The sequence below is a fragment of the Vulpes vulpes genome, chromosome 2 (genome assembly GCF_048418805.1).
Source record: "Vulpes vulpes isolate BD-2025 chromosome 2, VulVul3, whole genome shotgun sequence".
NCBI lineage: Eukaryota > Metazoa > Chordata > Mammalia > Carnivora > Canidae > Vulpes > Vulpes vulpes.
Genome location: NC_132781.1, coordinates 1397201 through 1526155, shown reverse-complemented (window position 1 = coordinate 1526155; position 128955 = coordinate 1397201). Strand labels below are relative to the sequence as shown.

Sequence of the window (128955 nt, the reverse complement as noted above, 5' to 3'; positions counted from 1 at the left end):
GTGGGAGCTGGGGAGCACGGGGGGAGCTGGGGGGCACGGGCGGGGGGAGCTGGGGAGCTGGGGGGCACGGGCGGGGGGAGCTGGGGGCACGGGCGGGGGGAGCTGGGGAGCACGGGGGGAGCTGGGGGGCACGGGGGGAGCTGGGGGGCACGGGGGGAGCTGGGGGGCACGGGCGGGGGGAGCTGGGGGCACAGGGGGAGCTGGGGGGCACGGGCGGTGGGAGCTGGGGAGCACGGGGGGAGCTGGGGGGCACGGGGGGAGCTGGGGGGCACGGGCGGTGGGAGCTGGGGAGCACGGGGGGAGCTGGGGGGCACGGGCGGGGGGAGCTGGGGAGCTGGGGGGCACGGGCGGGGGGAGCTGGGGGCACGGGCGGGGGGAGCTGGGGAGCTGGGGGGCACGGGCGGGGGGAGCTGGGGGCACGGGCGGGGGGAGCTGGGGAGCACGGGGGGAGCTGGGGGGCACGGGGGGAGCTGGGGGGCACGGGGGGAGCTGGGGGGCACGGGCGGGGGGAGCTGGGGGCACAGGGGGAGCTGGGGGGCACGGGCGGTGGGAGCTGGGGAGCACGGGGGGAGCTGGGGGGCACGGGCGGGGGGAGCTGGGGAGCTGGGGGGCACGGGCGGGGGGAGCTGGGGGCAGGGGCGGGGGGAGCTGGGGAGCTGGGGGGCACGGGCGGGGGGAGCTGGGGAGCACGGGGGGAGCTGGGGGGCACGGGGGGAGCTGGGGGGCACGGGGGGAGCTGGGGGGCACGGGCGGGGGGAGCTGGGGGCACAGGGGGAGCTGGGGGGCACGGGCGGTGGGAGCTGGGGAGCACGGGGGGAGCTGGGGGGCACGGGCGGGGGGAGCTGGGGAGCTGGGGGGCACGGGCGGGGGGAGCTGGGGGCAGGGGCGGGGGGAGCTGGGGAGCTGGGGGGCACGGGCGGGGGGAGCTGGGGGCACGGGCGGGGGGAGCTGGGGGCACAGGGGGAGCTGGGGGGCACGGGGGGGCTGGGGGAGCTGGGGGGCACGGAGCGGGGGGAGCGGGGGGGGGAGCTGGGGGGCACGGAGCGGGGGGGGGGGAGCTGGGGGGCACGGAGCGCGGGGGGGAGCTGGGGGGCACGGGGGGAGCTGGGCGGCACGGGCGCGGGGAGCTGGGGGGCACGAGGGGCTGGGGGAGCTGGGGGGCACGGAGACGCGCTGGGGGCTGGGGGGCGCCCCGGCGGCGGGGAGGCGCGGGCGGGGGGCACACCGGGCGCACGAGCACGCGGGGGATGCGAAGGCGCGCGCAGGGGGGCCACGCGCGGGCCGCACACGCAGGTTGGGAGGCGCCGGTCCGGCCCGCGCCCTTGGGGCGGCGCCCTTGGGGGTATTTTTGCAGGAGCCGCCTCGCCTGTGCCGCCGCGACCGGGAGAGGAGGCGGCCGCCCCCGCCCGCCCGGAGCGCACAGCCGCGCACCAGGGACGTCCCCTCCCCGCCCCCCCCATGTTGCCCGATGCGCGCCCGCCGCGGGGGGGCGGGGGGGGCTGAGCATCTGGGTTTTATGTAACTCGGGTCAGGCTCCTACCGCGCGGTCCATCCCCTGGGTGGTGAGCAAAGCCCCTGCGCAGGGCCCGCTGGAGGGCAGGGGGGGCGCAGGAGGGGGCACCTGCTCCCCCCCCAGGGACCTGCTCCCCCCCAGGCCCCGGGGGCTTTGGGGAGCCGGAGGGAGCCTGGTGAGAGGCTGCCTGAACCTGCCCTTCTCCTGAGGGGGCGCCGGGTAGAAAGTCCCTGCCCTGCCAAGGGCTGTGGGCAGTTTTCCGCCACCACAGGCCCGCGGAGGACAGGGCATCCAGAACCTTCCAACCGGCCCTGGCTGTGTGGCAGCTGCTCTAAGAGGCTTTGCCCCACAGGCCGCTGTGGCCGGTGAGGGAGCCACAGGTGGAGTGGCCGGCAGACGGCCTTCTCTGTGGCAGGTGCTCCCATCCCAGCCCCAGGAGCGGGGAGGCCCCCAAGGGCGAAGGGGGGCTGAGGGCTCTGCCCCAGGAGCGCACCCACCGGAAGGGGGCCGGGTCCACAGTCCGCGACCTCCCCTCCCCACCCAGGAGGCAAGCCCAACACCACCTGGCCCCCGTGTGGAGGGGCCTGCTTCTGCCCACCCAAGGGGTCGCCCCAGATACCCGCGAGGCTGGGGAGGCCCCTTGGGGACAGGCGGGGGAGGTGACCCGTGGCCCTGAGTTACCTTTGCCCCGAGCCTCTGCATCACTGTGGCCGGCCTCAGCGACCAGGGTCAGGAGACAGTTGTGCGCGCCACCGTGGGCCTGTGAACACGCGCGGGTGTGCACACACTCCCAACCCTCCAGCTGCCTGCAGCACAAGCCTAGGCAGAGGGCGGGCCACATCTTGGAGCCTTGGGGCCACGGACCATCCTCTGGGGTCCAGGCAGGGCAGGGGAAGACCCCGGGGGCTGCAGGGACAACACTCCCACCCCTTTTGGCCAGAGTGACACCCCTTCCCCCCCCCCGGGGCGACCAGGAGCTACTCCCCCGGCACGGTGACCATTGAGCTAGAGGTGTCCCAGGTCCCCCCGCCCATGAATCTGTCCCTTGGATCAGTGCTTCCCACGTGTGGCCCACCAGCGAGCGCTCACTGTCGGCCCGGCGTGGGGCAGGGAGGCTGGCGCTGGAATTCAGGGGACGTCTGTCTACCTGCTTCCCCCATAGACGGGCACTGCTGTCCGTCCAGGGGTTCCAGAACCCCGGGCCTGTGGGTCAGCGTGATGAGGCCGCCTTGGGGGACAGGGCCCTGCAGCCCCGCGGAGGGTGCAGCTGAGCTGCTCAGGGCCAGTCGGGCTGCCTGGGACTCTCTCCTTGGCCTCCCGGCCGGGGATCAAGTCCCCTGACCTCTGAGAAGAAACAGAGCAGGCCAATCTGGGGTGCCCCCAGTTTCCTGAGGACGCACGCCCTCCTCCCCTGAGCTGGGGCAGGCAGGATGCCCCAGAGCCCTCCACAGCACAGCGGGGGCTGGGCCTGATAAGGGCCGGGGCAGGGCCGCCACCTACCTGAGTGGCCACTGCCCAAGGCCCTGCTTCCACCCACAGAGGCCCGGCTGGCAGTCATGCCTCCTCCCTGGCTTCTCCACCACAGGACACACAGTGAGCCCTCGGCCCACGGAGACCGGGGTCATGCCCAAGAGCCTCTGCACCTATGGTCCCAGGGGTCCCATCGGGGGCAAGCCCACGTCCTGCCTGCCCCACCCAGGATCCGAGGGCGCAGGCCGGGCCGGGAAGGGTGTCCACAGAAGGGAGTCTGGGCCCAGAGGACATGCAGGAGAGGGGAGGCCCCTCCCTTGTGGGGCCAGGTGGGGTGACATGAGGGGGGCACCAAGGGGCCCCAGAAACTCGGGGGTTATGTCTGTCCACAGGTGAGCGGGCCCACGAAGTGCGGTGCATTGTCCTCAAACACCCGCTGGGACACAGGGACCTGGGAGATGTGCTCAGGGAGAGAAGCCAGGCAAGGAGGGACAGAGGCCATGGGGGCTGCCCCGTGTGAGGGACCACACTGCCCCCGACCACAGAGACATGGCGCAGGGAGGGGCGGGCCCATGAAGGGGCGCAGGGCCCGCTTCTGGGGTGATCACCGTGTTCTGGAACAGAGGAGGTGGTTGTGCAACCCCGTGACTATCCGCACAAAACCCTGAATTGTGCATTCTGAGCACTGACCTTTGTGGTGTGGGAGTTGTAGCTCAGCAAAGCCGTCAAACTCCGTAAGCAGGTGGCTGATATTTTAATGTAAAATACGCCAGAGAGTCAGAATCACCGAGGAAACCCACGCAGGAGCGGGAACAGCCAGCGCGGCCTGAGGCCTGGGGAGCCCGGACCGCTCGCCCGTCAGCCGGGCACCCCTCACATCCAGCCCCAGATGCACACCCTGGTCTGGCCATGCCAGGTGCCGCGGAGCCCGGGAGCCCGGCCAGCCTGGGGGGGGGGGCGGCCTCCTGTGTGTCCCCCCGCCCCCTGGGGCGTCCAGGCCCCTAATAAGGGAGGAGCCACACTGCCCGGGTCCTCACCTGAAGCTGGACGTCCTGGAGCCGCCCTCACAAATGACCACGAACCCGGGCCACAAAGCAGCAGAACTGGACCCACGACTCTGGGGCCTGGCACTGAGCTGTTGGCAGCCCCGGGCGCTGATGGGCTAGGGGAGCCCCGCCTGCCTCCTCCAGCTCCCAGGGGTGCCAGCGGTCTGTGCCTGCGGCCCTGCCACGCCATCCCCTAGGTCTCTCCTGTTCTGGTAAGGAGCCAGCCAGTGGACTGAGGGCCCAGCCCGATCTGGGAGGGCCCCATGCTGGCTGCAGGGCCCCGGGCTCACTGTAGGGCCTGGTGCCAACTATAGGGCCCCACACTAACTTGAGCACATTGACGAAGACCCTATTTCCAAAGGAGATCCTATTGACAGGACTGGGACACAGACGTACCTTCTGGGGGCACCGTCCATCCCACAACACAGGGGCAGGGCCAAGGGCACAGGGTGGGTGTGGGTGTCCGTAGAGTCCCGCCTACAATAAGAAGACATGTTAGTGTTTGAGCTTGCCCGGATCCTGCCCACAACTCCTCGTGCGGGCACCACAGTGGGCACTGCCCCGGGGACACCCTGCCTGCTGGGCCTTCAGCCCCAAGGGACCCGGCACCCCTGCACCCCCAGGCCCCCTGCACAGGGGACGTGGCCACAGGCTGGGGGTGGGGGAGGGGGTCAGGTGCTCCTTACTGTCCTCACAGCCTGCCCCCATCTGTGTGTGGGGGGGGTGCCGCTGCAAAGGGGAGGGGACTGTCCCTCGCCCCCTGAACTTGCTGGGGGATGGGCCCCAGACGCAGAAGTCTCCACAAGCCTGCTCACCCCAGCTGTGCTCGGTGGGGTGAGGACGAGAGGGGTCCTGGCTCTCCCCCAAGAGGCCTCAGAGGGCAGGGGGCCTCCGCGGAGGGTGCCAGTGGCCAGAGCCAGCCAGGTGCCCCCAGCACCCCTAGCACCCCTGGGGGGTTACACCGTGACCTGGGAGGAGGCCGAGGCTCATGTGCTCACTGCTCGCTGGAACAGAAGGGCTGACCGGCCTCTCGCTCCTGGGGCTCAGGACAGGGCTGGGGGGCCGCGGGGGGGCCCAGGGCCGGCCCCCCGCCCCACACTTGCTCCACGTGGGAGGGGCAGGGCTGTAGGGCCTGCGTATGTGGGGGGAGGACAGTGTCCCCAGAGCCGCCCCCAGGCCAGCTCAGCCCAGCGTGGGGGCCACAGAGCCGGGGCCGGAGCTGCGGGCGAGGAGGTGCGGCCTGACTCCGGACAGAAATGAAAGCAGAGGGGCTGCCCGCCCCCTGCACCCCTTCCCGGGAGCTCGCGGCAGGCTCCCCACCCCTCATGTGCGGCCCCCACAGAGGTGGACGCAGCCTGGGCCTTCCAGGGGCTGCCCGCAGTGTCCCCGTCCCTCGCGGGGTCAGGCGGGCCAGCTCAGCGCTCGGCCAGTCCCGCTGCTTATTTATGTTTCCTGTTTGATTTATGTTTCATTAAAAGCATTGTTTCCTGTTCTGCATATTTCTTTTTCTTTCTTTTTTTTTTTTTAAAGATTTTATGTATTTATTTGACAGAGAGTGAGAGAAGGAGCACCAGCAGGGGGAGTGGGAGAGGGAGAAGTAGACTGAGCAGGGGGCCAGATGTGGGTCTCGAATCCGGGACCCCGGGGGTCACGACCTGAGCCAAAGGCAGACGCTCAACTACGGAGCCGCCTGGGGGCCCCTATTCCTTTTTTTTTTAAATATTTTATTTATGTATTCATAGAGACACAGAGAGAGAGAGAAGCAGAGACACAGGCAGAGGGAGAAGCAGGCTCCATGGGGGCAGCCTGATGTGGGACTCGATCCCGGGACCCCAGGATCACGACCTGGGCTGAAGGCAGGTGCTAAATCCTTGAGCCACCAGGACTGCCCCCCGTTTTTTTAAATCCAGGAAATGCACATAATATAAAACAAATCATTTTAACGTGAACCATTCAGGGGCATTCAGCACGTTCACAGTGTGCAGCCACCACCTCTATTCAGTTCTAGAACATTCTCCCCTCTCCAGAAGCAAAGCCTGTACCCGTTCAGCACTGACTCCTCTCTCCCTTTCCCTCCAGCCCTCGGCAGCCACGACCTGCCCTCTGTCTCTGCGGGTCCCTGGATTTGCCAATTGGAGGTATTTTATACAAACCGCACCGCGCGCCGCGGGCTCCTCCGTGACTGGCTTCTTCCCGTCCGCGTGAGGGTCGGGGTCCATCGGCCCGGGGCGCGTGTGGCTCCTCCTGCCTGTGCGGAGCGGCCTCCCCCGTAGGGCCACGTGCGGCGCGGGGAAGTGCTGCCTGCTGGGGGCCTCGCGGGCGTGTGCAGGGGGGCACCCCGCGCTGGGAGCTCCTGGGCGGCCTCGGAGCCAGAGGCGCCCCCCACAGAGACACGCTGAACCGGCATCTCTACCAGCGAAACGCTGGGATCGGTTCAGGGTCCGGCAGCAGGCGGCCAGCGGAGGAACTTTCTGGAGCACGGCCGGCCTCGTGTGAAGCCGTTACACAAGGCAGCGCATAGAACGTGTGATTTTCCCAGGGACGCGCGAGCGACTCTCACGCAGAGAAAGCAGATCTCAGAGCCGCGTCCACGCCGTGCAAAATGCGGAGCAGGGAAGCCGCACGGAGGGCAGCCGGTGGCGGCCGGGGGCTGGGAAGAGGTTGCCCCGGGGGTCTGCGCAGCTCGTTAAGAACCAGAGGACCTGAGGGGTGTCAGGCAGGAGTCCTCGGGTGCGTCTGCGTTGGTCTCCTCGTGCTCAAGCCGGTGACCGTCCTTCAGGGCCCCCCCAGGGAGAGGCCAGTGCTGCCTGGGGTCCCATGGCCCTGCGCCCCAGGACCTTGGGGCTCACGGACCCTCCCCTGCCCTCCCCCGCTTGGCCCACCCCACCAAGGCTCCCTGGCCCCCCACGGTGACCCAGGGACAAAGGACAGCTGCCCGGCCTGGCTGCTCACCGGAGGAGGTCCCCGGTCCAGTGGCTTCTCGGACTTGCGGGTGAGCCTGCACGCCCCCGTGACCCTGGCGGCCCCGGCCAGCCCGTCCTGGACGCCCTCCCTCACACGGTACGGCCGGGGGCAGGGTGGACCTAACGCGGCGGACACCACACCTGCCTCCGAGCTGCCCCCTCCCCCGCCGCCCTGGGCTCGGGGAGGCCGGGCACTGCCCAGGGTCAGCCTGCCCCACGTGGAGGCGCCAAGTGCCAGTGAGCCCCTGGGGGAGGCAGCGCCAGGCGGGAGTGGCCGGGAGGGGCGGGCGCGGGGTGACAGGTGCAGCCCGGCTGTCAATAGCCCCAGTGCTCGCAGGTATAAAAGCTGGGGCCCCTGGGGCAGACTCTCAGCACCCCAGCCTGACCTGCCTCCCCAGAACCCTCGAGGGAAACCAGGCGGAGGTGAGCCCTGCCCGGGAGGGGCGGTGTGGGCTCCAGGCCCAGCCGGGCTGCCCAGCCGCGTTATCATCCGCAGGACAAGCGGAGGCCCGGGGGGCCGAGGAGGCCGCAGGGAGGCCCAGGGCACGCAGGGCAAGGAGGCGGAAGGGGAGGGGTGGTCCCCGGGGAGCCCCAGTCTGGAGGCAGCTGGGGGCCGCAGGGGTGGGCCCTGCGCATGCTTGGGCTTCCATGGCCTCGGACAGCGCCAGGAGCTGGGGAGCCGTGTGGGGAGGCCGAGACCTCGAGACCCCGGGTGCGGAGTGGGGGACCGGGAGCCCCAAGGCCAACAGACCCACTGACTCTGGCGGCACCCTCACGGCTTCACGGCCTCTGTCAGCCCCCAGCCCCGCGCTCCCTGGGACCCAGGCCCCCCCGCTGGGCCCCCGCCTGTTACCCCCGCCCCCAGCCCGTGCAGCGTTCTTCTCCCGTCAGCACCTGAGCTTGGTGGGTGACTCGCTGGCAGGTGCCAGCAGAACGCGGCCCCAGGACGGCGGGCGTCCGGGTGAGGAGGGAGGGAGGGAGGGGTCGTGCTCGGGAGGCGCCAAGTGGGAGCAGCCCAGGAGGCTGGGGGGGCCACGGGGCACCAGACGCTGGCTCTGTGTGGTGCCCGCAGTTCCCAGCCCCCAGCCCTGGCGGGACACGTCAGCCTCCCTCTGGGGTGAGTGCGGCTCCGGCCCAGGCCCTGGATCAGGGCTATAAATAAACCAACGGGGCGGCCGAGGCCCCGGGCTCGCCCCTGCTCCAGCTCCGAGCTCGGGCTCCCCTGCCTTCCTGCGGGGGCACCCCTGACAGCAGCGGCGTGGGACTGGGTGGCGAAGAGGCGGGCAGGGCACCTCCTTGCAGCACGGAGCTCTGAGACCCTGGCCCGGGAGAGCGGAAGCCGGGTCTAGCCTCTGAACCGGCCTCCGATGGCAGCTGCCCCCCGCCTCCCGGGCCAGCCCCCCAGGAGCCTCCTTCCGGACACAACGGCCGGGGACCCGCTCCAGGCCCATCTCAGGCCCAGAGCCCTTCCCCCAGCATCTACCTTCCTTCCTGGCTCCTCACTTGACCCTGAGAAGTGGCAGGATGGGCAGGGGTCTCCCCACTCCACAGATGAGGAGACTGAGGCCCAGGGCAGCCGTGGGGCGCTCCCGGGCCGGGGAGTCCGGGGCATAGGCAGCACGCCCTGCCCCCCACCAGGCTCCTGCCAGGGTTGAGCCGCAACCTTTGACCCGTGGCTCCTCTATCGGGAGGAGAGTAGAGACCCCTCCGGCCACTGCCCAGCCCCACACAGGATGCACGGGCCCCCGGGCTGCCCCCCTGGCCCTGGGAGTATGCTCCGGAAAGTTCTGCAACCTCGTGAACTTTTGAGAAGGCCAAGGAGCCTCTGAAATAGCTGTTTTGCCACAAGCCCCAGAACCCAACCCCCCCTGGGGACAGCAACCCGAGAGCCCGGCAGGTCACAAGGCACTGCCTTGAGGGCCACAGGACAGCCCGGTCCCCACCTGCTGGCCCCTCAGCCTGTGACCAGACCCCCACCGCCCGGCTGGAAGCCTGGCCTGCCTCAGTGGCTCCTGCTTGACAGCGACTCTCCGTGAACGGGGGGCAGCGGGCCTCCCCGCTTGGGGCGCCCGGGCGCCCATCTCCCGAAGCCAACCCGAGGCTGGCCTCTGTCAGCACACCCCGCTGCGGGGCCTGGGAGGGCGAGGCCAGGGCTGTGGGCCGCAGTCACGGTGGAAGGAGGTGGGGCCTGGGGTACCGGGGCGGCTTCCCGGAGGAGGCGGCTTTGAGCGGGCCTGGAAGGACAGACGGAAGTTCCCTGGCAGCGCTGAGGGGGCCGAGGGCAGCCACCACCTGTTCAGAGCCAAGGGAAGGGCCTTGTGCTCTTCACTGACCGTCTGGGGGCCTCGGCCTCTTCCGTGAGAGCAAGCGACACTCAGGGTGGCCCGCAGGCAAGAGGGGGGCCCCGGGCACAGGAGTGTCCTCTGCGGTCAAGGGCAGCCGCACGCCTGGTCTGGGCCCCTGGGGACCCTGCTCAGGAGGCAGGAGCTGGCGCCTGCGGGGACTGTGTCTGCTCCGGTCCGAGCAGAGCGCCCCGTCCCCTGCCGTGCGCGCCCCCGAGCTGCCTCCCGTTCCCCGCAGGGCCACGATGGACGAGGAATTCTCCTCTCAGATGAAGAAGATGGCCTTGGCTATGGGCACGTCCCTGTCGGACAAGGACATAGAGCTGCTGCCCACGGACATGAGGCATCACGGTAGAGCGCGCCCCGCGTCCCCGGCACTGTCCCCCGGCCCCGCGGACGCAGGAGCCCATCGGGGGGCTTCCCGTTCCCGGGGCTGAGCCGCCGGCCCCGCGGGGTGGGGGGAGGGGGCCATCCCCACCGCAGGGGGGAAGCGTCCCCCTGGGCCCCGGTGACCCGCGCCCGGCCGTCCCAGGCTCCTTCAACTACCTCAAGTTCCTGGAGCACATGCAGAAGTTCCAGGCCACGGGCCAGCTGGACAGCGCCATCCGCCAGGCCTTCCAGACCCTGGACAAGGACAAGAGCGGCTTCATTGAGTGGAACGAGATCAAGTAATGGCCCGCGGCCGGGGGTGGGGTACTGAGCCCCCCAGCACCCCAGGGGGCCGGGCCCGGCCAGAAAGTCTAGGCGCCCCACGCTGGGGCCGGGCCCGGACACCCCCTCCAGCAGGGCTCGTTCCCCACCTGTAGGACGGGGAGGGGGCCCCGTGCAAACCACTGAGTGCCGGCTGGACCCCCAGCTCTGACCCGAGCCCGCCCCCCGCCCCCCACCCAGGTACATCCTGTCCACCATTCCCAGCAGTGGGCCCACCGCCCCGCTGACGGACGAGGAGGCCGAGGCCATGATCCAGGTGGCCGACACGGACGGCGACGGGAGGATTGACTTCGAAGGTGGGTGGGTGCGGACTGGGGGGGGACCCCAGGAGCCTCCAGTTGGCCCCCAACCCCGGGCACGGGGCGCTCGGCCATGGTGGGTGGGTGCAGCCCCGCACAGCGGGAAACCAAGCGTCAGAGATGCTGAGTGTGCGGGGGCGGGGGGCCCACGGTCTCCAAGTGGGCAAGGGTCGGCTGGGCGGGGGCGGGGTGGTCTGAGGGGCAGGGGGAGGTTTGAAGGTGGGAACCAGAGCCTAAGGCCCCCGTGGCTACCCCGAGGACTGGTCCCCTCACAGCACCCCCCGGGCTGGCTCGGGGACCAGAAGGCAGAGGGCAGCACGGTGGCCCCTGAGAACAGCCGAGCGAGGCTCGGGGCCCGGGACGGACAGGCCTCCACACCGCCCCGCCCGCTGGGAGCCTGAGCTCAGCTCTCTGGGCCCGCAAAGCCTGCCTTGCCAGGTAGCCCCAGGATCGCAGAGGGCAGCCTGGCTGAGGGGATGGCTCAGGACTCAGCACCCCAGCCTCTCAACTGGGCCTCAGTTTCTCCACTGAGAAAGGCAGGATGACCCAGTCCATCATTAGTCCACCACGCAGGCCCTGGGTGGGGGCACAGGGCCCACAGCAACCACGGGGGGTGCAGACGGCACAGCTCTGGTCGGCCCTGCTCCCCAGGGCCCAGCAGGGCAGGCCACGGGGTCCCCTACAGGTGAGACCCCCCCTCATAAAATGGGGCGTGCCTCCCCATTGGGTCTGCAGGCCCTGAGGGGCACAAGGCCCGGGGATTATTTACTAGAAATCTGTCTCCTATCCTAGAATTTTCTGAACTGATCAAAAAGGAAAAAGTTCCAAAGAAGAAGTAGTACCACGCTCGGCCCTGGGCATCGTGGGACATTTGCATGCCTGACCGAGGGGGCCATGGGGGTGGACATAGTGCATGCCAGGAAAATGGAAGAACAGTGCCATTAAATGAATGATTTAGCCCGAGTGTTTCTTGGGGGGAGTGTGTGAGCTGGGGGGGTGGGCCAGTGTGGGAGTGAGGGGGGCACGCAGGCTGGCTGGGTGGGTGCAGCGGCCCCGGCCCCACAGCCTCCCCGTCCCCACACCACGGGGCTCTCGCCGCTCCTGGCACCGACACCCCTTCTCCAGACCCAGCTGGCCTCCGCTAGGCTGCCCTGGGTTCACACAGCTGCACAGGGACACAGCGTGGGGACACCTGCGACTCCAGGGTGCAGCCGAGGGGGACCTGGCATGTGCCCCAAGCCGCACACCGGCGGTCAGTCCTCTGCCTGCCTGCTTCCCTCTGCCCCCAGCTGGGCCTCCGGGCTCCGCTGCTTGCCCCTGGGGGGTTCCATCCTGTGGTTTAGGCCCCACCTGTGGGCCGGGGCTCCCTGCCCCCTGCGCCCTGCTCCCCACTCCTGAGCCCTCGAGGCTTCCTGACACCCCGGGTCATGTGAAGACGTCATCTCAGACTTAGAGCCCGAGGCCGAGCTCCACGGAGTCCCTAGTCCCACCAGTCGGCTGTGCATCCTTCCTGGGCCTGGGCTGATCAGGCCGGGAGCTCTGCGGCCCACACATGGGGAGCGCTGGCTGCACTCCCCCTCCATCCTGGACCTGGACCCTGGAGGGCACTGGGCCCCCCACCCGGCCCCCAGGTCCACCAGTGGGGGTGAGCATCGGGGCGGGTTTACAGGAGGGCTTCGTCCTCCCGCTGCTGCATGGGACTCTACACCCTCTAGGAAGGTGTGAGGTGGCCTGACCAGCCCCAAAGTGAAGGTGGCAGAGGGCCTGACCTTCCCCCTCCTCTCCTCACCTTCCAGAGAATCCCACTGGCTCCACCCTCAGGAAGCCACGTCCTCCTGTCCCTGCCACCATCCTGATCACCACCCCTCTTGCCTGGGTGGCTACCATAGCCCCCAGATTAGCTGCCCGGCCTCTACCCTCTGACAGGTGGTTCTCAACCCAGCAGCAGGGAGATCCTTTAAAAATAGAAGTCAGATCTGGGGCGCCCGGCTGGCTCAGTCGGTAGAGCACGCAACTCTTGATCTCAGTGTCATGAGTTCAAGCCCCATGGTGGGTATAGAGCTTACATAGAAAAAACAAGTCAGATCTATCGCTCCACTCAGAACCCTCTAGAGGCTCCCTTGTCAAGCCGAGTCCTTGGAATGCCCCTCATGTCCTGATTCTCCTCCAGGCCCCGATTCCAGCCATGCTGCTCCCTTTGCATGGCTGTTCCGGCCTGGCATGCTCTTCTCTAGATTCACATCTGCATGACTAACTCCCTTGTCTCCTTCTAAATTCCCTCAAATGTGACCTCCCAAAGAAGTCAATCCTAACCCACAGTTTGCACATCACGCTCGCCTTGCTACATGCTCTGCATCTCCTTGCCCTGGTATCTTTCCCCATAGTACTCACCTCCCACTAATATACCATAATATTCATGTATTTGTTATGTTTATTATGAGTAAGAAAAGTGTCAAGGACATGGGGATCTGAGACCCCGGGAAGAAAGGCTTTGAGAGGTAAGCCCGATGTTGGCACAGGTTGCTCATCAGTCGTTGGTAACAGTGGCCAAGAGACTGAGAAGCTAAGGAGGGCATCCAGCAGCCTCCTGGGTGTTTGGTATCTGCCAGGGAGGAGGAGGAGGGGCTTGGCTTGGGGCTCTAAGGGGCTAGAAGTGGGGAGTGTGGACAGGAGAACCAAGCCAGTCCTCATAGAGACTGGAGTCGGCTACAGCTAGGCCAATCCTTCTGCCTCACTACCCCTCAGAGCAGAAGAAATCCCTGTGGACCAGGGGCCAAAAATGGCCCAGTGCAGGCCAGACCTGGCCACACTCATTTATTTGCATATTATCTGTGGTTGTTTTCAAGTTATACTTAACTGGAGGACCACACAAAGCCTGAAAGTAAAAAGAATCACAGAGATACACCACACAAACACTACCGTGAGCAAGTGGGTACAGGCACCACTATCAGATGAAAGAGACCACAGGCAAGAGGCACTGCTAGACAAAGAGGACCATTTCATAAAGATGAAGGGTCAGTTCACTAGGAAAACACACAGCTCTAAACATGTACGCACCCACTAACACAGCCTCAGAATTCATAAAGCAAAAATGAACCAACTGGAATGAGAAAGAGGATGCACAATCATGGTGGCACATTTTAACATTTCTCTTGGGAACCAACAGAGCAAGGAGGGAAAATAAATCATTAAGGATACAGGAGAGGGCAGCCCCGGGGCACAGCGGTTTAGCACCGGCTGCAGCCCAGGGTGTGATCCTGGGGACTCGGGATTGAGTCCCACGTCGGGCTCCCTGCATGGAGCCTGCTTCTCCCTCTGCCTGTGTCTCTGCCTCTCTCTGTGTGTGTTGCTCATGAATAAATAAATAAAATCTTTAAAAAAAAAAAAAAAGGATACAGGAGACTAGAAATACCATGAATGAACTCAACCCGAATGATACAGATCAACTCTGCATCCAACAACTGCATTCTCCTTAAATCAACAAATATTTACCAAAACTGCCCAAATGGTGTCCATAAAGCAAGTCTCAATTGAATCAGAGCATTGAAGAAACATACAGAAGGCACTTTCTGACCGTAGGTAAATCAAGTTAGAAACCGTAAACTAAAAAGAAAAGCAATGCAGCACAAAACAACTCCCAGTTCACAGAAACCACTGTGGAAATTGGAAAATATCTTGAACCTAAGAATAACCAAACTACAATAAACCAAAACCTCACGTTGCTTGGAAGAAAACTCAGTGTTTGCTGTGTGGACTGGGAAGGGAAAGCCCGACCATCAGTGGTCTAAGAACTCTCCCCAAGAAGTCAGAGAAAGGAAAGAAAATTCCATTTAAAGGCGAGGGAAGGGAGTAGAGGAGTTCTGAAGGGTCAAGGCCAGTCAGCGCCCCCGCCCCCTGGCCTGCCCCCTGCAGGAGCGCACACCCCCCCCCCCCCCCGGCAGGCTGGGGGTCTGTTTGGCTCCGAGTTCCGCGCAGCACAGATCCAACTGCAAGTTCAACGACGTATCTGTGCTGTCACTTGTATCCAGAGAGGGTGGTGGGTCAGAGGCAGGTTGTCAGAGGGCCACGGGTGCAGGGGGCCTGGGAAGGGGGTCCAGGTGAGGTGGCGCCAGAGATCCCTCCAGCTGCCCCTATAACCCATGGTCATCCAGGGAAGGGACCCCACCAGAAACCCAGGGTGTCTCTCTCTTCTGTCCACAGGGGGCTTTGGGGTGCTCCTGCTGGTGGTGGCCAGTGCCACCTGGGCCGGGAGGTCAGGCCTGCCTCCGGTTGGAGCATCACCTCCGCCCATCTCTACGGGTTTCCTGGCTTTCCTGCTTGCCGCGCTCTCTGGACACCACCGTCTTCCCATCTGCTGACACCTTACTTGCAAAACTACGTAGTTGAGTAATTTACAGCCACTTCCCCATGGCAACTCCTAATAACAGCTTCAGACAAAAATACCTTTTTTTTTTGGTGGGTGGAGGGAGGTCAGAGCCTCGATAGGAAGACCTGTCTTCCCCCGTGCGGTCCCCGCCGTGCTCCTGGGAGCCTGGCCACAGTCAGTGACCAGCCAGCTCCTTCTGGCTGCAGCTGCAGCCCAGGGAGGGGTCTGAGCTGTGCCCGCCGCCCTCCCCTCGAGGAGCCCCACCCCGCGCCCTTCCCGGCTCCAGCAGAAGGCGTCGGAGGCCAGCCTGGATCCTGGAACAGCCGGTGGAGAGGGTGAGCCGCAGGGCAACCCTGGCCCCGAGGGACAGGGGAGCGGGGGCTGGAGCTCCGCAGAGACCAGGACAGCCCCCCTCACCTCACGCCCCGGAACTGGACGCCCCAGCCACACCCGGCTGCACGGCCACGAGCTCTCCTCCCCATCCAGGGACCTCACAGGACGCGACAGCCCGTGAGGAGGGGCTCGGGCTCGGGGTCGCTGTCCAGGGGCCAGCCCAGGCTCCCACCCCGGGAGGAGTCAGGCCAGAGGGAGCCGGCGTGTGTCCCCACGGCGCCCCGCCCCAGCACCAAAGAGAGAAAAGACTCGTGCAGGTGAGGAAACCGCAGCTGGACACACCCCAAGGCAGCGGGGAGGGCGGCGGCAGCAAGGGGGGGCCCGTGGTGAGCGAGGGCCGGCAGAGGGAGGGGAGGCGCGTCCACAAGGAGCACCTCGGCGCTCCCCTCTCAGGCCTCCCGACTCTCGGGTGGGCCTCCGCCCTCCTCACGGGCAGTTCTTGGCCAGTGCCCACTCCTCAGGGGGTCCCGGCTGTCACACTTCCGGGGGGGTGTCCTCAAGTGAGGGAAGGAAAACGAGGGTCTCCTGGGAGGGCCACGCTGTCACCAGCCATTGGGAGAGAACAGCAGCTGCTAGGGCTCCTGGAGAGGAAGGGGAGGAGCCTCCGAGGCCCTTCTGGGGCAGAGCAGACCAGCCACGGGACCTGAGAGCCACGGAGCCCAGGAGCCACGGAGGCCGAGAGCCTCATGGGGCCGAGAGCCACAGAGCCCAGGAGCCACGGGGGCCGGGAGCCACAGGGCCCAGGAGCCACGGGGACCAACAGCCACAGGGCCCATCGAGGCCCAGGCTGGAACGAGAGCCATTCTCTCTGCTGGGGGCCTGGGACCCAGCCCCAGGGGCTGCAGCAGGCACAGGCACCAGGAGGGGCTGGGACACCCCACGCCTGGCCTCCAGCCCCCGCCACCCCAGCCCGCAGCCCAGGAGAAAGAGACGAGGCAGGGGCTGCACAAAGTATGAAAAACACCTCTTTACTGTTAAAATGCAGGCATGGTGCTCTAACGTCAGGATGACCGGAGCCCAGGGCAGAGGAATAGCGGGGTCGGTGGGGCCGGGGCCGGGCTGGGGTCCGCCTCACACCAGGCACCCCCCGCCCTGCTGCTGTCGACCCCTCCGGGCTGCGGTGGTCACTTGGCGCTCGGTAACGGCCACTTGCGCTGCTCCAACAGCTCTTCCAGGTGGTCGGCCCGCTTCACCGCGGCCTGCAACACGCCGTCCGCCAGGGGTCAGGCCCGAGTCGCCCCCACCCCGCGCCCCCCGGGCAGGCCCGGCCTCGGGGACCCACCTCATGCTGTTTCCGGAGGCTGCGCACGGCCTCCTCCTTCTTCGCCAGGGCCAGCTTCACCCTGTGGGGAGCATGCGGTGGGCTTCGGGGCCGCACCCCTGGCCAGACCCCAGGGGCCATGTGCAGCTCAGAGGAGCGGCACAGTAGCTGGGAGGGGCCCCTTCCCAGAAGGGCCAGGGGGGTGGCTGTGCTCACCCCACCCCAGCCCTGGGACGGAGGGGAGGTCCCCCTGCTAACCCCTCGGGGCCTGGACTCCTCCCACACAGGAGCTGCTTCATCCAGGCCTGGGATGGGGGCGTGGGGGTGGGGGGTGTGGGGAGCTGCCTCTCTGCAGACCCACATAGGGCACTCCTGGGGAGCTGGTCCTGCTGGGGGGCCTGGTGCTTAGCCGGCCAGGCCCTCGGGCCACGCGTCACACGGAGCCCCCAGTGGCCTGGACACCCAGCTCTGCCCCAGCTGCCAGGAGAGGTGGACCCGCAGCCCGCGTCCGCTTCTCAGACCCAGCGCCCCCCCCACCCCCTGGTGCGCCCCCAGGGCCGTGCCCACCTCTGGTGCACCTCCTCCAGCTCCGCCTGCTTCTCCCGTGAGAGCTGCTCCAGCTCCAGCCGCTGGCGTGCCCGCAGCTCGGCCAGCTCGGCCCTGGCAAGCCGGGTGTCCTCCTCGGAGGCGGCCAGCCGGTCGGCGAACTCCCGGCGCAGCACCTCGGCCAGGCCGCTCCGCTCGCCCACCAGCTGCTCGTTGACCTGGGTGGGCGCGCAGGGAGTGAGCGGGTGGCCGGGGTGGGGGGCGTGGGGATGGGGCCGCCGTCCGCCCCGCTCACCGCCGTCACGCGGGCCAGCTCCTTCTCCTTGTGCCGCAGCAGGCCCTGCAGCCGCAGGCCCTCGCCCTCCGCCTCCCCGAGCCGCCCCTTGAGCTCCGTGCACCGTTCCTGCAGCTTCCGCTCCGACTGCTCCAGCTCCGAGAGCTCCGCGTCGTACTTGTCCCGGAGGCGCTGCACGCTGGCGGGTGGACAGGGCAGGGCCGGGGTCAGGGGGCCCGGGCGCTCAGGGCCGAGCCGGGCGCCGGGGACAGGGCCTCACCGGCTCTCCGCCGCCCTCTCGCTCTCCTCCCTGGCGCGCGTCATGTCGGCCTCCAGCCGGTGGATGACCAGCTCGATCTCCTTGTCCCGGCCCCTGCGGACTTCTTCCCTCAGCTCCCGCTCCCGGGTCAGCAGCCACGCCTCCTGGGGTGCAGGGGCTCGGTGGGGCTGGCGCAGGGGTGCCCACAGGACCTCGCTCTGCCCTGCGCCCGTCGGCCCCGTGGTCAGGACCCGGCCGGGGCCCGGGGTCCGAGGGGGGTCTGGACACCTCCAGCCTGGGGCGGGCAGGGCCCGGATGGGGCGGGCTCAGGGCAGGCAGTTGGGAGACTCGTGTCAGGCTTCACGCTCTGACCCAGCCGCCCCGCGTCCACAAACGTGCCTCACAAATGCAGTGACGCCTGCGCACGGTTACGGGGCAGACAGGAGGCTGCTCGGTCCCCAGGCCTACGGGCCACCGGCTCCTGCATGGCCCCGGGTGCCTGTCCACACGGCCTCTCTCCAGAAGACCCGGCAGTGCAGGCCGGCGCTTCCCGGGGGAGGCACCGCAAGTTGAGGAGGGAGCCTCCTCGGTGCTCCCCGAACACGGGCGAGTTGCAGGGGCAGCCACGTGGGTGAAGGGAGGGGGAGGAAGGTCCTGCTCTGCCATCAGAGGGACCCGCCCCGCCCCAGTCTCCCTGGAGGAGGCCTGAACCAGCGCACTCAGGTCCGGTGCGTCCACCAACCCCACCACCAACCCTGAACGGCCAGACCGGGGAACCCAGACCGGGCCCACGGGAGGCCACGGGACGGGAACTCGCACGTGGCTGTTCCGACACCCGGGGTGCCGGCCGGGGGCTGCTTCCCGCTCCCCACCTCCTTCTTGGCGCAGTTGGCCTCCCACATCTGTCTTTCCACCTCCAGCTGGTCCTTCAGGGCCTTCATCTCCATCTGGGGGGCGGCAGCACCGTGAGAGCAGGCCCCGAGCCCCTGGGGCGCGCGCCAGGCTGTGGGTGCGCAGGGCGCTGGCCGGGGAGCCCCGCCGCTCCAGCCCGGCTCAGCCCAGCTCCCCGGCCGGCGGGGCTGGGTGGTGACCCCTGCACCCCAGGCGGGCGCGCCCCACACCCCAGCCGGAGGGCAGGGAGGGAGGCGCGCAGACCTGGTGCCGGCGCTCCTGCTCCTCTCTGCCCTTCTCGAACTCGGCCCTGAGAGCCCGGCCCTCGGCCGCACTGCTCTCCTCCAGCTGCCGCCTCAGCTCCTCCAGCTCCGCCCGCTGCCTGTGGGCCGCGACAGGTCAGCAAGGTCAGCAGGGCGGCCAGGGGAGGGGGCGGCGGGCGGGCCCCCCGGCGGCACCTGGCTGCCTGCTGGCCCAGCCGCTCCTTCTCCTCGGCCACCTCGCCGTAGAGCCGCCGCCGCTGTTGCTGCAGAGCCCGCTGCTCCTGCTCCACGTGCTGCTCGAAGCTGCGGGACCGAGGGCCGAGGGCTCAGCAACCCCCCCCCCGGACGTCCCAGCTCTCCCGGGCCAGGCCGTGTCCGGGGCACCCACCGCTGCTGCGCGCGCTCCCGCTCCTGCTGGCCCAGCGCCTCCTTCTCGCGCTCCAGCTGCTCCCGAAGCTCCTCCACCTGGCGGGCGCAGCGCTGGGCCGCCCGCGCGTCCGCCTGCAGCAGCTCCGCCTCGTGCAGGCTCTTGAGCTTCTTCACCTCCTGCTTGTGCCTGGCGATCAGCTTCTGGATCTCGGGCTCCAGGCCTGGAGGGAGGGCACCACGCTGTGGGGCCTGCAGAGGACCCCTGGCCCGGGGCCCCGAGCCTCACCCCCGGGGCTGCAGGGACTCCCAATTCCCCCCACTGGGACACTGGGGCTGCCATCCAGCTAGGGGGTCCCCAGCCCTGGCCACCCTGGAGGCTCCAGCCCAAAGCACGGTGGAGCCCCCGTGGGCAGGCCCATCCCTCTGCCTGCGGCACTGCGACTCCCCGCCGACTCCCCGCCCTGGGGCTCAGGCCTGTGGGGTCTCTCCTTGGTCCAGGCGTTAGTGGGCACAGCGGAAGGAGGCCCGTCAGCCCCCAGACCCACTCTATATGCGGGAGGAGCAGCGATGGTGCCAGGTGGCAGGGAACCCCAGGGCACCCCCCATGCTCCCCTGGAAGGTGGAGGAGTTCAGGGGGCAGAGGGGACGCAGGGCCCCCCTCCTGGACCTGCGTGTGAGGCCTGTGGCCTGCCTCCCCACCCCACCGACCAGGCCTCCAAGCCAGCTGGATGGGGTCACCCGACCTGAGGTCTCGGGGCTCCCCGGGAAGGTGGTCACTCCCATGGCTGTAACGGAAACCACTGTCCTTGCCCAGGACCCCCCCGTGGCTGCCTCTGAGCCCTTGGCCTGTCAGCCTCTGACCCGCCCCAGGGGCTGGCCGGCCCCCACCTCGGACTGTAATCTCCTTGATTTTTCGGGTTTTCTCGTTGATCCACTTCTCCCTGCGGACTTTCTCGGTGGCACTCATCAGTTCCTTGAGTTTCTTGATCTCCTGCCAGCAAGGACATGGGGAAGTCCCCAGGGCAGCGGTGAGGAAGCTGGAGACGCAAAGGGACCCCTGCGCCTCACCCGCCCCTTCCCCCGCACATGCCCATGACCCCATTCAGCCCTCCCCAGAGGTGGAGGCAGGGTCCAGTCTGGAGGCCTGAGGCGGGTCCCCACAGGGCACCCCAAGTCCCTAGCACCAGCTGACCCTGCGCTGGCCGGGGGGGTGGACCTTAGGCATGCTGGTGCTGGGGCACCTGGTGGCTCAGTCGGTTAAGCGCCCGACTCTTGGTTTCGGGTCAGGTAGTGATCTCAGGGTCGTGGGGTCACGCCCTGGATTGGGCTCCACGCTCTGCAGGGAGCCTGCTTGAGATCCTCTCCCCCGTCTCTCCCTGCCCCCTTCCCTCTTGTGTGTCTGCTTGCAGGCACGCTCTCTCTCAAATAAATAAATTAAAAAAAAAAAAAAAAAACTGCTAGTGCCCGTCCTTGCAGAGTCAGCTCTGGGCGTGGGGACCGGCTGCCCCAAGTGTGCGCAGCGTGGCCAGGCGGGGGAGGGAGCCTGTGAATGGCGGCCGCCGGCACAGCACGATGAGCAGGGGTCCAGTCCTCGGCCGGCAAAACCAGGAAAAACAGGTGAGGTCCCCTGCCCCAGGGCCCAGAGCGGGGGCCGCTCGGGCTCACACGTGGCCAGCACTCCCTGCCACCTCCAACGTGACACAGCGGGGGAACTGCGAGTCCCTCGGCCCCCACCCTAGCGTCCAGCACCCAGGCGGCCAGAGGGAAGCTGCTCCAGGGCAGGGAGGGGACAGATGCTGGTGCTGGAGCGGCACGTCTGCTGCCTGGGCTGCTGGCTGGCACCCCGTGTGTGGGCCACAGGCCCGAGGCTCTCACGTGTGCACTCCTGGCTCCACATGGTGGGTGCACAAGCCCCCGTGACTCTCACACTCCGAGGCGGCCCGGTTCTGGGGTGGCCAGGCAGGGACCTGCCCCCACAGGGCCTGAGAGCACCGCGGGGCTGGAGGCAGGCCGCAGGACGGCCGGTGCAGAGACGGCCACTCCAGCCGCAGGCCACCGGGCCGAGAGGCTCACCAGCTCGTGTTGCTCCTGCACCTGGGCCTCCCTGTCCTTGCGCCTCTGGTCTCTCTGCTTCAGCTCGGCCACCACGGCCTCACACCTCTCCGCCAGGGCCTTCTTGTCCTCAATCAACTGCAATCAGGGGCCAGGGCTGAAGCCGCTGCCCCGAGAGGGTCCCTGTCCCCGTGATCACCGCCCGCCTTATGGGAGCCTGCGGGGGGCCCTGGGGCTGGGAGGGCAGGCGGCAAGCGGATGGAGAGCATGGGTGGGGGACACAGCCACGGGGCAGGGTCAGGTCATGGTTGTGGGGGGAACACCATGATGCCTTGGATGACCCGTCAAGCAGTTCCCACAGGGGAAGGTGCCACCTGTTTCCGCAGAGGGGAGGAGGCTCATGGATCTAGAAGTCTCCGAGAGGCCCGAGCCGGCCTGGACCCCGATGACCCCATGCGCCCAGCAGGTCCCGGTCCCCTTCCCGCCCCGCTGGCGCCCCTTTGCCCGGCGGAGGCACCTGGTCGATGAAGGACAGGTGCCGCTGGATGGTGGCCTCGTAGTGGTCCCTCTGCTGCCGCAGCTGCCGGCCCAGCTCCTTCTCGGTCTCCTTGACCCGCCGGACGGTGAGGTCCCGCTGCTGCACCTGCGAGGGGTGCCGGGGCGGCAACGGGGCAGAGAGAGCCAGGAGGGGGACACGGAAGGCGAGGCCTCTCAGGGAGCAGCACTGGCAGGGCGCCCGGCTGGGGAGCAGGTGCAGCGTGCGCGTGCGTGTGGGCGAGGCCGGGGGCGGGGGCGTTACCAGCGCTCTCTGCAGCAGCCCCACCGCCTGCTTCTTCTCCTCCACCTCCAGTTTCAGCCGCATCACAGATGTGCTCACCGTGGACCCGGGCTCCGGGCGCCCGTCCTCCAGCGCCAGCCCCTGGGGAGGCAGCGCACGTCAGGCAGGCCCTGTCCCCCCAGTGAGGACCTGCCGTCCCTCCCGGGGCCTCTCCACACCTGGGGGGCCGAGGCCGGCCGGTCCTGCCCCGACTGCTCCATCTCCATCTCGTGCAGAAAGCTCATGATACTCTGCAGCTTGGCCTCAGAGAGCAGGGTCCCGTCTTCGGAGGGACCGTCGCACGTGCTGAGCTTCCCAAATCTCTCCAGGTTGTCAGCTGTCAGGTTGCTGGCATCGTCCTCCTACAGGTACAGGGGAAGGGGCGCAGCATCAGAGGCTGTGGGGTGGCCGAGGGCTCTGCACTGGCCTCCAGGAGCAGCTCAGGACCCTGGGGCAGGAGCACGCACAGGCGCAGCTGGGGAAGGCGGCTGGACCTGGTCTGGAAGGAAGGGCCTCTCCGGCTGCCCAGGTGCTTGCAGGGCATCGCTGAGGGCCCCCAGCAAGGAGGCGGCCCTCTCTCCCCACCCCAGGATTACTGAGCATACTAAATCTCAGTGAGCCCTCAGAAGAGTGGGGGGGACTCAATGAAGCCCTATGTGGCCCTCAGGGGTCCTGACCAAAGCAGTCAGGTGCTCCCACGGTGCCCCCGTGACCTGTGCAGTCACAGCCCACAGTCACCTCATCCGTCCAGGAGTACTTGTCCTTGCGGTAGGCCCTGGGACGGGGCAGCGGCTCGGGCTCCTCTTCCAGCAGCTTCAGTGTGTCTAGCAGCTCGTCCAGCGTCGCCCTGGACTTGGCCCTGCTCCGGGCAGGGTCCCCCACCTCCAGATCCTCACCAGGCACGCCCTGGGCGCTGGCATCCTGCAGCGGACACGGAGGAGGGAGACCCACTGAAGCCACGTGGCCTGGACTCGCCCCGACCCACCTCCAGGGAAACAAGAAGGGTGGCCAGGCAGGGCGCCCCTGGGGCTGGCCTTCTCGCCCCTTGGCCCACACCTAACCTCGGAGCCTCCCGCTCCCTTCTGCAAGCGGGTGCAGGGGGCTCCACCCCAGGGTGTCTGTGAAAGTCTGGGGGGATGTCAGAGCAAGCCCCGACTCCCCAACTCCGCACTGGAGCAACAACCCAGCCCTTCCTGGCGTGAGTGGCCCCAGGCATGGACGCGCCCCGAAGCTGAAGCCAGGGAGGGAAGTCAGGAGGAGCCGTAGGGACACCTGAGGCTTGTCCTCTGCCAGCTGCCGGGGCTCCGGGGACGAGGGGGAGGCGGACTGGCAGGGCTCCTCTGGGCGCGCGGTCGGGAAGCCAGCGCCTGCGCGAGAGAGCACAGCGTTGGCCCACCTGGGCGTCCCCCCGCCGGGGCAGCAAATCCAGAGGAGCCCTTGAGAAGGGGCCACACTCGGGAAGGCACAGCAGAACAACATGGGCCATCGGGGAGTCTGGGCAACACGGGCTCCTCTGGGTGAAGGGTCAGGGGAACTAGTGCGACCCCAGGACTCCCGGCCTCCCTGCTCCGTGGGTCCCCTGACCAGCTGCAGAGTAAGAGGAGCAGGGCAGCAAAGCCTAAGCCGAGGCCCCTCCTCCATGGGGGGATGTAGCCAAATGGGCCATGGCACAAAGTGTGGTAGGGGACATTGGGAGGGGCCACAGCCCTCGCGGGGGGGGGGGGTCAGGGGAGGTAATGACCTTGAGGGGGTTTGGGTGATGACCTTGAGGGGGGTCAGGGTGAGATGATGATCTTGACGGGGGTCAGGGCGGGGTGATGAGCTTGGGGGGGGTTCGGGGTGAGATGATGACCTTGATGGGGTTCGGGGTGGGGTGGTGACCTTGGGGGGGTCGGTGTGAGATGATGACCTTTACAAAGGTCGGGGTGGGGTGATGACCTTGAGGGGGGTAGGGGTGGGGATGGGCTGATGACCCTGAGGGTGCACAGGCCGGAGGCAGAGGTGCGGCAGGGGACAGGGCAGCCCGCGGGCTCTACTGCGCTCACCGGCATTGTTGGCCTTGTGGGTCTGGGGGGCGTGGGTGGTGCCCCCCGGCCTCGGAGGCAGCTCCTGGGCAGGCCGGGGCTTCTCTGGCCCCCAGGCCTCCTTCAGCTCGGGGTCACCTGACTTCTGGGCTCGCTTCTGCTGCAGCTCCTGCCGTGAGGGGCAGCTCTGAGCAGCGTCGCTGGACACAGCCAGGCCCCTCGTCCCCCCACCCTGTGCCGAGCTGCCCGACGCCCAACAACCAGGGACGTGGGGAAGGAGGGCTTGGGGAAGGTGGTGGGCAGGGGTCCCCCGGGGGCACGGTCTTGCTCTCAGCCACAGAGGGCAGACCCAGCGAGCGTTTGCTGCCTTGGCACGGGGTCCCCACGCCTCGGGTCACCTGGCGCACCTGGATGGCCGCTCGCCTGGCCTGGCGTGCCTTCTCCTCCCGGGCCTTCCTCCTGGCCGCCTCCTTCTTCTGGTGCTGGTCCAGGAGGCTGTCCCCTCCCAGCTGCCGCCGCTGCTCCTGTGGAAGCCAAAGCCACAGCTGGTCTGACTGGGAAGATGGAGCCGCCCGGTGCAGACCTGGTTTCCACGGGACACCCCGGCCCCCAACCTGCCGTCTCTCTGCCCCAGAGGAGACAAGCGTCCGTCCAGGCAGCCAGTGGCTCCTCCGGGTGGGGAGACCGCTCTGCACCTCAGGGCGGGGGCCCTGCAGCCAGAAACCCACTCAGACTGTAGGTGGCAGGTGTGTCCCGATCCCCAGGCCCTGATCCGGGGCAGGGAGGGAGCAGGGCGCCCCCAGACTGGGTACAGGCCATAGGGCAATTCCAGGCTACAATCCCACGGGTCCCAGAAACCCCACTGTATGCGGCTGAGACCCCCGGGACCCTCACCCGCCTCCTCGGGGCACGGCTCACACACCCACGCTGACCTCTTGGTTGGATGCTGGCAGGCGCTCTAGGCGGGCAGCTCTGGCTTGGCGCCGCTGCACCTGGTGGCGGTACCATCGCTGGATGGTGACAGCTGCCCGGTTCACCTGGTGGATAAACCTGGGGGGGAGGGGGCAGCAGGGCTCGGGACAGAGGCTGGGCCCCGTGTCCCGTGGAACCAGGCAGCTGAGCGACGGCCTCTTGTCCCTGGATCCCCGAAGGCCCAGGTGGGCAGGGAAGCTAACGGCTGCACGTTCCCGCAGAAACGAAACCCCAGGAATAACCCAAAGGCCTGCCTGGCTGGGGGTGAACGCTGCATCCTGACACAGATGGCAACGCCCCACAGAGAGCGGCAAGCCAAGGACACGGCCAGGCGTGATAGGCCACGGACCAAGTGCTGCCCCCTCAGAACATTCTAGAAAACGCAAAGCCCTAAGGGGACAGATCGCTGTGGCCAGGGTTGGGCCTGGAGAAGCTGGATAAAAGGCATGTGGGGGCTTGTGGGGGTGACGGACCTTCTGTGTCTTGGTGGCTGTGGGTGTAGACGACACAGGTGCACACGTGTGCCCAAACTCACCAAGCCCACCCCTCATCCTGCGGGAGCATCGCATAAATCAGTTCACTTGGGTAAAGTGGAGTCAACCTTAAAAAGCCTTGATCTCGGCTCCTGGGACCATTTGCTGGTTCACTTGGCAAAGGCCCCCCTGGAGCACCCAGGACAGGGCAGTGGCCACCGCGGGACAGGCACACGGCCAGGCGGGTGACGGAGTGGCTGGTGCCCGACCTCACCGTCGTGTGACCTGAGCTCGGCAGCCTCCGTGTTCTAAAACTATTATCAACTGGAAATTTCTCTCACAGGAGCTTCAAGCCCCCACCCCCCCGGCCCCCAGCCCCCGGTCACCTCTCGGCCTCCTCCTCTGTCACCTCCTTCCGTCTGAGCGGGCCCGGGGCGCCCCCCGCGTTGTTCTGGGCCACATGCTTGCTGCCGGCCTGGTCCCCCTGCGGCTTCCCGAAGCTGCCGCTGCCCCCAGCCCCGGTGGCCGCCTTGAGGATGTTGCTACCGGGAAGCGCAGAAAAGGCTCGCGGTGGGCCCAGGCCCCGCACCCCCGGACCTCAGGAGCGAGCACAGCCTGCTCCCCGGTCCCGAGCGCCAGCAGATCCCCAGGACTGCCTGCCCGCCCCCCCGCCCCACCCCGGGGTCCATTCGGTGGCATCCACTTTGGTGGCCCCCGTGATTAACGAGCTCATTACATTCAAAAAAGCAAAGCGGTCTCAAGAGTCACAGGATCCCAGAGCCGGACAGTGACCCGAGCCACCCGTGGGCAGTCCCGGCCCCCGACTGGCCTGCGCAGGGCTGCTCTGGAGACTCCAGGGGTGGCCGTGGCTTCCCCAGCAGGACCCCACGCGGGGCTGAGCCCCAGGCTGGCCTGACTGCCCACCAGGTCTGGCCCGTACAGTGCCCCCCGCCCCCCGCCCCGGTGCCCGTCGCGGGCAAGGGCAGCAGCACCAGCGCCCCGACCTGCCCCAGACCAGAGCCAGGCCTTACTTGAGGGAAGGAGCTGTGTGGTTGGAGCTCTTGGGGGGCGGCGCCCTCTCCGGGGGGGTGTAGTGGTTGTGCACCATGGTGGTGACGCAGTTGCCCACGGTGCCCTTATTGCTCCTGCCAGAAGACACGGGAGGGGGTGGCGTCATCCAGGCATCCCTGGGGCTCCTCCACGGCCGCCACACCGACGACAGCGGGGGCCTTCTCGGGGCCCGGGACAGCACCCCCCCCCGCCCCCAGGCGTTCCACTGAGCAGAACCCGAGCTGTGCAGGGAGCACCCGGGCCCTGGCAGTGGACACGCCTGTGGTGGGGACATGGGTCAGAGACCACCCGTCGACGGGGGATGCGCCTTCCTGGGGCAGTGAAACAGGGCGGGAGACACACACCGTCCTCTCTGCCCCTCAAACGCCCGGGAAGGAACACACGTGGTATAAGCACACGAGGACGGAAGACGTGACCACAGACCTTAACAAGGTGAGGATCAGAAGGGGCAGTGGTGAGTGACACGTGGAGGGCTGGGGACAGGGGGCTGGGGACCAGGGGAGCCCCACAGAGCTGCGGGAAGTGGAGGCACCCGGCTCTGCTACGCTGCACGGCAGACCCCTTCCTCCCCCGGCACCCGGGCACCGAGCCCGTCCCTCCGCTCCGACAGGCTGGCTCTCCCGGTGACGCCGTGGCGGGCGGGAGACCGGAGAATCCCTCCCCAGGGGCACCGAGCCGCCCGGAGAAAAGCCCCAGACGCCGACGGCGCGGGCCCCCAGGCCGGCAGCCCGGCCCTCCTGGTCACCCCACGTGAGCCACCAGGCAACGTTGAGGGCACCCCGGGGAAAGGCCCCAGGGCCAGACTCCAGACGTGAGGGGACGGACGACCAGAGGGGGCGGGACGGGGCGTCTCGGAGAATCGGCAGGGGCCCCAGGGCGGTGTCCACACACCCTAGGGACAGCGTCTGCGGCACGGGCTGTTGGTGGCCTGCGCCGATTTCAACGCGGCCCGCACAGCGGACCCCAGACGGCGCAGCGCAGACGGGGCGGGAGCGCAGCCCCCCAGCTGGTGACCCCGCAGTGGCGCCCATGGCCCCACCTGCTGCCGTCGGAGCCCTGGGAAATGGAGGGAGAACCGCCACCCCGGCAACAGGAGGAGCTTGTGGGACGAGGCCCACGCGGGGCTGGGGCAGGGCAGGCTTGCAGCACGGGGCACGCAGGCCCCTCGGGGCGACGCTGAAGGCAGAGGAGACGACGATCGGGGAGGTGCTGGCTCTCTAGAACCTTCTAGCAGTCTCACTGGGCCACTGACACCGGGACCGAGCAGCCTGAGCATCAGCACGGGGTGGGGGCACCGAGGAGAGCGCGGAGGCCCCAGGGCGCAAAGGCACCCCGAGATTCCATGTGGGGGAGCAAGGGGACGACACAAAGCACGTCTGGAGACAACGCGGCACCCGGAGAGGACAGGGATCGGGAGGGCGACTCCGCAGCAGGGGCCCTGGAGCCACGGTGACCCTGACGGCTCCCTTCCCGGCCCGCCCTGGGCTCACCCGGCCCTCCTGTCGCCACCCGGTGCCCTCGCGGGGGGAGGGGGGTCTGCAGGAGGCTGTGCCCAGAAGACAGAGGAAGGAGGCCCCCCCAAGGCGGGGGCACGTGCAGGGGGAGGGGGGCAGGGGGTGGGGCAGGCGGAGGACCCAGGCCCCGAGGGCCTTCTCTGCGCAGAGGAGTTTCAGGGTTCAAGTCCGGGACAAGGGCCGGGACGCAGACAACACGCAGGAACAAAGATCATTTTAGGGTCCGGGAGCCGCGAGCCTGCCCCACGGGAGCGGCACCAGAGCGAGGCGCTCTCCCCGGCGAACCCTCCCGACTCCGCGGGGCAAACACGAGCAGGACCCGCAGGGCGAGGATCCGGGGCCCGGGTCCACAAGTTCCACGGCAGAAACAAAACACAAAAAAAACACACAAAATCCCAGAATCCGGATGAAGCAGAGCGGTGCCGGCCCTGCGTGGAAGCCCCGCCCCAGAGACGGGCGTGCACCTGCCCACGGAGCGGCCGAGGGGCGGTGCACTGGGGTGCACAGGGGTGCACAGGGGTGCGCAGGGCGGCCACAGGACAGCAAACCCCACCTTCCAGCCCGCCGTGGGGGCCGACGAGGGACCCCCAAGCCCGCGCACCGACCAGCCGCGGCCCCGGCTAACACGCTGTGCCCCTCCCCAGATGCGGGCCGGGCCTCGCAGAGGGGCCGGGGCCCCCCCAGGAGCCTCGCCAAGCCCGGCCTGTGCGGGAGAAGGCGGCGCAGGCCAGAGGAGCCCCCGCATGCAAGACGCCTCCCCCGAGGCCTCCTTCCCTGGGCCCCGGGTGACAAGGCCAGTCACTGGTTTCCCCACTCGTTCGTTCATCCTGAGCACGCAGGTCCTGGACAAGTAGGACAGATGCAGCGTGCCCCGCCCCCCAGGGCTTCAGGTGGCTGCGCCCCGACCGCGGCTCCCACCTGTTGTTGGCAGTGAAGCTCGGGGCCAGGGGTACGGTGCACTCTCTCCTCCGGGGGCCCACGGGCGCGCCGACGGTGCTAGGGCTCCGGGAGTCGGGCGGCGAGGCGAAGGCCCTGGGCTGGTCATCCTGTCGGCGACACGGATGCCACCTCCTCGGACCATGACCTGCTGCCCAGGCCCCTGGCTCGTCCCCCGCTGGCTCCCCCACAGGCTGCGGGTTTCTGTGCCCCTCCCCCATGTCTGATGCTGGGATCAAAGGTGCCCCCAGAACTCAGCGGGAACCACGCAGACCCTGGCGCCGGCCCTCACCAGGACGTTCCACGTGGCTGCCTTCTCGCTGGGAGTTTTGCTCAGACCAGCCGCCCTCTTCTTCCCACCGGGGCTGCCCTCGGAGAGCGTCAGGACGTGGGGGCTCTCGGCCGGCCTGTGTCGGGAGAGGGGGCGGCAAGCAGGGACAGTCAGCCCCGGGAAGCCAGCTCCAGGAGCACGGACGCCACGTCCTCCGGGGGGACGGGAGGGGCCAGGTCACCACCAGGAAACTCTGTCCCCGGGCGCTACCGCTGCACCCTGGCCACCCTGACACCTGCACAAAGGGCGCCGCAGGAACAGGGGGAGACGAGCAGGCCAAGGGCCACTGGCCTGGGGGTCCACATCTCTACTTGCAGGTAGGACGGGTCAAGGCGCATCCCGCCCGCCCCCCTGCCCCCCGTGGGGCTGGCCTGAGTGCAGGTCGCGTCAGGCCCGTGTCCAGCTGGGGCCCAGCCTGGTGAGGCTGCAAGAGGGGCTGACGGAGGCAGGAGGGGAGGGCGCCGGGGGCTACCTGGGGGGGCCGGTCCAGGCCTGGCTAGCCGGCGGCTGGTGGACCTGCGTGGTGCTGTTGGATCTGCGGAGGTTGTTGATGGTTCGGGAACCCCCGGGCCCCTCCTGCAGACAGGGAGAAACAAGCACCCCGTGGCGGGGGCTGCAGACACTCGCCGGAGCACTGCATGCCACCCTGGGCCTCCCTGGGGCTCCCCGGGCCTCGGAGAACGATTCAGAGAGAGGAGCGCGGTCTCCCGGTTCTGAGGACGGCGCCCCCGGGGTCCTGGGCGTGACCCGGGGCGCGGGCAGGTCCTCAGCCTCTAGAAGCCTCGTCTTCCCTGAGCAGAGTGGTTCCCTGCGATGCTGTATGGTGAGGGTCCAGGAGGAAGAGGGTGGGCCCGGCCGGGGCGTGGGCGACGGCTCCCCGAGGAGCGTGGCCGCTCGCTCCCGCCGCAGCACCTGCTGCCAGCCTGCCCCTCAGGTCCCTTCAGGGCGCCAGAGCTCACCCCCTCCTGCTCCTCGAGGGCCCCACTAATCCAAATGTTGGTGGAGCAGGAGGGACCGAGGGGTTGGTGCCAGCAGGATTTAGGCCCCGACCCTGGCCTGACCCCGTGGGAGTTAGGTCTCTGGTCTATACGAGCTGGAGTCTCCCGGATCTCGGGGTGGCCACAGGCAAGGACGAGGCAACAGCCTGAGGGGTGGGGCGGCTCTTCGGGGCGCCGCACACCCGGCTCTGGCACTCACCGGCGCCTTCCTCCTTGGCTCACTGCCGGCGACCACGGAGAAGGAGCGGGCGATGGGCTTGGCGGCGGAGGCGCTGTTGGGGCGCCAGGACACCGGCGGGGGCAGGCCCGTCAGGCTGAGGTCCACGCCTTCTGAGCTGCCCTCGGGGGTGCTGGCGGGCCGGCCGGCGGCGCGGGAGCCCTTCATGGGGGCGGAGCGGGCCCTGAGCAGGCAAGACAAGCAGCGGGCGCCCTCTGAGAGCCGGGCCGCCCCACCGCCACCTCCCGCCCGGCCTCGCAGGCACCTCCTCGCGGGGCCAGGAGAAGGCACGAAGCAGAGCAGGGTCGCCTCTCCGGAGGGACCCCCCGAGGGTGGCCGGGGGCAGCCTTTACCCCCCTCCCACCTGCCCGAGCCTCCCTTCCTTCATCGGGCGGGCAGGCGGGTGTCTACAGAGGGCCGCCCCCCGGGGTCGTCCTGAGGCCGGCGGGCAGCACGCGCCACGAGACGTTCTAACGGGGACCCGGTCTGATGCTTGCCCCCCGACCCGGGGTCTGCAACTCATCTGGCCACGGCACCCCTGAGTTTCCCCAGCGCCCCCAGGAGCACCCCCAGGCGTCCTGGCATCGGCCGCCCGCTCCCAGGTCCTGCACCCTCCCAGCACCCACCACCCTCCAGTCTCCAGGGCTGTCCCTTCCCTCCTGCTCCCCACCCCTCAGGTCAGGGGGTCCCGGGCTCAGGCTTGGTCTCCCTCCACCCACCCTCTCACCTGGGGGCCCACGTCTGGCTTCCGAGCTCCACGCAGACCCTGGCGGTTCCCGCCCCACCCTGTTCCCTCACCCCCGCCTCAGGACCTCCTGCGCATCTGGCGCCTTGGCCCCAAAGAGACCAAAACAGAGCGCTGACTTCCGCCTCCAGGGGCCACGATTTGTGGCCAGCCCAGGCCAGGACCTAGGCCCCAGGCTGACATGTCCCCCTTGGCCAGCACCCCTGCTCCCCCGGCGGCCAGCCAGTGGGCGCCCCTCCCCACGCAGCCCTTCCCTCCACGAGCTCCCTTGCACCTGGACCAGCACAGCAGCCCCTCGTGCCCCCTCCCCGTGGCCAGAGCTGACCTTTCTGCAGCGGGTCTCAGGTCACACTGTGTGACCCGCCAAAACCCGTCCGGGGGCGCCGCACCGGGGCACAGAGAATGAAGTCTACACACCGGTGCCCCTCGGATCTGACTCTGCTCTCTCTGTGACCTCCTCGCTGCCCCCACCCCCGGGGGGCCCTCGCTCTGCTGCAGCCAAACCAGCTGGCCCCGGCCCGCTGCTCCTCGACCTGGTTCCCATGGCAGCCTCTGCACCGGGGCCCTCCGCCGGGCACCCCTCCACTCAGAGAGCGCCCGGGCCCGGCCCGGTGCTCCCCGCTCCTGCCTTATTTCCCGCGGCCTGGCACACAGGTCGGCCTGCGTTGTGACCCCTCGTAAGAACGTCCAGGACAGGGCCACGCGGCCCAGCAGCAGGAGCGGGTGCGCGGGCAGGACACGACCAGGGAGGAAAGGCCACGGCCCTCGCTGCCCCGGAGCACGGGGTGGGCCGACGGGCTCCCTACCCCAGGGCAGCAGCGGCCTCCCCGCCGGGCCCAGGCGCCGAGTGGGGGGCCCCGGCCAGGGGAGCCCAGGGCTGTCCCTGCCACTCCCGGCCTCACTGGAGCATTTCCGGCTGCGGGGGTGACTTCAACGCCGCCGGTCCCCGAGCGCAGGCCCCACCCCGCGGGACCCAGGCCGGCCCTGGCTGCAGCTGCAGCAGCCACACAGCAAACAGCCTCTCCCTGGAGACGGCCGCGCCGACCCGGCCCTGCGCACAGCCCGGCCGCCGCGCGCCCCGAGCCGGGGTCCCAGCCCCCGCCCCGCCGACCCCTCGGCCCCGGCGTCTCCCCACCCGAGCGCTCGGCTCCAGGGCCCGACCCCCACCGCGGCCCGCGAGCGCCCCGCCCGCACCTGCACGGGGGAGGGGGCGGCGCCCTCACCTGCGCGGCGCCCTCACCTGCGCGAGCCCGGCCTGGGAGCCTGCGGGGCGGGGGCGGGGCCCGTGCGAGGCCCTCCCAGGCGCGACGCCCCGGCCCGGCCCGGCCCCGAGCCCAGGTGACAATGAGGCCGCCGGGCCGAGGGCGAGCGGCCGCCGCCAGCAACCAGCCTCCGGCCGGGCCCGGGCCCTCCCCCGCCCGCCGCGGGACCCGCCTTTCCTGCCGCGCCGCTCCCCGATTGGCCGCCGCAAGCCCGCCCCGGCCGCCCCGGAGCTCATTGGGCGCGGGGCTGTCGGTCGGGGCGCCCGGCGTGGGCGGGGCCGCGCGGCGAGGAGCCCCCCCCCCCCCCGCCAGGGGCAGCGGCCGGCGATTGGACGCGGGCGGCGGGGGCGGGGCCTCGGCCGTGGGCGGGGCCTCGGGGCGCGGGGGGCGCGGGGGGGCGCGGGGCGCGCGGGGGCCTGGGGGGCGCGCGGCTCTCCCGGCCTGGTTCTCTGGGACCCAGTCGGCCTGCGCGGGCCCCGGCGCCCACGGGTGACCACGCCGACCCCCAGCCCAACACCAGCTCCTGCCGCCCACACCCTCCCTGCGTCTGGACACGGGTCCGGCTGCGCCCCCTACCCACGAAGCCCCCTTTACCGCTTACCTGCGGGTTGGAAGCCCCGCTGGCGCCCCTTCCCAGGCAGCCCTAGCCCGGGTACCTGGTCACCGACCGGCACCCCAGGCCCACCGCCCCTCATCTCTCGAGCACGCGCCATCTGTTAGGTTATTCTCCCCATCCTATTACCCCAACGCTTCTGTGGAAAACCGACTGACCACATATGGGTGTTTCTGAACTGTCTACACTGGCTCACTGAGCCTGTGGGAACTTCTGCCAACACCGCACTGTCTCCATTAGTGCCGCCTGAGTAGTAAATCAAGTCAGGTAGTGGGATCCTCATTGTTCTTCTTTTTTTCCTTCTTTTCTTTCTTTTTTTCTTTTCTTAAGATTTATTTATTCATGATAGAGAGAGAGAGAGAGGCAGAGACACAGGCAGAGGGAGAAGCAGGCTCCATGCAGGGAGCCCGATGTGGGACTCGATCCTGGAACTCTGGGATCACGCCCTGGGCCAAAGGCAGGCACTAAACCGCTGGGCCACCCAGGGATCCTTGTTCTTCTTTTTCTTTTTCAAGATTTATTTTTATTTATTTGTGATAGACATAGAGAGAGAGAGGCAGAGAGAGAAGCAGGCTCCATGCACCAGGAGCCCGACGTGGGACTCGATCCCGGGTCTCCAGGATCGCGCCCTGGGCCAAAGGCAGGCGCCAAACCGCTGAGCCACCAAGGGATCCTTGTTCTTCTTTTTCAATATTACCTTGGCTATTCAATTTTTAACTTTTCCTGTAAGTTTCAGTATCAGCTTGTCAGCATCTACAAGAAAAAAACCCAGCTGTAACTCTAATGAGAATTATGTTAAATCTGTTGATGAATTTGGGGAAAGTTTTCCATTCCATGAGCATGGTATGCCTGTGTATTCAGGCCTTCATTGCCTCCTTGTCAGTCTCCTGTGCTTTTCTGCACACCGTGTTATTGCTAGTATGCAAAAATATTTGGCAGTATAGTTTACCCTGCAGCCTGCACCCTTCCTAACCTCACTCATCAGTTTTAGGAATTTTTGTAGATTCTATGGGGGTTTCTACATAGACAGTAATGTTTGTGAATAAGTTCCCCTTCTGACATACTTGTCCCCCTTTCCTCCTGCTTTACTGAACTGGCCAGTGCTTCCAGTACAATGCCAAACAGAAGTGGTTAGAATGGATAGGACTGCCTTGTTCCCAATCAGTCCTACACCATTATGATGTCAGCTCTGGGACCAGGTCAAACAAACGGTCATATTTCTCATATGTGAAGTTTTTTTTCATGAATGAAATGTTAAATTTCATGTCTCCCACATTTTCTGCATAAAATGTGATTTTTCAGGGATCCATGGGTGGCTCAGTGGTTTGGTGCCTGTCTTTGGCCCTGGGTGCAATCCTGGAGACCCGGGATTGAGTCCCGCATTGGGATCCCGGCATGGAGCCTGCTTCTCCCTCTGCCTCTCTATGTCTATCATGAATAAATAAATAAATCTTTTTTTAAAAATGTGATTTTTCTTTGTAAATGTGCTAATTTGGTGAATTATGCTGATTGATGTTCAGATGTTGAACCAGCCTTATATCCTGGGGATAAACTCCAATTCTTGTGACATATGAACCTTTAAAAAAAATTTTTTTTTTATTTATTCATGAGAGATACAGAGAGAGGCAGAGACACAGAGGGAGAAGCAGGCTGCCTTGATCCCCAGACCTGGGACCACGCTCCGAGCTGAAGGCAGACGCTCAACTGGAGCCACCCAGGTGTCCCACATGTTAACCTTTTAATATTGGATTGGATTCATTTTGGTAATTTGGTAATATTTTTTTGAGAATTAAAAAAAACAAAACTTATGTTCATCAAGGAGATTGGTCTAGTTGTCTAGACCACGTGCACATGGGACATTCCCCAAGATTCTGGGCCATAAAACAAACTTCAACAGAAGTTTCAAATCTTGGAGAATACAACTGAAGTTATAGAAAACATGCTCTTACTGTATCAGGATTAAAATAGTAATAACAGAAAAACACACCTTTAGCAATCCATCAGATAAAAGGACGTCCCAAGGGTAATTAGAAAATAAAACTATAAAAGGGGCACCAGGATGGCTCAGTAGGTTTATTGTCTGACTCTTGATTTTGGCTCAGGTCGTGATCTCAGGGTCGTGAGACTGAGCACAGAATCTTGTCCCTCTCCATCTGCTTCTCCTCACTCTGTCTAAAATAAATAAAATCTTAAAAAAAAAAAAAAAACTATCATAGTTCATGGGATGCAATCTGGAGAAAAACACAGCATTAAGATTTTGTTAGAAAAATAATAAAGGTCCCAAACCACTAATCTAAGCTTCTACTTTTAAGAAACTAGAAAAAAAAAAAAAAAAAGGAAAAATGAATTCAAAACAGTAGAAAAATAAAGAGCAGATAGCAATGAAATACAAAACATAAAAGCAGTAGAAAAATAAAACCAAAGGCTTAGATCTTTGAAAAAAAAAAATTAACAAACTTCTAAACAGACTAATCAAGAACAAGTGGAAAAAGTCATCAACCTAAGAAATGAAGGATGGAGCACCATTACAGACCCTACAGACACACAGCTTCTGTGGAATGGACCGGCTCCTTGGAAGACAGATTCCCGATGCTCACGTGGGATGAGATGACCTGAAGAGCCCTGCACCTGCTTGAGAAACTGTTTCATGGTTAAAACCTCACAGTTAACATTAAGGGACCAGCTGGCTCCAGCAGGGAGTTCTCCCCGACATTTACCATCAGGAGGCCTCAAGTGTGCCCCTTGTTAATGCTGTTTTCACTGAAACACACACACACACACACACACACACACAAAAAGGCACCAGTGCAGGTCTGTGTGAACACTAGTGTTTACTTAGAACGTGCAGGAGGCGTGAGCCCTGCAGCAGCAGCATCCTTCAGGAGGCCAGCCCGAAGTCTGCAGGAAGCAGCCACAGCGCGGACCACGGCCACAGTGACCTGCCCCTGTAGACAGCCCCATCCCGCCTCAGAGCAGCGATCTGAACTGAAAATAAAGACCCAAGTCGTGGTTCCCAATCCATGGAAAGCCTGGTTGCTGCGAGGCAGGCACAGGCCTCCAGGGCACCCTTGAGGTCTCCACTGCCAGGCCCTGCCATAAGCCTGCCTGCTGCTACAGGAATTCAAGTTCCAACAGCTAGCCTCTGATAAGAGACACAGAGAAACTGAGGCAGCCTCACGCCCTCCTCTCAGGGTGGTCACTGGAAACAGTAGCAGCTTGGCAAGGGCCACAGCCGGGGCTCCGTCTCCTCCTGACGTGTCCCTCCACGGAGGAGCTGGGTACCCACAAGGACCCTGAGCTCTGAGTGAAGAGCCAGACCTCCCGTCCTGCCCCACCCAGCATCACGCTGCACCCTCTACCCCGTTCTGACCCCTCTGGCTGCAGGGAAACGGGCCTGACAGTGTCTGCAGACAGGACGACTGGCCAGGGGCTGCACAGGAGGCCCAGCAGTCCAGGTCTCCCAGCGGCCGACCTGAACAAGCAGCTCAGCTCCTGGTTCTGCCTAGAAACCCGCAGGGTCTGCGTGGGACCTGCTCTCTCCCCACCGGCCTGCTCTCCTTGCAGTGCCCCTGTGCTACTCTGACCCCCACGCCAGAGGGCCCGCCCTGTGAGGGGGTTCATCTTCCCCAGCGGGGGAGTGGGAAACCTGTCTGGATTGGGAGCCGACCCGAGGACTCCCTCGCACCACGCCACCTGGCTCCATCCTATCTGCTGTGCTGAGTGGCCTGCGCCTCGTCCTCCGCAAGCAAGGGGAAGATGCCAGAGAGCAGGGCCGGCCACAGATCCAAGGGGAACCACTGCTTGGTGGGCCATGGGGGCCAGGTCAGATGGGACAACACAAAGTCAGGGGTCCTGGGAGCTCCAGGCCGGGGGCCACGAGGACTCCACGTGTGGCCCAGGGCGGCAAGGTCATGAGTTTAGAAATGGGAAAGCTGACGGCTCCGGGCCAGGAGGCTCTCTCGCTGCTGCCTTCTGTGACAACGTCCACGGGGCTTGGGGCGTCTTTTCTGTGGTAGTCCCGGCCCCTACCAGGCGGGGACAAGCCACCAGCTCCATTCCAGCGAACAGGGAGCTACAGCTGCCACTGGGCACTGGGCTCTGCAGGCAGCAGCTGGGCCCCGGGCTAGACTCCGGTGCTCCTTTTTGGGGGCCCGCGCCCAATGGGCTCCACTCAGATCCAGCCCCCCGCTCTCTAGAACCCGCCAGCCTGGTCTCAGCCTCCCTGGCATCCCCAGGGACTGACGGGGGGCAGCTGTCCGGGGGAGGGGGTAGCGCAGAGCCCTCGGGCGAGAAGAGAGTGGAACTCAGAGGCTGCAGGAAGGCTTGGTTCCCAGCAAAAGGCACGGTGTCGGTGAGCAGGTCTGACGGGCCCACGCGGGCAGCAGCGGGGCTGGGTGCAGCGGGCGGCCTGCGGGCAGGGGGCCGTTGTCGGCAGGAAGCTTCAAAGTGCCTCAGGATCTGGACGCAGAAGGAAAGGGGGGTGGCTGAGGGTTCGTGTGCCCCGGGGGCACAGAGACACCCCTCCCCAGCACGGCCGCCCACCCAGACCTCCTCCTCCTGTCCTCCCCCGACCTCCTTCAACACCGGCCAAACCCTCTGTGCATGCACGGCCGCACCTGTCAGCAAGCCTGGCTGCGTGACGAGCCAGCTCAGAGGGAGGGTGTCCCTTGTCGGGCACCATGCCAGCGCCAACCCAGACGCTGAAGGAAGGAACGTGCCCTAAACCCTCTGCTCCTTCCCCACTGCTGTGCACAGGGCTTCCTCCTGCTCTCTCATCCCCACAAACGCCACTATGACCAGGTCACTGATTCTTCGACGAAGGACAATTTAAAGACAAGCAGCTAAGGATCTGAGTTTTCTGTGGCCACAGGAGAACAGAGATGCCCAGGATGCCACTAGGCAGGAGGTGTGGGGGCCCAGCTGCAGGGGGGCTGCCCAGAGGCTCCCTGCCCGATGAGAGTCAGGAGGCCTGCACACAATTCAGGCACGTTAGAGGGACTCCAGGTGAATGAGACCATTTCCGCCCCCTAGGGGCCGGGGAGGGATCGAAGCGCCCGGCACATACGTGAACCGCGACCCAGAGTGGACGACAGGAGGGTAAATCCATCTGAGCAAGCACGGAGGGCTTCCCGCAGAAGGCTGCCCGTGAGCTGAGCCAAGGGGTGTGTGTGTGTGTGTGTGTGTGTGTGCAGTGGGGAGCTGCCTGCAGAGCAGAGCTGCCGAGCAGTAAGGCAGCTGAACTGGGAAGTTCAGGAACTGGAAAAGGTGCCACGAACCAAGGACCACAGCTGTCCTAAGGGCACGACCTGTCCCACACAGCCAGGAGCGGGCATGTACAGGTGCGTCTGGGGAAGGATGGCCCCAACAGGTGTGAAACTGCTGAGGCACCCCGTCACCCGCTCCTCTGGGCCCCACTGCTCACCTTGGTGGCCTTGTTGGTCACAGGTCCAGGGCTGCCTGCACTGAGCTCCTGCAGCCGCGGCCGGGTGAGGAGCAAGATGTGCTCCTGGGAGAGCAGGTCGGTGCGCCCCAGGGATGCGATGGCGCCCAGGGCTCTCTGCCAGGGAGACAGGAGGTCAGCAGGGCCCCCCCAGGATGGAGACCCATCTGACCAGCTCCCTTCCTCCTCTTGGCCCAACTACAGCCCCATGCTGGGGAAGCCCAGTGCAGGCCCCCTGGAATCCTGTGCTTACTCCCTCTGCTGCCCGTCTCCCAGGGCGGAGCCCCCTCTCCCCACATGAAGAGGTCCCCAGTTCCCCCTGCCCACTTCGCCATACCCGCGGCCACCCCCCACTCACAGGCAGGGCCTCACCATCTGCGCACACTCGCTGGGCCCGTCCAGGTGGCGTGTCAGCAGCTCCAGCACAGCCTCACAGTTGAGCAATCCACACCTGCAGGAAGGGGCAACCAGGAGATGGGGGGCAAGGGGCCGGGGCGGGGGGCAGGGAGGGCAGGGAGCGGGCAGGGGACCCACTCTTTGATGAAGCGCTGTGCCTCCTCTCGGCTCAGAAAGGCATGTGGCCCACACGTCACGGTCTGCACCAGGTTCTGCTCCTGCTGGCAGTCACTCAGGCTCACAGCTTCAACCCTGTGGGGGGCACAGTGGTCAGGGTTGGAGAAAGACCCCGCGGGTCATGCCTCCACCCAGGGAGGGCACCCAGGGGGCTAACTCACCGCTCCGCCAGGTCGCTGGGCGCCTGGCTGGCCGCAGAGGGGCTGTCACTGCCCGACCGACTGCCAGAGTCCAAGGCCTTGCTCCGGTCACCGCTCTCCTGGGAGGAATTCTGGGAGCTGGAGCTGCTGTCCGGCTCGTCCCAGCCCCCTCCAGCCTGCCCCGGCTGTGGTCTCAGGACTGTGAGGGATGGAACTGGGAGTCAGAGTGGAGCGGGGGGTGGGGGTGGGGGTTCTGACTTGCCTCATGCGCTCCTTCCTGTGGCACCTGGACCAGCTCAGGAAGGTCCTGAGCTCCAGAAAAATGCCTGGTATGAGGTGACATGGGACACGCCTGCCCCAGGGCCAGCTCATGAACACACAGCAGTGCCAGGCACCAAAGGCCAGGTGGGAGGCGGTCTGTGGCAGGAGGTTCAGGGCCACCCAGCCTGGGCAGCAGAGACAGTGCCCGACGGGGCAGGACTCAATCCTCAGTGAGTCCTCATGTTCTTCCCGCAAGTCAGCCAAGCTCCCAGAAGCTTCTGCCAAAGGCGGAGGTGCAGATCACCCCGACGCCTGTCCCGCCGTCCTGCCTCGCCCGCACCGTGCTCTGTGTTGCACCTGCGCTGCCTACTGCCCCTGCTAGGACGCGTGTGCTGTGGAGGCTGGCCCTGGCGTCACTGTGGCCCCAGCTGAACCAGCAGAAGCTGAGCTGGGGTCCTGGGTCCGTATCTGAACAGGGGGGACCCTCCGGAAGCCCTGCCTGCTTTGGGGCCGTAACACTCGACCTCCAACTCCAAGCAACTGGTGAGACGCTGGCAGGGTAGCATCTGTGCGCCACGCACAAGCTTTGTGCGAGAAGGAAACCAGCACGGACCACGGTGAACGTGCACCACGCTGGTGGAGGGCTCTGGCCACGGGAGCATCGCAGAGCATGCCGCCGCCTCTGGGGCCGGGCAGGACAGGACAGCAGGGCTCCCTGACCCCACCCAGGGTGCACCGCCTTCCCCGGTCTCTAGTCAGCTCCCTCCCCAAGCCACACCCTGTGGCCGCTGACACTAAGGGAGTCCTGTCCCTTGGTCCCCGCAGCCTCCTCTGCTCACCCAGACCCTGGCAGGGGGAAGCCAGACCCCCCAGAAGGCTCTCACCGCTTCCTCGGGCACCCAAGAAGCCCCTGGAGAGCGGCTTTCCAGCAGCTGAGCCACCGTGGCTGGCTGAAGGCGTCACGGCGGGCTGGTAGGCATCGCCTCGCGGGAGGGGCCTCTGGGTGCTGGGGCTCTCGGGCCCGGGGCGCACAGCGTTGGCCACCACCTCCGCAGCCTTCTGGATGGTGGAGAGGAAGGCTTCGCCCGCAGAGCCTGCACCACAGGGAGAGGGAGATGGCCCACTTTGGTCGCGTCCCCCGCGCTCTCTCGTGTCTCCCAGAAGGAGGCACTGCTTCTGCTCTGGCCTTGAAAGATCGAGATCTGAACTGTAGTTACAGAGCAGAGGCCACGTGGGGGACCGGAGTTCTTCCAGAAGCTTCCCCGGTGGATTCTGTTCCAGGATGCTCCCGGGGCTGATGGAGCCTGGGTGCCCCACAGCTTACGGCAGAGCCAGGCCCAGGGGTCCCCTCGGCCCCACGTGGCAGCAGGGAACCTCCTCAGGTGCTCGTCGCAGCACTCGCGATCCAGGTGTGGTTCGTGCCCTTCCCCACCCACGTGCCCTACGAGGACCGAGCACCATCACCCCACCTCAGGACAGGCCAAGCCTCCAAGCCAGACCCGCTTTAGGAATTAGTGCTCCCTGAGGGCCGGGGGGTCAGAGCCGTGACCAGAACAAGTAGCAGCAGGCCCCCGAGGCAGGCCGGGCACGCAGAGCCAGCTCAGCACCGCACCTGCCAAGTCACCTGTGGCAGCCAGGCCAGCGCCCTCCGCCCTCGGGCCCTGGAAGGAGCCGTGTGTGCAAATGAGGCCCAGCCTGGCTTCTCCCCTGCTGGCTAAGCAGACCCGCCCGGCCTCGTCCCACAGGCCCCGGCAGAGAAGGTCGAGTGGGCAGGGCACGCCAGCCCGGCCACACCACCCTCCAGGGCTTGGCAGGCCCGAGCTGCCAGGCCCTCACCCCCACGGCTCTGGGAGCCCACGCAGCACTCACCCGTGTGGCCCCGCTCCTTGCTGTAGCCGAAGCCCTGGAGGGTGCCCTGGGGTCTGGACTGCGAGCCCATGCCTGCAGGCAAGTGTGGCCGCTCATCCTCAGCCCTGCGCAGAGTGGGACGCCGGCCGAGGACAGCAGGTGGGGAGAAGGGACCCCAGGCCCTCCCGAGGGAACACCCAGCGGCAGGGATGGACACGGCGGCCTACCTGCTGGAAGCAGGCCCCTGGGAGCCTGGGAGGGAGGCGGAGGGGACAGGCTGTCAGAAAATAGTGCGCTCCCCAAGTCCTAGACGAGGAGGAGGGTGCTCAGCATGTGCAGCCGGGCTGCCACCCCCCCCCCATCTCCCCGTCCCCAGGGTTCTCAGAGGCCAGGCTGGGCGGGGGGAGGGGGGGGCTGGTCCCACAGCAGGAACAGAGGCAGGGTCCCAGGCGGTGGGAGAACAAAGGCCCAGTACTGCCCTAGAGCCGACCTGAGTCCCGACTCACCTGGGCGGCCGCCCGCACCTTCTGGTACAAGCTGTTCCCGTGGAGAGGATCCGGGGGCCCTGAGAACGCTGCGGGCAGAGCCAGAGAACCAGCGCTGAGCGGGCACTGCTGACCGCCGGGGTGACGCTCCAACACTCGCATTCCCTGGGGGGTGAGCTGCAGCCCATCCCGGCCGTGGCCAGGCCCCCCAGGGGCCCCTACAACTCTGATCACCCGACAGGTGGCCCTGGCAGCCCCAGGGTCAGGGTTAGCTCCATAAAGCACAGGTTGGACCTCAAATCCCCCACACGACGGCACTTCTGGGTCAAAGTCCTTACAGCAGCCATCAGCCCGCGGAAGCTGCCAGCCCCCAGAATGCTCTGCCCCGTGGACAAAGCCTGGGGAGCACCCAGAGCCCCTCATCCGGGACGCCCTGCCCCAGGCTGCTTCTAGAGCTGCACCCCCGTCCTGGCCCATGGAGGCCGCACCCCTGCAGGCCCCAGCTCCCACGCTCACGCCAGGCCTGCGTGTCGACCTGCAGAGCACGACGAGGGTGCCCCCCTCCCTGACCCCACCGTCTCTCTGAGTTCCTGCAGGGGCAGCCTTACTACCTCCGCACCCCCTTCCGCCCGGAGAACACACAGAGGATCTCGTCCAATCCAAAGCCCCACAGAGGTCCCTGGGGGGCCGGGCGACAAAAGCCTGCTCTTTATCATGACCCACAAGCTCCACCTCTCGAAGGTCTGCGCTCAGGGTCACAGCAAGTGAGATTCTCCAGAAAGAATGAGCCCACCCCAGGCTCTGTCTCATCTGTCACAGACGCACCTCTCTTCCCAGCCCCATGGCACTGTGCCGTCTCCACTGCCGCTGGTGGCCCAGGACCCGCAGCCGGGAGCCGAACCTCCAGTGAGTGGGGATGGCACCCCCTCATTCCCATGGGACTCCTGCCCTGGGGCTACCTCCCCACAGCCTGGCACTGTCCCCTGAGCTTGGAGCATGGCAGACGGAGGCTGTGGCCACGTGTTCCTGGGGCGCAGGACTGGGGGACGGCTTGTGTGCAAGTTGGCAGCACAGACACGCCCCGGCCGGCGAAAGTAAGCAAAGCAGGCCTGCTGTTTTTGCACAGGAGTTTTGGGGGGCTCTGGTGACGAGCACGAGCCCCGGTGGACACCGGGGGCAACGGCCAAGTCTGGGGGCAGGACGCTCTCCGGGGCGCCGAGTGCCCAGCCTTGCCCAGCCCGTCTGTGAAGGGCCGATGGTGGCTTTGGGGTGGGGAGGTGCTGCCTAACGATGGGGGTCCTCCGTGCGCACCAGGTGCCTCCCCGGGGCTCTCACGGGCCCAGCTGGGTGTGCACGGTTCCTGCCTGAACGTGGCCCCTTCCAAGACTCCCTGTGCGGCGGGGCCTGTAGATGCTGCAGCTGGGACTCCTGCCTCACCTGAGGGAAGGTCTCGGGGCACGTCCCCCAAGTTCTAGTTAAAGAGAAACAGGACAGCCCCCGGTGTGGGTGGGGTGAGACAGGCGACTCCCCTGCAGCCCCATCTGTGGCCTAGACGGTGACAGGCCAGGCCCCCCTCGTGCAAGCTCACGGCGCTCCCTGGCTGGGGCCCTGAGGACAGCCCTGAGGACACGGAGCATCTTTGGCAGGTCCCGCGCTAGAACAGGCAGGAGGGGCCTGGGCCGCCCAGGCCGGGCAGGACACACCGGCAGAAAGTGACGGGCCAGACGCAGCAGGGCTGGGGCGCAGGCGGGAGCTGCCGGGAGGGGTCCTGCGGTGGGGGTGCCCCTGGGGCTCGGGTACCTGCGGCCTCCTGGATGAAGGCGGGGTTGCGCTTGAGGATGAGCACGGAAGACGAGGAGCCGTGGCCACACAGGTGGAGCAGGATCTTCAGCACCTGCGGGGCGGGCAGGTGGGGCGGCCGGCTCGCACCCCGCCGCGCCCCGCCGCCCGCCCGTGGGAGCTGGGCCTGCCCTGCCGCGAGGAGGGGCCGCGGGGCCGCGCGGGGACTCACCTTGAGCTTCACGCGGCCGGAGCCGCTGTGCAGCCGGGTCAGAAGGTACTCGAGGAGGCACTGGCTGCTGCCCGGGGACTCGTGGGAGATGCCTGCGCGGCCGTGGTTAGGGAAGGGCTGAGCGCGGTCGGCCGCGCCCCCCGCCCCGCCGCCCCGGGCCCCGCCCCCCGCCCCGCCCCCCGGGCCCCGCCCCCCGCCCCGCCCCGCCCCGCCCGCGGGCCAGCGGCCGGCACGAAGGATACGGGCGATCTCCTCGAACAGGTAACCCGGACACGGGGCGTCGTCATCCGACGTTCCCTTCAGGAGGAGCGGGAGCTGGAGAGGAAACAGGGCCCGGCCCGCGAGGCGTGAGCGCCGCGGGGAGGGGGCCGAGGGCGACGGCAAGACGCCCGGCGCGGGCTGAGCGGCCGCCCGCACTCACCCGGTGCAGGAAGCTCAGCCGGTCCCGCAGCGCCGGCGTGGCCGCCATCATGCCGGGCACCTTCCGGCCCCGCCCGCCGCCGCGGCCCCCCTCCAATCCCCGCGCGCGCCGGGCCCAGCTGGCCAATCGCTCGTGCGGGGCGGGCACACCACGTGAGCCTGAACCAATCCGAAGTCCCGGGTCAAAGACAGACAAACGCGCCAGCCACTTGCAGTGCTCCCGGAGCCGGGTCGCCGTTCCGGAAGAGGGGCGGGGCTAGCGGTGGGGCGGGGCTGAGGCCCGGCCAATCAGGGGGCGCACGGAACGCTGGGCGCCGGAAGAGGGCGGGCGCAAGATGGCGGCGCCCACGGGTGCTGGGAGGAGCCGCTCATGTCCGGGAACGGAGCGGTGTGGGGGCGCGTGCGGGGCCGCCTCCGCGCCTTCCCCGGGCGCCTAGCGGCCTGCGGGGCCGAGGTGAGGAGCCGCCGGGCGGGGCTGGGCCCTCGGGACAGGCGGGGCCCGCACGGGCGGGGCGGTGGCCGGCGGGCGCGGAGGCCGTCGCGATCCCGGCGCGTCCCGCCCGCCCTCCAGGCCGCGGCCTACGGCAGGTGCGTGCAGGCGTCCACGGCCCCGGGCGGCCGCCTGGCGAAGGACCTCTGTGCGCCGGAGTTCGAGGCTCTGCGGCGCTGCTTCGCCGCCGCGGTAGGTGGGCGCCCCCGGGGGACACTGGGGCGGGGGGCGGGGCCCGGGCGCCGCCCGACCCCCGACGACCCCCCGGGCGAAGGGCAAGCAGGAGGCCGCTCCCGGGAAGGGCAGCCCCGAGCGGCGCTCGCCGGCCGTCTGGCCCCCGCGGAGCTGCTGCTCCGGGGCCGGGACTCAGCCGCGCCGCGTCACGGCCCTTCTGTGCCGACGCGCAGCCTGCGGAGGTCTGTGGCCGCCTGCCCTGCCCCAAAGCGGAGTCACGGGTCGCGGGGAGCCCCGGGGTTGGCCGCGCTCCAGGAACCCGGCGCCCGAGGAGGGGGCCCTGGGCTGGGCCGGGATGCCCGCGACCCCCTGTGCCCCGGAGCTGCTGGTGCAGAGAACCCGACGCGGACAGGTTGAGCTCGGCGGCCTCCGGGACCTCAGGCCGTCCGTCCCCCGACGTCCCGGGATCATCCCGCGCGGGCAGCTGTGCCTTGGCCGCTTGTCCGGGAGAGGACAGTGCGAGGCTCCCTCCCCGGGTCGCTCGGGCCTGGTCCTGCCGCCAGCCAGTCTCCCCCCCCTCCCTGTCGCCAGCCTCGCATAGGACGTGGGCCTGCAGCCGGGCACACCTGTCCCCTGCGCTTCCTCCCCGGTTCTGCAGTCTTCCCCGGGGGACTCTCCGCTCTGGGGCTGCGGCTTGGAAGAAGCTCCGTGGAAGGACCAAACACGTTCCCTGCACACAGGTCTCTCCGTGGTACCTTTTGTGGTGAGGGCCCACCTGTTCCAGGCACCTGTATGCTCCTTTGCCGTGGTCGCCTACAGACGCTCCCACGGGGCGCCCTAAGCTCGGGGGCTCTTTCCCATGCCTCCATCATGGAAGATGACCCCACTGCAAGCTGGGGGACCTGACGTTCAGGACGAGGGTGCTTGCGTGTCACCACGAGGAAATGCACCGATGAGCGCCTTTTTGCCCAGTCTGCTGCAGTCCCCAGCCCTGCACAGAGCTGCCCAAGGAGGCAGAGAGGGTGCTGGGTCCCGTCCAGCTCCGTGCCAGGGAGCCCTGTCTCTGGGCAAGTGTTTGGGGCTTCACCTCAGCGTTCTCTGTAAGGAGCTCCCGCCGCCTCGTGAGCACTGAGCACGCTGTGTTGGGGGGCCCTGCATGGGGCCTGATCCAGGGCGGCGTGGCTTGGGGGCCTTGGCCCGCGGCAGCTCCAAGCACCTGAGCCTCCAGCCACGCGGCCATGCCGGCGCCCGCAGCAGGGCTCTCTGGAAGATGTTTGCTGCCGGACGGCGTTTGGTGGGACAGTTTTCTTGTTTTATGGTCTTTTCTAACTTAACCTGTTCACACCAAATTCTTTATTTTCTAGGCCAAAAAGACCCTGAGGGGAGGCCTTTAGGATGGACGAGCGAGCACTGCACTTGTTTGCTGCCCCAGGGAGCAGAGCCGGGCGCCTGGTGCTGACGGCCGCCAAGGGCAAACCTCCAAAACGTCTGACACTTTTAGAGCTAGAAGGACTGCAGGCGCGTCGGGGAAGTGGTGGGCGAGCGGGCGTGGGTTTTTCTGCCTCGTGTGTGAGGCTTTGGGTTAGAGTAAGATGCTGAAGCGATAATAAAGACCATGTGAGAGCTGTCCTGTTGGACGGGGCTGTGGGAACACGCTGCCCAGGAGTCTCACTTTCTCAAGAATTCTTACCCAAAATACCTTATTTGAGCCTAACGGAGCCGCCAGATGTAGCTGCCAGTTTACAGGATGTGCCAAAGATAACAGCACAGCCACACCAGAGAAGGGAAGCCGCCTCCTGTGGGTTTCTGAGAGGTGCCCTCGAGGGAGGGTTGGGCTTAGGAACCCCGGGCAGTGCGGGGTGCCTGCCTTTCTGAGGCCCCCCAGGGTCAGAGCCCAAGCCCTCCTGGCTTTCCTTGCCCCGCCCCTGACCTGGGAATGAAAGTAGGGGTGGCCCCGCCCCTGAATGCCTGGCACAGGGCCGGAGCGCCACCTGCTGGATGCCTGGGGACTGTGCTCCAGGAGCCCCTCCTGAGGCATGGAGGTCACCCTGCCCTTGGGCACCACCCAGCCCCTGGCTTGCTGGAGCCAGGCATCCCTGACACCCTGACGCCGGGCTTCTCTGGCCCCTCACGCTCTCCACTCCGACCTCTGCAGCTTCTTGTGAGGAGCCTGCAAGACGCGTTCCACAGGCGTCGTCCTGTGTGTCCCTCCTCTTCGGGCTACACACCAAACTCCCAAGTTTCTTGGCCTTTGTCAGTTCTCTGGCATCCCCAAACTCACTCCATCCTCAAGACCATGTTTATTGGGGGAAATACAAGAGAACTGGTGTCTGGATGCAGCCGTTCCTGGAGCTGCATCGTCACATAGAACCCTTCGTCCTCAGGCAGCATCTGAACTCAGGGCTTGTGTGCACCAGGTTTCCATCCTTACTCCTACCCGGCCCTCTGGGCTTGGTGGCCCTGCCCTAGAAAGGGAATCCTCACGAGATCCTACCCCAGTCGCCTGGGGCAGCTCCTACGAGGACGGTCACTCACTGATGGCCCTGCTTGCTGCTGCTCTGGCTGGACCACTCACTGCACCTGCTGGTCTTGACACCAGTCTTCTGTGGTCACAAAGCAGACCACGGCCCCCAGCCCCTGCCAGCTCCCTGTGGTTCTGGCAAGGAGCCTCACCCACAGGTCCCGGTTCTTCCCTGAGGGACTTCGGGCTGGGGAGGCTGGGAGAGCATGAATGGTAGGGAGACCCCAAGGGTCGGGGGGGGGGGACAGGGACTGGGTCCCTGCTCTAAGGAAATGACCTCCTGTGGCAGGAGAAAGGCCTTACCTCCAGGAAGACATAAAACTTGGGTTGAGGGGATCCCTGGGTGGCGCAGCGGTTCAGCGCCTGCCTTTGGCCCAGGGCGCGATCCTGGAGACCCAGGATCGAATCCCACATCGGGCTCCCGGTGCATGGAGCCTGCTTCTCCCTCTGCCTGTGTCTCTGCCTCTCTCTCTCTCTCTCTGTGTGACTATCATAAATAAATAAAAAAAATTTAAAAAAAAAACTTGGGTTGAGGTAAGACGTCCAGGTAAATACACCCGGGAATAGAATCCCACCCTGAAAACATACGAACACAGAGTTCCGACCTCAGGGCAGCCTCCAGAAGGTGTTTTCCCACTGAGCGGGGTTTGTCTAGGATAGTTATTACTTAAGTGAAGGCCAGGAAGCAAGGAAGCACCCCAGGACTCACCCCCTTCCTCAGGGGCTCCCTGCCAGCGCTGGTGCCCGGCCTCAGGAGGAACTACTCGGGTCTAGTCCTCAGGCTGCCCGAGAACACGGGAACCACAACAAACAGGATTTCAAAGGCGCAGGGGCAGGACGACACCGGAAGCCAGGGCTGGGGCTGCCGAGCCGCGGTGGTCTTCCCGAGGGCCTGGGCACCTCCAGCCAGCGGGCCCTGGCGGCAGGGTCACACACGGCCCTCGGGGGGGGGCACAGCTGCTGGGCCCTCGGCACGCAGGTGGACAGCCTGCCACGGCCACCCCTGCCCACCGGCTCTCCCGTTCCTTGAAAATACGACACCACAAACGCCACCCGGCTGCCCGCAGGGTCTTTCCGGGGCTGTGCCGTGCCCAGTTGCACACACCACCAGTCTGGTCAGCAGACTCCCTGCACGTGGCCACACAGGCTCCTCTCAACACCGGCTTCACTGACCCAACATTGGGATGTTTCTTATTTGTAAAACAACTTTATAGTTTGGGAAAGCACAGGGAGCGCAGAGGGACCGTGACAAGGGCCGAGGCGGCCACGCACTCAGGCAGCTGGCTGACCGAGACGCTGCAGTCCCAGCCCCATGTCCTCCCACGTGGAGCCGTGGCCACCGAGCAGCTGAGCAGAGGCCGAGTTCGTGACAGTTCTCCACACACTCGGAGCATCACGTGAACCACGACTATGTAGAGCAAGAGGCAGTCCGGCGGGCGGTGGGCCTCACGGCAGCCCGTGTCACCTCGGGGCCACGCTCCCCGGCCGGCCGCTGCATCGTCTGAGTCCTGGTGAGCTCGGTCACCCTGGCAAGTTTAAGATGCGGCTGGCAAAGGCACAGGCCGTCCAGACCCCCGCCACCGCGGGACCTCTGACTCGGCACCCACGTGGTCCCCGCGTGGTTGGGGGAGGAGACCTGCCGACCAGGAGGACCGTGGCAGCTAGTGGCTACTCAGGACTCCTCCCGGGCCCCGGCCAGCTGCTTCACCTGGCGGCCGTGGACCACCCGCAACGCGCCCCCCGCGGCCTGGTGCAGCTGGGTCTCCAGGGCGCTGCGGAGGTCATTGACCTGCACATCTGGCAGAGGGTTAAAGCTGATGATGACCCTGTCCCTTGGGGCCGGGTCCCCCCCTGCCCCAGGAGCCACATCCCGCCGCCGCCTCCTCAGGTCAGAACCGGCCTGGACTTTCAGGTCTCGGTTGGATTTGGCATGGTCTGGCTTCTGAGCCCCAGGGACGGCTGGTTTGGGCCCAAGGTCAGGGTCCGGCCTCTGCTCAGGCTCTTGGACGGCAGGGTCTACCCCCAGAGCAGGCACACGGTCCCCGCCAACGGCCTCCTTTCTGGCCTTTCTGGCCTCCAGGTGACCGCCCTGCTGCCCAGCCTGGCCCCCGGCAGAAACAGCCCGGTGTGCCAGCTGACCGGTCTCGGCCTGGGCCCCAGGGGCTGCTCCTCCCGACCTGCTGGACAGGCCTGCAGGTCCCCGGTCTCGGCTCACTGGCTGGGGCTTCGCGGGAAGGTCCCCAGTCTCTCTTGCTCCCAAGACCTCTGCCTCCTGAACGTTGGCACCAGTGGCTCCCACCTCTTTTCTGGATCGTCTCCTTTCGTGGGAGCCTCTGCCAAGAGTGTCCTGACCCGGTTCCGGGACCTCGGCAGCAACAAGCTTCTCTGGGCTCCTGGGCACCTCGGCAGGGCCTGGCTCAGGCACCCGCTCCTGTACGCCAGCGTCGGCGGCTTCGGGCACAGCGCCCTGCCGGCCTTCCCTCGGCTCGGCCTGGGCTGCCCGGGGCTCCGTGCGGGCTGCGCCCGGAGCAGCAGCTGGAGCTCTGCCTGCAGCCCCCTCGGGCTCCTCCACTGAGCGCGAGCCGTGTCCCTGGGGCGGCGCGGGGGGATGCCCAGGAGCTCCACGTGCAGGTTCCAAAGGCTGTTGGGGGTGAGGCTCCACCGTCTCCCCATTGTGGGACTCCTGCTCCTTACCTCTGGGGACAGCCACCCCAGGCTCCGGCTGCGCTTCAGCTGCAAACGAAGTAAGTCTCAGTTTAGCCACAGAAATAAGCAGAAGCTACCACCACGGGGACCAGAGAGGGGAACTTGCAGCAATCACACACAGATCAAAGCTCTGCCCACAGGACTGCAGGTCCCGGGGCCACAGACCCAGCCACATGGAGCCACCGGGAGCCCCAGCTGGCGATCACACATCCAGTGACAGCCGCCTTCCCCGACCCGGCCCTGACTTGCCGTCCTCGCCGTCCTGCCTCTGCTGATGGATCTCCTTGTGCTGCTCCTCAATCACCGCCAGCAGCTTCTCCTGCTGGTCCAACAGCCGCTTCTGCTGGACCTGCTGCTCTTTGATCACCTGCAACAGGACGGCGTGGTCCAGCAGCTCCGCCCGGCCCGCTTCTGGCGAGGGGAAGGCGCACAGTCAGAGCCTGTCCCGGCCACACAAGCGCGGTGCCGGGCAGACGGTGGTGGGATGCTCGCCCTGGGACGCCCCACACCTGCACTGGCTCCCGTGGGCCCCACTGCTCAGGCTGCCGCCCGCTGGGAATAAATGTTGGGAGAAGCTAGAGCGGAGGTCTGCCACAGTGGGAACGACGGCAGGGTCCTGGGCTAGAGATACAAGCTACAAACTGCTCTAAATCAGAATAGCAGCCCTCGGAGAGTTTCCTCCAAGGGGAGAATCTAAGAAACAAACTGTCTTCCTTTCCAGCAGTGACCAGGACTGGGACCTCGATGAGGCAAAGGCCAGCTGCAGATAATACAGGGGTCCTGAGGCTGCTCCTGACCGCCACCCGGGGGGCTGGTGCAGGCTGGCACAGGGGGTGGGGGGCAGCGCAGCAGGTGTGCGTCAGAGGCCCCGCCACACTCTCCCCACACCCCTAACCCAGAACTTGGGCCCAGGAGGAGGCCCCGAGTCTGAGCACCCGGCGCCAGCAGTGTGTGCATGAGGGAGCCCGCCTTTCACTACCAACGCCTCAGCCCTGGCTCAGCTATGTTCGGGCAGCCATGGCTCGTGTAACTGCTATGACACGTGTGTCCTTAAGCAGGAGGCTGAGAAGGTGACATGAGCGGTTAGGGCAGGTGGGTGGGCAAGTTCACAAGGAGTGGTGAGAGCACACATCCCAGGGAGGCCCCATGTGCTGGGCACACACGTGCTGGCCTGTCCTCCCCAAGGTGACCTGTGACCTGCCACAATAGCACAGGGGTTGGCCTCCCCACCAGAGGCCCACAGCAAGAACGAGGCACGTGGAGGACAGACCCTGTGAGCATGAGGCCCCTCAGCCAGCCCCAGAGCAACAGTCCCCACTCCCAGCCCGCTGTCATCCAGACACCCTCGGGTCACAAAGGTGCCTGCCTCAGAAGGGCCACATCCTGTGGACGGGACCAGGGCTCCACACACAGCCTTTTATATGGGGGACGTTTGCAGCGTCGTCCCCCCAGGCTCTAGACCAGCCACTGGCCATGAGCCTCGCTGTCACCCTGGATACCTGTGGCTCATGGCCATATAATGGTCAACAGTACAGGGACAGCCTCACATGCTGCCACAACTGCCCATCCCCAGGGCAGGTGCTGGGGCGGGGGGGGGGGGGGAGTGGTGCCTGTCATGTCCAGCCAGAAGCAACGGGTGGGGCAGAGTAGTGACAAGCCATGTCCTCGGGCAGACCCCGGCCCACCAGGACCACAGATGGGATGGCAATGCACATGCAGGACACACTAGTACCCGGCCGTGCACAGGGCGGAAATTCCACGCAGGCCCCCGTCAGCACATACAGACGGCACCCATCGTCCTCCACGACCGGGGCACTTATGGAAAGGCGTGAGTTGGGACATTGGGGGGCCCCAACTGAGGGGCCGGGGCCAAGCCCGGCGGGGGGGGCAGGCTACGTGCTAACACAGGCCTGTGCCTTCTCCGTTCTGGCCTCTTAGATCCCCCCCAAGCAGGCCTTCGATTGGATCACACTCATCTGGGTCCGTACCTGCTACTATCTTTTTGATTTCAGCTGCTCATCCCATTGAGAGGCGTACGGAAGAAAGGCAGAGTAGGAAACCGTGAAAATTGTCTTTTCAGAAAGAAAAAAAATCAAAAGAATCAAACAGGTTTAGGTAACAGAGTATAAGGACAGGAATCAGCGAACACAGGGAGGCTACCAGACACGAAGCAACACGTGTGAAACCCCTAGAGCAGCCCCCTAACTCCAGACAACCTCCAGGGTCTCCTGGCTCAGGCCTCTGGCTGTCGTGGGTTCAGCGGGCAGCCCCGAGCCCAGTGCTCCGGCTGGGAGGCAGCCCAGGGGGGCAGCAGAGCACATATGTCTCGGGAACAGCCCCCAGTGCTGCTCCACCAAGACCCACGCGCCCACACCCCGGCGGCACAGCAAGAAACACCCTCGCACAGCTCACAGGGGTGGGGCCGCTCCGCAGACAGACTCGGTGATGCCGGGAGGCGGGTGGGGTGGTGGTGGGATGGAGTTCTAACTGGGGAGCAGCTGTGCACAGGCCCCTTGGTCACCAACCAAATGAGGACAGGAGATAGGAAGGCTGCCCCCACCCACACTACGGAGGCAGCGCCCACCAGGACCAGGGCGGGGCCGCGAGGAGGGGGCGGTCATCAAATCAACAGCTGAAGTCACCCCAGAACAGGCACCAAGGTCTGAAGGAGGATTAACTACCGGAGAGATAAGGTGTGACAAGCTTTTGTTTCACAGGACAGGTGCTAGGTCTTCACAGCAGATGGGCACAAACGTCCCCCTAAGCTGAGGGGGGCAGAATACACGGGGGCGGAGGTGAGGCGGGCAGGACCAACCACCTGCCCTCCCGACCGGGTCACCGGGAAGGCACATCCTGAAAACAAGCAGCATCCGGGGGCACGAACACCCCCACTCTGGCGGTGCTGAACACCACTCCTATTAGGAGCAGTGACACAGCTGCTTTAAAAGAGCTACAAATGGGAACAGAAAACCATGTGACATGACGACAGATGTTTTTTAAGAGGAAAAAGAGGAGAAAGACAAAACCTATGTGGCGGGGGGCGGTGGGGGGGGACAGGGGACAGAGAAAGCTCCCCCCAGGACAGGCACCTGCGGCTCCTTCCCGGTCATGGCTGCGGGGCTGGAAGGAAGGGGCAGATGGCTCCGGGCCCCAGGGAGGATGCGGCAAGAAAGCCAAGCCTTACCCTCCAGCTTGCTGCCAGCGTGGCCTCCGCCCTGGCCTCCTCCGCCCTGGCCCTCCGCGTTCCTCTGCTCCCGCAGCTCTGCCTGAGGCCCGGCCTCGGGGGCCAGCTTCCCCGGGAGGGGAGCCTTCCCGCCTGCACACATGGAGATTCGAGAGGTTGGCAAAGAACTCAGAGGAGTCAGGTGGGGAGGCAGAAGGGGGGTAGATGCTTCCTAAAAACACCCTCCTCCCCACCCCCACCCGTCAGTTTATATCCGACCCGATGATTACCGGGGAAGTAATAAAAACATATTTAACAATCCCATGGGCTCGTGGCGGCGAGCCAGCGTCAACTACCTTCACCAATTAACATGCGAGAACCGTCCTACGGCACTTAGACTGCACGTAACAACGTGCTACCTGTCAAGCGCTCCCGCGCGTCCCCATGAGCGCCCAGATGCATGGGAGCAGCGCGGCACCTGACACTTAGTGGTCCTGCAAACAGTGTGGCAGACACCACGGCAGCTGTCAGGCCACCACCCCCGGCTTCCCCAGCAGCTGCAGCAGGGCCACCGCACTCACACGCTGGCGAGCTGATCTTGGGAGCCGAGCGGGGGAGGGGAGGGGGGGGTCTGAGCGGAAGGAGGAACGATCGATTCCTGCTGCCCCACCTTCCTCCCCCCAGAGGGGCCTCAGGGGCCCAGATGACACCCACCGGGCTCGCTCTTCTCCGCCAGCCTGCCCACGGCCCCTGCGGCCCGGCCCGGCAGTGGGACTGCGGCGGCTCTCTCCCCTGCGCCGGCTGCCAGAGCATCCGGCCCATCGGGGGGCAAGGCCTGGGGCCCTGGCTGCAGACCCCTGTCGCCTGGCCCCTGGTCCTCCTTCATGGGCTTGATGGCTGGCTGACCATTTCCTTCTGGAATGTTCTGGGGATCTTCAGGGAGACCTCCTGCTACCTCCAAGACCTGGTCCTGTCTGGGTCGGTCTCTCTCTGACTCTGGCGGAGGAGGTACCATCTGCGCCTTGCCCCCCAAAGCCTTTTCATCCACGTGCTTGGACGGACGCTCACTCTCCTCCGGTTGGTCTTGGTCTTGACCTTCGTCCACCACCACCTTGTCGTGAGGGACAGGGGGCTCGTGGCGGTGGGCCTCGCCCACAGGTACCGCCACACCTGGAGGAGACACACATCAGGGAGCCGGCAGGGGAGGCTGGCCCAGCCCTCCTTCCCAGGAGTGTGAACGGAGTCCCGGTGACACGGGCTGGCAAGTGCTACCTCTCCCAGATGGGACTGTTTCCTGAGCACTGAGGCTACTTCTAGAGACTGAGAAAAGGCGCAGCTGCGAGCCAGCTGGAGGGGCCCGGGGAGGACATGCGTCTGAGCCACAGGAGGAGGCAGGAAGGACCAGAACTTAGGCGGGCCCCTCCCCGGCCCTCCCGCCACACATGCCACCTCACCTTGGCCCGGGCGGTCCAGCTGCGCCTGCTCCTGCTTCTCCTTGGTGCCTTCCCTCTGGGGCACGTTCACGGGGCCCTTAATCTGGGCCTGCTCCATCTCATCTTTGTCATTGGGCAGCTTCGGCTTGTCTCGGCCGTCCTCGGCCACGTCCACCACTGGATTCTGGCCTGCAAGCCCAGCACAGCTAATTGAGCAGTGTTTCCGCGTGGTTACACCGCCCGTCAGCATGGGACTGGGCGGTTTTCCCTAGATTGTAATCACATTTCCTAGTCGAATGGCAGAGCCTAAACAGTTATTTTTTTTTTTCCTGTTCAATCATTAGCAGCTAAGTACCACAAAAAACTGTCATTTTCATGTGTATTCATAACAAAAATATGTCAAGATGTAATTTACACCTAACTGGGTGCGGAAAAGGGACGCGCCATGGAGCACCGGCCGCCGCCACCAGATGGCAGCACGAGCCCGCATTTGCCACGCGATGGGGGCTGTGGCCTGGGGCCAGCATCTGCCCAGGGTCCCCCCTTGGGGACAACCACCCTGCCACACTGCCCCCCCCACTACAAGCCAGCACCGGGGGCGGTGGGGGTGCTGAGATGCTCAAGGAGAATGCTGCTGGGAAAACCCACGCATGACCCCGCCCACAGTAAGATCAGCTCCAAGGAAGAGAGACGGCCACAGGCAGAGGAGAAGCGGCGCCTCCCCCGCCCCTACGCCCTGCGTCTGCCCCACGCCCGTCCCCACGCGGCCGTCTGTGCCAGCTCGCCCGCACAGCAGGACCAGAACAGAGTCTGTTAGGACATGGTCTCTATTTAAAAAGTTGGCAAATGTGGCAGAAACTAAACATCCTGGGAAAAGATGCTTTAAAGAGCCATCATTTCATCCCAGAGACCAGAAGCAGCCTCTGTAACCCATCTCAGGACACCAGCCGCCCCAAGGCCAGAAGGGACGGGCCTCTGGCTGTCCCCAAGGAGGGGAAATGTCCCAGGCGGACCGTTCTGCTGGCCCGGGGCGGTGCCCTCACCTGCATGGGTGCCAGGTGGCAGCCGGGGACAGAACCCTCACTGGATCGCTGCGGGGCCGGGGCCCTGCCAGGTGGCGGGGCTGAGCCAGCAGGAAGCAGACTCTGGACTCTACAGTTTAACCAAGTGGCTGATAACAGTCAGCGTGTGAACGTCCCAGAGCAGGTGAATTGTCCCGGTCTCCGTCACACAATTAACCCCTTCCCAGAGGTTCCATGCTCACGCAGGAACCACCGTAAATCAAGGGGTCTGTCCAGCACATCACGAAGTTAAGAAAAAGGGCCAGAAGGGGAAGGAAAACCCGGAGAAAACAGGAAACTGCCGCACTATCATAGGACCAAGCGGCCCGCACATGGTCCCGTCTCAGCAGGACCCAGGGTGTCACCGTGAGAGCCGGGAGGCCTGGCTTGGGCTGGGCCGAGGTGGGCCCCCGTGCGGGTGGCGAGGCAGGGACCGATGGTGGTCGAGTCAGCCTGCGGGGCCCCTGGAAACCGCGGCAGGGGACACGACTCTACCACCTGTGAGGTGCACCTGGCTGGGTGGCCCCACGGTCCACAGCGACCAGAGGCGCTCCCCAAGCTGGAACCGGCTCCCTGGGGGCACAGCCTGCCAGCAGGGCCTCCCGCCAGCCAAACACAGCCTCGGGATGGGTGACCGAAGAGCAGCTGGGGCCACGCAGACGGGATACAGAGAGCCATCAGGGTTGTCACCCCCGGGGACCAGCAACCCAGTGACCCAGGGCAGACCCGCGCCGAGCCCATGTCCCTGCCACATTCCACCCGGCGCTCGGAGACCAGTGGTTTTCAGCGGAATTGCACTGCACGTGGCAAGGGATCCGCCTGACGGTGCTGCAGGCTGCACACCCCTGGGACAGGCCAACGGACGGTCACCCATCAGGCCTTCCTGTCCAGGGCCCACATGGGCATCAAGGCCGTAACTCTAGCTCAGCCGGAAGGACGCCCAAAGACCCCGACACTGTGCTCCGGGCTGTCTTTAGAATCAGGGAGGCAGTGTGGACGGCATGACCCCTAGAGTGGCCCTGCCCACGGCCGAGGAAGCCCGCAGCCAGGGCCCGGGTCGGGGGGCGTGCTGTGGGTGGCTGCTATCGACCAGCCTCTCCCCGGGGGCCCGGAGGTCAGTTAAGACAGAAGGCAATCATCTCAGACCATCGAGCTCCAATCGGGTGGGGTCCTTGGCCCCCTAGAGGACCCCGATTCAGGAGACACACGGGACCCCAGGGCCACACACTTGTAAACCCAGAGCAGCCGCCTGACAGCACCTGAGAGAGCCAGGCCCCGCGTTCAGGTGGCTTCCCGTGTGACCGGTTTCTGGCGCCCCCCAAAGCGCCCGCCCTGGAGGTGGCTGTGGGAGCGGGCTAGGGAGCGCGGGGTTCTCAGACCCCCCTTCGTGGTCTGGCTGGCAGGCGCAGCCTTGACTTCTGCATTCTCTCATCTTTCCAAGTGTACGGAGTTGCAACGGCTCCCCAGACCCCAGCCTCCTGCTCAAGGGGCCACGGTGGCCCCGGCCTCACTCCTCAAGGTCCCCTAGAGTGGCAAGGTCTACCCGTGGGCAGAGGTGGGCAAGTGGCTCCCCAGGGGCCTCTGAGGGCAGGTCCAGGTCACTGGGGCCTGCACACGCGAGGCAGTGCCCTCCCTGCTCCAGGGGACCCTGTGAATGTGGTCTGGAGGGGCTGGCAAGGTCGCCTGGGAGGGCAGGGATGAGACGAGCTCACTGCAGCGTCCTGACACACGTGGCCGAGGAAAGCCCCTCTCGGCAGGGACCAAGCCGCCGGGCGGAGAGGAGGCAGATGTGCATAGAGCTTTGTCTCCCTCACACACGCGTGGCACCTGCCGCAGAGTGGGGTCACCTTCCTGCCTTGTGCAGGGGCAAGCCCTTGGGAGATTATGGGGCGGGGGGCCCAGTGGCGAGCTCCCACTCGGGCCTGGGTCACCCTCTGCCACCTGCGTCCAGGGCCATGGCTGTGCTGCCGCCCACAGCCTTCAGCCGGCTCCCCGGCCTGACACCCAGAGGCCCCAACCTGGCCCTTCTTGTTTCTCCCCCCAGAGTAGAAGCAACCGCGCGCCCGGGGGGCGGGGAGAGCGTGCATCAGGGGTGCCCTGACACCATGACACAGGGTGGGGACACTGGGAGGGGAAGGGGGAGAGGGGACATGGCCGCATTCGGAGGACGGAGCCAAACGTGTTACAGAATCCGACCTGCGCTGCCGGACCCTCCGGGGTGCTACCAGATAGGAGATAAATGGCCTAATTAGGCTTTTTAACAGATAATTGCCTCGCAGGGCCCAGCAACCTCTTTCTTCCACACGTGCTGTTCACCACACCACCGCGCATCCCGGGCTCCACTCTCTAGGAGTGCCAGTCCCCGGGTCCCCCGCAGGGCGGGACCGCCATCATCTGTCCCAGGGCCAGTTCGGGGCTCTAAGGGAAGCTAGCACCGTTCTGGCCTCTGCAACATCAAAGGGACCAATAAACCCCACTGCAGGCTGCCGCGCAGAAGTCCGACAGGGCGCACACGGCGCAGGCCCCGCGGTCCCAGCCCTTCCACGAGGCGGCCCGTCAATTACGGGGGAGGCCGAGGGCGAAAGAAACAGAGAACGCGCTAAAAACACACGGCATGTGCTCCTGAGGGGGGCCCTGTGTTTTGTTACGGGCTCGTGGAAGAAATGGAAACCAGATGTGGCCTCGGCGGGCTCCAGGTGAGCCCGCGGCCGGCTGCCACGACAGGATGCAGCTGCCGGCACAGGCCGTGGACCACGGCGGCACAGCGCCATGGGGACAGGCAGCCCGGTGCCCCTGATGCCGGGGAATCCACGGCCGGCTGAGCCGGGGTCACGGGTGCCCGAGTCCAGCTCTGCCAGGGCCGTCAGCAGGGGCAGGTGCATGCCACACACTTCCCTCTTCAAGTGGACTTTCTCCAAGTTGCTGAATCCGTGCAGCTCGGTGCAAGACACTCAGGTGGCTGCTGACCATTCTGTTTCCCTGGTGAACCCCGTCATTCCCAGGGGTCCTCTCTGCAGACCCCAAAAGGGGAATCTTTTTGCCAGCCCTCATCATCCCAAGAAGGCAAAAAGAGAGCAGAGCCTGCTCCTTGGAGCCCCAGGAGAGACTGTTCTCCCACAGGGGAGGTTGTGGAGGTGCCGATGCCAGCCAGGGGCTCTCCAAGTCCAGCACAGACACTGCTGGCAGGCCCGGCCCAGCAGGGACCCAGGGCACATTCAACTCCTTGCCAGCCTTCTGGGACCTTTTCTTTGTTAATCATGGAGGTGGGGTGACCAGGACTCCTACCTGGGGCAGGCTCTCCTTTCCCAACACTGTCAAACCCACCAGCACAGGCACTGTCCCCCTGCAGGGGCCTCCCCGACAGGGGCATGCAGCCTGGCAAATCTCAATCCAAGTGGGGTTCTATCTGCAGAGGAGGGGAGTCGGACCCACATGGACACACGATTGGTGTGAATGCATAAAACCCAACCATCGTCAGAGCAGAAGCCCCCAGAATGAACGTCACCACAGAAGCACAATCCACCAGGGAGTGCCCCAGCTTGATGCCACTCAGCGCTGCTGGTGGTGACGGGCCAGCACGGAGGAGGCTCTCCCCACACCCTCCTATCGATGCCTGGGACAGCCAGGGGTTCACAGAACACTCTTCTCTCCCAACCAACTCTGGACACCATGGAGCCCCCTTTGTGCCCTGGAAAGCCACGCCCAGCAACCACCCGGCAGGGCGCCTGGCTGGCTCAGCAGGTTAAGTGTCTGCCTTCAGCTCAGGTCATGATCCTGGGGTCCTGGGATCAGGTCCCGCATTGCAGGGGTGGGGTGGTCCCTGCTCAGCAGGGAGTCTGCTTCTCCCTGTGCCTCTCCCATCTGCTCATGCTTTCTCTCTCTCTCAAATAAACAAAATTTAAAAAGAAAAAAGAAACCACCCTGCACCGTGACAGGTATGGCCACAGGCAGGGTGACAGCCACACGGTGCAGGCCTGTAGCTGTAGAAGGCCAAGTGGTCACCAGCATCGCAGAACAGCAAACGAAGCCAAGGGGTGTTGCTGACTTTGTCCAAAGCAAAACCTGGCTTGAACCCTTATCCCCAAAACAGAGCCAGCAAACGTGACAACAGCCGCCTGTGCTCACCTGCAGGCACAGCGAACGGCGGCCCTGAACCCATTCCCGCTGTCCACTGCCCAACGTGTGCCGCCTGTCCCCTGCGTGCAAGCCCCCCGCCCTCTTCTATCACCCAGATGGTACAGGGGCAGGTAAGACAGCCTGCAAGCACCACCTGCGGGCCACAACCTGAGATGATGCTGCTGGGGCCCCGAGAAGGCTGCGGGGCCGGGCGGCCGTGTGCATACCTGGGAGTCGCGTACCTGGGAGTCGCGCTGCCTCTGCCTTTATGACGCCCTCAGCCTCTTCAAGCCGGCCGGCCAGGGCTTCCTTGGCCAAGTCCACCGGGGCCTCTTCGCTCACGGACAGGGTGGTGTGTGTGCTGACCATCAGGATGCCCAGGCCAACCCAGAGCACCACCTGGACGAGACAAAGACCCAAGAGCAAAAGGGGTCAGGTAGCCTGTGCGCTCCTGCCCTGTGCAAGCGAGGAGGGGGCATGGGGACCATGGTGCGCACAGGTACCGCAGTCCTGCTGGCTTGCCCACCACTCACGCTGGCCGCTAGGAGACGATGGTCCCTAACTAGCGAGCGTGACCCAGTCATCAGCTGAACCTGCTGGAGCCAGGCTAGCAAAGGGGGAAGGGGTGGGCTGGGGCAGCACGAGGGCGGTCTGCAGAGGAGACCCCCAAGCCCACTGACCAGGCCTCCTGGAGAGCAGGGGCCAAACCCATCTGCACCCATGGCTGCAGAGGTCAGGCTCCCAAAGGCCTTGGTCAGACGAGCAAGAACCTCAGGGCAGCTGCCCAACCCTAAGGAGGCACTTTGCCACCCCCCCGCACCCCCGCCCTCCGACCCAGCAGGCGTGCAGGCAGCCCAGGCCCCTGGGTACCTGGCTCCTGGGCGCAATCGTTCTGCCCCCCACATCACCCACTGGGCCGGACACGCCCAGAGCCGCCGGCAGGTATGGAAGAAAGCCATGGAGAAGGCGGCTGCTAGCCCTGCTTGGGTGAGCCTCGTCCCCACCCTGACCCCGACCCCGGCCCTCCTGTGGGGGAGCCACAGCTGATGAGACGCAGCCCTCGGTATGCGGTGCCCCAAGCCCTGCATTATGCAACGCCGTCGCCTCCTGCAGCGCCTATTTTAGGACTCGCACACGCTGGACCAGCGCGCACAATTATTTGTGCTGCCACAGCAGTGGACACGGCCATTCGTGCCCTGCCTGCACCGGCCCACCGGGCTCTCTCCAGGGAGCACTGGTTCCTGGTCCTGCAGAGGCTGTGGGAGAGGCCCTGGAGGAGACCTGCCCCCAGAGCCAGGGGGACCACTCCTCACCTCTACACAGCCTCAGAGCCAGGACGCAAACCTTTTTCTAGAAGGCGTGTTGACTTTAAAATGCATCAGTTCAAAACAACCCGGGAGCCATTCCTAGGTCCAACCCAGGGGGAGAAGGGGTGCTCCTCGGAGGAAGGGCCTCTGCTCACCAAGGTGGGCGAGGCCAGCTATAGAAGCCTCCAGAACAAGTCCACTGAACGGCTTGGGTGCTCACAGGGGCCAAGGACAGGGCACGCTCCCAAGGTCGGCCCTCGGTCCTGGAGGCCTGTGGACACCAGAGGCCCCTGACAGTGAACCCCGACCTGCCACGGCCAGCTGTGAGGGGGCCACCAGAGGTACACGCAGGGGTTTGGGAAGCCAGAGCAGCACCTGCAGATTCCACAGTATGACTGGGACCACGACCTCCCACCAAGTTATTGTCCCGAGAGCCTGAGGACGCTCAGCTTTAGCACACCACGTCCTCTCCCCGGGAAGGTAAGATGAGTGGGGCAATGACGGTGTCCAGAAGTGACCAAGGTCATTTTTAAAGGTCAAAAGAAGGACACTTTAAATCCCTTGCACTTGGGATCCCTGGGTGGCGCAGCGGTTTGGCGCCTGCCTTTGGCCCAGGGCGCGATCCTGGAGACCCGGGATCGAATCCCACATCAGGCTCCCGGTGCATAGAGCCTGCTTCTCCCTCTGCCTGTGTTTCTGCCTCTCTCTCATCTTTCTCTGTGTGACTATCATAAATAAATAAATTAAAAAAAAAAATAAAATAAATCCCTTGCACTTTTTTAAAGATTTATTTATTCATTCATGATAGACATAGAGAGAGAGAGGCAGAGATACCGGCAGAGGGAGAAGCAGGCTCCATGCACCGAGAGCCCGATGCGGGACTCGATCCCGGGACTCCAGGATCATGCCCTGGGCCAAAGGCAGGCGCCAAACTGCTGAGCCACCCAGGGATCCCCAAATCCCTTGCATTTTATACTTCTCCAACCAACAGCAGAAATGGCCTTGCTGACAGGCAACAACAGAAGTTCATCTCCTAACCTGGACCCGAGTGGACAGGGCAAGGACAGGTGGGTGAGAGCCCCCAGGACTCGCACAGAGGGACGAGCCGCTCTGCCGGTGTCACCGGCTGTGCAGGGAGGACACTGCTCCGGAGCAGCCTGAGGCCGGCGTCCGCTGGGGCCATCCCTGATGTGACCCTCGCGGCACATCCCTTAGCATTCCCACAGGAGACTGGAACGGCAACATTTCACCTGTGACTTGCAATGACTCATTTTAACCCTCGGCTTTCTGGGCTTAAAAGAATACATCACACTCAAAATAAAAGACATGAACCCCATCAATGCTGGGGGACGGCAAGCTTCCTGGAGAGAAGACTGTTGACGTATGGTGGATTCACAAGGGTGGAGATGTTCACTTCCACTTCTCACACGTGAGCCTGTCTGAAGTACACGCTGGTCCCAACCCGCACCTCTTGCTCAAATAGCCCTGGGGGCGGGGGCCCGCCGCCCTGCAGCCACACGGCCCGATTCTGGTCCCCAGGCCGGTGTGCCCGGCGTTGGACAGCCACCCGGCCCCAGCCTGCTGATCCGGTGCCCTGGCCAGGTGGGACGAAGCCCGCGGGGGCTCCCTGTCTCCGAGCCCCGGTGTGCATGCTCACACTTACACCCTTCCAGGAGCACCGGCCTTCGGGTCCCTGCCTGGGCGCCGCTGCCCGCTGGGCTCCCGACCAACTCAGGCCCGGAGAAGGGCCGCAGGGTGAGCCCGCAGCTCGGCGCCTTCCTGGGCGGGGGGGGGGGGGGGGGGGGGGGGGGGGGGGGGGGGCAGCTCCTGCTCCCCCTGCTGGCTCCCAGGCCACGGCGCGACAATTCCCGGCACCTCCCCCACGTCCAATTTCTCCAATTCTCGGGATAAATGAACTCACGATGGCAGACAAAGTTACTTCTGGATTCACTAAGGGTTCACGGTGTGTCCATGGTCCTTGCTCCTCCCACGAGGATGCTTCTCAGGACGCTCCTCTGTTTGAGACCATCTGCAGCCCAGGCCCGGCGCACCCAGCGCCCACGTACCCTGTCCAGGGACAAGCGCCGCTGTGCCCAGGAGCGCTCCGGTGGGCCGGGAGAGCGGATCCAGGCCCGATGCCGGGACTGTGCCTTCCATTGGAGCGGCAGCTAGAGCTCCTGGGACAGGAGCCAGGAGCCCAGCAGGTGCACCCCCAGACCGAGGTCTGCACCTAACTCCAGCCACACTGCCAAGTTCGTACCTCGGAAGATTTCTTTTCCTCAAAACATTAAAGCTGCGTGTTTGGAAATAAAACACAGCAGCACGCGCGGACAGCATGCAGAGTCGGATGGCCCAGAACTGCCTTGTGACCTGACTCTCCAGAGGGAGAGACTCAACCGTCTCCACAGCTGGTTAATTCGGTTTGTGTGCTTTCTGGATTTTAAAAAACATAGTGAAGCAGGCGTAGACAGACGCTTCGGCAACATGATTTCACGTGTGTTTGCGGAGTGCGTGTGGAGCTGTGTGAATGTGCATGTTCATTCCCATGCGTGAAGCCACAGCCTCACCGGGCTCCACAGTGCCTGGGGCTGTCGCGGCTGAGTCAGGAGATGGCGAGCTGGCCCCTCACGCTGCCAGCAGCACAGCCGGGGGTGCAGGCCACACAGATGACAAAAGACAAGTTCTAGCAACTGGAAAGGAGGGGGTGAGATTACCCAGAGGTGCCCTAAGAGTGCAACAAGTGAGGAGGGTAAAGGGTTAATACGTGAAACAGGCAGGCTCCCTGCACGAGCAGGGGGAGAGTTAGTGGAAGAAGAGCTCTGGGGATGGCAGACACGGTCATGCGACCGTCCAGTGGTCTGGGACATGCGGGCTGGACACCACACCCCATGACTGCACAGGGAGGCTGCTAGGTACACACAGCAGATTCACCAGAGTGCAAAGACAATGACACTTTCTAAATTAATCTACAACTTCAATGAATTCCAATTAGACAAAAAAAAAAAACCAAAAAACTGGATTTAGTTTTGTTAAGAGTCAGATTGACTAATTCGAATATTTATATGGAAAACGAACAGGAGAGCATATCCAGAAATGTCATGAATAAAAGTGAGGAAGAGGACCAGAATTAAAATATCTTGGGACAGCTGGGTGGCTCAGTGGTTGAGCGTCTACCTTCGGCTCAGGGCATGATCCTGGTCCTGGGATCGAGTCCCCCATCAGGCTTCCGCTGAGAAGCCTGTTTCTCCCTCTGCCTGTGTCTCTGCCTCTCTCTGTGTCTCTCCTGAATAAATAAAATCTTTAAGAAAAAAAAAAAAAGAATTAAAATGTCTCCAGAGCCGAGCACCTTGCAGACTCCATCAGTAAGCGTGTGACTCTTGATCTCAGAGTCGTGAGTTCAAGCCCCACCCTGGGTGTAGGGATTACTAAGAATAAATAAATAAAGTTTTAAAAAGCTGGATCCAAATTTTAAAAAGAAGAAACAGTTTCCAGAGTGATGCGTCACCATGCAGGGGACACTACGACAGCCATGGCAGCAAGCAGCACGGAAGGCTGCATGACCAGGCGGGCCAGCGGCACATTCAAATGCCAAGTCTCAAAGGAGCCCCGAGTACGTACAAGATTTAGTCTGCAGGAGTGGCAACGCTGCACATCCGTGACAGCACCAGTGATTCGGTGTCTAGGGAGCCCCAAAATAAAACACAGATGATCAAAGATTTATTTTTTTTGATCAAAGATTTAAATGAAAAAAATGAAGTCATGAAAGTACTAGAAATGAGGAAAGAATTTTTAAAAACAATACTGAAGAAGAAGAGCCTTTCTAACAACGACCTTTTTTTCCCCTACAAGAGTCCAAGGGACTTGACCAACGGAAAAACATTTGCAATCTGGCAGCAGCGGCCTGGTGAATCCCCTCATGCCGTAAGTTCCCAAACTCACTAAAATTGCCTTATTAAGACACTGGCAGACAACCCCGGCCACTCAGACTGGGGTGACACCTCAGAGGATAGAGCTCAGCATGGAGGTCCTGTGAGTTCAGGCTCCCCCCAGATCTGCGGTGTTGAGCACCGGGCAAGAGAGCAGAAGCCTGGAGTTTGCGTGACGCTTGGGGCAGACTCCAGGGGTCAGGGCTGAGGGCTCTCCAGCAGCCAGAACTTGGGCAGCCACCATCCTCAGCGAAGGGCACCCACATTCGGTGTGCAATTCACCCCCCACCCCCCGAGGCACATGCCAGCTACCAGCTATGCAGACAGGCGCAAAGAGCAGCTGCCAAGACGATGGAAGCTAAGCAGAGAACTTAGTAACGTGAGGGCAGGGTGTTAGCTGAGACCCTGGAAGGGCTGTGCTCCAGGAGTGAGGCAAACCAGGAAAAGACTCCTCTCAACTGAACACAGGCCTTCTGCTGGAAGACACCATCACCCAGAACCTCTACCATTTCTCAAACACAGTGGCCGCAAACTACCAAGCACACCAGAAGGCAGGACCGAGTGACAGAAAACCAAGAGGCTCAAAGGAGCAATAAAAATAAATGCTGACAATTTAAAACAGTAGTAATAATGTCTTGGGATATTTAAAATTTGTGGAAAAGTAAAATACACAAGAACACCACCACCAAAGGCAAGAGGAGGGGAAGTGGAGGCAAAATATCATGGGATTCTTGCCTTGTGTGGAAAGTGGTAAAACAACTTAATAGTCAACTTCAATAAACTGCCTTGTATAACCATTAGAACAGAAATGTGCAACTCCAGCTAATAGAAAAATAAAAAATGAATACTTAAAATGCTTGATTTATCTAAAAGTCAGCAAGAAAGAAACAAACAAAAAAGGACAGATGGGACAAGTAAAAAACAAAGCAAGATGAAAGCTTTAATTCCCCCCCCCCATCAGTAATTACATTCATTATAAAGAGTCTTAAATACTCCTATTAACAAACTGGATAAATATGCTGTTATCTGAGACATGCTATAAATATAAAGGCACAGGGAGATCAAAAAAGAAAAGAGGAAAAACCTGTATTGTGTAAATATAAATCCAAAACAAAACCGGGTTGGTCACATACTACATCAGACAAGGCCAACTTTAAGGACAGAAGCATTTCCAAAGATAAAAAGAGACATTTCAGAAGAAAAAGGGTCAGTTTAACAAGATATAACCGTCCTAAAACTGTATGCTCCTGACAACATAGCTTCAAGATAAAAAGCAAAGCTGATACAACTAAAAGGAGAAATAAACAAATCTACAATTACGGTGAGCTTGCCATATCTTTCCCATAACTGATAAACAAGATTAAAAAACAGCAAGAACATGTAAAATCTGACAATCACAGTTAGTAACCCGATCCGGCCACACACAGCCTGCCGAGCATCCATCAGAGCAAACCATACACTGGGTCACAAAGCAAGTCTCACAAATGTCAAAGGACCAAAACTCAAATTTTTCAGTGTGTGTTCTCCAAGCACAGTGGGATTGCGCCAGAAGTTGGTACAAGAGATTACTAGGAAATCCCCACGGTCTGGAAATCCAAAGCAGCCTTGGGTAAAAGAAGACACGAGGAAAATTTGGAAGTGCCATGACTTGAAGGGTAGGGTCAGTCTTTCCGTCCACGGTTTGGTGGAACCCCATCGAAATCCAACACGGCTGTGTGGGAGGCAGCTGGCAAGCAGACGCTGCGACTTAGCTGCAAATGCAAAGGGCCGGTGATGCAAAGACCCTCTTGGAGAATAAAGGTAGAGGGCTCCTACCGCCCACCGAGAAGACTCACTGTCAAGCCGTAGCACTCGGAGCGTGGGGACATGCATGGACATGAGGGCTGCATGAGGACAAGACCAAGAGACCAGCAGCAGAAGTGTCCCCAGCAGTCCCTTGTGTGCACAGGTGACAGGTGACAGCAATGCCACCGCAGTGCCAGGGAAAGGGGTGCCATCAGCTAAGAGCCTTCACCCTACCTCCCCAACCATTCCAGACAGCACGCATCTGAGTGTGAACGAAAAAATAAAAAGCTACCAGGACATAACCTCCGAGGCGACCTGCAGGACCCTGCAGTGGGCAGCGTGTAAAAAGCACCCAGCCAAGACAAGAGGTGACAAACTGCACTACGCTTGAACAAAGAACACCTGAGGCGCCTGGGTGGCAGTGGCACAGCCTGGTGGGCATCGGACTCTTGGTTTCTGCACAGGTCGTGATCGCAGGGTCATGAGATTGAGTCCCAGGTGGGGCTCCACGCTGAGCACGGAATCTGCTAGTGATTCTCACTCCCTCTCTCTCTGCCCCTCCCCACTGTAGGTGCTCCCACACGCTCTCCCTCTCAGAAATAAATAAGCCTTCAAAAAAGTAAAACAAAAATAAATAAGATAAAATTAAGAACACCTATTGGTGAAAAAGTATCATAAAGAACATGAAAAGGTAGCCAAGAGTGAAAGAAAACATTTGCAATCTGTATTTCTGAAAAAAAGATTTAGATCTAGAATCATTTGAAAACTTCCAGAAATCATTAAGAAGAAGACAACCTAGGAGGTAATATGGGGCAAAACGTGAAAGATGTTCGCAAAGGAAGGTGCTCACGTGGCTGATTAGCACATGAAAAAGTGCTCAACGTCATTAGTCATCACAAATTAAAACCCAAAGGAAGGGGATCCCTGGGTGGCGCAACGGTTTGGCGCCTGCCTTTGGCCCAGGGCGCGATCCTGGAGACCCGGGATCGAATCCCATGTCGGGCTCCTGGTGCATGGAGCCTGCTTCTCCCTCTGCCTGTGTCTCTGCCTCTCTCTCTCTGTCTGTGACTATCATAAATATAAAAAAAAAAAACAAAAAAAAAAAAACCCAAAGGAAGTATCACCACAGGCCCCGGAAGGGAGGGGCTAGCGGCTGGGCTGGCGTTTGTGAAGGGCACGCAGATGCTAACGCAGCTAGAATTCCAACTCGGTGCCCGAGGACCAGAAGGCCGGTGAAATCTCAAGCTGCACAGTCACAACCCCGGGACCCGATAATAACCCTGCCCCCGTGGGTCACCGACACACTGGACACACATCGCGGACGAGTCGTGCGAGAGCCCCACCGTGTGCTCCGGGGACCCGGGTGGGATCGCGCAGCAGGGAGAACGGGCTGCTCCACCTCCAACCCGACTCGGCTCAGACGTGACGCTGGAGTGAGGAGGCCAGATACGCACACACAGCCACGCACTGAGACTCCGTTTACACCAACTCCAAGGACAGGCAAAATTATTCCCAAACGTGTGATCCCGGAATCCAGGATGGAGTCCCGCATCGGGCTCCCCGAAGGAGCCCACCTCTCCCTCGACCTGTCTCTGCCTCTCTCTCGCTGTGTCGTTCATAAATAAAAATCTTTTTTAAAAAAATTACTCCCAAATGTTAAGAGACAGATGAGCAGTAACCCTCGGAGGGGAAAGACAACGAGACACCGCAGGGAAGCTTTGGAATGTGCTGGAGTGTTCTAAACCTGCCCTAGACGGTGGCCCTGTGGTTGGTTCACTTGGCAAACGGTCATCAAGCCACATGGAGAATTAGGTGCTTTGCTGTATTGCTGGCTCTGCGGCGCTCCTGAAACCATTACCAAAACATCTTGAAAAGGAAAAGTTCAGTAAGTCCATAAAAGATGAGCAAGAAGCCTGGACGGTTCACAGATAAGGAAATGCAGTAGCTTATAAACACAGGAAAAGACGCTCGACGTCCCTGAAGGCTGAAGAGGGGAAAGAGGCCTGGGCTCGGCTGTGGAGTGACGGCGCGGACCTCTGCGTGGGCCTCGGCTGAAAGCCACCGCGGGTATACACACTCCCTCTCAGACACCGGGATTCCGTTTCCAGAAAGCTTCCTACAGACACGCTCTCAAATACATCCCAACACTCATGTCCACGGAGGATCGGCACAGCTTCCTCCCTGATGGCGGAGCACCGCAGAGGTGACCCCATCAGTCCCCTAGCGAGACAGTGAGGGTGGCCCCAGCAGGGGAATGGGAACAGGGTGGGGGCACACGGACCATCCAGTCTCTGTACACACACACCAGGCCCCGGGGACCTCCCCACATACACGTGGTAGCGGCCTGGCCTAACCCTGAGCCTCCCAGACCCTCAGAACCTTTTATACTAGAAGCTCATCTGGGAACACGACCCAGGCCAGTCCTGGGGGGCACTGAGCAGCACTCACCTGGGAGGAAAGGGAGTTCTTGTGGATTTTCTTATAGATCAGAGCTGGACAGATGAAGCAAATGAGGCTCCCCATCGTTGCGCCCGTGAGGCCCAGGATGGTCTCCACTGGGAACAAGAAACAACAGGAAGGGGTAAGTGCCAGGGGCTCCGGTGAGGAAGCAAACGAAGGCTTCCAGCAAGCACAGGTGGGGAAGCCAGCCCTGCCGCCAGGCCCACGTTCACCCGCCTCCAGAGTGCTGGCGGGAGTGAGACCCACGGCTCTGTGCCCCGAGCACCCTGAAGGGTATCCTGTCTGATTCCGCAGACAAAGGACAGTGTGGGGTCAGCAGCCCCATGAGAAGCAGAGGCCATGCCTTTCCAGCTAGGAGTCTCGGGCAAGCTCCACGCTCCCTGCACCTCAGGATCCTGGCCAGTGAAATGGAGGCAACATAGCTCCGTCCCTTGATCGTGAGAGCAGCAGAGAGGCAGGAGGAGCAGGTGTCCTCCCGCGGGGCCCAGCACAGAGCGAGGCCTGCAGCACAGAGTGAGGCCTGCAGCACACAGCACCTGGGGTCCAGTGGGGGCTTCTTGATGGCTCAACTTAGATCACCACCCTCTCGGCAAGTGACCGACAGGACGTGGGCAGAGCATCGGCACCCGGCTGGTTGCCTGGGGGAGCCCATGCAGGCTCCACCGGTGTCTGATAGGAGAAGCTGTGTTTGGGATAAGTGTGTGACAGCTTCGGCCTCGCTCAGGCCCTCCCCCTCCCTTGGTGACGTGCCATCGAAATCAGGAGTCAACGAACAACAAGGAAGGAGCCGCCACATCACCACGATCTCACCAATCAGGCTGAGACTGCCCCTGCGTCTCAGTCCCCACCCAGGGTCAACGGCTCAGGTTTGTACCCCTGCCCGTGGTCCCGGAGGCTGCCGCCCTGTCCTGTGCTTCTCAGGGAGCCAAAGGAAGGATTCACGAGGAGTCTCTAGATTTTTTTTTCTTTTTTTTTTTTTTGAGACCAGAGAGTGTAGTGTGAGACTCTGGGTGTCTTAAACACCGAGACTCCAGGAGCAACCGCCGTAGGGTCCCTCCACATCACAGCGAGGACGGGGACGGAGGACAGGGGAGAAGACAGAGCCCGCAGGAAACCCGTAGCCGGGGCAGCCCTCCCACTTACCGTTAGGGATCATGATTCCACCCACCATGGTTCCAAACACAACTGAGAGGGTGAGCGCTTTAAACCGGAGGGGGGGCATGTAGCCTCCGGCAGCAAAGGTCCCATCTTTTTGCTAGGTGAAAGAAAACAAAAACAAAAAGCTTTTGAAATGACCGATCTCCTCCCTGCTCCCTTAAAGGGCTGGTGCCCCAGGTGGGTGGGTGTGCGTGGCCGGCAGGTGACTCCAGAGCCTTATGACTTGGCTGAGCAGCGTTCCTGTGAACTGGTGACCCAGCCCAGGGCAGCACAACGCCAGGACGGCATCGGGCCTTCCGTGTCCCATCAGAGCAGAGCCTGAGAGATTCAAAACAGGACCAGGTGAGGAGCGTGGCCACCAGACCCAGGCCCAGCCCCAGTCCCACGGAGCCAGGCTGCTGGGTTCCGAGGGCGGCACAGGGTTCCCAGGGTGGCACACACTTCCACACACACCCACTGCCCTGCAGTCTGTCCTCATTTCCAGGTGCTTGACACACAGTCCCAGGAGAAGGAAAGTGGACACTGCGCCAACCCCAAAGTTACTCCTCCCCCAGGGCCCATTCAGCAGACGCATCTCCCCATCAGGTAGCAGGAGTGAAGCTTCTAGAGCAGTGCTGGGCACCAGGAAGGGCCAACCACGCACGGTTCCCATTCCTGGGCTGGGAAAATCCCACTCCAGGCGAGCCTCAGAACCTTTCTGTAAGTAGAATTTCAAAGCACCCCATTTCCACAATAGATCTTTACATAGGCGGCTGTCTCAGGATGGCCAGGGGCGACTGCAACCCAGATTTCTGACCGACCTGAGGACGACAACTTGAACCAATTGTGGCGAGGAGGGGTGTTAGGGCTTTGGACCTTTGGACCCAAGAACTCCTGCCTAGAAATCTACCTAGAGGCCCAAGAGGAGAGGGAGAAGGGGAAACTGTGTGTGAAGGTCAGGCGAGAGTCATCCCTGAGAGGTCAAGCGTGAAGGACTGCAACAACCAGAGCATCCCACAAAAGCTGGAAGAGCAAGAGCGCAGAGGTGCTACGGGTTTCCATGGAGACACCCAGGGAAGACAGGAGAGCTCAGTGAAAGGACTCTAAAGAGGCCTGCACAAATGCCACGTCATCTGTGGGAGGGCGGACGGAACTGCATTTTCTTTCCTGATTTCACACTGCCTCTCAGGCCACTCTGGATTTTATATTTTTTAATGATAAAAATGTATTATATATGGAAACACAAATGCTGTTCGTACACAAAGCACAGGTCTGCATCAAACCGGGAAAGAAGGAAGCCAGCGACTCACAGCGCAGAGGCGGGGCCTGGGAGCAGACCCCAGGGACTGTGCCAAATCATGCCACGCTTGGTGCCTAGGTGCCTGAACAGCTAACAGGGTGGGGGATGAAGAGTGGGGAGGATGGCCAATCCTTCGGGGCTCAGCCTCTGCCATGAGGTGCTGGCTCTGGTGGCAAAATTGGCAGGAAGCTGCCCTGAGCACATGCCAACCACGTGGACAGCGGGCCCAGTTCTACTGTTCTGAAGGCCCAGGTGGTCCACCTTCCCCAGTCTGGCTATTGGACCCCCTCTCTTGGAGGTCTGAGACCCCAAGCCCCCAGTTCAACTTGTGTGGCTGCCAGGAGTCCTGCTGACACCACAGACCACACTAAGGACCTCAGGCCAGAGACACGAGACACAACCACAGAGAAAAGCTGTGGGTGGGTCTGTGGGCTCCCAAGGTAGGCGCGGGGTCACCCCCACGTCATGGGGCACCAGCTATCACACGCAGACCTATTGCTGTTAACTTAGCAACAGTTAGAGAGCCGAGACACTTTTAGTTCCAATCTTATACCTTTGAAAAGTTCTCATAAGGGACACATGGGTGGCTCAGTGGTTGAGTGTCTGGCTTCAGCTCAGGGCGTGACCCTGGGGTCCCGGGATCGAGTCCCGAATTGAACTCCCTGCATGGAACCTGCTTTTCTCTCTGCCTGGGTCTCTGCCTCTCTCTGTGTCTCTCATTAATAAATAAATAAATAGAATCTTAAAAAAAAAAAAGTTCTCATAAAGGACTAAAGCATGGGCAGCCCGGATGGCTCAGCAGTGGGGGAGCCCGGGCCTGATCCTGGGGTCCCGGATCGAGTCCCACATCGTGCTCCCCACAGGGAGCCTGCTTCTCCCTCTGCCTCTCTCTCTCTGTCTCTCACAAATAAATAAAATCTTTAAAGTAAATGAATGAATGAATGAATGGATTAAAGCAGTGCCACCGCTGCACATGTGAAAGTGAATGAAACCCAGCCTCTTAGGCTGTTTCTTGTCAAACTGTTAAAATTTTCAGTTATATAAACATAAAAAGCAAAGTGTACTGACCCCAGTGCCCAGCTGCTGACCTGGCTGTGGTCAACGCCTGCCTGCAAAGCCAGCTCTTCCACGTTCCTGCTCCTCCCACCTCGGGGTTTCCTGTTCCACCTCTGCTTTGGGGGTGACAGCCCCCAAGGGGGGCCTTATCTGCTCGGACAGCGGGCACGGCTCCATGCCTCCCATGTGGGCAGACCCCTGTGTGCTCTGACACAGTCTCTCTCCTCCAGAGTTGATTCAAAAAAAAAAAAAAATCCCTACTAAGAGATTTCACTTTAAGCAAAGCTTTTCCTTTTTTTTTTTTAAGATTTTATTTATTTATTCATGATAGACATAGAAAGAGAGAGAGAGGCAGAGACACAGGCAGAGGGAGAAGCAGGCTCCAAGTAGGGAGCCCGACGTGGGACTCGATCCCGGGTCTCCAGGATCACGCCCTGGGCCAAAGGCCGGCGCCAAACTGCTGAGCCACCCAGGGATCCCAGCTTTTCCATTTTTTTATTTATTTTTTTTTTCCAGCTTTTCCATTTTTAACCAGGAAGAGCTCCCCCGGCCACAGCCCCGAAAACTAGAGAACCCGTGCAAGCCAACAGAAGAGAACATAATTAAGATGCGCAGAGTAACATTTTCCTGGCAAAGTGCCGCCTGAAGAGCCTCAAGAACCTTACCTGCTGCTCAAAAAGCAGCGTGTTCAAGGCCTGTCGACACGGCAGGATCATCATGGGGAAGCCCACGGCCACCGACATCATGAAGCCCACTCGCATCATCTCAGTCACCAGGTTGGAGGGAAAGTGCATCAGCACGTTGCCCGCAGTGGCCTCAGTGAAGCTCACGTAGCCGAAGAAGCCTACCTGTGGAAGGGCGACAGTGGGGGGCGCGTGGTGGGCCACATTCCCCCTGGACACAGCCCGGGGGCTGCAGCAAGACCACCCCGCTCGTGGGGTTCCTGCCCGGGGAACTGCACCCACAGCGGTGGGCGGCAGGCACAGGGAAGCTGCCCTCCATCTGGGGCGAAATCCAAACCTGGGAGCCAGGGGCCAGCCGTGCTCGCCATGGACGGACACACGGTGCGGACAACAGTGCGTGGGGCAGGTGTAGGAACTAACGGGAACGCAGACGCCACGCAGCTCAGGGAACAGAACAAACGGGAACACGGAGGCCGGATGAGAAGTCTACCAACGTGTTAACTGTAACCGCACCCACGGGCTGGAATCAAAGACAACTTTCCTCCACTACTTGGCACTTCTCAGTGTCAGTAAACAGAGCCCCTTCCACAGCGGGTCGGCAAAGGTCTTGGAGAGAAGGAAGGAGACCCCCAGCCAGGGTGCCGCCGAGCACCCACCCTAACCTGGGGGGAGAGGGGGACAGCGGGGCCGCCAGGGGAGGGTTGCTGCGAAGGAGCAAAGGGCAAGCCCGCGAGGGGTCGAGGGGTGGAGAGCGAGCCGGCTTCTGACCCGGGACAGGCGGGGGCGGCGCGCCGGGGCTCCTACCATGACATAGAAGGTGGTGACCACGTTGAGGGAGGAGGCAAATATGGAGCTCATGGTTTTCACCGACGGCTCATCCAGGCTGTCGTAGGTGGGCAGAACCTGGCTGTAGAGAAACGAGCAACTTCACCAAGGGGATCCCAGAGACAGACACGGCCCTGGCTGCCTGGTTCCCAGGTCCCCCGCCGAGTCTCCAGCACCTTCCTTCCAACCACACCCACGCCAAGGTTAACGCGGGGCCACGGCCGGGGTCTGGATGGCGGAGCGCCCCCCCCACGGGCTCTCTGTAAACATTTCAGAAGTGCCACAGGATGAAAGGCCGTCTGTCCCGCCGAAGCAGGGGCGTGACCACCGCGGAGTGCTGGGCTGCACCGAGGCAGCACATGCTTACAGGGGAAGCAGGAAGCGGTTCAGAGTGCTGCCGTCAAGAGGACAGAAAGTTAAACAAACAGAAGCAGGGCCGGGCCACCTGCCCTCGCCTCCGTGCTGGAAATTGGAGCCCGCAGGGACAGGAGAGCAGCTTCTGTCCCACGCACGGCCCAGGGCCAGCCACACGGTGCTGCCGGCGGTGGAAGAGACACGTCCAGCGGGCTCTCGGCAAACAGAGAGTCCCTGAGGGGAGCAGGTGGGAGGGGCGGGGGGCAGAGGCACAGGGGAGGGCCGTGTGCAGACCTGGGAAGGGAGGCCACACTCGGGGAGTCCAGACAAAGAGGCGGGGCTGAAGCTGTGCGCAGAGTGAGGGATGGAGAGGCGGCACTCTCCACCCTGGGTACCCCGGCGTCCCGGCGGGAGGAGAGGGAGCCACGGCCAGCGGTCACGCATGCAGGATGCCAGCTGGCAGGGGTGCGTCAGGACGCAGACAATCATTGCCAATACATGGACAAGCATAACAGTCAGTTGAGCCAAACCCCAAAACCACCTTTGAGAAAGTAAGAGGAAACGTCACTGAAAAGCACACAGGAGCTGGTGGGAGAACCGGCGGGCAGAAGCTGACCCCCGTGCTTCCCGGCTGAGGCACACCGTCCCACCGGGGCACCCAGTGGGCAGGGGGCGCCCGGGACAGGTGCCCTCCTCTCGGCCTGGCTGGAGGGCGCCAGGCAGAGGCTGCCGTGCACCCCAAGCAGACGGCAGAAGGTCCAGAGGGGAAACAGCCCAAACGTTCCTCGGGCTGGGATGGGCCTTCCCTCCCCCAGCCCCCAGCACGCACCAGGAGCTGCAGGTACTGTGGGGACAGGGCTGTGCCCTGTGCAGGGAACATGAACGAGTGTGGAAAGGCCAAGGTGGCGGGCCCGTCTCATCCTGCCCAGGCCCCAGGAACCCACTGGTGGGAGCCGCAGATGTCCGTGACCACCCAGCTCGGCCCTCCACCTGTGTAGCAGTCCCAAGACTCACTTTACCCCAGTCAGATGGATTTTGCACATGTAGCCCCTACACACAGCCCCAGGCCTCCATGTGGACCAGGCCCCTCTGGGCTCAGCACTGTGCTGGCCGCTTCTCTGGCCCACAGGGCCTAATTGGCTCTGCACCACAAAGTACTTGTTTACGATGAAGTAAGACCAGAAAGGGCCAGACAGGAAGAGCAAAGCAGAGGCCTGGCCCATCCCTGCAAAAAGTCCACCAGTCAGGCAGGCAGGGCCTGGTGGTCACCTGGGGGTCACCGGGCAAGTCCCTGTCTCTCATGCACTCTGGTGCAGAGACACAGCAGGAGCAGAGAGCTCTGTCTCGGCCCTTGGCAAAGACCAATGTTTTTAAGGACGGGGAGGTCAGCAAACTGGTCACTCCAAGCTCTGTGGACCCCCCTTGCCAGCCGCTCACTGCGGAGAACGTGGGCATAGCCATAGCGCCGACGCCCCCTTCGTGCAGAAGAACAGGATGTGGGCTCACAGCCCTTCCAGAAGCTGTAATTTGACCTAAGAACCAAACCTGACAGATGTGCGCCGGCTACAACGTGGCCACCAGCAAAAAGCCCAACCGCGGGTTTATTTTTTAAAAAGCAAACTCAGACAAAAAGGACAACTGGTAACAAGGTACACCGTAAGAGATTGTAACTTCTGTCACCAATTATAATGGGGACATTGAACAGCAAGAGAGGAGCATGTTCTGGTGGAAACCGAGCTGCCAAGAGAGACAGTAAGTGGGAAATGACGATTTGGATCTCGCATGTGGGTGTAAACACAGCAGCACGAGCAAATTCTATCTGCCACATTAGTTTACGATTGGCACAATACATGCCCACTGGAGCTCCGGGGGGGCTGGCTCTGCCAACCCCCCCGTGCACTGATGGTCTTTTCCCGTCCGTGCCGGATTTACGCCTCTCTTTTGAGCGGGTTACCGTTCCGACCGGGCATGAATCACTGGCTCTTGTCATTCGGTGGCGAAGGTAATGCTGCTGGAATTATGGAAATAGCCTGATCTGCATTCACAGAGCTCCGCGTGCCAGAGAGAAAGCACACTCGCGCACGCGCACACCCCTCTGAAGGCGCCCCGGTGGCAGTCGGAAGTCAATGTTTGTGCAATTTCCTTTTAAATATTCTCACACGAATAGCTCAATTCTGGCAAAATGCTTGGGACTGTGTGAATCAGATGGTTTTGGGCTGTTCTGTGTTCCCCACAGCCAACTCTTCTGGGGGGAGGGGGCGAACTGGGCACTGTCCCCAGTGCTGCCGACAGCACATCTCAGGAATAAAGTCGAGTTCTCTCTCGATAAAAATACACACAGCTCTCTCCCTCAGCTTGGGGGGGGACAAGTCACAGCGGAACGAGACATTACGAGTCAGTGGCCTGCATCGCCCATTACAGAGAGCAGACGACGCCCCTCCCCGGGCCTCGGACCCCCGCCCGAGGAGCACCCCCACGCCTCGGGCCCCTGGGGGCAGACGGTACTCACGACTGGCAGGTGAAGGACATGCCAAAGATGGGGATGCAGCGAAAGACACCATCCCAGCGCACATAGCGGATCCGCTGCAGCCACTGCCCCCCGAACAGGCCATGCTTGAGGGAAGAGAGCACGATCTGCACGAGGACGAGAATGGAGCGCTCAGGACCGACCCGCACACAGGGCAGGACTCGGGACCCCCATGCCGGGCTGGGCACCTAAAGACGCACAGCCCCCCAGTTCGCTGCCCCGTGCTGTGCCGCGAGCTGGACTTCCTGCCGCAGGGCCTCCTGGCACTCGGGGCAGCTGCCCGCGCTCCAAACGCGTAGCACAGAGGGGGCACAGTGAGGCCCACCTGCCTGCCCACCTCCGTTGCCTCAGGTGAAAGGACGGTCCCTGCAGACCGGGCAGGCCCTTCCCAGACCCATCTGGACAATTTTTTTTTTTTAAAGTAACCTGTGTGCCCGACGTGGGGCTCGAACTCACGACCCTGAGATCAAGAGTCACACACTCTATCAACTGTGCCAGCCAGGGGCCCCCCCGCGTCCCCACATTTTAAGACAAAGCCCCAGAGGACCGGGCTATCTGGAGAGTAGTGCTACCACCACTGGGCAGCCCTCACACCTGGGGGACCGGGAACGTCCACCCAGCACTCAGCTTTCTAAGGAAAGCGGCAAAGATTTTTACCCCGTTCACTCAGGAGTGAGACTTCTGACCCTCAGGCTCCAGGGGCTCCTACTGAGAGGCCTCTGGGCGCTCCACACCGGACCCCCCAGAACTGGCCGGCTATGAACATTCATCTAGGAAACAACCCGCCCCCTTGTGACGAAGCGCTGGCGCCCTGACTCCTGAGCACAAAGGATACGTAGAACACCCTTCGGTAAAATGAGGAGCATCTACACTCGGTTTCCTGGGGCATCGGCCGTGCCCCTGCCCCGGCGCCCTCGCGGTGCTGGCCCAAGTCCAGGCAGCCCGTGTGCCCTCCCAGGGTTCACCGGAATAACTCTAACACATCCCCAGCTTTCGACCACCTCCCCGTCACCCCCAGGAAGCAGCTGGTGGCCAGATCAGCCCCAGGCCCCCGGCACTCACCACAAACATGAACACGGTGTAGAACATGAGGGCCATGGCGCTGAAGGACTGGATGGAGGCCATCATGTTCCTCTGCAGGCTGAGCGGGAGCACGATGCACAGGGACACCACGATGACCAGGAACACACGGAAGGTGCCGGTCACCTGGGGGGAGCCGAGTGTGCTGGGCAGCCATCACCTCACTGAGCCCCCAGAGTTTCCCACCCGCAGGCCCGGAACTAACCCCGAGGCATCCAGAAGCTTCTCCTAACCGACCTCAGGCTGCTGGTCTCACCCTCACCTGCCCCCATGGGGCTGAGACGTGGCCCTGCAGGGGATCACATGGAGCTGCCACAGGAGCAGCCACAGCCTGCCAACGCGCCAGGCCCCTGAGCAGGTTCTCACCTGAAACCCAAAGAGCCGAGCAAAGAAGTTGGACCCCAGGTCACCAATCACAACGTAGAAGGCCATGCAGGTCCCCAGCATCAGCCCGATCATGCTGCGGAGAAGGAGGTGGCGTTGAAAGGGCCCCATCCTAGCAGGAGTCCTCCTCCCCTGGCCGAGCCCCGTCCCCGCCAATGCGACCGGCCCATGACCGCCCGGGGCTGGCCCAACACAAGATGGAGTTTCCAGCGTTCGCCGGCCTGCAGACGTGGGGTGCGCCGGGTGCAAAAGGCTCTTTTACTTGGAACAAACACTGAATAACTACACTTCTCTCTCCAAGGAGGCTGCTCACGTTCTCTCCAGGGCTACCAAGACCCACCGTGATGCTACACAAGTTAAAATAACAATCGACTGCTCTCAGAGGATTGTTCTTGTGCATTCACAATTCCCTAATTTATAAGCCTAGAAGTGTAATTTCCCAGCAATTCTTCTCATCTTGTAAAACTTCACTCCAAAGGGAGAAAAACATGGGACACCTGGTGGCTCGGTGGTTTGGCACCTGCCCTTGGCTCAGGGCATGATCCTGGAGTCCAGGGATCGAGTCCCACATCGGGCTCCCTGCATGGAGCCTGCTTTTCCCTCTGCCTGTGTCTCTGCCTCTCTCTCTCTCTGTCTCTCATGAATAAATAAATAGAATCTTTAAAAAAACAAAGGGAGAAAGACAGGACATTTCCCGTGTAATGCCACCTCGAGGCGACAGCGTGCGGGGCTGGGCGCAGGTGTTGGGGGCGATTCTGACAGGAGCTACAGCCAAGCCTCTGGTTCTGCTGAGTCCCCAGCTCCCCACTTTTACATCCTCTTCAGTAAGACTTAAATAAGACTTTTGCCTGACACTTATTTTAAGGATACGATAGGTTGAACTTTAAACTATTTAGGGACACTTGAGGAAAGTATGACTTCATACAGCAGTCCATGTCCGAGACGTGTGGGTGGGTGTAGAACGGCGCTCAGGTTCCTCCTCGGGGCAGGTGAGGAAGGGGGTGAGGCCGGCGAGCGGCACCACATACCTGGTCTCCACCAGCATCTTCCCCATCTTTCCGTATGCGTGCAGGGCTAGTGCAGAGAAAGAGAATCAGCGTTCAGTCCGACAGCATGAGAAGCACACCGGTCAGGACACCACCCAGGGAAGCCAGGAAGGCCAATCTGGCGTTTCAAGGGTATAAGGAGAGCATTTTAAGATTTTAGTCTTGTGGGCAGCCCCGGTGGCGCAGCGGTTTAGCGCCGCCTGCAGCCCAGGGTGTGATCCTGGAGACCCGGGATCGAGTCCCACATCAGGCTCCTTGCATGGAGCCTGTGTCTCTCTCTGTGTGTCTCTCATAAATAAATAAATAATCTTAAAAAAAAAAAAAAAAGATGTTAGTCTTGTGTTTTTTTCAGCTCTACCATCCAAATGGAAACCACAGAAGAAAAGAACAAAAAAGAGGGAAAGACACAGGCAGTTGAATTTTTTCATTAAAAAAAAAAAAAAAGCGGGATCCCTGGGTGGCGCAGCAGTTTGGCGCCTGCCTTTGGCCCAGGGCGCGATCCTGGAGACCCGGAATCGAATCCCACGTCAGGCTCCCGGTGCATGGAGCCTGCTTCTCCCTCTGCCTGTATCTCTGCCTCTCTCTCTCTCTATCATAAATAAATAAAAATTAAAAAAAAAAAGCTGTTGGGGTGAAGTGGCGGCCTCCGCACACAGTCTGGGGTGGGGGGCGCCCACAAACGAAGCTGCGCACACTGGGGCCGGAGGGGGGATGGCGTGACCAGTGCAGCTCTGCACGTCCTCCAGCGGAGAGGAGCTGCCCGTCCTCCCTCCCTGACAGAAGTCTGCGAGCAGACGAGACACCAAGAGCTGGCTCGGCAAGACCTGTCCCAGGACCCAAGCGTGGCCCGGGCACCCTGCATCCTCCCACCCTCTAGGAAGTTCCCATCTCCCGGGAGCGACCAGAAAGGGGTGCGTGTGACAGCACAGCCCAGCTTGCCGGTCCCAGGAGGCTCGGAGAGCAGGAAACATGCAGCCAGTTGCTGTGAATGAGTCCAAACAACACTCGTCACTTCTAAATTACTTAGGAAGAGGTACAGCGTTGCCAAAAGCAAGGGAGCTTGGCACGAGACACAGGCTACGCGCGGGCAGAGGGCCGGTGAGCAGCACAGGCCCCCGCCCTGACGGTCACGCCGGCCTCCCCGGCTCGTCTGATGCCGGAGACTCAAGGCCACGCCGAGACCTTCACAAACCAAGGACTCCAGACAGCAGCCAGCAGCCCAAGGCCCGCTGTCACCAAAGGGAGGCACTCGGAGGCTCCCAAGGACGGCCACGCCTCTAGGCCAGACTCGGAACTCCGTGCCCCACAGAGGTGGCCCCGCTCCGGCCATCCCTTCCCCTCGAGGAAGCTGAGTATCTACAGCACTTTCCAAATGCTCAGAGCAGCTGCCAGAGAAATTCCAGGACACATCGGCACCCTGGACAGCGAGGTACTCCAGCAAGGCAGGGGGCCGCCCAGGACGACCTCCTGGATGGGGCCGTCCCAGTTTCTGGCCTCTCCGCCCTCCCTTCACCCCTTTCTTGCCCCAGCCTCCCCCACCCCCACCTCATGTGCAGATCCATGTGCTGCAGATCCAGCAGCCCCCAGCCCTCAGCCTCCCACCCAGCACGCACTGGAAGGGCGGAGGGGGCCCACGACTGTCCCTCGGGGGGCTGGCAGGTGTCTGCAAAAGGATTTCTAAGCAAGCATGCCTCGGTGCAGTCCGGAGCTCCTGGGTCAGCCCTCCCTGTGACAGGCACTCTGCGGCTACAAGGCTGGGCCTCATCCCAGTCTAACCAGTGCCCTTGCGCAGAGCGACGATGGGCGTCCAGAGGGCTCTCCCGGTCTTCCCCTGGGAGGCCGGGCAGCAGCTTCTCCCCCTGGGGCCACTCCCTGGCCCGCGGCTCTAAGGCTGCTGTGGACACAGGGCTAACGCTCCGGCTACCCGGCTCAGTGCAGGACCCGCTCTCCCCCAGCAGTCCAAGGCCTCCTCCTGACCACTGCCCAGCACCAGCAGGCCGGAGAAGGTGGGACACACGCCAAACTGCGCTGTTCAAGATATGAGGGTAACCTCGACCCAGTCGTCCTCAGAGCCAGGCCTTGGGCTGCATCTGATTCCCCAGCACCACACGCTCAGGGAACAAGAAAGCCCTTGTTGGATACATGAGGACGTAGAGACCCCCGGGTGTCAGAAAGCTTGGCCTTACAGCCCTCAGCCCACCAGGTAGCCACACATGCAGGTCACGCAACTGAAGGCCGGCAGGGAGAAAACTGGCTGGACAGGCCCTCTGCAGGCCCCATCCGGGCCCAGGGGCAGGCAGCAGGTGGACCAGGACCCCGGGACCCCAGATGGCCAAACGATGGGCCCGCAGACACAGCCCCAAAAGCATGGGCGCTCACAACTGAGAGCTCAGAGCCCCAGTCAGCAGGGCGGGGGCTGGGGCCTGGGGTGGCCCCGCGGGGCTGACAACACCAGGGGAGGTGGACTGGCTGGCACTTCTACCTTCTGAAAAGGAGGTTTAGAGAAGTCTCCATGAACAAGACACAGAGGGCTAGGGAGCAGCAGGTAAGAAGGGGATGAAAGTCACCAACGGGCCCCAAGGGCAGCCACCAGAACACCGAAGTGACGTCAACAGACGCTGCCCCGGAGCCGTAACTGCGGACTGGTCCCAGCGGAGGGGCCTCACCAAACTGAGAAACGGGGCAAAGTCTCACTCATGTCTGGGCATGGCGGACACAACCATGGAACTTCCCCACACACACACCCCAGCCCTGTCGTGGAGACTGAGTGACGTCTGCCGCTCCAGGCCCTGCCCCCTCTGCAGGTCTAGCTGAAGGCCATCTGGTCACATCCCTGCCCCCGGGGGCTGCCCAACGCCCACGGATCCAGCCGATGATGCAGGGGGGCCTCCTCTCAGGAAACCCTCTCCAGCTGTGGTGCAAGCTCTCATGGGGTCTCCCACCCAGGAGAAGGCAGAGGGCGAGGAGAAAGACCCTTTCAGTAAGTCTGCCCAGGTGCTGGAGGGCTGCTGACCCACACAGTCCAAGGGACTCTCAGCTCTTCCCATCTAGGGCTCCTTTCCAAGCAGTGGGGTCTCTGTTTCTGAGAGACGGTCCTGGGCCCGAGCCTGGATCCAAGGCAGCTGATGCTGCAGACAGGGCCACAGGGTCCGTGGGAGCTCACACAATGGAGCCCCCTCCTCTGAGACCAAAGACACAACTGAAGACCCCGGGTGGTCTGGGATCTTTGTGCTTCTAGCAGTTGGGGCTACAGTCACGGCCAGCAGCTGAAGGCAGGAGCCCCAGGCGGCCAAGTGTGAGGGTGGCCACTGCCCACTTTCCTTTCAGCCTCTCCCACCTGCCCAAACCAGACTTTCTAAGAATAATCAGACAGCCCGCTGTCAAGAGCCACCAGCCTCCGCGGTCTAGGGCCACTTGTCCCATCAGGGCACAGGCAAGCACTTCGAGGGGCACGTGCCACAGGAACCCTGGCATATGTAGACCCTTGGAGGGGAGAAATAGGCTACCCTGAAGGCCACGGCCCTGCAGGCGGAGGAAGGGGTGCCCTGGAGCACGTGGCATCCTGAACTGCGTCAGGTCACATCAGCGTGGTCCCTTTACCTGTAACTGTCACTTTCTCAAGTGACTCCAGCAACAGTGAGAGAGCCTCACGGCACCATTCTCATGGGGAAGGAGAGAAGGAGGCACTCCTTCAGCTCTGAGGTCAGAACAGATGCTAGTATCTTGGTGCCAATGAAAAGCAGACGAACTGGAAGGAAACCAGAGGTGGTGCTGCCAAAAGCCCACGCGTGGACCTTGCAGATGTTTTTATTTTGTTTGGCCCCTTGGAATCTGCACACCACTTCCTCTCGCCGCCTCCTCTCCCTGTGAGAGCTTTGCATGGACCTGGCCACACACTGGCTGGAGGCAGGCGGTAGGGCGGGGGGGGGGGGGGGGGGGGGCTTTCATCCAGAGCCCGGGGAGTCTCCTCAGCTCCTGAGAACCCCCATGCAAATACCGCCAGCACGGGATGCAGAGCACAGCAGCCCGAGGGCGGTGGGAATGTAAGGGCCCTGCTCTCAGAGCCAAGTGGCCCAGGAAGCAGTCCAAACCCAAAGGAAGCAGAAAGCACAGCCTCCTCACCCTTGGCCAAAATCAAAGGAAGAAAGACCTAAAGGAAATGAAATTACAACCAACAACATCAGGAAACAGCAGTGCTAGAGACGGGGGACTGGATCCCAGCCACCAGCCCGGGCCTGACGGCCATCTCCTCCACACCCTCAAAGCAGGGAAGTGCCACAGACCCCCGGCGGGCAGCTCTGGAGGAAAGCTCTGGGTGCTCAGGACAGGCAGACGATGAGCAAGTGCACAGTGGGGCTGAAGGCCACTGGTCCTGCCTGAATTTGGAAAGGGAGACGCTCCACTGCAATTTGCATCAACGGGAGACAGGAGAGTAAGTGTCACCCCAGTGAAGCATGTGTCTCTCATAATGGTGTTTAAAAACGGCATTAAATTTTAAAATAAGGAAGAAAACCTGCTGTTCAAGGAACTCTTTAAGCATACGGTGGACGTAAAGTAAATAAAGGAGCAAGGCCCTACACCCAGATCTCGAACGCTGCGCTTCCCAAGGGCTTAGGGCTGCCCAGCCGAGCGCCGCCGTCCTCACCCAGGCCTGCGTAGGTCCTCCGTTTGCTCAGGCTGGCGGATTTCACCAGGAACATGCAGGACTGGTGTGTCATCCAAGAGCAGAAAACCAAGAGCAGGGCCCCCAGGACGATGCCACACTGGAGAGCGGGAAGGAAAAGAGACAAAATGACATGACCTGGTATTGCTGCCTCACACACATGGCTCTTGAGAGCCCTCTCTGCTGCCCCCCCACCGCCCCCACCGCCCCCAGCCCAGACTCTTGCAGATGCCAGGCCCCGGCTCTGCTTCACTTCCCTGCCTACGGGTGACAATTCCTAGCACTGAAAGGGACCAATTCTCTGCATGTGGTGGCCACATGCTTTGTGACCCTGAAAGAGTGCCAGGGAACCACTTCCTCCACGGCCCCGCCGAGTCTCAGCGAACAGTGAGGCACTGCCAACAACCAGCCGCCCCAGCTCCCTGCGCACACCCCGATATAGCACCTTCTAGCCACTTGGATCAACGGCGCGGAGTGGTGAACACATTCTGGCGGGGAGAGATTAAAAATGACATTTACACCTTTCTTATGAGTTAAATAGACGCCATCTGACCTAGCGATTGCACTCCTCGCTATTTATCCGGAAGAAACGAACACGTGTTCATGCAGAAACTTGTCTGCCCGTGTTTATATATAGCGGGTTCATCCGTGATTTAAAGCTGAAGAAACAGCTTCAGGGCAGGAACTAGGAAGCCTCGGGGAAAGTCTAAAGGGCTAGAGCATTTTTTAAAATAAGCACGGGGTCTTGGGACCAGGTTTTGAGATTGCGGTGAGAGCAAGGAAAAAACCGAAGGCAGGACCAGCAGAGAACGCCCTTGACTGTGTGTTTCTATCTGTCTTTCCTCTCTGGCTTCCAGGTCCCCTGCGCCAGGTGAGGTACCTGGGTCCCCATCACAGTCAGGAGCCTGTAGAGAGAGCCCTCCTTTTGGACAAGTACCTGAGTGCTGCAATAAGCAAACTTTTGTAAAACTTTATATTAGTGTCTAACATCAATGGTGACTCGGTTCCTGAGGGCTGCAGCCAGCCTGGGACTTTTGTAAGAATTTTTGGGTGTCTCCCTTAGATGTCTTTTCCTTCTTGCTCCCTCTTCTTTTTATTTTATTTTTATTCTTTAAAAGATTTTATTTATTTATTCATGACAGACAGAGAGAGAGGCAGAGACACAGGCAGAGGGAGAGAAGCAGGCCCCATGCGGGGAGCCCGACGTGGGACTCGATCCCAAGTCTCCAGGATCACACCCCGGGCCAAAGGCGGCACCAAACTGCTGGGCCACGGGGTCAGCTCCCTCGTGAGGCTGCTCCCTCTTCTGTGTAATCTACGGTATCAAACATATTCGCAGAGAAAAAATAAATAGAAACTGAAGAAACGAACGTCCTACAGTCTCACCCAGAGGTGAACACACACACATACCCTACGATCCAGCTACTCTGCTCCAAGACCAACACCCCAGAGAATTGCACACATGGCGTCAAAGCCTGTGCACAGGTGTTTGCAGAACTCCAGGTCGGAAATACCCTGAAGGCTGAGCAAAGGCCGAGACGGCAGCACGGCCACACAGGGCTACAGGGAGCCAGGAGGAGCCACAGAACAAAGTTACAACACAGGTACTACTGACCTAGGGTGCCACAGGTGGGCTGGTGGGCCTGGCAGTAGGGCCGAGCAGGGCTAGCCATGCTCTGTTCCTTAATCTGGCAGCTAGTTCAAGATTTTGTTCACTTTTGGAAAACTCACCAAGAATACACCCAAAAGGGCACCTCTCTACATGTGTGTTATACTTCAGTGAAATGCTAATTTTCATGTGTGTGTGAAATGCTAATTTTTATGAAAAGTACCCAAGTTACTAAGACCAAACAAAAAAACAAACAAAAAACCCCAAAACGAAAATTTTTTAAATACCATGGCTGAGGGTACCTGAGTGGTTCAGTGGGCGAAGCGTCTGTCTTTGGCTCAGCTCATGATCTCGGGGTCCTGGAATCGAGTCCCGCGTGGGGCTCCCTGTTGAGCAGGGGGTCTGCTTCTCCCTCCCCCTCTGCCCCTCCCTGCTGCTTGTGCTCACTCTCTTACTCTCAAATACATTTTAAAATAAGTAAATAAATAAATGACATGGCTGGCCAAGGCTAACACACGCATCCCCAAGCTGCCCACTGGCCTTCTGCTGTGCTCCAGCCAAGGGCTTCCCCGGGAGAAGATGCTGCGACCACCCAAGAGAGGGGTCCCTGCTCTGCTAGGCCCTCAGGACAGGGGGAAGCGCCTGCGGTTCTCTGCCTGAACATGGGCCTCCACCACTAAGTGTGCGCTCCTCCCAGGCGCGCTGGTCTGGCCCGCGTTTAAATGCCCTGACAGGGACCTTGTGCCCACCACACGGCAGACTCCAAGTGCCTGCAAAGCACAGTCAGATCCCAGTGGAGGATGGAGGCCTTGGGCCTGCAGATGCACAGCCACACCTGCCCCAGGAGGTAGCTCCATGCTAGCAAGTGGCAGTGCACCCTGGGACACGTGGTCCTTCCAGAAATGCCCGCAAGTGGCTGTGCACAATGGGATCCACGGTACTAGGTCACAGCGGCCGCCCCCCGGGCTCTAGAGCAGCCCTGTCCTCCTGCCCACGCCTTTGCCAGCGCAGTCATCAATAACTCACATGGGAACTCTGAGGCAATTCAGGTTGGTCGGCTCGAAGTGGGGGGATCGGTGGTCGCCAGATTTTAATTTAAAAAAAAAAAAAAAAAAAGTTTGTCCTATTTTTGTCCAAAAGATGCTACGTTCGAAAAGGCAAAATGTTTGTTAATCTAAAATTAAACTATGGGTGCCCACTTTCAGTTCCAAAGTATGCATTTTATTTCCATTTTTCTCCTTATCTGGTTTCATGCCTAAGGCTGGTCCTTGTGCCCTGCAGCCACCTGCCCTTCCCAGGTGCCGCACTCCTCCTCCCCCACATGCTGCCAGCCCCCTCCAGCGCCCAGGGGGACCAGCAACCGCACCCACCCCTGGTCCAGGTGAGACCGAGGACTTCAATTTTAGGAAAGAAGCTGCCCCGCTGGATGACGTCACCAGCCTCCCTTTTGTAAAGCCCCAAATGCCCATTTACTTGCGGATTAAACAGAAGCTACATGGGTCCACGATGCAAAAACCGTGGCTTTTTTCCATGCGGTAACGCTGGCACGACTCTTGTTTTCGAAATACATTTCAGATCTTTTTTTTTTTTTTTTCAGATCTTTTTTTTTTTTTCAGCCACAGCAACGTGTAAACGTTGGTGAAACCCACAATCCCATCACCCTCGAACCAACACCCCCCACCGAGTCCCGGGGGGCGTGCAGGGCTGGACCTGTGGGCTCCGGAGCAGGTGCAGGTCTGCTCAGAGGTTTTAAAAGCAGTAGCGGGGCCCCTGGGAGGCTCAGCAGTGGAGCACCTGCCTTGGGCCCAGGACGTGACCCCGAGGGTCACAGGATCGAGTCCCACAGCGGGGTCCCCGCTGCAGGGAGCCTGCTTCTCCCTCTGCCTGGGTCTCGGCCTCTCTCTCTGTGTCTCTCAGGAATAAATACATAAACTCTTAAAAATAATAAAAGGAGCAAAGAGGGGGCACCTGTCGGGCTCCGTCGGGGGCGCGGGCGACCCCAGAGTTCCAGCCCCACGTTGGGCCTAGAGATTACTTAAAATCGTTAAAAGGAAAAGAAAAAAAAAGGAACAGTAATAAAGGGAAACCCCACGGAGCCCTGCGGCCACCGTCCACCCGCGACCCCGGGCCGGCCCCACAGGTGCCGCCGCAGCCCCGCGCGCCGCACTCACCTGTTTGAAGCAGAAGGGCATGGTGAGCACGCTGACCCCCACGATGCTGTTCACTATGTTCGTGATGAGCCCCCAGTTGGAGGCGGCGGCCGCGGTCATCGCGCGGGGCCGAGGGCCCAGGAGCCCGGGCCGAGGAGCTGGGGCCACGGCTGGACGCGACACGCTGGGAGGGACGGGCGACTGCCTGGAGGCGGCGGCCCCCGGGGAAGGCGGCAGGGACGGTCAACCTCCAGCCCCCGCCAGGCCCTGCGGCTGCCTCATGGCGTCGTCCCCCACTCGCCGTCGCTGGGCGCCCCCGGGTCCCCGCGCCCAGGCGCGGAAGAGCAGCCTGGGACCAGGTAGGGACACCTCACCTGGTCTTCACGGCCGCCTCTCCGCGCACACTTCCGCCTTCCGCAGGCTCCTCCTCCCGGAAGTGCCGTCACGGGGCGGGGCTCCGCGGGCGCGCACCAATGAGAGGCGCGCCTGGGAGGGCAGGCGGGAGTCTTGCGGCCCTGGGGAGGGGAAGGATGCGGCGTGGCCCGAAGGGGCGGGGCTCGGAGGACGCGCAAGCCAATGGGAAGCGGGTGCGGACCCTCGGGGGCGTGGCCTGCGGCGGGGGCGGGGCTGTGGGCGGGGCCTGCCGGGCCTCGGGGACCCGGCGTCACCGTTGCAGGTGCACACCCAGCCCGGTCCGCGGAGGCGGCACCTACGTCTCGCGGGGGGACACGTGCAGGCACAGAGGGGCTGGCGGCTCCGCGGAGGGCACACAGCTCGTGGAGAGCGCGTGGGGGTCTGCTCCCTGGGCCGGCGCCCTTCAGGAGTGCACGCGGACCCGGGCGACGTGACAGGTGCGCAGGACTGGAGAAATGCAGGGGGGGCTTCAAGAAGGAGGCGGCTGCCAGGGAGCAGTGGGAACGGAGGGAGGCCCTGCCACCTGTGTGAATTCCTAGCACCTGGCAGATGATCAGCCCCCCGGTGTCCGCGGAACGGATGCAGGGATGGGAGCTGGAAGGAAGGGCCTCCTCCGGACAGGCAGGTGGGCCCTAGCAGGGTGCAGGAAGAACCTGAGGCTGCAGGACAGGGGATAGGGGCCGCCGCGTTTGTGGGGCGTGGGGGACCTTATGTCCTAGGACAAGCTGACTCCTCAGCTCCCCAGGGCAGCCCTAGGCAAGGCTCTGCTGCACCCGCGCTGGAGGGGAAGAAGAGGGGTCCCAGGGGAAGCGTCCTGCACCCGGGAGCGGGGAGGGGGGTGCTCTTGGCTAAGGGGCAGCTCTAGGTGCTCGGCTTGGATGGTGACCTCGGGGCCCCAGATCCATCCCCGCATCAGGCTCTGCACCCAGCAGGAGCCTTTTATTTTTTTAAGATTTTTATTTATTTATTCATGAAAGACACAGAGAGAGAGAGGCAGAGACACAGGCAGAGGGAGAAGTAGGCTCCACGCAGGGAGCCCGATGCAGGACTCGATCCTGGGTCTCCAGGCGCTAAACTGCTGAGCCACCCAGGGATCCCCCCAGCAGGGGTCTTTTTGAGACTCTCTCTCTCTCTCCTGCTGCCGCTCCCCACTGCTCTGTCTCTCAAATAAATAAAACCTTGAAAAAAAGAAAGTACTTAATTCAAAGCCAAAATAGTCCACGCCATCGCTCACCTTTGTGTAAACCAGACATTCAGTCTGCAACCTCTTAAATGTCTATGACAGGCTCTGGGGTGGGAAGGTATGTTTTTGTTTTCATTTTTTAAAAGATTTTATTTATTTATTCATGGAGACACAGAGAGAGAGGCAGACACAGGCAGAGGGAGAAGCAGGCTCCATGCAGGGAGACCCATGTGGGACTCGATCCCGGGTCCCCAGGATCACACCCTGGCCTGAAGGCGGCGCTAAACCACTGGGCCACCGGGGCTGCCCGGGAAGGTGTTTTAACAGCGAGTAATGACTCTCATGACTGCACCGCGCAGCTCTGAGGCAGGATGTTAAGAGAAACTTAGAGAACTCCCTTTGGTGCCCCCACGCGTCCACCCTCCTGTCCTCCTCACAGCTGTCCTGGGGTCATCACCGTCGGGGACCATCACTCCGCTATTCTTCTTTAAAGGGTTACGGCACATGGATGCGTCCCCCAGGCAATTACGGGGAACACTGCTGTTTGTCCCTTGGAATCCATTTACTCTGTCTCCCGAGGTTTGCCGGCACGTAGGGCTGCTGAGAATAAAGAACGCACTTCCCAGACTCCCTTGCAGCTAGAGGAGCTTCGTCCCACGGCAACATCGGGGTCACGGGGGAAGCTGTGTGGGGCCACCTGGACGCTGCTAGAAGGAACCTGGATCCCTGGGCCACGTCACGGAGCAGAGCCGCGTCCCAGCCCTCGCTGCCTCGCCGTGCTGCTCCGTGACGGGGACACGGACAGCCCCGCTTAGGCCTAGGCCACGGCTGCCGTGGACTCTGCTGCGTGAAAGCCACGTCCCGGCCCCCCTAACCCAGCAGTGTGCTGGGCAGAGCATCTTCACATGTTTTATTTTTACACCGATGGCTTCATACATCCGTATTGTTTTGCAACGTCCTTTTCCGCTCAACTGTTGGCAAGATTCACCATCGCACTGCTCGCCGGACTCCTCCGTTGCCCCTGCACTCGGGAGCTCTGCTCTTCACACCGCCCGCAACACCGAGTGTTCGCTCCTGCCCACGGCACCAGAGCGCTCCCCGCGACCTGGCCCCTGCGCGGCAACGCGGTGGCGCTGCGGCCTCAGATCAGTTTGCCGAGCGGAAACCTCCCCGGGAGCCGTGGGTTCGAGAGCAGCCGCAGCCTCGCTGCCGCCAGCTACTGCTCTCCGCAGGACTTACGAGGGTTGCTCGTTTACATCACAGGCTGGAAATTTTTTTTCTGTAAAGAATCAGAGAGCGGGGGACGCCTGGGCAGCTCAGTGGGTAAAGCACCTGCCTTCGGCTCAGGTCATGATCCTGGGGTCCTGGGGTCGAGTCCTGTGCCGGGCTCCCTGCTCATTGGGGCGTCTGCCTCTCCCTCTCTCCCTCTCCCTCTGCCGCTCCCCATGCCTGTGCTCTCTGTCTCAAATAAATAAATAAACTTTTTTTAAGAGTCAGATAGCAAGTATTTTCTGCTGTGCAGCCATATGGCCTCAGTCACAACTACTCGGTTCTGCTGTTGCAGCTCTTCGAAAGCAGCCCTAGACGGTACATAAACAGACGAGTGTCTGTGTTCCAATAAAACTTTATTTACAAAAGCACTGGCTAGCTCAGTTTGGCCTGAGCGCTCTATGCTGTGGTCTCCCGCTGGGTGGCTCAGTGGTTGGGCATTTGCCTTTGGCTCAGGGCATTGAGTCCCCGCATCGGGCTCCCTGCATGGAGCCTGCTTCTCCCTCTGCCTGTGTCTCTGCCTCTCTCTCTGTATCTCATGAATAAATAAATAAAATCTTTAAATAAAAATAAAATATTTTATCCCCTTCCTTTGGTACCATCAATGTGGCCAATCTGGCGAATAAAATGAAATCTCATTTTGCTTTTACTTTGTTCTCCTTAGTTACAAATGAGGCCAATCACCTACTCAAATTCTATCGTCCAGTCATACTTCTTTCGTGGAATGCCCATTCGTGTTTACCCATTTTTCTAAATAACTGTTTATCTCTGTCCTTATGAATTTTCAGGAATTCCTTCTATGTGTTTGATAACTAACCCCGTGTCCCTCAGTTTGGGTTTGTCCGCTGTCTCCTCGCTGTATTGGTTTCTCATGGCTGCTGTCACAAATCACTGAACTGTCGGCTTCCCCAACACAAGTCCCTTATCTTACTGTTCTGTAGGACCGAAGTCCAGTATGGATCTCCGCGACTGCAGTCAGGGTGTAGGCAGGCCGCCTCCTTTCTAGAAGCTCAAGGGGAGAATCCACTTCCTGCTCCTTCAGTAGCCAGAATGCGCTTCTTTGGGAAGACAGGACCAAGATCCCCGTTTTCTTGCCAACCGCAAACTGACAGCCACCCCCCAGTTCCTAGAGGCCACCTCATGGCCCCCTCCCTCCACTCTCAGAGCCAGGGAGGAAGGCGTCAGCTCCCTCTCTCAGTGCATGTCTCTGATCCAGCCAGGAAGTTTTCCAATTTTAAGGAAATATGATTAGATTGAGATCATCAGATGACCCAGGATAGTCTTTCCATATCAAGGTCTGTAACCTTAGTCACACCTACGAAATCCCTTTGGCCATATAAGGAAATATATTCACAGGTTCCAGGGATTAAGAGGTGCACATCTCTGGAGAGGGCATTATCCTACCTACCACCCCCATTTTGAGATTTTAAGTTGTGTTCCTTTGGCAGGAACCCGTAAAGGTGATGCCATGTTTTCTTTGAATCCTATCAGGTGCTGCGAGATTTTGCTTTGTCCAATTATGGGTAACGTGCCCGTGGACAGCTTGATTAGACAGGCTTCTCCATCGTGAAGTCATCCCTTTGTCCCTTATAAGTACAGAGTGGTTTGGAGGCTGGTGATGTGAAACCAAATATCCCGATCCCTATCAACTTCTGATTTATCAATTGGTGTCAGTGCAGATTCGCGGTTTCCTGCTGCATTCGGTGGGCTACGATCCATTACTATCACTATCTTGTGCTTTTCCTGCCGTCAGTTGTTCCTCCGAGGAACCCTGGTTCCTTCCGGTGGAGAATGGTGATAGAAGCCAAGGCCTGAGCCCCGGGTGTGCTCACGGCTGCGGGGCACCTCGGTGGGCCGCGCCAGGAGGTCGGGGTGTATGTACCGCACACTCCCATCCAGAGCACAGCCTAAGCCTGTCTGTATATGTGAAGGCCACAAGCGACAGCAGGACCTCTGAATATTTCTGGAGGTCCAGGGCCCAGAAGCCCCCCTTCTGCACCAGTAACACCCTGGTTGATGCCTTCCCACCTCATTTGGGCTCACGTCCCCACCCCTGGCCGCCTCTCCCCCTACCTGGACCCTGTCCCTATCCACATCAGCTCTGGGTGGCCTCCCCACCTCCCAATCCCTGCTGGCACAGACACTCACCTCATCCTACCCATCCCCACCCCTGAAGTTTTTAGGACTGGAGTGTAAGTCAGGGAAAGGAAGGGGCAGGGAGAGGAAGCACCGTGGCCATTTTTGACTCCGCACCCCTGTCCACACTTCCGACTGGCACGTGAGTTTGACCACCACAGCCGATGGGCCACATGGGAGAAAGCTGTAAGGCTGTGTGACCCCAGGCACGCTCGTGACCCTCTGTGAGGCTGCTCTGGGGCACCCCACCACTATCTGGGGAAGGAGGCTGGGTGTGGGTCCTGACTCTGGGTGCTGCCAGCCTCCGTGTTCAAAGAGGGGGACACTGGCACTTGTCTGCAGTGAGGCAAGGGTCCTGTTCCTCCCCAGCCGGAGGGGGTGGGGTGCTGCTTTGCCAGGGGCGTGTCTCCCCCTGCTGCCCCAACCTCCATCCTCACTGAAGAAATGCAGGGGTCCACCCTGGGTTCAGTCTGCGTGGAAGCTGTGGCCGCTTCAGCGAGGGCCCTAGGAGAGCCCGTGGCAAGAGAACGTGGGCCAGTGGGCAGGATGAGTCCCGCGTTAGTGAGTGGACGGTGGAGCCAATGACCCCACCTGGGCTTCCCTGTGATGGGGCACGCAACCGTCCCGACAAGGACCGGTCCCTTCTCTCCCACAGAGCGGCTTTATCTCTGTCCCCCAGCAGGCATGACGGGAGGCCAGGAAATGAGTGTCAGGGACCCGGGGAGGGGGGTGCGGGCTATGTGGGTGTTGGGGAACCTTGTGTGGGGCTGGGCAGGTGCAGGTTAACTGTTCACTGCAGCCCGTGGGTGCACCCTCTAGAAACTGTAGCCTGCATCCCTCTCGGGTTGGTTCTCCCCCTTGCAGAGCTTGAGGCTGCCCCAATTCCTGGGAGGTGTCTGATGGAGGGTGGGGGGAAGCCCAGGCCTGCGGCTCCGTCCCCACCTCCCGCTGTTTATACAACCCCGCGGCCATAAAACTGACAGCGGCCCCAGCAGAAGGAATAGGAATCCCTGAGCATCCCCTCCGCGGGTCACCTCTGGAACCCCCCGGCCCCTGCCAGGCACGACAAGGGCCATGCCCCAGCTGCTCAGGGCCTTGGCCTTGGCTTCCTGAGTGGGGGCAGGGCTGGGGCAGGCGGGCCCTTGAGGAGCTTTGAGAAGGATATAGGATCCTTGCAGATGTAATTGCTTAAGGTGAGGGCGGCCCGAATGCAGTAACTGGTGAGCGAAAAGGGCGGAGGGCGATGTGCACCCACGAGAGCACCCCCGGGAAGGCGGGCGGGGATTGGAGCCATTCGCCAGCGGGCCAGGGGTGCCAGCAACGTCAGCGCCGGGAGAGAGCTCGGCAGAACGGAACTGCCAACACCTTGAGCCCCGGCTCTGTGTCCGCACCTGGCAGACGGGAGAGTCCTGTGCCTGGACGCCCCGGCTCACGGAGCTCGGCTCTGGGCCCCAGGACGGGGGCATGCCACCTGCTCGGGACACCCCCGGGTTCCAGGCCCCCCGCCGTCTCTCCTGGCCACCCTGACCGCCCTGGCCGCCCAGCCCAGCTGCACACCCAGCACAGACCACCTGAGTGGAAGCAGTCACCCTGGAGCACCCGGGGGCCCTGCCGGGGCCTGCCGAAGGCACGTGCCGAGGGGAAACCTGCCCTGATTCCAGCAGGTGCCTGCGGGCGCAGAAGGTGGGAAGGTGGGAAGGTGAGGAGCCCGCCAGGGACCCGTGCTGCTCCCCGTCGGCTCTGACCTCTGTCGCTTCCGGCCTGCCCCGCCAGGTGGCCACTCTGGCCTGAAGCCCGGGCTCTGTGCCGCCCTCGGAGACCCCGTTGGCAGGAGCCCAGCTTTCTCAGCCTCTCGTGCCCTCTGCCCTTCTCTGTAGCATCGGCCGCCCAGTGGGCGCGGGTCCCGTGGAGTCCCTGCCGGGCTCCCCTCATGCAAACGCACCCCAGCTCAGAGGCCCAGAGCCTTGCAGGCTCTCTTCTCCTGGAGCAAATTCTGGAACGAGAGGGTGCTGGGGTGTCCACCTCAGCACTGGCAGCCTCCCGTGTTCTCAGAGCTTTCCGGCCTGCGCTGCTCACTTCCGGCACCTGCTCCAGCGGGAGGTCTGTGGGGTGAGGGGGGGACGCTGCAGGGACCGGAGCTCAGCCCTGGGACGGGCGTGAAGAGGCCGCCCCCTAGACGGCTTGGGGGTCTGAGGCCATCACTCCATGGTGTCCCCGTGGTCTTTGCGTGGGGAGACGAGGGAGCACAGAGCGACAGGCCGGGTCGGAACAGAGCAGGGGGGCTGGGTTGCCACCTGCCCCGCTCCCCGCCGTGCTTCTCTGCACAGGTGCGTGGGAGACGCAGGACCCTCCCCTCCCAGCCGCTGGACGGCGGAGATGGAAGTCCCCCCCCAAGAAAACAAATTCTCATTCCTTTTTGAGCCCCAAGAGTGGAAACGATGCTGCTCCTGGAGTTGGAACTCTGTCGGGCCCCAGCCTTCCGGGGTGGAGGACCGCAGGCCCTGCGGGGAGAGCCGGAGCTCGGCCGCGGGTGGGGGGACCCCGGGGGTGCGGTGCTCTGTTCCGAGTGACGTCACTGCTGGTCCTCTCCAGAGGGGAGGGGTGTCCGGCGGCCGGCTGCCTGGGCTCCGTGCTCCTGCTCCCCGTGCTCCCTGTGCTCCCCCGAGTGGCCCCCCGACCTGCATCCACACTCCCCTCTCCCCTGTTAGCTGCACTTCGCCATCAGTGCTGACAGCAGGCAGCCGGCTAAGACATGACTGTCCCCGGCCTCCGCAAGGCTTCTCAGTGTCCATATCACCTTCCCCTCCTTCCTCACTCCTGCTGCCTGGAATGCGGATGTGATGGCTGGAGCTCCAGCTGCCACGGGGCATCTTCAGCTTCTCCCTTTTAGTACAGCCCCCATCTGGTCTGTCGAGAAGTCTTGCTGAGCCCGTGTTCAGAGAGCCTCACTTCTGACCACCTCTCACACTCGGCTTGTCCCACCCGGATCCAGGCTACCACCATCTGCCTCCCGGATCACTACAGTCTTCTCCTCACTGAGGAGCCGCTCCCCTGGCCTCCTCGCAGGCTGCGGGCCGCTCAGCCCCTTCTCACTCAGGGGCCGGCACAGCCAGCGCCCCACCATCCCCTGCTGAGCCCTCCCGGGCCCCCCCCACCCTCGCTGGCCCCCTGCAGCCATTCTCACGCTGCTGGGCCCTCCCCAGGCTCCCCAGGCTTGCCACGTGGGTGAAACACCCCAAAGGCTCTGAGAGAGAGAGTGGGGAACAGCCATTTCCACTGCAGCAGCCCCCCCCGGGGCAGGTGTGGCCTGCAGGGGCGGGAGGTCCTGGGGGTCCCTGCCGGCCTTCCTCTCCAGCACCCCCAGGGGGAGATGCCCATTTCTACACTGGTCCACCTGGGCGGGCCCCAGACGCAGGGACGCCTCCCCAGAACTGATCCTCCCCACCCCTGAAAGGTGTGCCCCAGGGAGGGCTTGTCCACATCCCACAAGACCCCAGGGCCCTGCCCAGGCTCCAGGGGAGGCCACGACCTGCAGCAGATGGGGGGAGACCCCAGCCAAGCAGATGGTCCTGCCTCTCTGGGACATTGCCCTCCTGGGGAAGTCCTCCCCTGGCCCTCAGGACACCAGTGCTTCCCCAGGCGGCCCGTGGGCCCTGAGTGATGAATTACCCTCCTCTCCCTGCCAGGTTGGAGGAAGGGCTGCGGTGGGGAGGGGAGGGAGACACAGCTGGGAGCCCTGGGGCTCAGTTGGGCTGTATCCAGGCTCCCTCAACCCGCAGCTGCAGCCCCCCCAAGGCTGCCCTGCACTAGAGCAGGACACTGGGCCACAGGGAGGTATGCAGGAATGCGACATGCCCAGGCGAGGGACGAGCCTGAGAGCCTCCCCAGCTGTGCAGGGGCCCTGGGCTGATGGAGCCCCGGTAATTAGAGCCTGTGACACCCTGGGGGGGATGGAGACAGGAGCACAGGTGGGAGGGGTGGGACAAGCTGTCCCTGGGGGCCCCACGGAGGGCTGGGGCAGGGGTCTGACTGACCCCTGAGTTCCTGAGGACTGTGGGGATCCTCAGGCCCCTCCTGTGGTGGGGAGTGGTCTCTGCCTTGACCTGCTGCAGGACCCCCACCCCTCTCCTGCCTAGCGTCGGGGGAGGCGGCCTCAGCCCTCTTCTCCCCGCACACCACACGCAGGCTCCAGACGAGGCCCACATCCTCTCCCCACCCTGCTGCCCTCAGCCTGGACCAGGGTCTTCACCCCCGCCTCAGTTTCCTCTCCTGAAATGTACTGCTAACCCACCCCTCCCATGGCAGGGGCAGGAATGGGGTCTCACAGAAGCTGGAGCACCGCAGGACCCCACCCCCGGAGGCGTCCATCCCTCACTCCGGAAGTGGCCACGGTGGGGCCACGACTATCTCTGCACTGGAGAAACAGGCCTCCTCTCGCTGGGCTCTTGGTGGCTCACAGGCCCCTGTGCCCTGGGGATGGAGGGGGCAGTCGCAGCACCTGGGTCAGAGGTGAAACAGCAGGTGTGTTGGGGACGTGGATACCATCCTGCCAGCTGGTGTCACTGTCGTTGTCGTTTGGGTGCCCGGACAAACACAGACGACGTTTTCATGTAACACAGGTGGGTTTGAGACTTCAGGCTGGGGGCACTGAGCAAGCTTAGTCACCCAGGGCCCACTGGTCCCCCAGACCCGGGTTCCTGGCCATGCTCCTCCAGTCGTCCCCACCCCCTGGTGTGTCTGGAGAAGGGAGGATCCCTCCTCCTCCCCTGATGCGGGGCAGGCAGTGGGGTGCTCACCGGCCCGGACCAGCAGGCAGGGGTTCAGAGTGCACAGTGGCTAACCCACAGCCGTTTATCACGGCGGTGCCAGTCCTCTGCCCCCTCCTGTCCACGCAGACGACTGCCAGTCCACGCTCAGCGTTCTGGGGGCACAGAGAGGAGGCCCACGCAGGCGAGAAGCCCCGACTCTTCTGGGGAAAGCAGTCACCCTTCCCGGGGAGCCCCAGCCCTGGGCGGGGGTCTTGAAAGGGACGCTTTGTGTGGGGAGCTCCTCCCTGGAGGCTGAGCCACAAGGTCACCTCAGTTTCTTAGCGGACAAGGGACGGAGGTCACCCGAGCCGGTGGGAGGGAGTCACCCCCACAGGCGACTCCTGAGAGGTGCCAGCCCAGGCCTCTCTCACGCGGCCCCCCAGCCGTGGGTAAGAGCACGTCCCCCTGTCATCTGCAGGACCCACCGCCTGCCCTGCGGGGCCCAGCGCTGAAGGCGGGGACGACACCAGGGAAGGAAGGGGACGCAGCACAGAGCTTTCCCTCCTCCGCCGTCCTCCCCTCCTCGTGGGGCTTTTATTGGCTCCTTAAGGTCATTCTCAGTGAAGAAAACTGTAAACCGTCAGCACACGCCGGAGTGCACCCCAAGGCCAGGCAGACGCCCCCTGGGCCACCTGATCCCCCCGCGCGCCCACCCCCCCACCCCAGCTTCCTTAGCCGCGGAGGCTGCAGGGCCCCCCTGCTCCCCACACGGGACACCCTGTGCTCACCCAGGGCTCTCGCATCACGGCCCCCAGATCGGCTCCCGGGGCTTCTTGGACCCTGCCCATGAGGCGCACGGCACGGGCCACGCACCTGTCTCCTCTGCTCTCGCTGCGCTCCAGGGTCCCATGCACCAAACCCAGGCTAAAAGGGGAATTTATTCAGAATTAATTTTTTCTTTTCTTCCTTCCTTCCTTCCTTCCTTCCTTCCTTCCTTCCTTCCTTCCTTCCTTCCTTCCTTCCCTCCTTTCTTTCTTTCTTTCTTTCTTTCTTTCTTTCTTTCTTTCTTTCTTTCTTTCTTTCTTCTTTCTTTCTTATTCAGAATTTCAAGACAACAATAAAGCACAGGGCCCTTCTGGGTTTGGGGCCCCTGCTGCACCCCCGGACGCTCATCTGTGAAACCAATCGTGTTTGTCAGGAGACTTTTGCTGAAATGCCAGTCGTGGCTGGAGGGTTGGGAGGGTGGCCGGGAGAAGGAAAGCCCGGGGCCAGAGGAAAGGCTCCTGCTGGACCTCAGGAAGTCTCTTGGAGTTGGGTGTTGGGGTGTCCTAGCTGGTTGGTGTGCCCCGTCCCTTCAGAGCCCCACCCCTAGTGCAACAGCCACAGCCACCAAAACACAGGACTGCTCATGCGTCTCCCATGGGTAGAGTGAGCCCCATCACGTCAGGCCCGCAGCTCCGAGCCCTCCTCCTGGCCCCCGGCTCTGTTCTCTGGCCTCCTCGGGCCGTGCACCTTGAAGAAACCAAGACTTTCCTGGCTTCTGCCCCGCAGGCCTGCCTTCCCTACCCATCTGGAAGCTGCAGTCTCCCCCCGGAGGCCTCCCTGGCCCGCTCCTTCCCCCGGGAAGGGGTTCTATGGACCCAGAGCCCCCTGGACTTACGTGTTGTTGTCTCTTCCCCTAGATCAAGACTAATGGAAGGACTTGTGTACCATGGTGGTCTCGGTGCCTAGTACCAGGCCTGGAATATCGTTAGCGGCCTGTTCAGGAAGGTGAGTGGCAGAGGTAGGAATAGATAGGTAAGGATGGATGAGGGAATAAATGGACAGATGGATGCGCGGGTAGGTGGATGAATGGACAGATGGGTGGGTGGGTGGGTGGGTATAACCTGGACTACAGGTTCCTCCAAGTGGAATCTCAAGTCCCAACCCCGTCAGTTTTATCTTGGTGGGTCCTGTGTCGGCCAAATGTCTTCAGTCAGCTTTAGGTGACAGCAACCAGGGCTGTTCTCACCATCAGTCAGGTGGGAAGGATAGTGGGATCGCTCACAGCTGAAACAGGCGGCTAAAGCGTGGACTTGGGAGCAGAGACCCCGGGCGGATGAGAAGCAGGAAGAGCATTACCGACCTCTTAGGAGGCACAGCCTGGACAGGTCACCTGGTCAGCCACACCAGGGGACTCCATCTGGGCCTTCACTTGGTGACAGAGCCAGGGAGAGTCTGCCTGCCCGGGGCTGGGCAGCGGCCGCGTCACACTGAGCGGTCTTCCCTTGGAACGTCCACTGGAAGTTTCCTAAGTACGTTCTGGGCCACTTTATGGAAGATTGCAAGCTCATCAGTTGTACACAAAAGATTTCTCGTTATTTCCGGAGGCAGCTGCTGAAGGGACAGCTCTTTCCTCCAGGAGGGACCTGGTGGGAGGCGACCCTTGTGCCCAGGTGTGCCCTGGGAGCTCAGCTACGACATCAAAGAACAGTCTGAGAAACAAAAGTGGATTTACTGTGGAAAGAAAAAGCACAATGATCCCCGTCACTGTCCCTTCCAAACGGGGAGACGCCGTCAAGGGACAACCCTTCCCCACCCAGATGGGGCCCAGGACGCTACTCATGAGCGCAGGTGGCGAGAAGGATGTCCCCAGGCCAGCCCAGCGGACGGGGAATTCAAACCACCCCCTAGACAGCCCCTCACGGAAGGCAGTGGCGGCCCAATCCCCCGTCTCCCAGGTGAGCCCCGCAGTCACGCGGCCCCCGGAAGGGAGAGAGGGTGGGAACCCCTTCCGGGAGAGATCCTCCAGCCGGGCTGGACACCGGCGCAGCCCTGCAGAGGGCAGCTGGTGAACAAAGACCAGGTAAGGACATAAATCAGCCGCAGGATCACATTTCCTGCTCTGAAAGGTTCTGTAAAACATGGGAGAAAATTGACCTGTCAGGGGGGATAGATGGGCAGCGCTAGTGGCCGCCCGCGGGCCCGGGCTCTCCTCCCTCCTCGGGGTCCTGCCCGCGCTGGGCGCCCTCGTCCTGCCGCCCGGGCGGCCCCTGAGCAGAGGCCCGGCGGGGAGGGGTGGCACGTCCAGCAGGCCCCCCGGGGCTCCTCGGCTACCCCCCCGCCCCCGCGCCCTGACGGAGGGGGCCCGGCTGCCTGAGCCGTCAGGCTATAAAACGGATGGAGACCAGAGACGGTGTCAGCAGACGCGAGAGCACCTTTTACAAAATCTAATCTCTTTTTATTTCCCTCCCCCTCCTCGTCCCGACCTCCCAGCCACCCCTCCCCCTTCCTGCAGCGCAGGCTGGCGGTGACCTTGATGCCTGGACGTTGGTGTGGGACAGCCAGAGCCCTCAAGGTCGCCCTCATCAGCTTGGGGGGCTCTGCGGTGGGAAGAGCACGTGGGCCTGACGGGAGCCCGGGGCTGCCTGTGGCCCCCCAGCCGGGCTCCACTCCCACCGGGGCGACCCCCGCACCTGCACCCCCGCACACACAGCCCTGGGCGGAGACGAGACGGGACCAGCCCTGGGGGGCCCTGCGACCTCGCTGCCCCTCAGGTCCCCGGGGGCGGGAGGGGGTGCTGGCCTCCCGAGGGCTGGGCCTCCACGCCCACCGCAGCTGCTCCCCGAGCTCCTGTGCTCACCCCACCTCGCGCCCCCGCCCGCGTCCTCCGGCTGCGGGGCTTGCCCACAGAGCTCGGCCGAGGACCCCCAGCTCATGCTGTGGGGGGAAAAGCCGGGGAAGTTACGGGAGGGGCCTCCCCCTGAGCAGACCCGGGGAGAAGACCCGCGCAGGCACCCACCCCCCAGGGGCAGCGCCCAGCTGCGGGGGCCCTCGGCAGGTGACCCGGTGCCCGCTGCGGCGTGGTGCCCCTGGACACCCCTTGTCCTCTGATGGCCCAGCAGCCTGACTGCTGCGGGGGCCGGGCACTGGGGGCAGGACGGGGGGGGGGGTGCAGAGGTGGAGACATGCCCGGAGACAGAGACACGAGGAGGAGGACACGGGGACTGACTGACGCTGGGCGGCCGCGGGAAGGCCCTCCTGCAGCTCAGCTGGACCAGAGGCTCCGGGGCCCTGGACTCGCCACGCGGGAGGAGGACCACGCGCAGAGAAGGTGGCCGCGGAGTCCAGGCCTTGCTTGGGCACTGCCCCTGGGGCCCCCTGGCTGTCCCGGCACCGCTGGCCCTGGGGAGCCTCCTGAGACTGGCTCGGCCCCGTCCTTGGTCCTCGGTCCTTGGGTCTGACCTCGTGGCTGGCTGACAGCAGACGGGTCTCCACGCCCTTGCCGAGCCCCTCGGGACAATGGCCCTTTCAGGCCACTTGCTGGCAAGGGCACGTCTGGCTGGAGGCCTGTGGCCTGGCAGTCAGCAGACAGACGACTGATAAGGAAGACGGAGCAAGGAGACACCAGGGTCCAGGCCCAAGGGAGGCGGGGTCCCCCACAGCTGGGGATGCTGGGCCCCCGGGGGATGGAGGGCGGCTAGGGAAGGCATCCTCAGGGCTTGGGGGTTGAGAGGGGGTCTCTGAGGGGGGTGCTGGGCCGGATGAGGGAATAGAAGGGCACATGCTGGGGAGCGCTGGTCGGGGGCAGGGCTGCAGTGGGGGTGGGACGCTCCCCAGCCAGCTTTGTAAGGTCTCCCCAGTACCCCGCCAGCCTGTCACCCCCGCACCCCCTGGCTGATGCCTCTGGGCCCCGACCATGGCCAGCCTGCCAGCCCTGGTGCCCCAGCTGCCTCCACACCCCGGCACCACCACCCCCTGGCCCCACGCCCCCCCCCCACCTGGGGACTCCCACACCACACGGTGGCCCCAGCTTGGAGCACCGACTCTCCTGTGGATCCACTTCTGGATCCAGACACACACACTGCCCAGCCTCAGGCTCCCCAGGGCATGGACGCAGATGGCAGGAGCGGGTGTAGGTGCTGCTCTTCTGCACACACTCACTTGTGCGCACACACGTCCATGTGCGTGTCCCTTCCCCCAGCTATGGATCCCTGCCCTGCCCCGGGCTCTCGAGTGGGCCGCTGTGGGCAGCAGGGAGTGGGGGCCTGTCTTGCAGCTGCATCAGCTCAATGAGGTTGGGGTGCGTGTGGTCGGCAGGGGTTATGAGGGGCCACAGGTCACACAAGTGCCCCCACGCTGCCGTCACCCAGTAGCTGCCCCTGCGGCCACCTCCTCCAGGTCACAGAGGCCTCTGTCTTCACCTTGTCCCTTCTCCCTCCCTGCCGCCACCCCCACAGCCCCTGGCAGGTGCTGGCGACATCTGGAGACCTGTCCCCGGAGCCTGACCTGAGCGGGCCCCTTGCTGCCTGGGTCTCGTGCCCCAAATGGCAGGCGGGGGCTGATTCTTCGGTGATTGTCTGTGTTGTGACCTAAGCCTTGGCTGTGCCAGCCCTAGAGGGGCCCTGGCGCGTGCCTCGGCGTCGCCCACCCCCTGCTCAGCCTGCCTCTCCACTGGTTTCATATTCTCTGGCCCCAGGCCTGGCCCCGTGTCCCTGGACATCTTGCCTAGTGACACTGCGGCTGACGGCTCCTCCGCCCCACTGTGCCCCAGCGCTCCTCCTCCTCCTCCAGCCTCCTGGAATCCTTGATATTAAGCGCCATCCCGGTTGGCCCAGACACAGGCTTATGTAGGGCAGGCCTGGGATCCCTGGGGGCGGCTGGCAGAAAAGCAGGTTACAGCCGGCGCCTCGGGCCTCCGGGCGGCCGTGGAGGAAGGGGGCGGAGGTGGGCCGGCTCTGGGCAGCGTGGGGCAGGGAGGGTGGCAGGGGTGGGGGGGGAAGGGGGCTGTTAGGCCTCCCCCACCCCCGGACCCCTGGGCAAACAGAAGGGCCACCCACGCGGGGACAACCACCTGCCCAGTGTCCTTTAGGGTCCTCACTTTCAGGGAGACGGCAAAGGGAGTCGGATACATCCCTGTTCAGTCTCCAGTTTGGGTGGTGATTTTTAAAAATACTGAATTTTCCTATTTCTCGAAAAAACGAAGTTTTCCAACTGGAACAAGACAAAGAGAAGGCTCACAAAGCCAGGGCGGTTAGGTACCCACCATGGACTTGCAGGCTCAGGACCAGCCCCGGGGTGGGGGTAGGGGTGGGTTGCAGAGGGGGGTGGTCCGCGGATGCCAGCGCAGGGGCAGGGCGTGGGGGGCCTCGGGCCGGGACACCAGCAGGACCTGGTGTGGCCACGTGGTGGGGAGCCTGTGGCGTCCTCCTCACCGTGTCCCAGGGGCCGGTCGGGGGGCAGGGGGAAGGGGTTGCTGAGAGCTGGGTGCCCCCGCCCCTGGGTGCCTTCAGCCCCCCAGCGGAGCCGGACAGGCCCGCAGCTCCCCCTCCCCAGACACAACTCTCTCTCCCACAAAATAATTTAATGCAACTTAATGGCTTGAAGTTGATGTAAAAATTACAGGCGTGTGGGGGTGGGCTGGGGTGGGGGCCTCGCAAGAAATCTTTTTGAAAATATAATTGAGTTAATGGAGCCATAACTGAGTCTCGTTTTGGGGGTAATTGGCCTGCTTTTTGTCACTCTGTCCATTTACATACTCCTGTTTTCTCTATTGATTTTTTCTTTATAAAGTGGGCCACTTTACTGCAATCTTTAAAGCCCCAGTGATGAATAAAAAGCTCGTCTTCCCACTCATTAAGACACAGGAATTAGCCGGGCTCAGGGGCCCCCCCAGCCGATCTGCGATCTGCGTGACAATCCTGGGCTGCGTTGTTTTGGCTGAGGCTGGGGGGCGGCCGCTGGCGGCCCTGGGTTCAAAGGCAGCCGCAGCCGAGCCAATTTCCGGGGGGCGGATCCGGGTGGGGGCGCCTTCAGAGGGGTCCACACCAGCCAAAGGCAGCGGAGGGCTGGAGGCCGCCCAGAGGTCCACAGCCTCCCCTGCGGGGGGAACCCGGGGCCCCAGACTGTGACCTTGAGACAACCCTCCCCGTCCCAGACCCCGTCCTTCTCCTGCTGAAGGGGTCCTGGGCCCCTCCCCCGCCCCCACCTGCCTGGGGGGGCTGTAATTCAGAGGCCCCACCCACCGCGTTTGACTGCAGACCGAGGTCACATTTCCTAAAGAAAATATTTTTTTTAATTATAAAATCCGTATACGCACAAAATAAATGAAACCAGTGGCACGAGGAGGTGCAAAGGGGAAGTAGCGTCTCCCCAGCACCCCGGGTCTCCGGAGGAAACGTCTGTGAATGGCTCCATGCCACCTGCAACTTGGTCATTTTATTTAATCTTATCCGCTGGGGGTTTCCCAGGCTTGGGGACTTTCAGGGCTAATCCGGGACGGTCCCGGGAAACTGGGACAGATGTTCAGCTTCCGAGCGCCCCGCCCGCTCCTACACGGCTGGACGCTTCTAGTTTCTCCATGTACCAAATGTTGCGGCAGAGGACGCCTCTGTTCACATCTTTGCGCCCTTGTGCAAGTCTATCTGGAAGATACAATTCCTAGAAGAGAAAATTCTAGGTGAAAAGGCAAGCATGTCTCAAATCTCGATTGCTATTGCCAAACCGCCCAGCAAGAGCGTGCCAGCATCACCCCCGCAGGCCCGAGCTTCGCGCCCCGTGTCCTTGGCGCAGCTGGGTCTCACCAATCATTTTGACCTTTGTCGTCTGATAGGTGACAACTCGTGTCCTGGTGGATTTATTCTATTTTACTTTATTTTATGTATTTTAATCATTATTTGGGATCCCTGGGTGGCGCAGCGGTTTAGCACCTGCCTTTGGCCCAGGGCGCGATTCTGGAGACCCGGGATCAAATCCCACATCGGGCTCCCGGTGCATGGAGCCTGCTTCTCCTCTGCCTGTGTCTCTGCCTCTCTCTCTCTCTCTCTCTCTGTGTGTGACTATCATAAATTTAAAAAATAAAAAAAAAGATTTAATCATTATTAATATATACCTTAGAGACAATAAAATGCACCCATCTTAAGTGCTATATAGTTCGGTGAGTTTGGATAAATGTCTACAGCCACGTAATGGGCGCCACGATCAAGGTGGAACATTTCGGGCCCCCCAGGGCAGCTCTTTCGGGACATTTTACAATCAGCCCCACACCCGATGACAGTCCCATGGCCACCAATCCCCCTCCTGTCACTCCAGCATGGCTTTGCCTTTTGTAGAATTTCATATAAATGGAATCAGAGACGCGTCCAGGTGGCTCAGCAGGTTAAGTGCCTTGGGCTCAGCTCATGATCTCAGGGTCCTGGAATCGAGTCCCTTGTTGGGCTCCCTGCTCAGCCAGGAGTCTGCTTCTCCCTCTCCCTCTGTCCCTCCCCCACCCTGTTGTGCGCTCGCTCGCTGTCTCTCTCAAATAAATAAATACAAGATTTTTAAAAAAGATTTTATTTATTCATGAGAGACACACACAGAGAAAGAGAGAGAGAGAGAGAGAGAGAGGCAGAGACACAGGCAGAGGGAGGCTCCATGCAGGGAGCCCGACGTGGGACTCCAGGATCACGCCCGGGGCTGAAGGCAGCACTAAGCCACTGAGCCACCCGAGCTGCCCGATAAATACAATATTTTCAAGAGAAATGGAATCATGTAGAACAAGCAGCTCCTACATCCAGCACAACGATTTTGAGACATATCCGCTGTTTGTGGTGTGTATCCTCCTACAGCCGCCTAAGGACCGTGACCCGGGTGGACCACATTCGGGGTGTGTCCCTTTGGTTGGCCCATGGGGCTGTTCTGGGGGGGGTGTCTATTAAGGAACATCCCAGCAGGAGGCGGCTCGTTCAAGGGTGAGCCCGCAGGGGGGAGCGGCGGGGTGCCCGAGCTTTCCCAGAGCCCCAGGCTGCCTCCCCGCAGCTGGGCTGGGTCCCCAGCTCCCCAGGAGTGGCAGGGGGGGTCTCCCTGTGGTTCTGAGCTGCATTTGCCTGATTAGTCTGTTGCCTTTTGACATTTATTAATAATGATGCTTTTATCATGCAGACATTTCAAACATTTTGTGTAATAAATTTCTCTTTCTGTTGGTGGTTTCGGGTTTTATCGGTTTCCCTTTAGACCCGGGTTGTGAAGCGACGGCTTCAGTCCCCAGAAATTGGCCCCTCAGGCCGAGCCCCTTTCACTCGAAGGTGTTTGCAACATGCTGGGGCCCCCACCCTGGCTCCCAACCACCGCCCCCACCCCCTGACCATGGACACCGACACCCACGCCAAGGGTCCTGTCCTGCCATCTGCACAGCTCGCCCGTTCCCGACTGTCACCCCTCTGACCACAGGCTGTCCCTGGGTCCCCAGCTGGAGGAGGCCGGAAGTTACCACTGGAAGCCGCAGGCGCCCACACAGTGAGCCCGTCTGTGGGACCCTGGGGCCACAGGGAGGGAGCTGGATGCCCCCAGGGCCGAGGCGCTCAGCGGGCTCACGGAGTGGTCCAGACCAGTGGGCCTGACCTGTGAACCAAGGCCGCGTGCTCAGGGAGCCCCACACCTGTCCCCTCTCCTTCCTGGCACACAGGTGCAGCCACGGTCAGCACGGGCCATGCCCCCTCAGGGCCCCGGCCTCTGTTCCCCGGCCTGCTCCCCCTGCCCTGCCGGCCCCCACCCCTCCTAGCCAGCCCCCCAGGGCTCATTCCCTCATTCCCTCCTCTTGTCACATCTGCTTTGCTGAGTCTTCCCTCAGGCTCAGGCCAGCTGCCACCCACTGTCTCCCTGACCATGACGACAGGGTCTCCAGGGTCACTCGCCGCGGTGGGTTGAATGGTGTGTCCACCCGGAGTCTCAGGGTGTCGAGGAAGGGCCTTTGGAGATGTGACTCAGGTAAGGATCCCGAGAAGAGTCATGCTGGAATAGGGGAGCCCTAAACCCATGACAGGTGTCCTCGTAAGAGGAGGACAGGATACACGTCATGCACGGAGGGGGTGAAGGCCATGTGAAGACGCGGCGGGGATGGGGGGACTGGAGGGAAGCAGCCACAAGCCAAGGGGTGCCAGGAACGGCCCAGAGACCCAGGAACTGGGACACAGGCGAGGCAGGGCTCCCCGTCTGAGCGGCAGAGGGGACCAGCCCTGCGGGCACCCGGCTCTCGGGCTCCGGCCTCCAGAGCTGGGAGAGAATCAGTGTCCGTTGTTTAAAGCCACGGACCTGTGGTCCTCGCGCTGGCAGCCCCAGGAGACGAGCAGGCTTGCTGGGGTTTCCCTGCGCGCCCCGGGAGCAGGCCCTGTGGCCCTGGGAGCTACCCCAGGGCGTAGGGGTGAGAAGGGGACGGAGGAACGGCCGATGCAGGTGCGCTGACAGGGGTCGGCAGCGGGCCCCCGGGCTGCAGCCCGCCAAACACGTGTGTCAGAAGTGTCCCCTAAAGGCTCACGCTCGGGGGGCCCACGGCAGCCGTGCATAGAGGCCCCTGGCCCCCAGCCCAGAGCCGACGTGTGCTTGGGAAGGCCACCCAGGCCGTGGCGTGCCCCTGGGACCCGGTGGGCAGACGGGCACCCGCAGCTCCAGGAACCCAGGTCCTGCTCTGGGCCCCCCGTGTGCCCACCCCAGGGAGGGCCCCGCTGTCATGCTGGCGCCCACCGGGCAGACGAGGGAGGTGTGTGGAGGCGAAACCAGGGCAGCCAAGGAAGTAATCGGATAGTCGATGCTTCCAAAGGGCCCAGACCCGTTGTGACGGGGGGTGGCACTGACCTTCCCGGTCTCCCAGCCGCTGGAGCACCCAGTGCCCCTGCTGGGACCTCCCCTGAGGGCGCGTCCCGGGGTCCCACCCCCTGCTGGCCCCCCTGCCCTTTGTTCTCATGTGTCCCTCTCACTCAAGCTCCTGCGGGGGCTCCCCCAGGAGGTTCCCCCCCCAGGGCACTGCCTCCTCACCACATCCCAGTTCCATCCCAGCTCCCCTGAAGGCAGCCTGCAGTGTGGCCTCCGTACAGGTGGGGGCGAGGCCCCCCAAGCTGGGGGCTTCAGCCACGGGGACCAGGGTCTCTGATTTTACGCTTTAGCCGAAGAACCAGGTCCGCGGCTCCCCGGTGAGGCAGTGCTGGGGACAGAGTGGGCCCCCCCGGGGGCTGTGGGCGCAGGAGGGCGTTACCGTGTGGGGGTTGCATTGGGCATCAGGGCCACCTCGTGCCTCCCTGCTCCCTACGCCAGTCACAACCCCCCCGTGCCCCCCCAGCCCTCCCTCCCAAACAGCCCCAGGCCAGAGGGTGGAGGGGTGCTGGGGTGCTAGTGGGGGAGGGGTGCTAGGGGTGCTGGTACGGGGAGGGGTGCTGGGGGAGGGGTGCTGGCGGGGGCAGGTGCCGATGAGGGGGTGCTCCTGGGGGGAGACCTGTAGCTGCTGCCCCGAGGGCGGGTAGATGGCACCTTCTCAGCAGAGCAGAGCCTCCGGGAAGAAGCAGGGTGGGGGCAGGAGGAGGGATGTGGGTTAGACCCCGGGGGTGACGGGGAGGACGCCGGGGTGCCTTGGGCTCTGGGTTGATCTGTGGGGGAAAGCGGGTGACATCTGGAAGGGAGGGAGCGCAAAGGTCCTATGTGCGGCGGCCCTCCCCAGCCCCACAGGCCCGTGCAAGAGCCCTCCGAGTCCTGGATGTGCGTCGGGCCGCCATGGTGCCAGGCCTCCTGTATCCCCCCCACCCCCATGGGCACGGGCGAGCTTCACTGTGGTTTGGGGGGGGTTATCCCAGGTCCACCCACTGGGAGCCAGGCAGCCTCACACTGGGCTCCCAGCCACGCGGGGGTGACAGGGAGGACCCGGCTCGCCCTGCCCTACTGTTAGCCCAGCAAAGCAAGTCGGGGTGGGGGATCGGCCCCCCATTCTCAGCCCATCCTGTAACTTCGTGATCATACATCTGTTTCCCCAGGCTTGTGTTGTCTTTACAGAAACACAGATGCTTGGGGATCCCTGGGTGGCTCAGCAGTTTAGCGCCTGCCTGTGGCCCAGGGCGCGATCCTGGAGACCCGGGATCGAATCCCACGTCGGGCTCCCGGTGCATGGAGCCTGCTTCTCCCTCTGCCTGTGTCTCTGCCTCTCTCTCTCTCTCTCTGTGTGTGACTATCGTAAATAAATAAAAATTAAAAAAAAAAAAAAGAAATACAGATGCTTTCCAGGCTGGGTCTTTGAGCCCCAGGCCTCCCGCCCTCTTCCCTGCCAGCTCCTGGGGTCTGCCTGCCTCGCTGCAGGAGGTCCTTCCCCCCACCGCCCTGCAAGCCGCAGACCAGCGCCCCTCTAGTTAGACAGGTCTGCACCCCACATTCCTAATTGCAGGTGCCCGACTGGAGGTGGAGGTGCTAGGCCACCCTGAGCAGGTGCCTCCCCTGCTTGTGGCCACCTTCTACTAAGGTGGGGGAGGCCCAGGCCCCCCCCCAGGTGATCAACGTGTGGCCTGCTCTGATTGGCCAGCTTGGCCGTGCCCCTGCCCCAACTCCGTGGGGCCCTGGGGTTGACGGGCTGACCCGCTGATGGGAGGCGACCATGGGCCTCGCTTTATTTTTTTTAAGATTTTATTTATTCATTCATGAGAGATACAAAGAGAGAGAGGCAGAGACACAAGCAGGCTCCATGCAAGGAGCCGGACGTGGGACTCGATCCTGGGACCCCGGGGTCACGCCCTGGGCTGAAGGCGCCGCTAAACTGCTGAGCCACCGGGGCTGCCCAAGGGCCTTGGTTACAATCAGAAGGGAAGGTGTGTGGCTCCGCCCTTTGGACCCAGCCGGGCAAGGCCTGTACCCTCCCAGAGCTTCCCTTCCACTCTCATGCGTGGTCCTTGGTGGCGGCCTCAGGGCCGGTGAGGGGCTGGGTGCCCCACAGGGATGGCCACCAGGGTGTCGCCCTTGCCTGCATGAGCCTGAGCCTGAGGCCTGGGCCTGTCACAGGCGAGCTCTTGCCGGACTCATGCAGCACACGGCGTGGGATGGAGGGAGATGCCCCGTCCCCAGGCAAGGCCACTGGCTCCCAGGCCAGAGTCCCAGGGCGGGGAGGACTTGGTTCCCAGGGGACCCCCGCTTGCAGCTGAGGCTGGGTGCACCTGTGGGGGCCTCACCACCTCTCCCGCTTCCTGTCCCACACCTGTCAGTGTGAGGTCGCCCTGGAGGCACCCAAGGTGTGTACACGCCCACAGGCAATGTGACAAGCACACAGTGACTCCTACTCAGGCCAGGCCCTAGAGATGCCCTCGAATGACCTGCCTGGGGCTGTGGGTGGGAGGGAGCGCTTGTGTTGGGGCAGGCGCTCCCCACGGTTCCAGACACCCCCGGATCCTAAGGAGGCCGTGTGCCAGGGTGAGGGCGCCCGCCAGCGTCAGCCCAGAGCCGCGGGAGGGGGGTTGCTGCTGCCTGTGGCTGCCAAGGCCCAGGGACCCCCAGGCTGCAGGAGGACAGGGGCCCCCTGAGCTGGCTGTCAGGGCCTGAATCCAGTCCCCATGCCAGCACCCCATATCTGGGGACAAGGTGGGTCTGAGCTCCTGCTTCGGGGCTGGGAGCCTGGCCTGGTCCCCCTCAGCCCAGAAGGGTGCTCTGTGCGTACTTCCCACCCCGACTCTGAGGCCTCCTCAACGCCACAACAAGGAGCAGGCCTCTCTCTGCCCCTGGGGAAGGCGCCCTCCCTGCAGGGCCCCGGGGCTGCGGAGGGCCTTGAAGAGCTACTCCGGGGACACCCAGAAAGGAGGAGGCGTGGGCCAGCCTTCCAGAAGCTTTGAGAGGCCCCTGCCCACCCGGGACAGGGCCATTCCATGGCCCTCATACCGCCTGCCCCCTGTTCACTCCTGGGCCAGGACAGGGGTTCTGGTAGGACACAGACGTGAACACAGGGTGGTGACACAGGGCAGAGTCACTCAGAGAGAGAGACAGTCCCGAGGTGAAGGGCCCAGGGAGCAGAGGGGCCTCCACAGCGCCAAGCCTCAGGCCCCAGAGCGAGGCTAGGCCTCCCGGGATGGAGCCAGGCGTGTGGGGTTGGAGGGGAAAGCCGGCTGTCCCCTCTGTGTGCCGGGGACCTGCCAGGTGGCTTCCGGACGTCAGACATACCCGAGATTTCAGGCCCTGGGCCTGTTCCCGTCTGGTCCCTGGAACTGACCCGTGTCACAGGCCTGCGCAGGAGTGGAAGGGCAGACGGGAGAGCCCGGGGTCCCAGGCAAGGAACAGCAGGAGCTAAAGTGGGCAAGTGAGCAGAACTCCAGGGAACTCTCATTCGGAAAAATTACTCGTAGGTGCTCTGGAAGCGTTAGGAGCACAGGCTGCTAACGAGCCTCGTGGAGACCGCGTCCGGATAACCCCGGCACCTGGTCGCAACCCGCAGTCTCTCCTTCCCACGGTCCTACTGGTGTCTCTGCGGGGGTCCTGGGGGTTCTCCCGGGGGCAGGGGTGGGCCCCTGGGGTAGACTCCCACCCCGCACCCAGCACCCAGGAGCACCCCGGTGTGAGGGCTGAGTGGTGGGCCCCGTGCCCCTCACATGCTGCACCCCCCGCCGCAGGGTCCCAGCGTAGCCCCCACCCCAGGGGCTATCCCAGAATGCTTCGGGCAGGGGCTGTTGCCTGAAGTGTGCCCCCCCAGCTCCTCTAGAAGCGAAGGCAGGTCAGAGCCCCTGATGCTGCCCCAGGAGGCAGCACACCTCCACCCCCATCACCTCCCATCCTGCACTAGTCCAGGCTCAGAGTGGACCTGGTGTGTCTGGGTGTAATATCCCCGTCTGCAGGTGCCCCCCACTGCCGCCCCGGCCCTGCCCAGGGGTGACACCGGCTGTTCCGGGGTGGGGGCTGGCCTTGTCCCACTCCGCCCACTCTGTTGTGCTTGGACATTAGCACCTGCCCTCCTGAGTCTGAGCCGGGCCTTTGGGGCTCCCTTGCAGGATGGACCCTGGGCCCTCAGCCTCTTCGGAGGGCCTGCGTAGGGTGCACGGCCCCTACCGCCTGTGGTAGGAGGGATGACCCGGCGTCTAGGCCATTCTGCCCATGGCCTGGGACTGGGGTGGGGCGGGACCGAGGACCCCCACAGCAGCGGGCCGACCTGACCCCACCCCCTCCTCCTCTGGGGTCCCTGGGTTTGGGAGTTGTCTCCTAGGGCGTGTGGTCTCGGGGTGCAGTCGGCAGGGGTGGAGCAGGAGCGCTGAGGGGGCTGTTCTCGGAGGAGGGGCAGGGATGTGCAAGATAACATCGGGGGCGGGGGTGGCCTTCCAGCCCGGGAGCCCCCTCAGGGCCCCGCAGGCCCCCCACCTCCCCTGGACGGCTCCCAGCAGTTGTTTCCTGGGGCGCGGGGAGGCGGGGGTCAGCCGGAGGCCAGTGGCGAGAGCCGGCTGGGGGTGCGGGGGGAGGCCCCGGCCCCCTTGCCTCGCGGCCCCGGGGCCCCCAGAGGGCTGGGGGTGGCCCGGCCAGCCCGGGAGCCGCAAAGGGCACACAGAGTGCAGGGCTGCGGCGAGCTGCCAGCAGGCCCTCCAACAATGTGGTTTCAATCTAATTGTCCCAAAATATTGTTACAACACGAACCACGTGCCATCCACTCACCTGCAACTAATCAGCAGCAAAGCTACCGAATAAATCGGTTCCACACCCGTGGGGCTGGGCAGCCCGGCGCGCGAACCCCGGCACCCAGGCCAAGGCCACCGCCGCCGGGGCCTGTTTCCTGTGGGGGTGACAACGGCCAGGACAGGCGGGGGGCACCCGCCAGAGCTCCTCCTCTCGCTGGGACCGCCGTCCCCCGACTCTGGACGCCGAGCTGCAAGGGCCAGGCCCTCGTGTCCTAGCCTGCCCAGGCGTCAGAGGGCTGGCCGGGGAGCTGGGGTCACGCTGGGGCCGCAGCCAGGTCAGCCAAGGACTGCCTGGGCCCAGGGAGTCCCCAGCACGCTCTCTGCACCCTGAACCTTCCAGGCCGACACCGTGCACCCTGCGTGCGGGGCCTTTCCCCCTCCGGGGAGCATTTGCACGCTCGCGGCAGTAACAGCACAGCAGCCTTCCAAGCCACCGAGGCCTTTGGGTAAATATGACGCCGGTGATTCTCCAACACTTACGTGAGCTACGGGTGCCCCGGGTTCAGCCAATGAGGACACGGAAGCTCACAGAGGACCCTGGACGTGCCAGGGCCCATTGCAGGCCGACTGGTTCTTCTCGAGCCCTGCTGGCGCCTTGCACGCTGCCTGCCAGTCAGACCCAGCACCCGGGCCCCGAGCCCCAGGGGAGGGGACAAAGCAGAATTCCTGGAGCAGTGGGCCCGGGGCTCCTTCCCAGGAGGCCGGACGCCCCATGGTGGCCCTTGCACTCGGCCTGGGGGCTGAACAGGGCGACCTGGGCAGGAAACACAGTGTAATAATGGGCCCCGCACGATGGGCGTCAGTGGGTTGAGTGAGGGTGGCCTGGCAAAGACCCTTTTTCCAAATTACACTCACAGGTTCCAGGTAGATGTATGGCGGGGGGGGGGGGGGGGGGGGTAACCATTCAACCCAGTACATAGAGACCAGCCTCACCCAGAACCCACTTGTGAGGGGTCATATGCTGTCTAAGTGTCCTACCAATAAGTGCTTTTCTTACACTAATTTTCACACTTCTGGGACTTGGATGGCGTTACCCTACTTTATAAGTAAAGGAAAAAGGAGTCGGAGACGGTAAGCTTCTGCCCCGAGGCAGCACAGCTTGAAAGCAGTGGCGCTGCCTCCCACAAGGCCTGTGCTCTTCCCACGGGCTGGGGGGGGCTGCCAAGTGACACGGGAGGCTCTGGTAGAGCAGGGGCTCCGCCTCGCCATCTGAAGGCCCCGCGGGAGGAGCACCGTCCTGGAGCACCACCGGGGCCGGTGTCTCAGGCTCACACACGGAGGTCACTGCTGATGCTGTGGGGTGACTCTGCGCAGACTCAGAGGCCCAGGAAGGTCACGGTGCACCCGACGCCACGCGGCGGGCAGGGGCGGAAGGAGGCCCTAACTCAGGCTGGCATTCCTGCCGCTGGGGGGGCTCAGGCGCTGGCCGGCGACCGAGAAGGGGTGGGGCCGCACACGGGGGCGGGCGGGGGGCGACGACAGAGCCCCCGAGTCCAGGCCGGCAGCGGCCGACCCGCGAGGGGTGCAGGAGGCTGCAGGTGATGCCCTGCCCATATCTGTGCCCCTGGCGTCGTCCTTTTCCGTCCACCTTTGAAGAAAAGCAAAGTGGACAGGATTGCTTTCGTCTCCGGTTCCACGGGGCCTGTCTGGCAGCCGAGTCGCCGAGGAGGTGGGCTGGGGACTGGGGCCTCAGAGGGATGGGGCGGGGACGGGGGCCCAGGGAGCCCCTACGTGCCTCTCATGGGCCCTTTCCTTCTAAAATCATTGGTTTAATGTGGTAAAACCTATATAACATGTAATCAGCCCTTTTAACCTTTTTTTTTTTTAAAGATTTATTTATTTATTTGTGATAGACATAGAGAGAGAGAGAGGCAGAGACACAGGCAGAGGGAGAATCAGGCTCCATGCCGGGAGCCCGACGTGGGACTCGATCCCGGGACTCCAGGATTGTGCCCTGGGCCAAAGGCAGGCGCCAAACCGCTGAGTCACCCAGGGATCCCCTAACCTTTTTTCTTAAGTAGACTCCACCACGCCCAGCATGGAGCCCAACGCGAGGCTCAAACCCTCGATCCTGAGATCACGCCCGGAGCTGAGACCAAGAGTGGGACGCTCAGCCGTCTGAGCTGCCCAGGCGCCCGTAACCATTTTGACGTGTAGAACTTGGGGCCTTTGAGCATGTCCACGGCATCCTGGACCCTAGGTGCTGTCAATTTGCAGGATTCTCCTCACCCCAAATGGAAAGCCAGCCCCATCAAGCAGTAACTCCCCATTCCGCCTCCCTCCAGCCCCGGCAGCTTCCGGACTGCTTTCTGACTCCACGGATTTGCCCGCTCTAAGTGCTTCCGAGACGCGGGATCAGACCCTCTATGTCACCTTCCCATCTGGCTTCCTTCACCCGGCACGACATCCCCAGACCCATGTGCCCCAGGCCCGGTGCCTCTGCTCCACCCCTGGACGGAGCACTCCTGCTTATCCGCCCCGCCCCGATGGACGCTCTGGTTGTGTCACCTCTTGTCCTTTGTGGACGACGCTGCTGTGAACACGGGTGTCCACATGTGTCCACGTCCTTGTGCTCAGTTCTGCGGGATGTAGACCTAGAAGTGGTGCTGCTGGGTCACGCAGTAATTCCATGTTTAGCTTTTTTTAAAGAGTTCTTTATTTTTTTAAAAGATTTTATTTATTTATTCATGATGGACATAGAGAGAGAGAGAGGCAGAGACACAGGAGGAGGGAGAAGCAGGCTCCATGCACCGGGAGCCCGATGTGGGATTCGATCCCGGGTCTCCAGGATTGCGCCCTGGGCCGAAGGCAGGCGCTAAACCGCTGAGCCACCCCGGGATCCCCCAAGAGTTCTTTATTTTAAAGAGAGAGAGCACGCAAGCAGGAAGGGCAGAGGGAGAGAGAATCCCAAGCAGACCCCCCACCCCCAGCACAGAGCCCGACACGGGCTCCATCTCCTGACCCTGAGATCACATCTGAGCTGAAACCAAGAGTCTGACACCACCGACCGCACCACCCAGGCGCCCCTCTGTGCTTGGCTTTTTAAGGAGCTACCAAACCCCCTTCCTCTTTCAACCCATTTTTACTTTTGAAAAAAAAAATAAATATTTGTCTCCCCTGAGGCCAGAGGGGAATCCGGGAAGATGGGAGATGTCGGGGAACAGCTGCGGGTGGCTGAGGGTCCCGCAGGCAGCCGTGTGGGGCGCTCTGACCTGCCGGCTGCCTGGAGTCTGGGCCAGCGGGCATCTCCCCCCGGCGCTGCCCAACCCAGCCCAGGCGTGACTCCTTCACCCTGTGCCTCGGTTTCCCCATCTGTCAAAGGTGCCCAGAGCAGCATGTACCTGTCTGGAGGTTCTGAGTGTGGACACAGGCCTGCACGAGTCCCACACTGGCGGGTCACCAGTGCCTTATAACGTTGGCCTCGGGACACGCAGCTTCCCTCTGGGGAACATGGCCCCGGACCCCCAGTACCCAGCCCAGGTGTCTCAGGGGCCCTGTCTACACTGTGTCCGACTCTAAACTGTTCCCAGGCGCCGCCCCCCAGCAGGCCCAGGCTCAGAGCCCCAGGGGTGGACCTGGCAGCCTGGCGGAGGGGCCGGGGTGCAGGGAGGAGGGCAGAGGGGCGCAGGCTCCTCCCTTCCTCGCTGCCTGCCCCTGACGGGGAGAGGGGCGGCCAGCAGCGGAGGGCAGGAGGCCGAGCGCGGCCCAAGGTTCTGTCCGGCAGGGGGCGCCTCCGCGACCCGCCAACACCCTGGCTTTTCCCGGGGGGCTGCGGACTCCGCCCAGCATAGGCCACTGGCCCTGGGCCTGGGGCGCGCCCAGCTGTGCTCCGCCCGGACTTGCAGGCCCGGCTGGAAGGTCTGGCCATGCTGGTCTCTCCCAGACGTGGGTCCCAGGGGCTGAGGTCACCCGGCGCAGGCCGAGGAGACGAGGGGCGCAGCCCGAACACGTGTCGGCGGGGAGGTGCGGCTGTGGGGCCCACGGGAAGTCTGCTCGGGACCCAGGGTTTGCACGCACGCTGTCCCCAGGACTGCGGGCACCCCCGGCTGTGCCTAGAGAGGCTGCTTCTGGGGGTCCAGGCCTGTCAAAGGTGAGGCGGGGGGCTCCAGACTGGACTCAGGGTCACGGGCTCAGATCACCTGCGCCGCTGCCCGGACCCCCTGTGGGCCCCACGTTTGCAAAGCAGGGACTGGACTTGCCCCCGGTGGGGGTGCCTGACCGGATCCACAGACGGCCCCGGAAGTTGGTTTAAATGCATGATCTCTCGGAGCATGTGCTGGAAAAAACAAAACTGACACGTCACGCCCTCAACTGCACAGATATTGACTCCCGGGACAAGAGCAGGTGAAAAAGAAACCCGTGAAGTGACAGGAGGTGTGTGGGGCGAATAGCGGTTTGCGGCCTGGGGGCACCCAGGTTCGGGACGTGCGCCCCCTTCCCCCCACAGGGGCCCGGGTGAGCGGCCGGAGGGGCCGGGCCGGCAGGAGCTGCCCCCCAGGCCTGAGGGAGCCCCCCGCCCCTGCAGGCGCCCTGATGCTCCAGCCCGGCCCTGCCCGCCGTCCGCGGAGCCCTGGCAGGCAGGCCGCAGGCCGGGCGGCCACTCCTCGCTGGCCAGGGTCCACTCGCGCTGCGCCCTGCCCCGGGGTGAAGTGAGAAACCTGAGCCGGTTCCAGCACAGATGGGAAACCCCACCCCAGGGCCCGCGGCGGGACAGGTGTGGCTGGGCTGCGGGCTGCCTCCCACACCCACGCAGGCCTCAGGCCAGGGCGGCCAGCTCAGCCTGGCAGCTTCCCCGCACTGGCACTGCAGCTGCGCTCCCCCCGGGGCCCAGCACCCAGGATCCAGGCCCGAGTCCCGGGCACTCAGCTGGGGGAGGCTCCACCCGAGGCGGGGAGCACCTGCTTTGATGGCAGGGCTGGAAACTGAGGCTCCTGTGCTCTTCCAGCCCTGGTGAGCCGCTTGGCTCTCCGGGCCTCTGCACCTGGTCCTGGTTCTCTGCAGGCATCACAGGTGACCCCAAGGCTCCCGAGACCTAGAGCCTGACCCCTCCGTCTGTCCCCTGGCGCGGAGGGCTAGGCGTTCCGGGCCCTGGGAGCACACACCGGGATCAGAGCTTTCCCACACGCTCCCTGGTGGAGGGGGCTGGGACCACTCAGGACACGCTGGCGGCGGGGGGGGGGGGGGGTGAGGGGGGCCAGTCCAGGCGGCAGCAGGAGAGGCCTGTCTGCCAGGCCCAGTGGCACCAGGACACCAGCCTCTCCGGAGCTGGCTGAGTCCTGACAAAGGAGATGCCGCCGGGGAGCAGAGAACAAATTCCTGGCAGAGCAAAGAGCAGTGGCTCCTGGGCAGGGCCAGGCTGACTCGGTCCGGGGGACCAGGATCTAGGACTTGGGACATTGTGGAGAACAGGGGGTAGGAGATGGCCAGGGCCTCCTGGCGTCGGGGTGCACAAGGGCTGTGTCCCAAGCCGAGCCTCACACCTGCCTCCCTCTCTGGCCGGGGGACTCACTCCTGTCCTTTGGCGTCCCGGTAACGTGGGAGGGGAGCAGTCCTGAGGGGGAGGCAAGGCCCACACGATGGGCATGGGTTTGGGGTCCCCCACCCCCCCAGTCCAAGTGCTTCTATAACATGGGGGGTCAGAGCCAGACTCCTGCATTCCAGGCTCACCCGCCATCAGAGAAATACGGATTCTTGTCTTGAGCCTGCTGAGCACCTCCAAGGGATGGACACACGACGCAGGCGTGCCCGTTGTCCCGAGGGGACCAAGTGGAGCCCGGTGCTGTGGGGGAGGCGTGTCCAAGAGCGGACAGAGGCAGAGGGCACGTCCCGACCAGGGAGGCGTCTGAGCTGGGGAGGCCAGCACGGTCAGTCTCGGCTGGGCCTGGGGGGCCCCGGGCAGCCGGCAGCCTGGGGGGGGCCGGGCTGTGACGTGAGCTGAGGAGCAGGCTGGGAGTCCCTCCCCGGCCTGGAGCCCCCGGCCTCAGGGACAGCAGAGACTGGAGGCCTGCAAGCTGGCCCAGAGCCCCGGCCCTGCCCTCCGTGCCCCCTGCACCCCCACGAGGCCCACCGTCCCCCGGCGGGTGTGGGGTCTCACGCACAGGAAAGGCTAACCAGGGGAGGGGAAGAGGCAAACTCTGGTGAGCTGGGCCTGGGGGCAGCCGGGGGGAGGCTGAGGGGGCTCTGCAGGCTGCCCGGGGTCTCAAGGGGCAGGAGACGAGAGGCCGCGGCCTCCCCGACGCCTCTGGAGGGCCCAGCCGGCCGAGGAGGCTCCACCTCACGACAATGAGGCAGCCCAGGCCCGAGTCCTCAGTGCTCATTGTGCCGCCCTCCCTCCCGGGGACGGGACCCTCGTCCTCAGTGGCGCAGAGGGGCCCACCCAGGGCTGTGGAGCGTGGACGGGGACGAGCGCGGGTTCCAGGGGGGCCCCGTGCATGGTGAGGTCTGGGTCGGCTTGAGCCACGGTGTCACCAGCTTCTCCTGAGCTTTAGTCTTTCCTGGCCTTGGTTTCCTATTTTTTTTTTTTTTATTAAGATTTTATTTATTCATGAGACACAGGAGCAGAGGGAGAAGCGGGCTCCCTGTGGGGAGCCCGATGTGGGACTTGATCCCAGGACCCCGGGGTCACGCCCTGAGCCAGAGGCAGGCACCCAACTGCTGAGCCCCCCTAGGTGCCCCTCTGTTTCCTATCCAAAGATGAGTTAAGGGGCGCCTGGGTGGCTCAGCGGTTAAGCATCTGCCTTCGGCTCAGGGCGTGATCCTGGGGTCCTGGGATCGAGTCCCACCCACATCGGGCTCCCTGCGAGGAGCCTGCTCCTCCCTCTGCCTGTGTCTCTGCCTCTCTCTGTGTCTCTCAGGAATAAATAAATAAAATATTTCAAAAATATAATAAAATAGGGCAGCCCCAGTGGCACAGCGGTTTAGCGCCGCCTTGCAGCCCGGGATGTGATCCTGGAGTCCCGGAATCGAGTCCCGCATCGGGCTCCCTGCAAGGAGCCTGCTTCTCCCTCTGCCTGTGTCTCTGCCTCTCTCTCTCAATAAATAAAAACAATATTCCATTTTTAAAAAATAAAAAACAAAAATAAAAATATAATAAAATAAAAATGAGTTAACAGCAGACTCCTGGTGTCTGTATGTGAGACAGGACTGTGTGACTACTGAGGTTTCCCCTTCAAGTGCCTCTGGGGGGCCCTCAAGGCTGTTCTGTCCCTCAGGTGTGAGGACAGGTGTGTGGGGGGGCTGTGAGCTTCCTTTCAGGTGCTCTTGAGCGACACAACCTCCCCCACGAACACCCCAGACTGCCAAGGTGGGGGCCACTGGAGCCACAGAAACCAGAGCGGGCGCTGGGATCCGCACAGTCCGCGGGTGTTGGCAGGAGCGGGGGCTGCCCAAGGGCCCCAGGAGGCATCTTTCTGCGAGTACCTACGAGTAAAATATATGTGTGCACGTTCACTCTGTATCCAACAGCTTTTTTTTTTAAGATTTATTTATTTATTTATGATAGACAGAGAGAGAGAGAGAGGCAGAGACATAGGAGGAGGGAGAAGCAGGCTCCACGCCGGGAGCCTGACGTGGGACTCGATCCCGGGTCTCCAGAATCATGCCCTGGACCGAAGGCAGGCGCCAAACCGCTGAGCCACCCAGGGATCCCGCTTTTTGGTTTTTTAAATCTTTTTAAGTTTATGTATTTAAGTAACCTTCCCACCCACCGTGGGGCTCGAACCCACAACCCCAAGACTGAGAGTCACATGTTCCTCTGGCTGAGCCAGCCCGGCGCCCTCCCACTTCCCAGCAGCTCTTTTTAAAAAGATGCTGTGGCATCTGCTCTCTTTCCTCCCTTGAGAGAAAATCGCTGAACCACTAGGGAGTCGGTGGCGGACGCTGTGACACTTCACTCCGGAATGCTCGGCCATCTGACGGGCGGGCCCCAGCAGGTGGGCAGCTGGTGTCCCCGAAGGGCTCTCGGGCTCTTGAACACCCTTGGGGGTAGCCGGCACCGTCTCCCAGGTCCCCTTGCCGCTGCCCTCGGGGGCCGGACCCTGCCCGGGCCTCGCACTGTCCCGTCTCCTTAACCCCCTTTCCCGTAGAGCGGACACCCCACCTTTTCGCCGTTTTTGCCGCTGACCTTTGAAAACCTCCAGAGTGGCTGCTGGCGGAACGTCCTATGGTCGGGGTTTCCTTATTCTTCCCTGGGCTCGATTCAGGTCCAGTGTCGTGGACAGAGCATCACACCCGCGACCTGAGGCACCCGGGGGACCGGAGGCTCTGAGAGGCGGGCGAGTCGGTCACCACCGCAGGCCTGGCCTCCCCCTCCTGCTGCAGGGGCTCCACGGGGCCGTCCGCCACCCCCAGGCCTGACGGCAGGCTCCTCGCCGTGGCACCTGCCTGCGGGGCGTCCTCGGAGCTGACCCGGGGGCCAGCGGGGAGCACACGGGACCCCGGGGGGCTGGGGGGGTGGAGCGCCTGCAGCCCCAGGGGCGTGGGGTCAGGCCAGGGCTCCCTGGAGGGGGCCGGCCTCCCTGATTCCCCAAGCCCTCCTCCGACACAATCCCGAAGGTGCTGTGGCTGCAGCAGAGGGGAGCCCCGCCGGTTAGGTGTGGGGGCTGTGGGGGCCCGGGGAGGGCCTCTCCGTTGCCGTCTCCAGCGCTCCCAGCCCGCGCGCCTTGCCGCTGCCAAGTGGGCACTAGGCCATCGGAGCAGCGTGTGGTTTGGATCTGCCAGGGGGATCCCCCGACGGGCCCGCCCACAGGGAGCCGTGGGGGCACCTGCAGGGGGCCGGCAGGGCCGGGGGGCCGGGGCCTGGACAGAAGGCACTCAGGGAGCCCAGGGGGGGCGGGAGCCCTGAGAGCTGTGGCCCAGAGCGGGGACGGGGAGCACACCCGCCTCCTCACCAGCAGCACCCACCCACTCAGGGTCGGAGCAGCGGGGTGGGGGTGCCCCACCCCGCCTGCAAGCCACGCCCATCCGGCCACAGCAACCCAAATCGATAAACAACCAGAGAGCAAATTCCATTTCGATGAAAGCATCACCAAACAGCAGATTCCCAAGCCCCAGGATGGGGGGCCCAGAGCCCACGGCCCCAGCTGGGCCCCTGCACGCACCTGTCAGGGCCACCCCGGTGGGAAGGGGAGTGCATCCCGCTGCCCACCCTGGTTCCAGGGTCTCCCCAGGGCCAGCGCTTTCCCCTGAATGTCCCCGGTGCTGCGATGCCGTGAGGACGGCCATCCCGGGGCTGCGACGTGGTCAGGGAGGACGGAGGCCTGCTAGGCCTGGCACCGGGGACGGTGTGTGGACTGTGGACACTCCTGGCTATGCGTGGGTCCAGGTGGATGGCATCCACTGGGGAGAAAGGCTGGGTCAGGGAGGCCGGGAGCGGGGGCCATGACGCATAAGGGATCAGGCCCCCAAGGGGTCGTGGAGCTACAGACAAGAGGTCAGGGGCAGGATGGGCAGGACTTGGCGTGTCCAGAGGTTAGGGGTGGGGAGAAGGGGCTGCAACCCCAGAGAGAGCCGGCACCCCTCTGCTCCCCCGCTCCTGCCGTGCCCCCTCCCCGTGGGGAGGCCTCCCCCCGTGGTGCCTGGGGATGCCCTCGCCCTGGGGGGCCTTGACAGGGCGGCTGTATCTGCAAAGTTCCCCTAAGCCCGTGGGGACTTCCTGCAAGGACACCATCACCTGCAGTGACAGGGACAGGCCCCCTGGGTGCACGGAGGCCCTCGGCCATGGGATGTGTGTTGGGGGGGTACGGGGTCAGCGCCAGGGCAGTGTGTCCTGTGCTGATCTGACCCACACACCCGGCCACCCCACGGGACAGAGACAGGTGGGGGGGGGGAGTGAGACTGTTCCTGGAAGGGTCGCCCCTTTCCTAGCACTGTCCTCCAGAGCCTCCTGTCCCCTCGGCCCCCTGGCCCACCCCGGGGCCCCGGAGATGTGCGGGAAGCTTCCGAAGCAGGCCGCCCAGCCCACCTAGCCCAGGAAGCCGGGTCAGCTGGGTGGCTCAGAGTCATGGACACAGTCCCAGGTGGGAGGAGGGACCCCTCGGGTGCCCTGCTGGGATGACGATTTTAATTAATCTGCAGTATTGTCGGGTCTTGGACAAAGGCCGGCTTCCCAGTCGGCAGACCTGGTTCAAATCCTGCCGTGTGGCCCTGGGCAAGCTACCGAAGCTCTCTGCGCTCCTTGTCCCCAGGCAGGGGGATCCAGGGTGCTAACGCTGTAAATGCAGCAGGTACAGGTGCGGGTGGGAGCCAGGTCCCTTCCTCCCCGTCTCTCTCCTGCCCCCTGTCCCTGTGGTCTCCAGACCAAGCAGCCTGGCAGTCCTCTCAGGGTGCCTGGGGCTGGCAGGGCGGTGGCCCAGCAGAAGACCACCAAGCCCAAGGCGGGGTCAGCACGGCTCGGGGTAAACAGAGGACGGCTGAGGTGGCCACAGGTGGCCTCTGCACCTGCCAGGTGAGTGGAGAGGCCCGTCCAGTGGTGCCCGGCAGCTGGGAGCAATGCCGTGCGGCCCAGCAGGGCTGGCTCCATTCCTACTGCCTTCCCCTCGGTCATAGCCTGGCCCCTCCGGCTGCACTTTGGTCACATCTTGGCAGCACGGAGGTGCTGGGTGGGCTGGACGGCGGGGCCAGATGAATCCCAGGCCACTGCCCCAGTTCCCGGCCCAGCAGCGCCTCCCGGTGTCCTGGGTGCTCGGTAGCTGGACTCCCTGCGTCACCCCCACGCCTCCCAGACCTCTCTCCAGGGGAGGGCCTGGCGTCAGGGTTTTTGCCAGGGACCCTGAGAACCCCTGCACCATCACATCTTTTGGAAGGTGCTGAAGGCCAGGCCGAGGAACCTGCGGAGCAGCGGACGGAGGTCCTGCTGGGGACCCAACCGCCTCCCTCCTGGGACGGTGGATCCGAGAGGAGGCCTGCTCGGCCAGAGCGTTCGTGCCCCTCACAACCCCAACAGGACCGGGCCTGTCCAGCCCAGAGTCCTAAGATGAGAGGGAGGAGGCTGTGCCTCTTTCCAGGTTGGGGGAGTCCCGGGGCAAGGTCTTCGGCACCAGGCACCCTCTGCTGCGAGTGGACCAGTGAGACCACGGTCACTTATCTCCAAAAGGAGAGCTCCAAACAGGGGTAGGTGGCCCTGCTCCCTCACCCTGGACCCTGGGCACCCCCTCCGGCCTCCCCTCGTGGGCTCTCAGGGCCTCCCCACCCCCACAGTTGGAGGTCTCTGGGCACCCAGTCAGGCCCCCTACTTCCCGCACCTCTCTTGTGAGGGCTTCCAGTCCTCAATTGGAAGCACCCAGAAGACCCCGTTAGGCCCAGGTGACCCAGCGAAAGATCTGGAGTGGGAGGGAGGCGGGGTGGCATGAACCCTTCCAAAGCACCCTCACGCCTGCTGCAGCTCCACCTGGGCACTGGGGCTGTGCAGCCCCTAAATTGCATGGGGGGGATTCCTGACTAATGGCTTTTCAGGGGTCCTTGTGCACCCGGGCCCCCGACTCCCAGCTGGCATAATTAGCAGTGAGTTCAATGCCAGGAAAATTATTAATTTCCATCCCCAAGTTTACTTCTGGGGAAGTTTGCCAATTAACTCAGCAAACCGAGGCACCCAGAGTAGGTAGGGAGAGGCAGGCAGACACCCAGGACAGTCCTGGCGAGGGCCGTGGGGGGAAGCAGGTGTAGACTCCATGATCCTCAGGAGCTTGGAGGGCCACAGAGGAATTAGGAGGCCGCCCCCAGCCCCTACCCACCCATGGCCACTGGCAAATGGCAGGAGGGGCAAGGCTGCCTTGGTCCTGGTCTTCTGGGCCGCTGCTGCTAGAGTGTGAGTGTGTGAGTGTGTGTTGGGGGCCAGACGTGGTAGGTTGGGCTGGGAGCCCTGGCTCTCACAGTGCACACGTGTGAACAGCAAAGCTGACAGTTCAGCACCACATCTGAATGCAGGAGCTGGTGGCCTTGGATCCTGTGACAACCAGGGCCCGAGTGTGTTTCAGGTTTTCAGATGTCCTGCTGGACGGTCCCCAGTCCTTGTCTTTCACGTCCTTTCTCCCTTTTGTGCAAAGCCAGGCCCCTCCACTTCAACACTGGGGTCCACTCTGCTAGCCTTGGCTCCTCCACCTCTCAGGAACCACCCCCCCAATCCCATCCTGGCTCTTGCCTTGGCCCGTAGTCCGAGTACGGGATGGGCAGGGGGCAGAGGGGTGCAGAAGGAAACCAGGAGGTACACGTGCAGGGGCTCCCTGGGCCCCCAGGCCGTGGCCTGGCAGAGAGTCCACAGGAGTCAGCTGGACCCTCCAGAGCCTTCAGAAACGGGAGTGGGATCCACGCATAAGGCCAGGAGTTGGGGAGGGGTGCAGAGCCAAGGTAGGGCTCCTGACGGGGGTCGGGGGTGCTTCTAAAGCCTCGGGGCAGCCTCCTTGTGAACGTGAGGAACCAGCCCTGCTGCCCGCAGGATGAGCGGAGGACCACTGTGCGCGAGATCCCAGGGCCCTGGGGGACAGTCCTGCCAGCAAGCTTCCAGCTGTCTGGCTCAGGAATGCTTCCCCAGGCCCGCCCCGCAGGGTCCAGGAACAGAAGGGCAAGGCCTCAGAGTGACTTTTCACCGATTTTTCAAAGGCAGCCCAGAATATTCTACATCTGCCAGCCTATGGCCTCGGCCTGCAGCTGCAGCTTCCCCTCGTCCGTCTCCTGCTGCTCTAGGCCGACTTGGGCCAGGCCATTCCCGTCCCTCCGGTGGAGGGGCTGCAGCCCCTCCGCTGATGCCCTAGCGCCCCATCAAACCCCAGAAGTACTTAAAAACGTAAATTAAAATAAATCGCATTTTGAAATCATAAGTAGGGGCCATCTTATCGCCTTTATTGCATAACAACTACTAATGAAGTCTAGTCCCTGCGGCCTTAATCGCCTGAAGACTAAAGTTCAATTCCTGTTGTCCACGCAGGCTGGGGGATGCTGGGGTCACGTCCATGCACCTGCGTAACTCGAGCGTAAATAAATTTATGGGCAGAATCAGAGGCTTTGGGGCTGGTCCTGGAGGCTACAGGTGGAGTCCCTGCCTCCTGAGTGAGGGGTCAGGGGGTCCTGGGAAGAGAGAGCTCTGTGCCTGGGGCAGGAGGGGGTGGGGGCTGTGACACCCCCCCACTCTCTTTCCTGACCAAGGAGGGCGATGATGCAAACATGGTTGTGTAAGGGCCCCGGCAGCCCTTCCACACTCACTGCACACCCCCAGGGAGCGAGGAGCAGACGGGATTGACGTGGCCAGGCTCACGCGAGAGACCCAGATCGGCCACACTGCACAAGGACGGGCGCGAGCCTGGCTTTCCCCGAGCCCACCTTCCCCGGCTTCTTGCACCACGACAGGACAGGGCCAGGAGGCCCAGGGGGTCCCCTCCTCCTTCTACACTATCCACTAGGAGCCTGCAGGGCTGATCACGGCTGCGGGTGGCAACTGAACTCCCCATCTCGGTGCGGGCAGGACAGGTGAACACGTGGCTGTGACCCTCTTAAAACCTCGGCTCGACCTTGGGGTTTGAATGAGACTCTGTGCCCAACGGAGAGGGACACCGAGAGCCCTGAGAACACTTGTGCGGACTCTATCCCCGGCGCCCCCAGCCCAGCCCCCAGGGCCCCAGGCCCATTAATCTTTAACTGCCTCTGGGCTAGCGCTGACCCCGAAAGCAAACAGGAATAAGATTCCTGGGGAAGGGACGCTCCGCCTGGGGGCCACCTGGAGTGGGCCCCGGTAGGGGTGGGGGCAGGTGGGAAGGCTCTACCTCGGGGCCCAGCAGGCAGCCGGGCTGATGGTGGAGAAGGCCACTCGGTCCCCAGTTCCGGGCCTGCGGCCCCCAAGGCGGAGGTAGATTTCAGGGCCAGACGGAGCCCAAAGCCCAGCAGGGGGTGGGGGCAGGGGCTGCGGCAGGGGCGGAGGTCCCCACTCTCCGCTGAGGTCCCCGCCACAGCCAGAGGGCAAAGGCGTCCCGGCAGAAGGCAGGGGAGGGGGCGCTTCCTCCAGAAATCCGCTGGGCTATTGTTACACTTTCCGAGGCCAGGGAATATTTCCAGGAGGTTGTGACAACCAAAAAAAATAATAATAATAACGCCCCTCCCCCAGCAGCAGGAATTCTGGAAAAAACAGCTGCTGCTGTGATCGGGCCGAGAAAAAAACCAGGTCAGGCGCCGGGGAGATCTAATTTAAGGCGCGCACCGCCCTGGCCGCCCGGGTGCCCGGGTGCGGGGTTCGGGCCCGGAGGCTCCAGCCCAGCCTGGGGCGCATCCAGGCCGCCGGGTCCAGGCCGCCGGCGGGGCGAGGCCCTTCCCAGGGGAAGGGAAGGGGACTGTGCCCCCGGAGGCTGGGATGAGCAGGGCTCAAGGAAGCACCCAGTACGTGGGGGAGCGGGCAGGGCCGCCACCGGAGGGGCAGCGGGGCGCCCAGGGCGCGGGCTCCGGGCGGGCCGGCTGGGCCTGGAGGCTCCCCGGGCTGCCCCCCACCCTGGCCGCTCGGGCCCGCGGGGCAGGGCGCCGAGGGTCCCGCGAGCCCCGGTCTCCAGGGAGCGCAGGCGGGTGGCGCGCGGTGGCACGGCCGGGCCTGCTCGGTCCCCAGGGTCCCCGCGGGCCCTGCCGGGCGGGGGGGTGCGTCTGCCCGCGTGGACGGCCCGAGACTCCGCAGCCCGTGCTGCGCTCTCCACACGGCGAAGGACCCAGAGGAGCGGCCCGAGCCCGCTGCGGGGAAAGGGCGCCGAGTGCGCGGTACCGGGCGGCGCCGGGCGGGAGAGGCCGCGGGGGACACGCGGCGGCAGCTCCCCCCGCCCCCGCCCGGGGTGTGAGTTCCTGTCTCTGGGGCAGAAATCAACAAACAAACAATTCTCGGTATTTCCCAAACTGGGGAGCCGGGGAGTGGGAAGGAAGGATGGGGGTGGGGGGAGACAGGGTCGAGCCCGTTGTGTGTGTGTTTTTTTTTCTTTTTTACTTTAAAAAATTATATATTTTATGTCACAATCGCTTTTCGTTAAGACCACAAACATCCAATTTGGCTTGGCGTAATAAAATCAGCCGGAGCTCCCTTAAACGGAGCCATTCCGGTGAATTAAGTTGTGAAATCTAATCTATTATATCCATAAAGGAGAATGCTTTCATTGTAAATTCAGGCTATCAGGCAACCATACCTGGGGCCAGCCTCCCTTTCGGATTTGCTACTTGAAGGCTTATCAAATTACTTCAAAATGTGGGGCTACCCTCTCCATATCTCATGGCAACAAAAATTAAATGTGGCAACATTTCTTTTAATAGTAGGAAGAGGTCAGGTAGGACCGCCACAACAAGGGGGGATAATTAAAAAAAGGCTTTCCTCCCTTCACCCCTTCTCCGTGTTGGGAAGCGCGGTGACCGTTTTACCAATTAATTCGAGTTTTTAAAACAATCTGAACCGGCCGGGACGTCCTCGGCGTTCTCTTCTGCTCGGTGGCTGGACGCGTCCAGGACGGGACTCCCGGGTGGATCGCACATGGGCCCCGAAGAGCTCGGGCACCGGCCCTGTGGCCCCGGTGCGGGGACCGCGTGGCCCGGCCCCTACCGACGTCCCTGTGCCCGCGCGCAGCCTGCACACCTGGGCCGGAGAAGGGCCTGCGGCCTAGCGCGCTGGTGGCGGCTCCCCGCAGTGGCCGGGCCAGACAAAGGAGTCGCCCACAAGGGGTTA

The 128955-nt window shown here is 63.1% G+C and overlaps 5 protein-coding genes and 1 long non-coding RNA gene across 13 annotated transcripts; 3 read left to right on the top strand and 3 right to left on the bottom strand.

The window, feature by feature from the left end:
* Positions 1 to 8205: 8205 nt before the first annotated feature.
* On the top strand, positions 8206 to 11304 carry PVALEF (parvalbumin like EF-hand containing). The gene is made up of 4 exons (XM_072742485.1): positions 8206 to 9685; positions 9867 to 10002; positions 10226 to 10341; positions 11137 to 11304. Exons 1-4 carry the CDS (start codon positions 9580 to 9582, stop codon positions 11181 to 11183), a joined length of 405 nt encoding a protein of 134 aa, XP_072598586.1. The 5' UTR covers positions 8206 to 9579; the 3' UTR covers positions 11184 to 11304.
* Positions 11305 to 16055: 4751 nt separating this feature from the next.
* CEP131 (centrosomal protein 131) lies at positions 16056 to 32522 on the bottom strand. Of its 3 annotated transcripts, none has more exons than XM_072746307.1 (26): positions 32340 to 32522; positions 30354 to 30555; positions 29629 to 29732; positions 29118 to 29232; positions 28808 to 28935; positions 26336 to 26449; positions 25691 to 25846; positions 24792 to 24909; positions 24267 to 24383; positions 23881 to 24028; positions 23108 to 23202; positions 22574 to 22756; positions 22015 to 22197; positions 21818 to 21937; positions 21536 to 21661; positions 21040 to 21156; positions 19855 to 19957; positions 18986 to 19187; positions 18793 to 18900; positions 18599 to 18716; positions 18316 to 18390; positions 17465 to 17607; positions 17206 to 17383; positions 16932 to 17128; positions 16386 to 16446; positions 16056 to 16302 (listed from the first exon to the last, which is right to left on the bottom strand). In XM_072746307.1, the coding sequence occupies exons 2-26, from the start codon at positions 30537 to 30539 to the stop codon at positions 16228 to 16230; spliced, it is 3270 nt and encodes a 1089-aa protein (XP_072602408.1). In that variant the 5' UTR covers positions 30540 to 30555; positions 32340 to 32522; the 3' UTR covers positions 16056 to 16227. The 3 variants fall into 3 exon arrangements, with proteins under 3 accessions (XP_072602408.1, XP_072602414.1, XP_072602403.1); XM_072746313.1 differs by having other exon boundaries at positions 32357 to 32521; XM_072746302.1 differs by lacking the exon at positions 17465 to 17607 and having other exon boundaries at positions 32357 to 32491.
* A 3281-nt stretch (positions 32523 to 35803) lies between these two features.
* TEPSIN (TEPSIN adaptor related protein complex 4 accessory protein) lies at positions 35804 to 44258 on the bottom strand. 2 transcript variants are annotated; one of them, XM_072746283.1, is made up of 13 exons: positions 44171 to 44256; positions 43992 to 44064; positions 43750 to 43841; positions 43539 to 43632; positions 41760 to 41827; positions 41481 to 41559; positions 41275 to 41346; positions 40290 to 40499; positions 39166 to 39343; positions 38966 to 39079; positions 38804 to 38882; positions 38414 to 38548; positions 35804 to 37449 (listed from the first exon to the last, which is right to left on the bottom strand). In XM_072746283.1, the coding sequence occupies exons 1-13, from the start codon at positions 44219 to 44221 to the stop codon at positions 36901 to 36903; spliced, it is 1794 nt and encodes a 597-aa protein (XP_072602384.1). In that variant the 5' UTR covers positions 44222 to 44256; the 3' UTR covers positions 35804 to 36900. The 2 variants fall into 2 exon arrangements, with proteins under 2 accessions (XP_072602384.1, XP_072602375.1); XM_072746274.1 differs by having other exon boundaries at positions 43750 to 44064; positions 44171 to 44258.
* A 208-nt stretch (positions 44259 to 44466) lies between these two features.
* On the top strand, positions 44467 to 46484 carry NDUFAF8 (NADH:ubiquinone oxidoreductase complex assembly factor 8). 2 transcript variants are annotated; one of them, XM_025999923.2, is made up of 4 exons: positions 44467 to 44623; positions 44741 to 44851; positions 45492 to 45596; positions 46198 to 46484. In XM_025999923.2, the coding sequence occupies exons 1-4, from the start codon at positions 44540 to 44542 to the stop codon at positions 46225 to 46227; spliced, it is 330 nt and encodes a 109-aa protein (XP_025855708.2). In that variant the 5' UTR covers positions 44467 to 44539; the 3' UTR covers positions 46228 to 46484. The 2 variants fall into 2 exon arrangements, with proteins under 2 accessions (XP_025855708.2, XP_025855709.2); XM_025999924.2 differs by lacking the exon at positions 45492 to 45596 and having other exon boundaries at positions 44468 to 44623.
* A 2057-nt stretch (positions 46485 to 48541) lies between these two features.
* On the bottom strand, positions 48542 to 88557 carry SLC38A10 (solute carrier family 38 member 10). 4 transcript variants are annotated; one of them, XM_025999925.2, is made up of 17 exons: positions 88147 to 88557; positions 84349 to 84466; positions 79686 to 79731; positions 78640 to 78733; positions 78256 to 78399; positions 77176 to 77300; positions 74292 to 74394; positions 73470 to 73652; positions 70455 to 70566; positions 69300 to 69406; positions 60061 to 60232; positions 54678 to 54845; positions 53938 to 54393; positions 53245 to 53376; positions 52049 to 52072; positions 50310 to 50471; positions 48542 to 50087 (listed from the first exon to the last, which is right to left on the bottom strand). In XM_025999925.2, exons 1-17 carry the CDS (start codon positions 88243 to 88245, stop codon positions 49027 to 49029), a joined length of 3306 nt encoding a protein of 1101 aa, XP_025855710.2. In that variant the 5' UTR covers positions 88246 to 88557; the 3' UTR covers positions 48542 to 49026. The 4 variants fall into 4 exon arrangements, with proteins under 4 accessions (XP_025855710.2, XP_025855711.2, XP_025855712.2 ...); XM_025999926.2 differs by having other exon boundaries at positions 60076 to 60232; XM_025999927.2 differs by lacking the exon at positions 52049 to 52072.
* Positions 88558 to 88777: 220 nt separating this feature from the next.
* Positions 88778 to 91566, top strand: LOC140597515 (uncharacterized). Its single transcript, XR_011999357.1, has 2 exons — positions 88778 to 88976; positions 90216 to 91566. It is a non-coding gene; the product is annotated as an uncharacterized lncRNA (long non-coding RNA).
* The last annotated feature ends 37389 nt before the right edge of the window (positions 91567 to 128955 follow it).

Excerpts from the sequence above, each read along its gene's own strand:
- NDUFAF8 (XM_025999923.2), top strand. The coding sequence starts at position 44,540 with ATGTCCGGGAACGGAGCGGTGTGGGGGCGCGTGCGGGGCCGCCTCCGC. Across the intron at positions 44,852-45,491 it reads GGCGCTGCTTCGCCGCCGCG|TCTTCCCCGGGGGACTCTCC; the intron begins GTAGGTGGGCGC and ends CCGGTTCTGCAG. Across the intron at positions 45,597-46,197 it reads TCTCCGTGGTACCTTTTGTG|GCCAAAAAGACCCTGAGGGG; the intron begins GTGAGGGCCCAC and ends TTTATTTTCTAG.
- TEPSIN (XM_072746274.1), bottom strand. The coding sequence starts at position 44,221 with ATGATGGCGGCCACGCCGGCGCTGCGGGACCGGCTGAGCTTCCTGCAC. Across the intron at positions 41,828-43,538 it reads CTTCATCCAGGAGGCCGCAG|CGTTCTCAGGGCCCCCGGAT; the intron begins GTACCCGAGCCC and ends CTCTGCCCGCAG. Across the intron at positions 39,080-39,165 it reads CCCAGCGACCTGGCGGAGCG|GGTTGAAGCTGTGAGCCTGA; the intron begins GTGAGTTAGCCC and ends TGCCCCCCACAG.
- SLC38A10 (XM_025999925.2), bottom strand. The coding sequence starts at position 88,245 with ATGACCGCGGCCGCCGCCTCCAACTGGGGGCTCATCACGAACATAGTG. Across the intron at positions 79,732-84,348 it reads GAGGACCTACGCAGGCCTGG|CCCTGCACGCATACGGAAAG; the intron begins GTGAGGACGGCG and ends TCTCTGCACTAG. Across the intron at positions 54,846-60,060 it reads CCCAGGTACGCGACTCCCAG|GCCAGAATCCAGTGGTGGAC; the intron begins GTATGCACACGG and ends CTGGGCTTGCAG.
- PVALEF (XM_072742485.1), top strand. The coding sequence starts at position 9,580 with ATGGACGAGGAATTCTCCTCTCAGATGAAGAAGATGGCCTTGGCTATG. Across the intron at positions 9,686-9,866 it reads CACGGACATGAGGCATCACG|GCTCCTTCAACTACCTCAAG; the intron begins GTAGAGCGCGCC and ends CGGCCGTCCCAG. Across the intron at positions 10,342-11,136 it reads CGGGAGGATTGACTTCGAAG|AATTTTCTGAACTGATCAAA; the intron begins GTGGGTGGGTGC and ends CTCCTATCCTAG.
- CEP131 (XM_072746307.1), bottom strand. The coding sequence starts at position 30,539 with ATGAAGGGCTCCCGCGCCGCCGGCCGGCCCGCCAGCACCCCCGAGGGC. Across the intron at positions 23,203-23,880 it reads CCACAAGGCCAACAATGCCG|GCGCTGGCTTCCCGACCGCG; the intron begins GTGAGCGCAGTA and ends TCTCTCGCGCAG. Across the intron at positions 19,958-21,039 it reads TGCAGGAGCAACACGAGCTG|GAGATCAAGAAACTCAAGGA; the intron begins GTGAGCCTCTCG and ends CCTTGCTGGCAG.